The sequence below is a fragment of the Dipodomys spectabilis genome, unplaced genomic scaffold (assembly GCF_019054845.1).
Source record: "Dipodomys spectabilis isolate Male_0828 unplaced genomic scaffold, ASM1905484v1 ptg000432l, whole genome shotgun sequence".
NCBI classification, from domain to species: domain Eukaryota; kingdom Metazoa; phylum Chordata; class Mammalia; order Rodentia; family Heteromyidae; genus Dipodomys; species Dipodomys spectabilis.
Window position 1 is genome coordinate 1,017,297 of NW_024871109.1, and position 143,263 is coordinate 1,160,559.

The window sequence follows — 143,263 nt, forward strand, 5'->3', positions numbered from 1 at the left end:
AAAAAGGGAAAAGAATAGCTCCCTTCCTCTTACCTGCCCTTTTGCTCAAATAATTAACATGTTCTGAGAATTAAGTCAGCTATCTTAAAGAAGATATTACACTAGGAAGGAAAAAAAAGCAAAATAAAAAGCCTGAGACATCAACGGGCTGGCATAACACTGGAGGCCTGATTAAACCTAGAATTAAGAGAAGAAAATAGCCTTTTATTTGAACTGCAACAACAAACATTTTGTGTATGTGTGTGTGCCGGTATCGGGACTTGAAGTCAGAGAGTGGCTGTCTCTTAGCTCTTTCTTTTTTTTTTTTTAAATTTTATTTTATTTTATTTGAGAACATACTGTACAGAGGGGTTACAATTACATGGGCAGGACAATGCTTACATTTCTTACCAAGCATTGCAGCCTCCTCCTTTGTTTACCCTTCACCTCCCTTCCCAGCCTCCCCCCTCCCCCCCACCCAATCATACCCCTCCTCCCCCCCCCCCACACCGACATTGTAAAGCTGGTTTTGACATGACATTTTGTACTTCTCATTGTTGCAACAGGTCCACCTGAATCCTTAAACGACTTGTTTGTCCCCATCTCCTCCACATGTTATACTGACATCAAATATAGTGAAAGCAGGGGTTACACTGTGGGGGAGGGACATACAAAGCAACAAAGAGATAATCTTATAAATGCATTAGAAACACATGCATGAAAGAAACAAAAACATTAAAATACATATTTAAGGGTTCGTTTTCCTAACATCACATTATCTGACCTTTTCCACTTGACTCATACATATACTAGATATTGCAAATAAGGGAAACCATGGGACCTATGTTTCTTTGGGCCTGGCTTACTTCACTTAATATAATTTTTTCCAAGCCTTTCCATTTCCTAACAAATGGGGCAATGTCATTCTTTCTGATGGAGGCATAGAATTCCATTGTGTATATATACCACATTTTCTTGATCCATTCATCTACTGAGGGGCATCTGGGTTGGTTCCATATCTTAGCTATGGTAAATAATGCTGCAATAAACATAGTTGTGCTGGTAGCTTTAGTGTGGTCTTGTTTGTAAATATTTGGGTAAATGCCCAAAAGTGGGATTGCTGGGTCATAGGGGAGCTCTATGTGAAGTCTTTTGAGGAACCTCCATACTGCTTTCCAAAGTGGTTGAACAAGTTTACATTCCCACCAACAATGAAGTAAGGTTCCTTTCTGTCCACATGCCCTCCAGCATCTGTTGTTGTTAGAGTTCTTGATTTTTGCTGTTCTGACTGGAGTGAGGTGATATCTCAATGTTGTTTTGATTTGCATTTCTTTTATGGCTAGGGATGTTGAACATTTCTTCATGTGTCTATTGGCCATCCTTCTTTCTTCTTCAGAGAAGCTTCTCTTTAAGTCTTTCGCCCACTTATTTATTGGGCAGTTGTTTCTTTGAGGATTTGTTGTTGGGTGGTTTAATTTTTTGAGTTCCAAGTATATTTTAGATATGAGACCCTTGTCTGTTGTATGGCTAGTAAAGATCTTCTCCCAATCCGTGGGCTTTCTATTGATCTTGCTAGCTATGTCATTTGCCTTGCAGAAGCTCTGCAACCTTATGCAATCCCATTTGTCCAACCTTTCTTTGATTTGTTGTGTTTCCGGGTCTCTATTCAGAAAATTTCGGCCTGAGCCAAGGAGACCTAGGGTTTCTCGTATTCCATCCTGTAATGTTTTCAGAGTGTCTGCTTTGAGTTCAAGGTCTTTGATCCATTTGGAGTTGATTCTGGTGCAGGGTGATATATAAGGAGCTAGCTTTAGTTTTCTACATGTAGTTAACCAATTTTGCCAGCACCATTTACTGAAGAGGCTGTCTTTCTTCCATCCTATTGTTTTAGCTCCCTTATCGAAGATTAGATGGCTATAGGTCTGTAGGTTCATTTCTGGGTTTTCAATTCTATTCCATTGGTCCTGAGGTCTGTTCTTATGCCAATACCAAGCTGTTTTGATTACTATGGCTTTATAGTAGAGTTTGAAATTTGGTATTGATATTCCTCCAGCAGTGTTCTTTCCGTTGAGGAGTGTTTTTGCTATTCGGGGTCTTTTATTGTTCCATATGAATTTTTGGATTGCCTCTTCTATTTCCTTGAAGAATGAGGGTGGAATTTTGATAGGTATTGCGTTGAATTTGTAGATAGCCTTGGGAAGTATTGCCATTTTCACGATGTTAATCTTTCTTTCTAGGCAGGCACTCTACACTTGAACCATACCTCCACTTCCATTTTTTTACTGGGTAATCGAGATAAGAATCTAGACTCTGGGGCTGGGAAGGTGGCTCAGTGGTAGAGCACATGCCTTGCATGCCAGAGGCCCTGGGTTCGATTCCTCAGCACCACATAAGCAAAAAAGAAAAAGAAAAAAAAAAAAAGAATCTACAGACTCTGCCTGGGCTGCTTCAAACTGTCGTTCTCTGACTCCAGCCTCCTAAGCAGGTAAGATTATAGGCAAGAGTCTCTAGTCAGGCAGAACATTTTGAAAGGGCACTTGAACAAAATCAAGGCAGAACCTGCAGCCCTACAGTTCAAAGAGCTCTGTACTAATAGACTACTGGTAGACAAGTACCCTAAATGCTGGATCTTGAAGTTACACTAGAAAAGAGATTATTCCATTTTACAAAAGAGAACCAAGTTAATTCAGATTAAGTGGGCTCCCAGGGAGCACATTCAGACACATCCTTAAAGATTCAGAGCTGGGTAACTGAATTAGTACCATTCAAAGGAATGGTTAATGCCTTCAGCTCCTGATAGTCACCCCCTTCCTTTGCAAACACTGCCATCTTGCCCAACTTCTTCCCCTAGTAAACTTGCCACACAGGTGGTATTGCCGAACCACAGGTTTTCCCTGTCCCTTGGGCCCTTGGGTGGAAAATACTCCTCCCTGTGATACTGGTAGGGAGAAGCTTGTGGTACAATCGATCTACAGACCAAACACACATCAGAGGGTTCCTGCCTGAGCTGAGGAGATGGGGAAAGACAGCAACAGAGGAAATCAAGCCGGGTGCTGGTGGCTCACGCCTGTAATCCTAGCTACTCAGGAGGCTGAGATCTGAGGATCGCGGTTCAAAGCCAGCCCGGGCAGGAGAGACCGTGAGACTCCTATCTCCAATAAACCACCAGAAAACCGGAAGTGGCGCTGTAGCTCAAGGGGCAGAGCGCTCGCCTTGAGCTGAAGAGCTGAGGGACAGCGCCCAGGCCCAGAGTTCAAGCCCCACGACCGACAAAAACAAAAAAACAGAGGAAATCAATCGGACTAAATGATATGTATGTGTGAAATGCTGTGATAAAACCATAATACAATTTGTACCATGTACAATTAATGTACGTTACTGTATACTTAAGACTTGTACCTTTGTACAATTAATATACATTAATTTTTTTTTTTTTTGGGTCCAGTCGTGGGGCCTGAACTCTGGGCCTGGGCGCTGTCCCTCAGCTCTTCAGCTCAAGGCTAGCGCTCCACTTGAGCCACAGTGCCACTTCCGGCTTTTTTCTTTTTGCTTATGTGGTGCTGAGGAATCGAACCCAGGGCCTTGAGCATGCAAGGCAAGCACTCTACAACTGAGCCACCTTCCCAACCCATACATTAAATTTTTTAAATGAGCCAGGTGCCTATGGATCACACCTGTAATCCTAGCTACTCAGGAGGCTGAGATCTGAGGATCACGTTCAAAACCAGCCCAGGCAGGAAAGTCTGTGAGATTTTTTATCTCCAATTAACCACCAGAACACTGGAAGTGGTGCTGTGGCTCAAATGGTATAGTGCTTGCCTTGAGCTGAAGAGCTCAGAGACTGTGCCTAGGCTGAGTTCAAGCTCCATGACCAACCAAACAAAAAAAAAAAAATTAAAAATGAATGACAAAAAAGTAAAGCAGGCTGGATTGGGAGTGGGGAGAGTTAATGGAAAGGCAAATGAGAGCAAATATGATGCAAGTACTTTGTAGGTGTGTGTAAAAATAGAACAATGAAGCCTGTTGGAATTTTTTTCTTTTTTTAAAATTGTGATTAAATAATTACATAAATTTCACAGTATTGTGAGATAGTGCTACTTAGATAAAGTCACAAACACATTCTCACCTTCAAGGGGCAAATTGTCTTTGTCGTGGTCTATAAAGTTTGTGAATTCTATGAGCTTTGACAGTACAGCTATTTCTTCCACTTTGGGTGATGATTACATTTCTTTCCTTTTGCTTCGTGTCAGCTGTTCCCTCTTTCCCGCTCGTTCCTTCCCTCACTCAGCTGCTTAGTTTGTTCTGGTCAGTGACCAGTGCGGCTGATGGGTCCCGCTGTTGTATGTTTTCCCCAGTTTCCCTCTGTTTCTGTGTTGTTGGAATTTTTTTTAAGAATGAAGAGGGAGTAATTAAGGGGGTAAGTTTGACCAGGATACATTGTATACATGTATGGAATTATTACAAAGAAATCTGTCTTTTATAACTAATATATGGTCATAAAAAGCTTTTTTATTGTGTTGTCTTTGAGCCTATTTGTGCTAAAGGCTAGCACTCTACCACTGGAGCCACAGCACCACTCCCAGTTTTTGACTAGTTTATTGGAGATAAGAGTCTCACAGGGACTTTTTTGCCTGAGCTGGCTTTGAACCAAGATCCTCAGATCTCAGCCTTCTGAGTAGCTAGGATGACAGGCACCCAGCTGGAATTCAACTTCTTGAACAGAACTTCAACACATTGGCTTAGGAATGCTGCCCATAGATAGCGACAGCTCAGGTGCTGAGCATGTACTAGGCCAGGTCTTCTCCCTCTTTTCTCTTGAGGGTCAAATGGGTACTGCTGCTGAGTGTGAACACACTTCCCAGCAAGTGGACTCATCTTTCTGAGGATCAGTGGCTTTCTTCCTGCCTGCACTCTGCGCCCTCTACTCCTCCCTCAAAGACAGGAGCTTGCTGGCTGCCTCAGCTTGGGAGTGCTCTGTGTTCATGGCTCAGGAGACTTGTCACTAATGCTTCTGGGTGAGCTGGAAGCGACATGAGAGGAAATGCCCAAGGCCGCGAGATTCTGTGATAATACTGCAGGAGCCCCACTCTCTGCTCCAACCACTAAGACAATGGCCCTACTGGAGCACCCTCTCCATAGCCACGCCTAGGGAGCAGTAGGTACCTACCTTGTTAAAATGAGATCGCCAGGTGCTTTGGCTCATGCCTGTCATCCTAGCTCCTCAGGAGGCTGAGATCTGAGGATCATGGTTCAAAGCCAGCCCGGGCAGAAAAGTCTGTGAAACTCTTTTTTTTTTTTTTTTGTCAGTTGTGGGGCTTGAATTCTGGGCTTGGGCACTGTCCCTCAGCTCTTCAGCTCAAGGCTAGCACTCTACCATTTGAGACACAGCACCACTTCCGACTTTTTCTGCTTATGTGGTGTTGAGGAATGAAACCCAGGGCTTCAGGCATGCAAGGCAAGCGCTCTACCACTGACTGAGTCATCTTCCCAGCCCTGAAACTCTTATCTCCAATAAACCACCAGAAAACCAGAAGTGGCGCTGTGGCTCAAGCGGTACAGCGCTCGCCTTGAGCTGAAGAGCTGAGGGATAGTGCCCAAGCCCAGAGTTCAAGCCCCACAACTGACCCCCAAAAAATTGAGATATGGTTGGTCTTCCTTGCTTTGTTGTTGGGGCTTGAGCTGAGGTCCTAGGCACTAAGTGGTAGGCTCTACCACTTGAGCCACAGCTTCACTTCTGGCTTTGAAGCTCATGGACTTACCTGCCTGGGCTGGCTTTAAACTGTGATCCTCAGACCCAGCCTCCTGACCAGCTAGGATTACCAGTGTGAGCTACCAGGGCCCAGGATGGTCTTCCTTTTTTGCTAGCATGCCTAGAATCTTTGGTCTTTTCAAAGTGCGAGTACTTTTTGTTATGTTAATGAGGTGGCTGCTAAATTGGTAGCAGCCGCTAATTGGAGTGGCAGGACCAACGCAGAATTGGAGGTGAAGCTTCAGCCTCATTCCTAACTCCCTCTCCTTGGAGATGTGGAGAGACTGATGGTTGAGTCGATCACTGGTGGCAATGATTTACTCAGTCGTGTTTCTTCTTGGTGACTCAGCTTGGAAGTCCCTGGAGTGCGAAGCCTCCTGTGGGCCTGGAGCGCTAGCCCTGCCCACACCTCTGCCTAAGCATCTCTCACATCTGGTGTTCACCAGGAAATGTGTTTTCCCAGTTTGCAGAGCCACTCTTCTGAATCAAAGGACTATGAAGAGGGAAAGTGGGAGCCCTGAACTATGGTAGGTCAGTCAGAAGGGGGAGTGAAATGATTGGGCCTTGTTATTGGCACTGGAGGAGGGAAGTGATCTCAGGACCACACCCTCCACCTGTGTGGTGGGGTGTTCAGGTAAACTGTCAGAAATGAACAGGCCGAGAGGACACCCAGCTGGTGTTCCCACAGAATTGTTTGGTTGAGGGTGTGGAGACATTTCCACTTATTCTTGGTAACAGAGGCCAGATATGTCTTCTGTATAGATTATTGAGTCTGTGTAGAAATAGAATGAAAGATTAGAAAACACACTTTGTTTTTTCCTCCCTATATTGTCAAAACATGAGTGTGGGGAACTTTGGAAGCAAAGACTCTCTCCCAGGTGAACACATTGAGCCGCGTCCGTGACATCCCTGATTCCCGGAAGTGTCAGTAATATGGGACATGGCTTGTGGAAAGAGGATTGCAGAAGCTGAAGAAAATGTCCTAGAAGGGCATATGCCAACACATTTGACCAAGGCTGCAACCTAACCAAACTTCTGAAGAATAAATCCTTGGGAGGATCCAAAGGAGCCTCAGCAGCACATCTGCCATCAGCCTGGTTTTGAGGGGGAAGATACAGTCTGCTGTACCTTCCGGAAGGCAGGCTGGTGCTGCCAGATGACATCAAGGGGTCTCAACTAAAATATTTCAGCCCAAATCTCAAACTACCTCTGATAGTACAGAAGGGCTTGTCGTATTTCTTGTCAATATTGGTGTGATAACTTTAGCAGCACAGGTTAAGGCTGTCTTCAGTTCTATAAAGGTTGACCGTGTCAGAGTTCAAGCCTTCAGAGCCCTTTGAACTCCTCCTGGTGAATTTTATCCTTCTTTCTTCCCCCATGCGGATAAGTATGTTTTAGTTAGTCTGTGTCTATTTCCAGGGTAGGTTGAAGCATTTTCTTGACCTTACAGTTTCTAAAATGCCATTCTGTACCCTGAATGAACACACGCTCAACAAAGTGAAGCATGGTCCCTGAGGCCAAATGACTGCTGGATGGCCTTCTACTGGTAGTGCTACATCCATCCAGTCTGCAAGGGTAACTGTCCTGCCTTTGCCAAAGTTTAGCAGTGTGACTTCCCAGACTTTCAGGAAAGGACACAAGGGAAAGACTTCAGTTTCATGTCAGCCTATTGGATAATAAAATTCCAGGCTCCAAAAGAACTTGGATGCTGCCAGCCTTATCCAATGGCTCACCTTACATCCTGATGTGCACTCACTTTGTTAATAAGTCATACGTAGTTCTTTTCTTTCTTTTTAAATTTTACATGCTGTCCCCAAAGAACTTAGGAACATCTGGAATATTCCAACCACTGATAACAGGAGGAAAATTGTTAGAAAATCTAAAGTTACTCTTACAGTCCCTCTTGGGTGCAATATATGTATGTTTTTCTATAAAACAGCAAAAGACTATGTCATCTTAGAATTCATGTGAAAATCTTAACCTAACACCATGCTATTATCAATGTGAGGTCTGGCATTTACTAAGCAAGTAGAAAAGTGTTATGGCTATAGGACTTCCAGGTCTTATTTATCCACTATTTAGACACTCGAAAAGGACAAAAAAAAAAAAATTGAAAAGCAGAGTTCAGCTCCAATTTTGACCTAAAGATCCCTCAATAGCTGGGCGCTGATGGCTCACTCCTGTAATCCTAGCTACTTAGGAGGCAGAGATCTGGGGATAATGATTCAGAGCCAGCCCAGGCTGGAAAGTCTGTCTTATCTCCAATTAACCACCGGAAATCTGGAGGTGGAGCTATGGCTCAAAGTGGTAGAGCTCTTGCCTGGAGCAAAGAGCTCAGGAACAGCGCCCACGCTCTATGTTCAAACGCCAGGGCAAAACCAAAAAACAATCAAAGCTGTTTTATTTCTTCATGCAGAAAGATGGTTTTTTTTTGTGTTTTTTTTTTTTTTGTCAGTTGTGGGGCTTGAACTCTGGGCTTGGGCGCTGTCCTTCAGCTCTTCAGCTCAAGGTGAGTGCTCTACCACTTGAGCCACAGCACCACTTCCGGTTTTCTAGTGGTTTATTGGAGATAAGAGTCTCACGGACTTTCCTGCCCGGGCTAGCTTTGAACCATGATCCTCAGATCTCAGCCTCCTGAGTAGCTAGGATACAAGCATGAGCCACCAGTGCCCAGCTTGCAGAAAGGTTTTTAATCAATAGCACTTTTTCCTGGTAGTGACCAGAGGATGCTGACTGCAGGTTGAAGCAGAGTCTCAGGTTTGGGATGCCATTTCCCCTCCACCTCTTAATCTCAAGACAGTTCCACCTTTCTTTTGCTACTGGATAGCTTATTCTGCTTCTTTCCTTTCCATGAGTCTCTCGGGTCTGAACTAGTGAGGACACCAGGGACATGATTTTGTAGCTCAGCTGGTCTGGGGCAGTTAAATATCAGATATCATTTCCCCAACCCCGGGCCCTGTTCACACCTCCTCTAGCATTTGCACACGGCAAGATCCTAGGTAAGTCCCCCATGGAGGGTCTGGGGTGATGAGAGGAGACAAAATAAAAAGAGAGAGAGGCTTTTAGAGGTGATTAGGTCATGAAGGTGACATTCCCGTGGGTAGGATTAGTGCCCTGATTTTAAACCAGGTCGAAGGGAAACCTATCACACCTGTCATATAGGATTATAGGAATCAGATGGCTTTCTATGAGGAAGTGGCCTTTTACCAGACACTGCGTGCCAGTGCATTGATTTCAACCTTCCAGCTCCCCAGATTCGGTGTTTATAAACCCACTTAGAACATGTTATTTTGTTATAGCAGCCTGACTGTTCCTTTGTAACTTAGAATGAGATGACTTACATATTTAGGGATCTCACCTCTTCTAGACTCTGTTATACTAAAACAGACTGCCAAAAATATTGTCAGGACTCATATTTACTCAGGCTTGCCTCCAAAAGGCTAAATCTGTCTTGACACAGTTTCCTAAGCAGCTTCTTCATGAATTTCAACTCTGACATTGTGTCCATTGAAAGACATCTGAGAAATTGTTCTCAGGCATTGCAACTTGGTCTCATGACTCACTAAAAGGCAACTCGGAATTTCTACAACTGGAGGACTTCCCAGAAATGAACCTCAAGCTTCAGAGTTTATATGCAGCCATGCTTAGGAAGTAGGTGGCTGAAACTCATTTTGCAGAAAGTTCCCAACAAAGACAGTGAAACAAGGCCTTTGCAATTCCTGTTTTGTTCTCTCATCTGTTGGTATAATTACTCTAACTGTCTGGTGCTCCCTCATCATTGTCATCATGGTCCACTTACAATAGCCTCCAATTTGCTCTTTTCTTCCCCCTTTTTGATAATTGTTAGACTAGAAAATATTATCACACTGAGGAATGTTTGTATGTGTGTGTGGTGGATCAGAAAGACCTTCCTAGAAGAGGTTCAGCAGAGCTCAGACTTGAGGAGCAATGAAGTAGAAATTAGCTCAGGCAATGGAGCAGGAATCCCACAAACAGGTGTTGCATAGTGTTTTCTGGAGGAGATGGGACTAGGGTCTAGCCAAACCTGAGGAATTACCTATCATGCCTATCAACTGATCATAATCACGCAAGGGTAGCTTGCAATGGTTGAAGTCAAGAGAAGGACATGGCATAATTAGATTTTCTTTTGGATAGATGATGAAGTGGGAATGTACCTGGGGGGCAAATGTGGTTAGGCAGGAGTCTGTCAGGGACAGGCAGGTTCCCTTTTTCTGTCTATACAGTGGTTATACAGGTGTAAACAAGGGAGCCAACTTAGCATTTAGCATGTGAACTGCGGAACTGGAAATGGGAAAAGTGAAGGAAAGGAAAGCACACTGCCTACTGAAAGGCAGTTTGAGGTAGGCGGTGATTCAGGGCACTTCGAAGCTAAGATGTCTGTGGGACATAAGTGGAACTGTTCCATGTGGTAGCCAGAAAAATAAAATGGAAACTATGAGGATGGTAGATATTTCCTAAAAATGTTGTTGCTGTTTGGGGACAGGGTCTTGCTATGTGAGCTGAGTTGGTCTCAGACTTGAGATATTTCTGCCTGAGCTGACTGCATGCCATTACATTCAGTGAGATATTGGTTTGGAATTGAAATCATGAAGTTTGAATCTGTTGTTGAGATCAACAGCGGGAGAATATGCTGAATAAACATGAAAGGCATGAGATTTCCAATGTTTAGTGTCATGCCTGCACAGGAAGTGAGTAGTGAAATGTGAATGATGGAGGAATGGAAGCAGAATTTGGGACCACCACTATCAAGGAGGGCTGAGAAAGGTGTGGGGATGATGACAGGCTAGATTAAGTTTGTGCTAGAAACTGAAGAACAAGTTTGGAAGGTGATCAAGGGGAAGGGCTTTAGGGAAGACAGCGCTCAGTGTGATTATTGAAGAGATACTAAAGTTCATCCTTGGGTTCAACAACTGGCAAGTTCCTCATGACCAACAAGTTTCTGTAGAGCTGTGATGATGGGGAGACAGATGAGAAAGAAAAGTCCAGGAGGGGTACACAGATTGAGTGGGAAGAGATACCCTCAACTGCTTCATCTGCATGGAGGAGAGACTGGAAGGCTCGAGTTAACTTTTCATCTCATCAATAACTTCTCAATTATACATACATACATACATATGGAATCATACTTTACTGCTATAATTTAGACTCAAATTCAATTATAATTCATTAATTATTAGAGCAAATTCTCCTTCAATTATTACTTTTCTTCCTGTAGGAAATGAAAGAAAATTGTGGTTGAGTAACATTATGTAGATGTTTGTTGAGTGTTTATTATGGGCTAAACTGAACAAATGGCGGCAGAAGAGAGAGTGAATGGTGTTCAAAGAAGCTTCTGCCTGACCAAGGACATTGAAAGGGTCTCGGGGCAGAGAGGAGTTGACACTGCTGATTAGAGGCTGGGCTCGTCGTGGAGCCCAAGTCTTAGTTTCCTTTTCTTGAAGAACTGGTCTTCTGTGGAAATTGAACCTGCCAGACTAAGAAGGCTCTGGAATAGTCATGAAGGGGCAAGGACAGTTGGACCAGGGACAGTCAACGGAGGGGCTGCAAGGCATTTTTGAAGTTGTGTTTGCCTTTGCCCTCTCATCGACTCCACAGCTTCCCAAGGTTGGCCTTCCACCTGAACTTGTCGTTGAGTCCACAAGGTAGGGAGGAGACTGGCAACTCAATGGATGGAGACCATGGATGAAGTTCTCCATGTTCTCGTTCAATTTGACAACTGTTCTTGTTATTGCTACACAATTTTATTTAAAAAATCCAGGCGAAGGAGAAGTTTCTGGTCACTTAGAGTAGACATAATGAAAAATGAAAATCCTCTACCAAGAGGTGTGACATGCATCTTCTCAGGAAGAGAATGATGAGTCAGGTGACCCTATCCCAGTTGGCTCACCAAGATGTGTCAATCATGGGCCCACTGGTCTAAATTCTGAGGGCCAAAGTCCTGTCCTCCAATGGCAAAGCAGTATCCTTAGAGCTGGCTTCCTATTGGCTGTCAGGTGTGGGCGGGGCCACCGGCTCCTGGAGCTGCCATTAGCTCCACCCCCATTCCATGCAAACGAAGTCAGAGCTCTGATGAACCCACGTGACTGGTCATGTGGTTGATGATGCATTCTCCCCACCCCTCCAGTGACGTCATCACCAGCAGAAACTCCCAGAAGAGCTTGCCCAGAGGTGGTAAGAGGTTGGCAGGCCTTCTTACTGGACCAGGGGGACCAGGGGGAGGGGGCTCTGGCAGGCCCCACCCCCTTCCAGGGCCTCGAGGCTTTAGGGGCCCAGGGGCCCGTGGGAAGTACCCAGGGGTCCCCAAGCACACTCTGCTCCCATTGGCTGCTCGCGCCGGCATGCAAATGAGGCGACGTCACTTCCGGAGGCTGCTGAGCGCCATCTTCTCTTTCTGGCGCGCGGGAGGAGGGACAGGCGCGGGTGGGCGCGGGCGGGGGTCCGCCGCGTGGGCGGAGGACGCGGCGGCGCTGCGACGGCGGCGGGACGCGGCGCTCCTCGCGCCCGGCGGTAGGTACGGCCGGCCCGGCCTGCGCCGCGACGTTCCCTCCCCGACCCCCGCGGCCCGCCCGCCGTCCCCGCCGCGGTCCGCCGCGCCGTCCCCGCGGTGCCGCCTCGGGCGTCGGGGACGCTCGCAGTGCGCGGCTCCGGGTCCCGACGCGCCCGCCCGCCCCGCCCGCCGGTCACGTGGGAGCGGGGCCGCCCCGGGGGGAGGGCGGGGACGGGGACCCCGGCCGTGGGGAGGGCGTGCGGGGGGCCGGGCCGCGGCGGCGGGGCCGCGGGCCGCCGGGGCGACGCCGGAGGGGCGGGGCGGGCGGGCGGGCCGCGGGGCGGGCGGGCAACGGCCGGAGGGAGGGCGGGGCGGCGTCGCGGGCGCCGGGCCGGACGCCCCTCCGCGGCGCCCCGGCGCCGGGCCGGGCGCCCCGCGCGGTGGGATGCCGGGCGGCGGCGGGGTCCCGGGCGGCGGGGTCCGGGCCGCGCCCGCAGCCGCCCCGCCGCGCGGGCCGGTGGAAGGGCGGCCGGGAGCGGCTCCCGCGACGCCCGCGCCGGCCACCCGCGGCCCCGCTTCCCGGCGGACGCCGTTCGCACGGCGCCCGCAAACGTTTGGTGTGGGAACGCAAGTTTCAGCGTCGCATTGTTCCAGAACAATCGCCTCGGCCCTGGACGCGTCTGTGGAGCGGCGGGGACCGAGCGCCGCTGAATGAATGGGCCGTCGGCGGCCGGGCCTGAGGCGAGGCTGCGGCCGGGCGCAGCGCCCGGGGCCGGGGCCCGCGGGGGCGCGGACGGCCTCACGGCGGCTCCGGGCGCCGGGCCGCCCGCGGGCGCCTCAGGCCGACCCGCACCTCGGCCCGCGGTCTCCCGGTGCGGTCTCCCGGGTCTGTGTTGGAAGTGGGCGTAGGCGTCGTCGGAGATCGGGTAATTTCGGTCCTCTCGGGTGTGTGGAGAGGGGCGGAAAGAGAGGGTTGAAGAGCAATACCATGGGGCGAGTTTGATCCAAGTATCTTTTGTACCTGTGTGTAAGTATCAGTGACACAGTGGCGCGCGCGCGCGTGTGCGTGTGTGTGTACACACTAATATTTTGGTGCTGGTCCCGGCGCCTGAGCTCAGGATCTGGTCCCTGAGGTATTTATTTATCTATTTATTTTGCCGGTCGTGGGGCCTGAACTCTGGGCCTGGGCGCTGTCCCTCAGCTCTTCAGCTCAAGGCTAGCGCTCTACCACTTGAGCCACAGCGCCACTTCCGGCTTTTTTCTTTTTGCTTATGTGGTGCTGAGGAATCGAACCCAGGGCCTCAGGCATGCAAGGCAAGCGCTCTACCACTGAGCTGCCTTCCCAGCCCATCCCTGAGATTATTTTTTTTTTTTAAATTCAAGGCTATCCCTCCACCACTTGAGCCACACCTCCACTTGTCTTTTTTGGTTGTTTATTGGAAATAAGAGTTTTATGGACTTTCCTGGGCTGGATTTGAACCGCAATCCTAAGTTACAGCCTCCTGAGTAGCTAGGTTTACAGGTATGAGCAACCAGTGCCCTGTCTCCCTTTTCTCCCCCATTATATATATTGGAATAGAAGGAGGGAAAGGCCAAATTTGGACATGTCTGATAGGAATGGATCCTTGGTCATGGTGGGGAGTGATAATAGATAATATTTTCACATGAAGATGTTTTGGGGTTTGAGGTACACTTTTAATTTGAAACCCAAACATAGACTGTGTTGCTGGTACATTTGTGACTGCCCTTACCTTTTTTTTTTTTTTTTTTGTCAGTTGTGAGGCCTGAACTCTGGGCCTGGGTGCTGCCTGTCAGCTCTTCAGCTCAAGGCTAGCACTTTAGCTACTTGAGCCACAGCACCACTTCCGGCTTTTTTTGCTTTTGTGGTGCTGAGGAAGCAAACCCAGGGCCTCATGCATGCAAGGCAAACACTCTACCACTGAGCCACCTTCCCAGCCCCATCCACCCTTAACTTTAAGGAGGTAAATCCTAGCTTTCCATCCTGCCATCACCCTTTGGTTGTTACTGCCCTGTTCTATTGTTGTGGGAACATAGAAGACAGTCTGGTGAAGGTTGTGTGAATGAAAGGGCTCTTCAGTGATTTGAACACAGACCTACTCAATGTTAATGTGTCTTTTAAAGCACAGACTTTGCATTTTAAAAGTCATTTTGACAAATGCAGTAGTGATACTCAGTAGACACTATGTTGACTATGAGCTAACAACTTATGGCAAGGACAGGCACATGCAGGGAAAAACTGGGAGAGTGAAGAAAGGAGTTCATTTTCAAAAAGAAATGTATTAGTAACCTCACGAACCGGTAAACCCCTCTGTACATTATGTTAAATAATTATCACTTTGAACTCAGGGTCTAGGCACCAAAACAGCCAGTAGTGCTGTGGTTCAAGTGGTAGAACACTAGCCTTGAGCAAAAAAACATCAAGGATAATGCCCAACCCCCTGACTTTAAGCCCTAGGAATGGCACAAAAACAACAATCACCAAAAAAGGCTTACTAATTCTGGGGGTTAGGAATTTAGACAGGGACTGGGGAGATGGCTTACCTTGCTGCAGTGTGAGGACGTCTGGAGGGTAGCATTTGGGGCCAGAACCTTCCAGAGGTTCTGTGGGGGAGATGAGCCTCTGTGGAGTGTTTGCATGTATGAGCTTGGAACTAGAAAGTGTGGCATTTTTGTAAATGTCACAGTCTTGGAGTTGATTCTCAAGGCATTGCTTTTTCCATTCTTGATTGTTTGAGGCAGCCACAAAATTCTGCCCAGCTTGGAGGGCATCACTGTCTTGGAGGGCATCACTATCTTGTAAGAAGAGCATCACTGTCTTGGAGGGCATCACTGACTTGTAAGAAGGGCATCACTGTCTTGTAAGAAGGGCATCACTGCCTTGGAGGGCATCACTGCCTTGGAGGACATCACTGTCTTGGAGGGCATCACTGTCTTGTAAGAAGGGCATCACTGTCTTGTAGGGCATCACTGTCTTGTAAGAAGAGCATCACTGTCTTGGAGGGCATCATTGTCTTGTAAGAAGAGCATCACTGTCTTGTAAGAAGGGCATCACTGCCTTGGAGGACATCACTGTCTTGGAGGGCATCACTGTCTTGTAAGAAGGGCATCACTGTCTTGTAGGGCATCACTGTCTTGTAAGAAGAGCATCACTGTCTTGGAGGGCATCACTGCCTTGGAGGGCATCACTGCTTGGAGGACATCACTGTCTTAGAGGGCATCACTGTCTTGTAAGAAGAGCATCACTGCCTTGGAGGGCATCACTGCCTTAGAGGGCATCACTGCCTTGGAGGGCATCACTGTCTTGGAGGACATCAGTGTCTTGGAGGGCATCACTGTCTTATAAGAAGAGCATCACTGTCTTGTAGAGCATCACTGTCTTGGAAGACATCACTGTCTTGGAGGACATCAGTGTCTTGGAGGACATCAGTGTCTTGGAGGGCATCACTGTCTTGTAAGAAGAGCATCTGGGCTGGAAGGTAGAGTTGTATCTACCCTCAGGCAACGTTGTGCAGACTATAGTGGAATACTCTCATTTGCTTGGTGTAAATTTTGTCCTGGCTTTGGCCTCTGGGAACCTCCAAGCTGGTTTCTTCTGTGTTTTACAGACATGACTCATCATTTTCTGATCAACTATAACTTTCTGGCCTAGAATACTGGGCTGGTCTTGTCTTGTCTTTGCTTCAGCCTAGAATGGACCATTTTCCCAAGGAGTTCTAGTTTTTATTTTTGATAGAAGGTGCTATTTGAATATTAAGATTGAGGCTTTAGATATACCCACTAATTGGAGTCTGGCTTCCTCCAAGCTTCATTCTGGATAGAGCTGTGGAATAAAAGTATATATGTACACACATTTTGACATTTTATTATTATATCTATAATCTGTATGTTCAAATGTGAAGTTATATCAGTGCCTTGTAGTGTGTTCAAGTGCCCCAGGGTTTTTTTCAGATATTTAAGAAGTAGCTTTATTAGTTGGGCATCGGCTCATACCTATATTCCTAGCTACAGTCAGGAGGTTGAGGTCTGAAGATCACGGTTCAAAGCCAGCGCAGGCATGAAAGTCCATATGACTCTTAACCAAAGCTAGATGTAGAGGTGTGACCCAAGTGGTAGAGCGCACTAGCCTTGAGTAAACCTCAGGGACAGCTCCCAGTCCCTGAGTTCAAGCTCTATGACTAGCATACTCTCCCCTCCCCCTCCTCTCTCTTTCTTCTGTCTCATACATACACAGTTTTATTGATACATCTATTTCTATATATATTTTCTTTTTTTTTTGGGTCCAGTCCTGGGACCTGAAATCGGCCTGGGCACTGTCCCTCAGCTCTTCAGCTCAAGGCTAGCGCTCTACCACTTGAGCCACAGCGCCACTTCCAGCTTTTTTCTTTTTGCTTATGTGGTGCTGAGGAATCAAACCCAGGGCCTCATGCATGCAAGGCAAGCGCTCTATCACTGAGCCACCTTCCCAGCCCCTATATTACTTTTCTTTATATCCATATATATGTATGTGCATTACATACCATAGAGGACCTGTTTGTTTTGTGTATGATGTAGGTATTTGACTTTTCTTTTTTTGGGGGGGTTGTGGAGCTTGAACTCTGGGCCTGGGCCCTGATCCTGAGCTCTTCAGCTCAAGGTGACTGTTGTACAACTTAGAGCCACAGCATCACTTCAGGTTTTCTGGAATGTAAGAGTCTCACACTTTCCTGCCCAGGCTGGCTTTGAACCACAATACTCAGATCTCAGCCTACTAAGTGGCTAGATTACAGGTTGAGCCACTGGTGCCAAGCTGTATTTGATTTTTTTGAGACAGAACCTTATAGTCCAGGCTGTTTTGGAAGCTGCTATGGCTTCAAACTTGAGATTCTTTTGCTTCTACCTTCTGAGTTCAGGAGTTACACAGCTGTACCACTTTGCTTGACTGTTCATCTGTTTAAAATGTGCAGTTGGTTGATTTCTTTTTTCAAAGTTTGGTTTTGTAACCTACGCTGGCCTTTAACTCATTATCTACCTGCCTCCACCTCCCAAGTTCTGAGATTACAGGCATGTGCCACCACATGTGGTTTACTTACTTTTTTAAAAGAGAAAACAGATTAGAATACTAGTACAAGAGAGAGACAGTGGGCTGCTATACAAAGAAATGTAGCACTGCTGTTGTATATGGGGTTGGGAAGAGACTTATGAAACTACTAGGGATTTTGCTTCTCTCTTTGGGACTTGCTGATTGATAATTATTTTTTTTTCAAGTGTGGTTTCAATAGGTTGTGTGGGAAAATCACACCGGTTAGCTTTTACTTCCATATCCATGTTCCCCATTTCAGGCACTATGTTTGCCTCCACATTCCATCTGGCTCTGGGTATTTTCTTGTCCATTACCTCTCTTTGAGGCTTTAAAGGGAGTCTTTTCTTCTCATTCTCCTCTGACAGAGTGGCAGAACCAGACCCTGGTTTAGTGGGGCACAGTCTCTTCGAAACTGCTTCCTGCTGGATAGGAGTGTAGAAATGTCCCTGTTTGTGTGTTGCTCTGGCTGAGGATTAGGAGACTAAGGCTCCTTGAGTCTAATTGAATAGTAGAATAGAATTGTATGGAAGCGCTGGTCCAGGGGACTGAGTCACTGGATGGCAGTCTGGAAGAGTGGCTCAAGTTGTAGAGTATCAGCCAAGCGAGTGAGGCCCAGTACCCTCTCTCCCTCTCCATCCCCCCAAAAAAAGAAAATCACTGAAGGTCAGACAGTAGAAAATAGAAGCACACTGCATCATCTGTAACTTTTATAATCGCCATTTTGGAGACTCCTGCCAAGAATAGATGATGTCCTCCATAAGAGGAGTAGTAGAAAATAAAGTATGAGGAGAGAGGCAGAGTCCTCATGTGTACTGCAAATGAGGGTTTGGCATAGGATAGATAAGCTGTCCACCCTTGTGGATTCTTTCCATTTGACTTTTTTTCCTTTGGCTTCTGTAAAGAGCTCTCCTGGCCAAAGGGGAAATAGATAATTCCATCCCAGAGTCTGTGTCTCAGGTCCCTGAACCCCCCAGACACCTGAGAGGAGGAGGCCTGTGGGTCTCTGAAGTTGCTGATATGAATAGGAAGAATTTCTTCTAAGTCTCCCCCATGTGGGCTACTATTTTGTGATGAATTTTTGGTAAAAGAATTTATTTGGTAAAAGAGTTTATTGAGATAGGAAAATAAGAGAAAGCAAAGCTTAGGCCATGGTACAAGAGATATACAGTGGGCAGCTGTACAAGGAGCATAGCACAGCTATTGCTGGCTGCAGCATTGGAACATGGCCCAGCATCCGGAATATGGTCATTGTGTAAAAACGAAACCTGGTGCTGGTGGCTCATACCTGTAATCCTAGCTACTTAGGAGGCTGAGATCTGAGGATCACAGTTCAAAGCCAGTGTGGGCAGGAAAGTCCATGAGACTCTTTTTTTTGGGGGGGGGGGGGTCCAGTTGTGGGGCCTGCACTCTGGGCCTGGGTGCTATCCCTCAGCTCTTCAGCTCAAGGCTCTAGCACTTGAGCCACAGCGCCACTTCTGGCTTTTTTCTTTTTGCCTATGTGGTGCTGAGGAATCGAACCCGGGACCTCAGGTATGCAAGGCAAGCTCTCTACCACTGAGCCACCTTCCCAGCCCCATGAGACTCTTTATCTCCAATAAACGACTCAGAAAACTGCAAGTGGCGCAGTGATTCAAGTGGTAGAGTGCTTACCTTGAGCTGAAGAGCTGAGGGACAGTGCCCAGGCCAGAGTTCAAGTCTCATGACTGACCAAAAAAAAAAAAAAAAAGAAACCTTGCTCCCTTAGCCAACACCTGTAGCCCCAGGTAACCACTGTTGTACTTGGTGTATTGTATGTGTAGATCTATTCTGTGCACTTCCTGTGAACACCATCATACACATGTGGGTTTTGCTATCTGGCTTCTCTCCCTCAAAATGTCTTCAAGGTACATTCACACAGTAGCATGTATTTGTGCTGCTTTTCTTTGTATGGCCCAGAAAAGACATGTATAAATGGTATTTGTTAATATTTGAGTTGTCTGCACTTTTGATCATTCTGAATAATGCTGCTTGAACACTTGACAAGTTTTTGTATAGATGTTTCATTTCCCTCAAGTGGAAATTTAGATGATACCTTACATACTTTGTCCTTTTTGAAGTACTGCCAGACTTGCAAACAGGCTGCAGTATGTATTTTGGCATGTATGAGTTCCATTTTCTTCACATTCTTGCTAATAATACATGCTGTTGTCCTTATTAAAAAAAGAGATACCTACCTAATACAAGGCATCTACCTGGTTTTTTGGTTTGTATTTCCCCAGTGGTAGTGATTTTGAGCATCTTCTCATGTGTTTAATGGCCAGCTGTATATTTGCTTTGGAAAAAGCAAATCTATTTTTAGAATGTTTTTCCACTTAAAAATTGGATTATTTGTATTTCAATTGTTATAAGAATTCTTTACATATATTATGGATATATTCTATATCAGAAATACGATACGAAAATGTTTCCCATTTTATGAAATTTTTTGCTTTCTTGATGGACAGAGGCATTAGAAATTTAAATTCTGTTTTTGCTTTCCTTCCTTTCTTCCTTCCTTTCATTTATTCATTTGTTTATTAATGCGTATCCTGGGGCTTGAATTCAGGGCCTGGACACTCATTGTTCCTGAGCTTTTGTGCTTCTAGCATTCTTGGAACTCCACTTTAGGCTTTTTTGCTGTTTAATTGGAGATAGTCTCACAGACTTCAAACCATGATCCTCATACCTCAGCTTCCTGAGTAACTAGGATAATAGTAGGAGCCACTGTCACCCTGCTGTTTTTTGTTGTTGTTGTTGTTTAATTTTTATATTTTTGTTGCTGATGCTTTTTGGTATGACTGTTGCCAAGTCTTAAATCCATAAAGATTGTTTTCTTGTAATAATTTGTAGTTTTTGCTCATTTTTACGTGTAGGTATCTAGTATCCTTTTGTGTGTGTGCTATAATGAAGAAGTCCAGCTTCATTCTTTTGCATGTGACTATCCTAATTTTCCCGGTATCATTTGCTTAAACTAATTCCCTACTTCTAGTGCTTTAGCAGCCCTGTTAAAAACGGTATTTTTGTGTTTTTTATATGTATATATTTAAATAGAATACATGATATGATTTTGTTTTCTTTTAAGGAAAATTTCAAAAATGTTTCAAATTCCTGTGGAGAATCTTGATAACATCAGAAAAGTTCGGAAGAGAGTGAAAGGCATTCTTGTGGATATTGGCCTTGATAACTGCAGGGGCTTGCTGAAGGTAAGTGGCCTCAACTAACAATCAGGAACTACAGGCACTAGAGGTGGTCTCTGGAGGTAAGGAGATTTTTCTTTTTTTTCTTAGGAGTTTCTGAACAATGGTTAAGAGTCCTCCTGGCTTAACCTCTCAGATATCTGTGTGAAAGCATCCTTATGCTTATTTTCGTATTTACGATTTAGTGAACTATTTAAGCTATTTAAGTAAATCAGGTTTTAAAAGCTTTTAGGAGGGATTTTTTTTTTTTTTTTTTTGGTCATGGGGCTTGAAATCTGGGCCTGGGTGCTGTCCCTGAGCTCTTCAGCTCAAAAGCAGTGCTCCACCATACTTCCACTTCTGGTTTTCTGGTGGTTAGTTGGAGAGACAAGAATCTCACAGCCTTTCCTGCCAGGGCTGGCTTTGAACTGTGACCCTCAGATCTCAGCCTCCTGAGTAGCTAGGATTACAGGTGTGAGCCCCTGGCTTCCGGCTTGGGAGGGATTTTAAGATGGGATCTTACTGTGTAGCCCATACTGAACCTTGAGGTCTGGATCCAAGAGGATTCAGAGTTTTTAGCCTCATGAGTTCTGAGAATACAGTATGTGCCACTATGCCGTAGGGGGAATTTTCAGAGTCCTTGGTTATAATTTTTATTGATGTTAATATTTAATGTTTTAGCAAAAGAAGACAATTCACTTCTCAATTTTGATGATGTCAACAAATGCTGATCAATAAATGGGTAGGCTCACATGAGATAATAAGATTTTTTTTTTCTTTTTTTGTCCGTTGTGGGGCTTGAACTCGGCCTGAGCACTGTCCCTTGGCCTGAGCACTGTCCCTTAGCTCTTCAGCTCAAGGCGAGCACTCTACCACTTGAGCTACAGCGCCGCTTCTGATTTTCTGGTGGTTTATTGGCGTTTCATGGACTTTCCTGCCTGGGCTGGCTTTGAACCGAGATCCTCAGATCTCAGCCTCCTGAGTAGCTAGGGTGACAGGTGTGAGCCACCGGTGCCTGGCTAAGATTTCTTTTTCTTGTCTTTTTCCCTAGATGTGTGAACTTGTGAGCAGTCATGAAAGTTTCAAAGTTAAAATCATAGTCAAACTTTGTTTGTTTTGCTATATTTTTACCCTTTCTTACAACATTAACATATATGGTTGGCATTTGTAATTTTAAAAATTAGGAAAGGTTTGCTGTCTATTAAAGTTACTGAGAATTCTAGACATGTTTTGTGCATAGCTCTAGAAATTAGGGGTGTCTGCTTTGAATTTTTACAATTTTGGTTTAGAGTACTATGGCCTGGGAAGAGCTCAGTTTTCTTTCTTTTTGCTTGTTTCTGTGGTACTAGAGTTTGAATTCAGGGCCTCAAGCTTGCTAGGCTGTTGCTCTCCCACTTGAACCTTTAATCTTGCTTTTTGCTGGTTATTTTGGAGATGGAGTCTGGATAGACCTTTCAGATTGAGCGGGCCTCAAACAACAATCCTCTGTGTCTCAGCCTCTGGAGTAGCGAGTCTTACAGGTGTGAGCTACCAGTACACTACCCTATTTGGTTTCTTAATATTTGGATTTCAGAGTTGAAGCAGATTTTACTTATACATAACAGTCTGTTCCAGGGTTCCTATCCTTAGCCAGAATTAACTTTGCTTTCAAGTAGATAATTTGTATTAATTTCTGAAATGCCCCAAGTGAATCTGCTCACATGTTTTCAGAGAGATCTTCACCTTAAGATGCTACTCTATCCTCTCCCACCTTCCTGTTTTCTTCAGAGCACTTGTACAATACTTGGTATTCACTGTTTGTCTGCCCTCCCCTGCCGGAAGGAACGTAAGAAGGCAGAGGCCTCACTGTCCTGTTACTCAGTTGGATACTTCGTAGCTTTTTTGTTGTTGTTGTGGGGCTTGAACTCTGGGCCTGGGCACTGTCCCTCAGCTCTTCAGCTTAAGGCTAGCGCTCTACCACTTGAGCTACAGCGCCACTTCTGTTTTCTGGTGGCTTATTGGAGATAAGAGTTTCACAGGCTTTCCTGCCTGGGCTGGCTTAGAACCTCGATCCTCAGATCTCAGCCTCCTGAGTAGCTAGGATTATAGGCGTGAGCCACCAGCGCCTGGCTTTCATAGCTATTTTTGGAATGAATAAAAGTAAAACTCAAGTTAGAGAAACACTTTAAAAAGTGGCATATCCAAACATCATCTTGCAAGTGTAAGGATAGAAGAGAAGGCAAAAATGGAATTGCCTTGAGTAGATCATACTGTTCAGGAATAGTTCTAAATGAGATTTAAAGTTCTTTGAAGGTTTGCCTAGAAATCATGTTTTAGGCACATGGAGGGAAAGCCAAGGTAATTATTTGTAGAGAAGACTGATTACAGTGTATTTGCTGAGCAGATTGAGAATGGAAAGTCATATGACTGGGAGAACTTGCAGAGAGTGTAAGTGGAAAGTCACACAGGTAGTTTGCGCATGGAGGGTACTCTGCCAGAATGGTGGTGATGGTGGTGCACTTCCCAAATAGACTGAACATAGTTTAGTTGCTAGCCAGTAAACAGAAATCTTTGTATTTTTGGCTCTTGACTAATGGTGAAGCTTGGGCAAAGAGTTCATCTTTGGCCCCTCAGCGTCTTCATAGGTGGAGGTACACAGACAGGTTGAGCCAGGGTTTGTGCCCTTTTAGGGTGCCGACAGTCTGCAGGGGTTAGGACAGTTGAGGGGCATCTTGTAGCGCAGAGGAGGTGGGGAGGGTTAGTGGGCATACAGCCTTTGTGGAAATGCTTTGTTTAAAGTTTGTTTTTGCAAAGAATGGGTACCATGAATTTAGAATGATGACTGGTCAGGTGGGGTTGAGAGAAGAGAATTATGACAGGGGTAACATCGATCAAGATGCATTGATTGTAATAAACTGACAAGTTAAATTGAAACCCTTTTGCATGGCTACTTAAAGATAACTTAAAACAAAAACCACCATGACCAGGTTGATGGGTTCCCATCATACCAGGCTGAGGGAATTAGGATTTAAAAAATATTTGTGTGTGGGGATATTAGTTGAAATTTATAAAAAAAAGGTATAAGAATAAAATTTAGTATGAACAACATTCATTAATCTTTGTCTAGATTCACAATTTGGTGAACCTTTTATCCCATTTGTTTTAATGTTTCCTCTTGGAAGTATAGTACACACTTAACATATGATATACCTCATGGCTCTTTTTACTTAAAAAACTCCATTCTGACATTATTACAGGGTGTATCAGGCTGGAGAGTGGAACATTGCTAGGGTATTTGTCTTAATCGTGTTAGCTCTATTCCTTTGATGCTGGATCCAGTCTAGGGTCAGGTGCTGTATTTGTCTCTTTAGTCATATGATTTGAATTTTTAATGTGAATTAAGATTTTATTTACTTATTTATATATATATTTTTTTGTCGGTCGTAGGGCTTGAACTCTGGGCGCTGTCCCTGAGCTCTTCAGCTCAAGGCGAGTGCTCTATCACTAGAGCCACAGTGCCCCTTCTGGTTTTCTGGTGGTTTATTAGAGATAAGTCTCACAGCTTTTCCTGCCAGGTCTGGCTTTGAACCGCAATCCTCAGATCTCGACCTCCTGAGTAGCTAGGATTACAGGCATGAGCCACTGATGCCCAGCTTTGAATTAAGATCTTAAAAGTACAATTATGTTACATGATTCTCCCCCCTCTTTTTTTTTTTGGACAGCTGTGGGGCTTGAACCCCGGGCCTGGGTGCTATCCCTGAGCTCTTTTGCTCAAGGCTAGTGTTCTACCACTTTGAGCCACAGCTTTACTTCTGGTTTTCAGGTGGTTCATTGGAGATAGGAATCTGGCTTCAGACCATATTTCTCGGTTCTCAGCCTCCTTAGTAACTAGGATCATAGGCATAAGCCACCAGCACCTGGCTTTTCTTCCCTTTTGAGAAGAGGCTCTTACTGTGTAACCCATGCTGGCCACAACTTGGCCATCTTCCTTCTTTAGCCTCCCAAGCCAGGGAATTACAAGTTTCTGTCACTGCCTGGTTTGGTTTGGTTTTGTCTTTTAGATAAAAAAAAAAAATCAACGGCTGGAGTTTTTTTATTCTTGAGTTCTTAGGCTTTTTGTTCTATGGTGTGTGTGTGTGTTTTAACTGTTGTTTTTAACATAAAATCCTATGTAGCCCAGTCCTCTTTGCTAAGATAATAGGCATATGCTACCACACCTGACTCAGATCCTTAGTTTTTGAGTGGAGTTGAATGTGCTCTTAAATATTAATTTTTTTGTCATCTAGAAATGTTTTAAGACTGTTTACTGACAGATATGGGAGCATTTTAGAGGGGAAAATGAAAGATTTAATATTATTAAGCTCTAGTGAGTAATTATTGATTGGGTTAAACATTCTTTTGGGAGAAAGTTTTGAAAGTTTAAACAGTGGGAAAGTTCCTCTTAAAAAATATACACAGAGGGGCTGGGAAGGTGGCTCAGTGGTAGAGTGCTTGCCTTGAGCTGAAGAGCTGAGGGATATCGCCCAGGCCCAGAGTTCAGGCCCCACGACCGGACCCCCCCCCAAAAAAAAAAAAAAAAAATATACACAGAGATGAAAGTAAAGGTTTGTGTGCCATTATTTCAAAGTGTTCTATATCTGTGTGCATATATGTAATATATATTATATACAATACACACATGTATATGCATATATGTTTGTATATACACATGTATGTACACACATGTGTACACACACACACACACACACACACACACACACACACACACACACACAGTCAGGGTGGTGTACAACTGTAAAATGGATGTCTTGGGGGCAGAAGGATGGTAAGTTCAAGGCTAGCCAGGGCTACATAGTGGGCCCTTGCCTCAGTAAACACTAACAATACAAAACAAATGTAGGAGAAATGAGGGTATTGATTGCCTAATAACCAAAAACCACAAGTGTCATAACACAGAAGTGGAAGGGATGAGTGATACTTCTGTGTGTATGTGTGTGTATTACCTAGAGACCACCAGGTACATTTGTCTGATGATTAAATTGTACTCTCTTAAGTTACTGCCATATTTAACTGTTAATAGATAATTATGATAAATGATACCTGAATTTATTCAAAAGTATTATTATTACTGGAAGCTTTTGTCATTTTGTAAGTTCTTTTTTTTTTTTTTGGGTCCGATCGTGGGGCCTGAACTCTGGGCCTGGGCGCTGTTCCTCAGCTCTTCAGCTCAAGGCTAGCGCTCTACCACTTGAGCCACAGCACCACTTCCGGCTTTTTTCTTTTTGCTTATGTGGTGCTGAGGAATCGAACCCAGGGCCTCGAGCATGCAAGGCAAGCGCTCTACCACTGAGCCACCTTCCCAGCCCATCATTTTGTAAGTTCTTAATTAACAACTACTAGAAAGACAGGAATAGTCTTTGGAGAGTTAACATCCCAGGCTTATTGAGCTAAGGGAATTCATGTGACCATCTCATAGAAGTATAAGTCCCTCATTGCTTCTACCCTCACCTTCCAGGGATTACTAACTGTACTTTTTCTGACTACTTCCTAGGAAAGGTCTCCTTCCAGGGTATTACTTTCTCGATGTCATCCTCTTCTTCCTGGTTGTTTTATCTGAGGGGGCCTCTAACCCCAGTTCAGGTGCAGAGTGTCATAGGTTAGATTAAGACACGTAAGCTAATATTCCTAAGGCTGGGTTGCTGCCACTTTGATCTGCTTGGAGGGATTTAAAATTTGGATGCCCTGCTGGGCACCAGTGGCTCACGCTTATAATCCTAGCTACTCAGGAGGCTGAGATCTGAGGATCACGGTTCAAAGCCAGCCCGGGCAGGAACGTTTGTGAGACTTTTTTTTTAAATTTTAATTTTTTTTATTGTGAAAATACTGTACAGAGGGGTTACAATTACATGGACAAGGTTTATCTCCAATAAGCCACCAGAAAACTGGAAGTGGTGCTGTGGCTCAAGTGGTAGAGCATTAGTCTTGACCTGAAGAGCTAAGGGACAGCGCCCAGGCCCAGAGTTCAAGCCCCACAACTGGCGCCCCCTCCCCCCCCCCCCCAAAAAAAGATACCCTGAGCCCTTTTTCGTTAACTCTTTAAACACCTACATGTATAAGTAGATACTCAAATTTGTTCAACCATGTGTCAACATATGTATACTTTCCATTTATTTTTTGGTAAATCTTAGTTTCTTACTGCTGGCTCCCTGTGACCATGAGAAGCATTTCTTAAGCTTTTCTACCTATATCTTGCAATATGGTGTTTTGGTTTCCTTCTTTTTTTGTATTTTCAAATACAATAATTTGAAAGAATTATTTCAAATGTGAAATACATGGGTGAAAAATCTGTCACCAGCCACCTAAATCCTACAGAATTGTTGAAGTTTAATGGTTTTGTTCCCTGTTTCTCTATTTCTCCATTGTTTCACCATCGGTCTTGGGGCTTGAACTCTGTGCCTGGGTGCTGTCCGTCAGCTCTTCAGCTCAAGGCTTGAGCCACAGCACCACTTCCAGTTTTCTAGTGGTTTATTGGAGATAAGAGTCTCACAGACTTTCCTGCCTGGGCTGCCTTTGAACTGTGATCCTCAGATCTCAGCCTCCTGAGTAGCTAGGATTACAGGAGCCACTGATTCCCGGCATATTTTTCAATGCATTTCAAAGAAACTTGCAAGCATCCATACATTTTACTTTTGATTAGTTGTTAAGCAACTGATTTTTAATGTATGCACGTTGCACGTTGTATATATCCTAGAAAGGCTTTGTGAGCCTTTTTCCATTAATGTGTGTGTGTGTGTGTGTGTGTGTTTGTCGGTTGTGGAGTGTGAACTCTGGGCCTGGGCACTGTCCCTCAGCTTTTCAGCTCAAGGCTAGTGCTCTACCACCTGACGCACAGCGCCACTTCTGGTTTTCTGGTGGTTATTTGGAGATAAGAGTGAACTCATGAACTTTCCTGCCCGGGCTGGCTTTGAACCGTGATCCTCGGATCTCAGCCTCCTGAGAAGCTAGGGTTGCAGGCATGAGCCACCAGAGCCTGGCTTTCCTTTCTGGTTTGTTGTTGTTGTTTTGTGTTTTTTTGTTGTTTTTTTATTTTTTTTGGTCCAGTCGTGGGGCCTGAACTCTGGGCCTGGGAGCTGTCCCTTAGCTCTTCAGTTCAAGGCTAGCACAGCACCACTTTCAGCTTTTTTCTTTTTGCTTATGTGGTGCTGAGGAACTGAACCCAGGGCCTCATGCATGCAAAGCAAGCGCTCTACCACTGAGCCACCTTCCCAGCCCCTGTTATTGTTTTGTTTGTTTGTTTTTGAACTGACACTGGTGCTTGAAATCGGGGCCTTATGCTATTACTTGGCTTTTTCCACTCAAGGCTGGTGCTCTACCATTTGAACCATACCTTTACCTCCTGGTGTGGCCAATGTTTTTGTTTATTTTTAAATTTACTTGTCTTTCTTTTTTTTTATGCTGGGGTTAAAACCCAGTATCTGGAACACATTAAACAAATGCTTGATATCTTAGCTATATCTCCAGCCCTTAATTTTTTTGAGATAAGATCTTGCTATGTAGCTGAGGCTGACCTTGAACTCCTAATTCTTCTGCCTTTACCTCAGAGTAGAATACTGAGATTACAGGCATGCCTGGCTTTTATTGGTTTAATTCATAGTATGATTGTTTTCCCAGCTTAGTGGTAAGGTTTTACTTGCATCCTTTTTTGCACTGTGCACGTGCGTGTGTACACACACACACACACACACACACACACGTGTTTGAGTGTGGGTGTGCATCAGTCCTGGGGCTTGAACTCAGGGCCTGGGTACTGTTCTTGAGCTTTTGTGCACAAGGCTAGTGCTCTACCACTTTGAACCATACTGCCATTTCCAGCTTGTTAGTAGTTAATTGGAAATAAGAGTCTCACAGATTAACATGTCCTGGCTAACTTAGAACCTTGATCCTCAAATCTCAGTCTCCTAAGTAGTTAAAATTACAGCCACCTATGTCTGGCTTTTTTTGGACTCTCTTAAAGGAGCAAGCATCTGTTTTGAGTGAGAAATAACTTATTTTATCTGAAACATACCTCTGTATTCTACATCTCAGTTGAAATATCTACCCTGAAAGATATTCAAAAGATAACACACTTTGCTTTCATGCTCTTAGGACAAACACATTGAATAGAAGTGGCACGACGCTATTTAAATGACAAAGTAAATAGGACCCAAGAAACGAAGGACTTCTTAATTTTTTTTTTGTCATATAGTTTCTAGATGACTCTTATGTTCTTGATCCCATATATGGTGTATACATGGGCACATCTGAGGGAAGCTAGAAGGGTACAGAACTAGAGGAAAATGGGTGAGAAAGTACAGCAGAGGGGCCCATCAGCTGTACTGGACATTGATGAAAGTGAACTAAGCAACTCAAGAGCGGCGATGTGAGGGAGGGAATGAGGGAGAAAGAGGAAACAGCCAAAGCAAAAGGAATGTACAAGTCATCCAATTTGGAAGACATAGTTTCATTGTTAAAGTCTGTAGAGTTCATAAGCTTTGTTAATCAAGACAGTGACAATTAGCATTGTGAAGGCTAAAATGTGTTGGTGACTTTTAAGTATCACTATGCACAATACTGTAAAATTTATGTAATTAATCTCAAAAGAACTGTTGAAGGTTAAAAAGTCTTTTACTTTGAAGTGCTTTGTATACATTCACAAAGCCACATGAGTTTTATAATCCTTATATACACTTAAGACTTTGTATATAAAAACATACATGATTATTATAAAGTGTAATCTATTTCTTACAAAAATAATTTTAACTTGGACCAGTTCCGCATTTCCTCAGCTCTCAAATGCCGTGAATACTGTTGTCAATTTGCCCATGTAGATTTCTTAGATAGCAAGTATTATAATTTATTATGTGTTTAATTACTTGGGCTTGTATTCTGCTCATTCATGCCTCCAGTTCTGGCTAATTGGAGGTAAGAGTCTCATGGACTTTCCTGCCTGGATTGGCTTTCAACCATGATCCTCAGATCTCAGCCTCCTGAGTAGTAGTCAGGATTACAGGTGTGAGCCTCTGGCTCCCAGCAGACACTAAGTGTGTTGTTGTTTTTTAGGTATAAATAAATGTTTTGTCAGGCTGAGGATCAAATCCAGGACCTCATGGATGCTAGGCAAGCCCTCTTCAGCCACTAGCCTTGTGGTTTTTATTTTGAAAACAGTCTGGCCAAGTTGCCTTGGCTAGTTTTTAGACCTGGGGTCTAACTGCCACAGCTTAATGCTACACATTACCATGTCCTATAAATAAACACTATAAACACTTCTGTATCTCTTGAATATGTATAATCTTTTTGTCTCTTCATTTTTTTAAAAGGACCTTGAAGACTTTGATCCAGGAGAGAAGTACTTTTATAACACATCATGGGGAGATGTTTCTCTCTGGGAACCATCTGGAAAGAAAGTGGTATGCGATTTTGTAATTGTTTTCCATTAGGCGCAAGTGAATTTAGACTGGGGAATGGTCACAGATAATGGGGCAGCTGGTGAATTAGTGGGAGTTGCTGCTCAGGAAGTTGATAAGAAAGCATAGCTAGAATCGATAATCCAAGAGGAGTGTTGAAGTTTTATTTTTTCCTCGGTTGTGGGGCCTGAACTCTGGGCCTGGGCACTGCCTCTCAGCTCTTCAGCTCAAGGCTCTCAAGCACTATCACTTGAGCCACAGTGCCACTTCCAGCTTTTTCTGCTTATGTGGTGCTGAGGAATCAAACCCAGGGCCTCATGCATGTGAGGCAAGAGCTCTGCCACCGAGCCACCTTCCCAGCTCCGCTTTCAGAGTTTTCTGAATACAGAATTGGTGTAGTGATGAGGCAAAGCTATTGTTTGTCCTTCTCTGTAAGAGCCATGGTTGTAAGAAGAAGTAACTGTTCTGAATGCAGTAGAGTGCCATAGCATTAGGTTCACAGACACGCGGTGTTAATAACTTTCTAGACAGTGGGGCTGGCATGTGACTATGGCCCTGTGGGTTCATGGTGGGGTTGGAAAGTTGACGTCACCCAGTGGTACCTATACGGTCTCGGATGGTTCACCACTGATGCTTGCCACAGTGATGGTGTGAGTAAACCTGCACTGCAAGTGTACAGAAGTACGTAGATTACATAATAACTCGCTAAGTGTTGTTAATGACTATTGCTGGTTTTGTTTTTTGTTTTTTTTTGCTGGTTGTGGGGCCTGAACTCACTCTGAGGCGCTGTCCCTCAGCTCTTCAGCTCAAGGCTAGCACTCTAGCTACTTGAGCCACAGCACCACTTCCAACTTTTTCTGCTTATGTGGTGCTGAGGAATCGAACCCAGGGCTTCATGCATGTGAGGCAAGCGCTCTACCACTGAGCCACCTTCCCAGCCCCTGTTACTGGTTTATATACAGTCACACATTGCTTAATGATGGTGATAGGTTCTGAGAAATGGGTTGCTAGAAGATTTTATTGCTGTGACATGAGAATATCATAGAGTATTCCTTACCCAAACTTACATGGGAGAGCCGAGCCTATTGAACACCTCATTCCAGACCTATACAGCATGATACTGTAACTGAAAACCCAGCCAGCTGTAACATAGTGGTATCTGTCTATTGGACACATCTGCACCTAGAAAAGGCACAGTTAAAAATGATGCGGAAAAAAGGTAAAAGAATGTACCTACCTAGGGCTCTGACCATGCATAGAGCTTGCAGAACCTGTGCTGTTCTGGGAAGGGTAGTTGTAAGCAGATGCTAATGCCCAGGGCACAGCTCTGTGCTGCATTGCATGTAGGCTACACTGCTTATTTTATATGTTTATCCTTTTTTCAATAATAAGTCAGTTTTAGCTTACTGTTATATTTTCACTTTATAATGTTTTGTTGTTGTTGTTGTTGTTGTTGGTCGAGGGGCTTGAACTCATCAGCTCTTCAGCTCAAGGCGAGCGCTCTACCACTTGAGCCACAGTGCCACTTCTGGCTTTTTTCTGCTTATGTGGTGCTGAGGAATGGAACCCAGGGCCTCACACATATGAGGCGAGCACTCTGCCACTGAGCCACCTTCCCAGCCCTCACTTTATAAATTTTAACTTTTGTAATAATAGCTAGCTTAAAACAATTGTCTCGTGGAATTTTTTTTGTCGGTTATGAGGCTTGAATTCTGGGCCCGAGCACTGTCCCTGAATTCTGCTCAAGGCTAGTGCTCTACCACTTGAGCCACAGTTCTACTTCCAGTTTCCTGGTAGTTCATTGGAGATAAGAGTCTCACGGACTTTCCCACCTGGGCTGACTGAACTGCAATCCTTAGACCTCAGCCTCCTGAGTAGGATTACAGGTGTGAGCCACCAGCACCTGGCTGAAATATTTCTTCTTTATGTACATTTATTTACCTATTTAAATTTGTTGTTGTTGTGGGTCATGGGTGTTGAACTCTGAGGCTGGGCACTGTCCCTCAGCTCTTCAGCTCAAGGCTAGCTCTCTACACTTGAGCCACAGCTCCACTTCTGGTTTTCTGATGATTAATTGGAGATAAGGGTCTCATAGACTTTCCTGCTTGGCCTGGCTTTGAACTATGATCCTTAGATCTCAGCCTCCTGAATAGCTAGGATTATGGGCATGAGCCCCTGGTGCCTAGCTCTATTTAAAGTTTTGTTACCCCCGCTTCCCTCTCTCTCTTACAGTTTTTTCTTCTTGTCTCCACCATAAGTTGTATAGTTCATTTTCAACATCCTGTAAGCTAGGGCTTATCACTTGCTCCCTCCCCTCCCTCTTTCCCTTGTTCTCTTCTTGTTCTCACTCCTTCCCTCTCTATCTCTTCTTTCCTTTCCTCCCTCCCTCCCTCTCTTCTCTTACCCTCCTTCTCTCCCTCCTTTTCTTCCTCTTCCCTTCTCCTTCCCTCTCCTTCTAACTCTCTTTTCCTTTCCTCTTCTCCCTCTGTCCCTCTTCTCCCTCTTTCCTCTCTCTCTTCCTCCTCTCTCCCTCTTTTTCCTTCTTCCTTTCCTTCCTCTCTCACTCTCTTTACCTAGGCCTACATAGGGTCAGCTCAGAATTTCTGTTCTGCAGTTCATGTTGGTGTCCTACCAGATGAGCAAAAGAAACATGAAATATTGTGCAGAAGGTGGTCCCTAGAAGCTTTTTACCCTGCCTAAGACTTTGTTGTTGTTTTCTCAACAGAGGTACAGAACAAAACCATACTGTTGTAGTCTCTGCAAGTACTCAACGAAGGTGCTTACTTCGCTCAAAAATCATTTGCATCGTTACCATGAAGATGAGGCTGACCAGGAGTTGGTGATCCCCTGCCCCAACTGCACGTTTGCCTCTCAGCCCAAGGTGGTGGGGAAGCACTTTAGGATGTTCCATGCACCTGTTCGGAAGGTCCAGAACTACACCGTAAACATTTTGGGTGAGACAAAATCCTCTAGGAGTGATGTGATCAGCTTCACATGTCTAAAATGTAACTTTTCGAACACTTTGTACTATAGCATGAAAAAGCATGTGTTAGTAGCCCATTTTCATTACTTAATTAACTCCTACTTTGGCCTGAGAACCGAGGAATCGGGGGAGCAACCTAAATCTAATGATACTGTTTCTGTGGACAAGAGTCCCTCGTCTGACAGATACTACTGTAAGAAATGCAGCGCCAGTGCTGGCAGCCAGGACGCTCTGATGTATCATATTCTGACCTCAGATGTTCACAGGGACTTGGAGAATAAGCTGAGGTCAGTGATTTCAGAACATATCAAGAGGGCGGGGCTTCTGAAGCAAATGAATATTGCCCCCAAGCCAGTGGCCCGCTTGGCCATACCACCGAACAGCAGTGCGCCAGGCATTGCAGCTCCCCCACCTTGCTTCCACCTCACGTTGCCACAGAACAGTCAAAGCACAGCCACAGTGCAGCCAGTGACTGTGGCCCCCGGCACTTCAGGGAGCCTCACTCATTCTCCCCCTGCTGCTACCCCGTCCCATGTGACTCTAGTCTCCAACCCTCTGCCTGTGTGTCAGAACAGTATCACCCTACAGCCCTCAGGTCCCCCACCTGTCTTTCTCTCCCATGGGGTTCCACTTAACCAGCCTGTGAACCCTCCCGGGAGGTCCCCAGCTGGGTCTGGGAATAAGTCTGTTGGAGCAAGTGTCTGCCCCATGAGTCAGACTGTACGCCCTGGGGTTTTACCCCTGACCCAGCCTGTGGGCCCCGTAAGCAGACCTGGGGGCCCTGTGAGCAGACCTGGAGGCCCTGTAAGCAGACCTGGGGGCCCTGTAAGACCCGTGGGGCCTGTAAGCAGACCTATAGGGCCTGGTGTACTTCCTGCTGGTCCCCCTGTCCCCCCAGGGGTTCTGCAGGCCACTTCACCAGGAGTGATCTCGGTGGGTCGGGCAGTCCCAACAGGCATCCTTCCTGCGGGCCAGGTGGCCCCTTCAGGGGTCATCCCTGGACAGACAGCGACTTCCGGGGTCTTGCCCACTGGTCAAGTTGTCCAGTCGGGGGTTCTTCCAGTTGGCCAGACAGCCCCAACACGGGTCCTCCCTCCTGGCCAAACAGTTCCTTTGAGAGTTCTCCCTGCTAACCAGGTGGTCCCTTCCGGGCTGCTGTCGCCCAACCAGACGGTCCCCTCAGCTGTCGTTCCCATGAACCAGAGTGTCAGCTCTGGTGTTCTTCAACTCAGTCAGCCTGTTGCATCAGGGGTACTGCCTGTGGGCCCACCGGTCAGGCCTGGCATGCTGCAGCTCAGCCAGTCTGTTGGCACCAGCATCCTGCCTGTGAACCAGCCAGTGAGAGCTGGAACTTCACAGAACACCACCTTTCTCACATCAGGCTCTATTCTCCGGCAGCTCATTCCTACGGGGAAACAGGTGAATGGAATCCCCACCTATACACTGGCCCCTGTGTCTGTCACTCTGCCTGTACCTCCTGTAAGTGGCCTCACGACCGTCGCACCTCCCCAGGTGCCGGTCCAGTTTATGCCCTCAGGCACAGGCACACAGATGGCCAATTCTTTGCCCAGCTTGCCTTCCCCGCAGGTGCTGGTGAGTGCTGCCCCAAGCGTGTTTGTCCAGGCTACCTCACCTACTGCAGATACCAGTCAGGTGCTCAAACAAGCCAAGCAGTGGAAGACCTGCCCAGTTTGCAACGAGCTCTTCCCCTCCAACGTCTACCAGGTTCACATGGAGGTGGCTCACAAGCACACTGAGACCCAGCTCTGTCGGGTTTGCAATGAGCTCTTCCCCTCCAACGTCTACCAGGTTCACATGGAGGTGGCTCACAAGCAGAGTGAGTCCAAGTCCAATGAGAAGCTTGAGCCTGAAAAGCTGGCAGCATGCGCCCCGTTTCTGAAGTGGATGAAGGAGAAGACGGTGCGCTGCCTCTCCTGCAAGTGCCTGGTCTCAGAGGAGGAGCTGATGCACCACTTACTCACGCACGGCCTGGGGTGTCTCTTCTGCCCAGGTACTTTCCATGATGTCCGAGGCCTCCTGGAGCACAGCAGGACTAAGCACCTGGGGAGCCAGAGGCTGTCCGTCGACTACAGCAACAGAGGCTTCCAGCTGGACTTGGATGCCAACGGCAACCTGCTATTCCCTCACCTCGACTTCACCACCATTCTGCCGAGAGAGAAGCTTGGTGAGCGCGAGGTCTATCTGGCCATTCTAGCTGGGATACACTCCAAGTCCTTGGTGCCTGTGTATGTGAAGGTGAGGCCCCAGCCCGAGGTTCTGCCCAAGGTTCCCAGCAAACAGAAGCTGACCTGCCCCTTCTGTTTTGGTGCATTTGCAACGGCCGATGCCTATGAGCTGCACCTGAAGGAGCGGCACCACGTCATGCCGACGGTCCATACAACGCTCAGGTCTCCAGCCTTCAAGTGCATCCACTGCTGCGGGGTCTACACTGGAAATATGACTCTGGCAGCCATTGCTGTCCATCTGCTGCGTTGTAGAAGCGCTCCCAAAGACAGCAGCTCAGACCTGCAAGTCCAGCCGGGTTTGATTGAGAGCAGTGAACTGCTGTTAGTCAATGGGGAAGTGATTCCTGACTCCACCTTTCCTGTAAAGAGAAAACTGCCAGACAGCCATGTGGGGACAGAGGACCAGAGGGATGGGGAGGAGGCTCCACTCATCCTAAATGCAGAGTCAGCTCCAGGTCCTGAGAAAGGGGTGAGTGCTGTGCCTTTGAAGAGACAGAGGAATGAAAGCAGGACAGAGGGACAGGTAGACAACGATGACGCACTTCAGGTCTTAGCATTAGATCCGAAAAAGTATGAAGGCCGTTCGTATGAGGACAAGAAACAGTTTCTTAGAGATTATTTCCATAAGAGACCGTATCCTAGCAGAAAAGAAATGGAACTCTTGTCTTCATTGCTGTGGGTGTGGAAAATTGACGTGGCTTCTTTTTTTGGAAAAAGGAGATATATTTGCATGAAAGCAATAAAAACTCGAAAGCCCTCTGTACTTCTAGGCTTTGATATGTCTGAACTTAAAAATGTCAAACACAGGTTGAACTTTGATTGTGAGCCACAAAATCTATAAAAAAGTGAAGGCCTAGGCAGTGGTTCTGGCTGACTTTGACACACTCCTGTGCTCTGCTGATGTGCCAGTGTCTGCAGCTCTTCAGGGGTTCCAGGTGCTCAGAAAGACTTCTGTTAAGGAAGCAAATAGTTCCCAGATTTACTCTTTCCTGAAGTTCTATTTGTAACAGTTATTCTTTTTCTTTTTCCCCCTCTGTCATATAAACTAAATCTTTTGGTATTCCATGCACGCCTTGTTTTCCTAGTAGTGTCAGTATCAAATCTTAAAAAACCTGAAGTCTACAAATACTTATTTTTATTTTCGTTTTAGGAAATTTCTGCTGGTTTGAGAATACTTGATTAATTGAGAATTACAGCATTGCTCTCCCTCAGCTTTATGGGCAACACTAACAGCACAGTTCCTGTTTAGAGCATTGTGGTGTGTATGGCTAAGAACACACTTCTAAGCATTAACTTTTACTGATGAGTCTGAATGCTATTTGCTTACAAGGTTGTAATTTTCATTTGCACTTTTTCAAGTTTGTCTCAAAAAGCTGTGTGGAGGGTTTTTTTTTTTTAAATGGTAACTCATAGAAAACCAAATGTTCTGAGCCTGATATGTGGTATACAGCTTATAATCAAGTGTTATTTTATAAATAAAATCTTTGTAGGAGCAGAAATACTTTGCAGTGTAAATATTCTCTATTGATACAGTGACAAGTCACTTCTCCATTCAAAGACATGACAGTAAATCTTTAGTGCCTTTAGAATAAAAGTTAAGAAAACACATCCAGAACTCTTACTTGAATGCTCATAAACTAGCAGAAAGGAGGGGTCATGACATTCAAGCATTTCATGCCTGCCACTGCTTGTAGACATGACCTGAAATGGAGATGAGATTTAGGTACAGAGTGAAGGGGTGTAAACCAAGAGCTCATCTTTGTGGTTGGAGTAGCTTGGGATAGTACGGTAGATAGAGTTGGATAAAAGGCTTTTTCCTCTGGCCTAGGTGTCCAAAGGAATGAGACACAGGGTATTGCTGAAGAATCTCCATTATATCACTATTGTATGGAAGCCAAACCTTCTTTAACCATACACTGTAAAACGAAGCACCAGAAGTAGTAATGTGGACCGCTGTCTGGTACCAGTGTCATCCTGCTGAGAGGAGCCTGTCCTACTTGTGCAGAGTCTGACAGCTTCTATGAAGTGCTACAGTGTTGCTGTATTTTTACAAATACAACACTTGCATGTGATGGCTGTAATGTGCATTTCGAGGCAGTTGTAACTGTTGGTGTACTCTGTTGTAAATTCAGAGCTTGTTGGACTTTATTTTACCTATTGTTTTCAGAGTGTCTATTTTGAATTAAAAATTATTACACCACTGCAAATAGAACAGCTTAATTCTTTTCACTTTACATTTCTGTGAGCCAGGGGTGGCGGCACGGATCTGTGCCCCATCGGTTTGGGAGGCTGAGGCAAGAGGATCGGTCGAACCCTGGAGTTTGAAGAGTGCCCAGGTAACACAGCGAGACATGTCTCATTAAAAACAAAAAAAAATTAGCAGCTAGGCACAGGTAGCTCATCCCTGTGATCCTAGCTACTTAGGAGTTTCAGATCTGAGGATTAAGGATTGAAGCCAGTCCAAGCAGGAAAGTCTGTGAGACTCAACACCAATTAAATTGCCAAAAAGCCACAAGTGGAGCTATAGCTGAAGTGGTAGAGTGCCAGCCTTGATGGGGAAGTACTAAGGAATAGCACCTAGGCCTTGAGTTCAAGCCTCAGCACCAGCTAAGAAAAATAATGACTGACAGAATCTAGATATGGATATAGATAATCACATTTATGTTATGAAGGCTTGTCACCGTGTAAAATAAAGCAGCGTAATGCAGATTGCTAACAATAGATGTGACTTGTGTTAATCTCCTGGCTTGTTTTCTCCCCTGTGGTAACAAAATAGCTAAAATTGGAACAATTTTATGGAAGATAAGTCTTTTTGGCTTTCTAGTAGTCTAAGATGCAGGGGCTATCTTCGGTGATAGCTTCTTGCTAGAAGAGTCCCAAGGCATCTTGTTGTCATACAGCCAGAGCCAGTATTTGTGTGATATCTTGTGATATCTTTTGCAGGGTCACCAGGATTCAAAGCCACCTTATGACCTTGCCTAATAATAGTCACTTTATCTTTAAACACCAGTTTTCATTCCTTTTTTTCACCAGTTCTTTTTAAAAATTAATGACTTTTAAAATTAGCTTACATTAATGATACAGAGGGGAATTCCAAGGTTATATTTTCACACATACCTACAATGAAACAATCTTACCCCCTTCACTTTTTTTTTACATGAGACTTTTCAGTATAGTTCAGGCTGTCCTGAGATTTACTATGTAGCACAGGCTGTTTCAGATTCAACTCTCAAGTGCTGAGATGATATAGATGCGTATGACTGGCTGGCTCAGTTTTCCCCTCAATTTCAGTGTGTGGCCTTTATACCGTAGGGCTGTAGCATGGCCAGAGGTTCCTGATGCTTTAATAATTGTAGCCCCTAAGGTACCAAGAAGACGAATTGGATGCCAGTTTCATGCTCTACAGTGGTTGTGTGCTACTAGTTTTGACATGGCCAGACTCATTTTTTAGGTGCCAGCAAGGGCAGGCTGCCATCTGGCCTGTCCTTTGTTGTGCACCTTAGACCTCAACCTCCTACCCCCAAGGTCCTGGGACAGATAGGTTTAGGCTGCGCCTGTATTTGTGCACTAGGGTGTTCCAGTTGTGCCCATCAAAAACTCACCATTAAGTGCCCCTAGTTGGGGCAAAGCCCTGAGTACCACTCTGAGGAAGGCACTCGATGCCATATGTTGATGTTAAATAGTTGCTCATTACTACATTTTTAGGAGTATAGATCAAAATTGATGAAAACTGAAGTTCCGAAAGCCTGTAAGTGGAGTTGTCAATACAAATAAACTTGAAAGTAACTGACGAACACTTAAGTCTTAAGGTCTTACTAGAAACATTTACCAGCTGCTAACTCTCTGTTAGGAAGTAAGCTGAGTAATGTCACCATGGTTGCTTATTCTGAACGCCATTGTCTTCAGCATGCCTGCCTTTTATTTCACATAGGAAATTGAGATATGAGAGGTTGAATAACTTGTTAAGCTAGAACGATCCTGAGGTGGGATTTGAACGCCCCGTTGGTACCATGTGTTATTGCTGTATATTTTTTTGGGGGTGGTAGTGATGTGTGTGTATGATGGTACTGGAGTTTGAACTCAGGGCCTCTCCCTCTTGTTTGGCTTTTTTCTTTCACAACTAGCATTCTACTACTTGAGCCACACCCCCATGTCTGGCTTTTTGCTGGTTAACTGGAGGCAAAAGTATCACACGGGCTTGTCTGACGAGGCTGGCTCTAGAATGATTCTCAGAATCCTGATTGGCTAGGATTATGTCTTTGTTTTTCTGGGTTCATCTTACTCACTGAGGAGCATTGTGCTGTGGGAAGCGCATGTCCTTACGTGCTGTCCTTGCTGTAAGCTTTAGACCAGCTCCATTATGTCTATTATCTAAACAGTGCATTGCTGCAGTGCATTGTTTCTGCTTAGTTTTGGATGCTTTCAAATGGTAATGGTTTTAGGTAGCCAGCAGAAATCCATTTTTAATAAAACCCATAGAACCATTAGATGAACATGTACTTTAGCTAGCCACTGAATTTTAAAAAAAAAATCTGGAAGTGGAGCTGTGGCTCAAGTGGTAGAGAGCTAGCCTTGAGCAAAAAAGCTCAGGGACAGCGCCCAGGCCCTGAGCTCATGTCCCAGGACTGGCACACCACACATAAAACAGAATGTTAGTGGAAACTTTGCAAACCAGATTGTATTTACAGAGGACTCTACAATAGAAAAAGATTTTCCAGGAGGACCTATCAATCTGAGCTTGGATCCAGTTTTTCAACTGTAAAATGGTAACAATGAACACCTCAACCAATGTGTGAGTATACATGATAAATATGGTACATATCTTGAAAAATAGGATTCAGTGTTTTCTGAGTTTTTTTTTTCTGCCATTGATATAAACACTCTACCCTTATTCAAAACACAACTGAAATATATCAGCATTGCATTTTGTTAACTCAAAGGCAAAAAAGTCTTTATTCTCTGACATATAAAACCAAAGAAACTTTAATATATATTGACATTTTTTAAATGAGAAAATGGCAGATCATTATAAATCTTGGTAGAAAAATACACTCAAGCAGCCACTCCAAGCAGCTCACAATTCCTACAATTAAAGCAACAGCATATAAAGCCTCTTTTTCTCCTTAAAAAAAGATTCACAGTTGCTGAACAACTTAAAACATGGTAAGAAATGTAACTTTTTGTCTTGGTAGCAAACCCAGTTTAATAAAACATATTCAACCAGCAATAATTTATATTGGAACATTTCTAATAGTAGGTGAATGTCAAGAGTTCAAATTATGTAATGCTTGTTTACTTAGTAAAAAACTTGCTTATAACTGTCCCAAGAACAAATGCTGTGCTTTTGAAGTGCTTCAAAGACCATGCATTTGGAGGTCTGGACCCATACTGAGACTTCATAGGGAGCATCTTGTTCCCATGAACAAGCAGTCAAGAATCCTTAGTACGCTAATGGAACTCAGACCCAGGCCCAGGAAACACTTTTCAGCAAAAGCTACTTCTGATCAATAAAAGGAAAATCATGTTCTTTTTACTTAATGAAGACAAATGATGAGATGTGCAGTTTATGGCTGACATGAGAGCAGGGCATTTCTGCTGCTGGCCAGCAGGTGGTGCTGGACCATAAGAGCAACAGGTAGGTCTACCTGCCAGAAAAACCTGGAAAATACTCTTACCTGTATTTACACCAAGGATTCTTTCAGCTAGTTTGTTCTCAAAGAATTAATGTGACATTTTCTTCCTGACATTGTATTCAGGAGGAAAACACACTGACAGCTAGTTGAGTCAAGAATAAACTTCAAAGGTCAAATAAAAATGACAATGAATCTAACGTCTGTCAAATCTATCAAGTTCCATGTGACTTTATAGTTCAAAGAACTCATGCCCACTGAGCACTATGCTAGGAATGGAAGTGAGCGTAGCATAGCAGTGACTTTTAAAAAGAACTAGATGTTCTAAAAGTAAGATAACAAAGCATACATCCACATGAGTGAACACAGAGGCTTCACAGTGTCCTCTCTCATTTTGGCTTAAAAAGTGCCCCAGAGCCAGCTGACCCAAGGACAACTGGACAGCTTCAGAGTAGACACTGGTTTTTAATCACGCTTCCAGCGAGCAGTGGCCCTGGCTTCCTTCACTGGAGATGGCTGCGTGAGGGTATAGTGGTAGGATGGCGCTGCAGCCGCAGGCGGGTGCTGGGCCACCGGCGATTCTCGATGGATGCCCAGTGGCTTTTCTGAGCATCGAGTCCTCCTGCTGTGGCCTCGCCTGTCCCGGCAAGGCCGCGTCTGCCCTCAGAAAGTCTGTCTTGTCCAAGCCGTGCTGAGGTCAGCAGAGCTCCAGCAGCATGGTATTTTCACACAAGTTTAAAAGCATTAATTTTTATAGTTTAAAAATACTTTCTGCCTTTCTGGGGCATGCACTTAGGCTTGTGCATGTTTGTGCATTTTAGATTCTTTGGAGAAATCCTATAAAAATACGGTATTTTCAGTTCCTGTCTAAAAGCTGAAATAAGGCTGTGGGAATGAGGGGGCAACGTACACAATTATTTAAAAATTGGTAACATTTGAAAGACTTCCCTTTGAAAACTTACTGCTGAAATCCCTGTGTATCTGAGTGTCGCCAGCTCCCCTCAACCACAGGTCTGAGGCAACCCGGTCTGGGACGTCCGCCCGTCCAAGGCCGGGGGCCGGCTCCTACAGCGTGACGGCCGGCCCGTGCTCCTCTACCCCTCCTTGTGGGAGGACCAGTGTGTGGCGAGGGTCTGGCTTCAGGGAGCTGAGCAGTTTGTGAATGCTGCCATTGCTCTCCCTCCCGGAGTTGTGCAGGCCCAGGTCCCGCTGCAGACTGTGGGCCAGCCCCGCGCCATTGGCCCGCACGAGGCCCTGAGCCTTGGGGACGTGTTGAGACTCCAGAGCCCCTTCGATGACAATGTCGGCTTCCTCATCACTTTCCATCTCCTCCAGGTGGAAGTTCTGCAGGACGTGGGCGGCCTGCAGGCTGTGGTGGCTGGCGGTGCTGTCCGTGGACTGGCCAGAGCTGCCCGACGTGCGGCTGCTGCGGACCACGTTGTTCCTCTGGTTGGCAGGCTTGACGGTGACGATGAGGTTGTGGCTGTTGGCAATCATCATGTCTGTGACCTGATCCAGCGTCTTCCCGGCCACCTCGATCCCGTTGACCTCCAGCACCTCGTCATTCACAGCGAGGAGCCCGGTGCTCTCCGCCAGGCCCCCGGGCACCATGCGGGAAATGAAGATGCCCGGGACCTTCTCCAGCCCCTGGGGCGTTACCCGCACACTGGTCCCGTCTCGGATGTAGAAGCCCAGTGGCTTCTCGCAGCCGTGTCTGTAGAGGCGCACCCGGCGGTGAGTCTCGGGGAGGATGTCCACGTCGATGATGGAGGACACCGGGCGGAAGTCATGTGGCATGCCGATGTCCAGGTGGGCGCGCCGGCGGAGACCCTCGTCCCGCAGAGTCACCAGCACTCTCTTCTTCCGCGACAGCGTGCCTGCCCCGAAGCTGTAGTGGTCTGCCTCCTCTGAAACGGTCCAGAACGAGAGTAAGGAGAAGAGGACCTCACACACAGGCAGCCAGAGAGGAGCTGGGGCAACCGGGTGCTGCAAGGTGGGAGAGCCGGCACCGCCGGCCCCCAGGCCGCCTCCCTGACACACAGACCCATTGCTGCACCAGTTCCAGCCCTGTCCGAGCAAAGCATGTGCCACGTACACTCAAGGCCAAGGCAAAGCGTGAGCACCTCCCTAAAATGAACTCTGTTTAGAGATCTTCAAACTGGCACACAATCAAAACTAAAGGACTTAGAGGGTAAGAGGTGGAAGAAAGACCCTGCAACAAGGAGAATTAGCGATATGAGGAAGGTTTAGGTACCTAGAGGGATAGCTAGTACCAAAGATGTGGGCTAACCTTCACCAGGCCCAAGACCTGGGAAGATGTCATGGAAGTTTGGGTTGGAACAGACCCAACTGGGTCCCTTAAACGGACTCTCCTTTGTTCTTCCTTCCTACTGTGAGACGGAGAAGGAGCTCTGTTTTAGGTTGATTCCCAGGAAGCCAGCCTGTCTGATTTCTCTGCACATACTGATGTAACTAGCCTCAACAGCTGCACGTAAGGTATTTCTTAGAGAATCAGCGAGGTCTGTTTGGGGTCAGTGACTGGCAGAGTGAGACATGGCAATCTTACCAGGAGAGGTGTGAACACTGCCCGAGTGTGGGGCTACTGCAAGACAAAACATGTTAGACAAACTAATGCCAGGGAGGTACTGAGGGGCTGGGCCTCACGTGAAGTTGAGAGCCAGCTCACAGGCACCCTTAAAATCATCTGTCCAAAACCTTGGCTGCAGAAGACAAAAGCAGGGTGGAATAAAGACAAATAAGACCATAGGAAGTTGGTGGGGGCAAGTATGGGTAAGAGAAAAGGAGGAAAGGGAAGGCAAGTTGGCAGTAACCACAGGAAAACTCTCAAACCTTTCATAGCTGAACACCAGTGACTCACACCTGTAATCCTAGCTATTCAGAAGGCTGAGATTTGAGGATCAAAGTTCAAAGTCAGTTTGGACAGACAAATCTGAGAGACTCTATTCCCAACTAACCAGCAAAAAGCAGAAACTGGAGGCATGGCTTAAGTAGTTCAGCACCAGCCATGAGCAAAAAAGCCAAGCAAGCACAAAAGGCCCCCGAGCACAAGCCCTAGTGCTGGTGTGTGTGTGCACGCTTCTAGAAGCATCTGAGCAGCAGTTTGCTGCTAGTGACTGAATCCCTTCTCCCAGGTGGTACTGAGAGGTGGCCAGCACACAGCCCACCAGGAATCTGCCACTGGTACTCTGCAGAAACTGGTATGTGATGTGAAGATTCCTGAACACCTCACAGTTATTTCCACAGCAGCTGCTGTGGAAGCCCAGACACCAGGAAGGTGAGACTCTAGACAAACTCAGGGCACTGCAGGGGTGAGCAGGGAGCAGAAAGCTGTGGAACTGCAAGTTTTAACCAAAGATCAAAGTTAATTCTCAGCTCCAGGGCTAGGTGCAACCTGGTTTTGCTCTAACAAATCGAAGTATGCAAGAATAAGTTGGTGTTCTGAATTTCTTACTAAGAACCTAATAAAGCCAGGTACCAGTGGCTCACACCTTTTCTCCTGGCTACTCAGAAGGTGGAGATCTGGGGATCACTGTTTGAAGTCAGCCCAGGCAGGACCATCCACAAGACTCTGATCTCCAATGAACCACCAAAAGGCTGGAAGCAGAGCCGTGGCTCAAATGATAGTGTGCTTGTCTTGAGCAAAAACGCTCAAGCCCTAGGACTGGCACACTCAGACACAGGAGCCTAATAAATGGGTACTTCTGTCTTTTAAAAAAGGTCTTGACTGCCTGGAGGCAGACTTTTGCCTACGAAGTGGGGCTGTAGGTATGCTGGAGACGTGCTCCTGGCTTTGGTCTCACAGCTTAGTTTTTCACTAACCCTCATCAAGTATAAAACAGGTGTTTGTTTTTTCCGGTCATCCCCCAACAAGCTGATATTAAACTGCACAGGGATGAGCAACGCTAGAACTCCTCAGACCGCATTTTCTCCCCTTGAATTAATGAACATCCATTTTCTTCCCACACTGTGACAGGTACTACCATTGCGTTATCTGTGCGGTCTGAGTATTCACAGGACAGGAGGAGGGCAGGTCTTGCTTTACTGCAACCATACAACGCTGTAGCAGTCAGTACTCTTCTCTCCCACGGGGTGCACCCTCTCCTGTTTTATGTGGGTATGCAGGTTTATGTTCTTGTAATAAATAGTAAATAGCTTGGAATCTGAGTTCAGAGAAGAGGTTTCTGGAGGGTAAATTCCCAGGTTGTTGAAGAGATGGGCTGACTTTGGGCTTTACTTGGCCCTTCTTTCCCAGCCCCCAAAGGGTGTGGTTTGTGGCTTCAGCCATCCGGCCGGCCTTCCTGATGAGAAGCCTGCCTGTCTGCAGACAGGGCTGGGGCCACAGGACTTGGAAGTTTAGACAGCAATCTGTTTATCTCTTCTTAAATATAAACCACCACACATGGACTTTATTAGCGAAAAGTTCTAAACTATCTTTAAAAAATTGTTTTAAAGAATGCCCCATTCCTAAGATTCCAAGTTTGGTTTCTGGAATATATTTCTTTTCTTTTTTTTGGGCTTTTTTTTTTTTTTTTTTGGTCTGGTCGTGGGGCCTGAACTCTGGGCCTGGGCGCTGTCCCTCAGCTCTTCAGCTCAAAGCTAGTGCTCTACCACTTGAGCCACAGCGCCACTTCCAGCTTTTTTTTTTCTGCTTATGTGGTGCTGAGGAATCGAACCCAGGGCCTCATGCATGCAAGGCAAGCGCTCTACCACTGAGCCACCTTCCCAGCCCTGGAATATATTTCTTATGAGAGCAAACTTGTCATGACTTCTTCATCAAGCAATATGTTAACTCTTAGTGTGTATGCTGGTACTAGGGTGTGAATTCAAGGTCTAAGCGCTGCCCTTTACATTTTATGCTTAAGGCTGGTGCTCTACCACTTGGGCCATAGCTCTACTTTTGGACTTTGCAGGCTAATTAGAAGAGTCTCATGGACTTTTCTTCCTGAGTTGGCTCCAAACTGCAATCCTCACATCTCAGCCTCCTGAGCAGTCACGATTACAGTTGTGAGCCACCAGCACATGGCTCAGACTAGAAATTTTATTTTTGTCCAGCACAGGGCTTGAACTCTGGGTTTGGGCACTGTCCTTGAGCTCTTTAGCTCAAGGCTAGTGCTCTACCACTTGAGCCACAGCGTTACTTCCGATTTTTTCTGTGTATATGATACTGAGGAACAGAACCCAGGGCTTCACGCATGCTAGGCAAGCAGTCTACCACGAAACCACCTTCCCAGCCCCATCAGACTAGAAATTGTTTTTTCTTTTTTGGTTGTGGGGCTTGAACTACTGGGGCACTGTCCCTGAGCTCTTCAGCTCAAGGCTAGCGCTCTACTACTTGAGCCACAGTGCCACTTCGGGTTTTCTGGTGTTATATTGGAGATAAGAGTCTCATGGACTGGGCTGGGAAGGTGGCTCAGTGGTAGAGTGCTTGCCTTGCATGCATGAGGCCCTGGGTTCAATTCTTCAGCACCACATAAGCAGAAAAAGCCGGAAGTGGCACTGTGACTCAAGTGGTAGAGTGCTAACCTTGAGCTGAAAAGCTGAGGGACAGCGCCCAGGCCCAGAGTTCAGGCCCCATGGCAGAGTCTCACAGACTTTCCTGCCTGGACTGGCTCTGAATGTGCATCCACTCTGGTTACTGCTGCATACCCTGTGTGCAGATGGAGACCGCAGAGTGACTGGCTTGCAGGGGTTGTTTGTGTGATGACCCCGCCACGGGTCCAGTCAGCCTTCAGAGCTCTTCTAGCTCCAGGTAGCACCTTCCATGGATTCAGCTCTTGCTGAGCATCATTCTGCATCCTGGTACCTAATCAACTTGACACACACTTACCTGACTATCTTGGCCTCTGGTGCCCTGGGGTCCTGACCTGGACCTTGTCTGCACAGGCTATTTCTTCAGCTCAGCACACAGGCTACAGGACTGCAGCCATGACCTGCTGTAGTTTCTTTCATGCCTGGCGGAGCTCAGTGACCACAAGGTCATGCATTTCTGGGATGTTTTCTAATGCTGCCTTGTTGTAGATGACGGCATCGCTCATGTCTCCGTCCCATAGAAAACACACACACCAAGGAGGCACTGCTTCTCGATCAGGAGTGGTGGTACTGGGTGCTGGCGGCTCACACCAGCAATTCCAGCTACTCAAGCGAACTGTGACTCAATGTCAGCCCAGGGAAGAAAGTCCACCAGACTCCTATGGCCAATTAAGCGTCAAAAAGCTGGAAGTGGAGGCATGGCTCGAGTGACAGAGTGCTAGTGTTAATGCATAGATAACACAATGGTAGAGCCCCATCTTTCAGGGACAATGCCTAGGTCCTGAGTTCAAGCGCTTGTACTGGCATGTGTGCGTGCATGCACGCATGTACACGCACAGGCGCGCACATGTGTACGTGCACACACGCACACGCGTGCGCGCGCACACACACACCACACACACACTAGGAGTGGTGGTCTTACCAGACAGTGGCAGCCCGGGCTCTGTATGCCCTCCACTTTAAGTCCTGGAGGCCTTCCTTCAGAATAGTGACTGTTAGTCGAACCCTTATGTACTCTCCAGTAAGAGCTGGGTCTGCCTGGAGGCTGTGCAGCCACTCAGCCATGGCTGTTCTGCATGCCTCCTGGAATTGCGCATGCCAACAAAAATAAGGAAGGGATTCTGGCATCCAAGGATCTGAGCCCCAGAGGAGCAGGTGAAAGAAGATGCCCAGAAGAAGGTGTGGCAAGTCCAAGCCCTCCCAGCAAGAAGCGTCAGTCTTCTGAAGAGGGAATTCTGGGGGCTGTGCTTCCTACAGTGGGCTAAAATAAGGTAAACTTACTGCTGCCCGCCCCTTCCTTCCTTCCTTCCTTCCTTTTCTCTCTTCCTTCCTACCTTCCTTTCTGCCTTCCTGCCTTCCCTCCCTCCCTCCCTCCCTTCCTACCTTCCTTTCTTCCTTCCCTCCCTCCCTTCCTTCCTTCCCTCCCTTCCTTCCTTCCCTCCCTTTCTTCCTTCCTACCTTCCTTTCTGCCTTCCTTTCTTCCTTCCCTCCCTCCCTTCCTTCCTTCTCTCCCCCTCTCTTCCTTCCTACCTTCCTTCCTTCACTCCTTCCTTCCCTCCCTCTCTTCCTTCCTACCTTCCTTCCTGCCTTCCTTCACTCCCTCCCTTCCTTCCTCCCTTCCTTTCTGCCTTCCTGCCTTCCCTCCTTCCTTCCCTCCCTCTCTCCCTCCCTTCTTTCCCTCGTTTTGTCCCCCATAACCTCTCATGAGTTCTAGCAGCACCCAGCCATTCATCCTCACTAAGCATCTCCTGGGTTCTACATCCATTCCCAGTAGTTCCATTTATAGTTTATAAGCCTTATATTCTGCCAACTGCCACAACTGCCTTCATTCTTATTCAAGAATTCCTATTCAGCTGGGTGCCAGTGGCTCACACCTGTAATCCTAGCTACGCAGGAGGCTGACATCTGAGGATTGCAGGTTTTTTTGTTTTTTTGTCAGTTGTAGGGCTTAAACTCTGGGCCTGGGCGCTGTCCCTTGGCTCTTTAGTTCAAGGCGAGCACTCTATCACTTGAGCACAGCACCACTTCCGGTTTTCTGGTGGTTTATTGGAGAGAAGGTTCCACAGATTTTCCTGCCCAGGCTGGCTTTGAACTATGATCCTCAGATCTCAGCCTCCTGAGTAGCTAGGATTACAGGCGTGGGCCACGGGTGCCCAGCCGGAGGATTGCAGTTTAAAGCTAGCCTGGCAGGAAAGTCCATGAGACTCTTATCTCCAGTTAATCACAGAAAAAGCCGGAAGTGGCACTGTGGCTCAAGTGGTAGAGTGCTAGCCTTGAGCAAAAGGAGCTCAGGGACAGAGCCCAGGCCCACAGTTCAAGCCCCAGAACTGGGGGAACAACAACAACAAAAATTCCTGTTCAAGAACACAGAAAGAGGAGGGGGGTGGTGGGAGATGGGAAGGGATGGGAAGGGGAAACCAAGGAGGAGGCAACAGCTTGGTAAGAAATGTACTCATCATCTTGCCCATGTAATTGTAACCCCTCTATACAGTATTTTCACAATTAAAAAAAAAAAAGATGATACAGGTGGAGTCTTGATTTAACCTGTGAGCCCAGATATGTTTTCAGGTGAAATGACAGTCAAAACAGAGCCAAAGCCATGGCCTCTCCATAGCACATTTGTGAGAAAGACAGCAGATCCCCTCCCAGTTTTACAATGAGTTCAGAAGTTCTTACCGCATGCACTACGCAACCAGGTGTGTCCGACACTTCACCTGCAAGGCGTCTGGAAGCAAGTGTGGGTTTGTCCTGGGGCAGAGGAAAAGTGTGAGAACCACGGACGTGAGGCTCTTGCCTGGTGTGCCCAGTGCTCTTGGCCACATCCTGGGCACACGCAGCCTTTGCATAAGCGGTGTGGGGGAGACACGTGCTCTTCCAGACCAGGCCTTCCCAAGTCTGGTTGGTTCAGGTAGCGCAGTGATTCCTCTGATTACATAACTGATGCGTGCTTACTGCAGTACTTACACACACTTAGCCTGGCTTCATGGCCATCACCCAACAGTCCACAACGGACACTGACCTGTAGTAGCATTTCTGCATGAGGCTCACATAGTGTGCCTGATACTTTTTTTCAATAATACTGTAGATTAAGAGTATTTGTTCAACAAATATTCCACCTTGAGGTACTTTTAATGGTTACACAAAATCCTAAATTTCTTTACTCCTTGTTTCTGGTCATTCAGCTTGACTTTACTTTTGACGGCACGGTGATGAGGAGGACCACACCTCAGGCTGTGTCCATTTCCCAGTATGTCCTGAAGCTGACTGCCCAGGTCTGACGGTGAGCCCGCTGAAAGGACTCGGGGTGTACTGTAAAATGATCTGTAGCAGCTGTCCTCCCAATAGAACCCAAAACGAAGTTAAACTCCCTCTGGAGTGCTCGGCCACCTTAGGTGTACTGTTGCCATAGCAACCAGCTCCCGCAGCAGCAGCTTTCCTTACTGATCCGCAGAAGGTCCACTGGTTTAATATGTGAACATGGAAAGGAAAGATGGAGGACACAGAAAGTAGAATGCTTTTCACTCTCGTCCTTACAACAACTGCTGCATGGAAGACTTAAGTTGCCTGGCAGGCAGGCCTATGCAAGTATGTTCGCCTTGCCCCAGCTTGTCCATGAGCAGCCAAGACCAGCCTCCTTCTCCACAATAACCCACAGGCAAACATACGGGAAGCATTCCAGAGGGAGTACTCCACGCATCCCCAACAAGCTGGAACAAGATTTTATTCCTAAAGATAACAGAGACAGACTTTTAAAAGCCTGCTATGAAAACTGAAAAATAAAATGCTCCATGTATGAAGATGGAATCCCTAATTTCTCAGGAGTCTTATCCTTCCTTCCGACTTTGTCTTGAAAATTTTAAGATTTGTGTCCTTTTCTCCTGTCCCCTAAATTCCCAGCCCCTAGTGCCCCAAGTGATAGGAACCCAAAAAAGTGCAGTGTGAAAGCCCCTGGCCCAGGCCGCCAGGAGGGCCGGAGTTGCTCTTACTCCCAGCTAAGCAGAGATGTTGAGTATCAGGAGATGCCATCCCTGTGATTTTTAGTACTGCATTTGGAATCATGAGGGCTGTCTTCACAGATGCTCTGCCCTCTCACTGGAAGAGCAAACAGTCAGAGGTGTATCACTCTGGCATAAGGCTTCTATCACCTTTGGTATGAGGGACAGGGCACATAGGGCATGCCCTGCACAAGTATCCCAGAGCTGCTGTCGCGTTGCCAGGGGTGCTCTAGCGTCAGAAAGTTTAGTAAGATTTAAAGGAGCAGCACAGGCTGGGCACCGGTGGCTCATGCCTATAATCCTGGCTACTCAGGAGGCTGAGATCTAAGGATCATGGTTCAAAGCCAGCCCAGGCAGGAAAGTCTGTCAGACTCATCTCCAAAAACTACTCATTAACAGCTAGACGTAGCACTGTGGCTCAAGTGGTAGAGCACTCACCTTGAGCACAAAGAGGCTTAGGGACAGCTCTCAGGCCCTGAGTTCAAGCCCCAGGACTGGCAACCCCTCCTCCCCCCACAAAACAAAGCAACAACAACAAAACAACAACCACCCAGCACAAAGCCAGCAGAGTAGGCTATGTCTGTACTGCTGTGAAGACCCCCTGGTAGCGTGCTCATAGCCCATGGAAGGGAAAGGCTGGGCTGGAGGTCAGCCCAGCACCAGTGCCTGCTCCCCCAAACCCATCTCCACAAGCTTGGGGCCTTCTTGGGAGCAGCCTCACCACTGTGCTGCTCTGCTGCCCGGGTCTGAGGCTGGCATACACTGCCCAGGCCCTGCCTGCAGGTGCTTGCTTTAGTCTTATCTCTTTCCTGGGAAGGGAGCTATGCCATACGCTCAGGGTATGACCTCGGAGGCCAGACACTGTCTGGCCTGTCACACGCTGTCTCCTGGCAGCCCGTGCTGGCCTGTGGGGTGGTTTGGGGCTGCTGGTGACCACTGAAAAGAAGAGTCCCACCGCTGGTCTGCTGGTGTGTCTCCTTCCTGGGACCGGTGCCCTCCAGTCACCATGACTGCCTGTGCTGGTGGCGAAGGTGACTGACGCATTCTGACAAGGGAGGAGGGGGCAGGGCCTGCCGGAACGGTAGACAGTAGGCGCTGGGCTCCACACACAGCTGTGGGGCGGCTCTGAGCCTGGGCCAGTTTCCCACGAGGCTCTCAAGAAGGTGCTGCCCTCCAGGCTGAGGTGTCCCAGGTCCCAGGGGGCCTTTCCCGGCAGCGTCAGGCACTGCAGGCAGCTCCTGGGGGCTCCTGTCGCTCCGACGTGACTCAGGGGATTTCTGTGGTGCTTGGCCTTGGTCACCTCCCCTTTCCCAAATGGTGTCCCCAGCCCCCTCCTGCCTCTGCTCCACAAGTTCTAAGGCGACATCGCGGGCTTTTTCGGGACATGATCCTGCAGTTGAGGTGGTGGTTAGCGGGGCTCTGACCCTGAGGTATCCCGGCCTGGGAAGAGCTTCTGACCATCTGGCTTGCACCTCTATTCCTAGCAGGTCTCTAGTTCAGTGTTGCACCCGGTAGCCACCAGCAGCTGCCCGAGGTCAAATCTGTTGAAAGCTGGTGAGAGCAGGCATGCGCCTGTGACTGTAAAATGAGTAACAACCCGTAGGTCTTCCTCATCAGTAATCTAACATTTGTGGCCCAATGAGCGGCAGATAGGGAATGCGTGCCTGCGTCTGAGGCTAAACCCCTGACAGGCAGCAGGGTAACTTCTAGAAGCACAGAGGCCACACTTGGGGAGCAGGGCACTTGGGGGTCGAGTCATTTGCTCATTCCTAGCTAAAAGAATCACACAAAAGGGGCTGGGAAGGTGGCTCAGTGATAGAGCGCTTGCCTTGCATGCCTGAGGCCCTGGGTTTGATTCCTCAGCACCACATAAGCAGAAAAAATAAAAAAGCCGGAAGTGGCGCTGTGGCTCAAGTGGTAGAGCACTAGCCTTGAGCTGAAGAGCTGAGGGACAGCGCCCAGGCCCAGAGTTCAGGCCCTCGACCGGACCCCGCCCCCCCAAAAAAAGAATCGCACAAAATACATAAATGGCACACAGCAAGGACAGCAACTCTGTCATGGCCGTGGGGAGAGAGGGGCAGGCCAGGGCACGGCACAACGGTTCATTCTGGGAGAAAAACTAACAAGGACATCAAGAACCCTCAATTTTGAAACGCGACCCCTAAAATAAATTCCTTTTTTTGGGGGGGGTCCAGTTGTGGGCCTGGGCGCTGTCCCTCAGCTCTTCAGCTCAAGGCCAGTGCTCTACCACTTGAGCCACAGCGCCACTTCTGGCTTTTTCTTTTTGCTTATGTGGTGCTGAGGAATCGAATCCAGGCCTCATGCATGCAAGGCAAGCGCTCTACCACTGAGCCACCTTCCCAGCCCCTAAAATAAATTCTTTCACATGAGATTTTAGGAGAAATCTATGCCCTGAGAAAGCCACATGGGTAAAAAAACACGCTTTCTTCTGACATTGCTGACAAAACAAACCCCAAATCAGTTTTCACCTAATAAGTATTTACTGTAACTTTTTAATTTTTTTTTCAATTCAACAAATCAGTTTTAAGTACAATATACTTTGGCTCTATAACCCTTTTTTTTTTGTCGGTGTGGGACTTGAACTCTGGGCCTTGGCGCTGTCCCTTCAGCTCAAGGCTAGCTCTCCATCACTTAAGCCACAGCGCCACTTCCGGTTTTCTGAGTGGTTTACTGGAGATAAGAGTCTTGCAGAGCCGGGCGCTGGTGGCTCACGCCTGTAATCCTAGCTACTCAGGAGGCTGAGATCTGAGGATCTCGGTTCAAAGCCAGCCCGGGCAGGAAAGACCGTGAGACTCCTATCTCCAATAAACCACCAGAAAACCGGAAGTGGCGCTGTAGCTCAAATGGTAGAGCACTCGCCTTGAGCTGAAGAGCTGAGGGACAGTGCCCAGGCCCAGAGTTCAAGCCCCACGACCGACAAAAAAAAAAAAAAGAGTCTGGCAGACTTTCCTGCCCAGGGTTTGAACTGTGATCCTCAGATCTCAGCCTCCCGAGTAGCTAGGATTACAGGTGTGAGCCACCAGCGTCTGGCTGGCTCTATTATAACTTTTAAGCAACACTTTGTTCTCATGAACAAAGGAGAAACCCTGGGCAAATGGTTTCCTTTCTGGACCTAACAGTCCAGCCTGTCCACTTGCCCTGAAACACCAGGCCCTGTGTTCCCAGCACAGAGCTGTGAGCAGGAGGGACAAGTCCAGGCCCTGACTCAAGAGGAGAGCAGGAAAGGGACTGTATGACAGTACAAATCTTCCTGGAACAGCTAGCTCTGGCTCTTGGTTGTTTCCTTCCATTAAATATACCAACCCAAGTCACTCAAAGGCAGGGAAGCAGCTTGCCAGAACATGTGAGAGCTGGGCACGATTCCCAGAATGATAAACAAACAAACAAACACATAAATAAAGCCAAGTCATCCCCATTCTTGGTAGAAAAAAGTTGAAGCACTAAAGTGATCATTTAAAAGCCACACTGTCCTTGTTCCCCTAGGTTAGTCTGTGGGCATGTTGGTGCATCTCTCCTGACAAACTGGAGTCATTTCTGGAAAGAAGCCAGGCAGTGTCCTCTCCCCACCATAGGCTTGCCTCTGAAAAACAACTCTTTCGGACATTTACCCTGTCCATAAGAATCTCTATAACCGAAAACAAGAAGAGTCAGAAGGGCGTCCATGGACCGTAGGCCTCATTGCTCCATGTATAAATTTTGGAAGAAAGCTTACCATTTTAGTCACAGTTAAAGTGCACAATTCAGTGGCGTTAGTATGCAGCTGACCCAGCCACAAACCCACAAGGAACCCTAATCCTGCAGGGCCCTCTCTCTCTGTCCCTGCCAGCTTCTCCTGCCTTCTGTGCATTTTCTGTTGTGGATGTTTCCCATAGAATCAGGTAACTTGTGGCCTTCTGTGTCTAACTTCTTTTGTGCCAGGCATGTTCCAAAGCTTCACAGGTCCATGTGTGTTGTGTAAGTTCCTCATTTCCTCCTATGGCTGAACACTGTTGTCTTGTACAGACACTTGTATATTCATTTGCCCACCGATTTGCGTTTGGTTGTTTCTTTCTGCCTATTGAGAAGACTGCTGCTGTAACATGCACAGGTTGTATGGCCGTTAGTAGCCACCTTTCTATTTGTGTGTGCGGTGCTGGGGATCGAGCCCAAGAATGTGCTCTTCCACTGAGCTGCACCCCAGTTCTAGTTTCATATTTTATTTTGTTAACTTATTTTTTGCAAGTCCTGGAGCTTGAACCTGGGCACTGTCCCTGAGCTTCTTTTGCTGGAGGCTACTGCTCTTACCTCTTGAGCCACAGCGCCACTTCTGGCCTTTTCTGTGTGTGTGGGACTGAGGAATCGAATCCAGGGCTTCATGCATGCCAGGCGAGCAGTCTCCCACTGAGCCACCGTCCCAGCTGCCAGACTTTGCCAGTGACTGTCATTTTATATTCCACTAGTGGTTTATGAGGCTCCAATTGTTTCTCCACACTCTTGACAATACTACTTTTTCTCTCTTTGACTAAAGTCTTCCTAGTAGTTGTAAAGTGGTTTTCCTTGTTTCCCACAGGGCCAGTTATGTCAAGCATCCGTTTTTCGCTTATTGGCCATTTCTGTATCTTCTTGAAACAAATGTCTTCAGATTTTTGGCCCATTTTCCACTGCATTTTTGTGTGTGTTTTTTACACTGATGAGTTTTCTTTACATACCTTTTATTTAATTTGTAAATAAGTTCCATTCTGTGGATGTTTTTACATTTTCTCAATATGTTCTTTTACACATAGGAGTTACAAATTTTGATGAAATACAACTTGTCTGTTTTTTGTTTGTTTGCTGCCTGCACACCTGGTGTTATATTAAAAAATTCACTACCTAATTAGAAGTCACCTCTCTGTACATTTCTAAGTAGCAAATACCAATAACTGTTGCTTTGGAGGAGTGGTCCCACCCTGAATACTAGGTAGTAATAGAAGTTGTTTGGACCTAGCATGATATAAAAAAGAACAAAAAGCCCTGGTACTGGTGGCTCACAGCTACTAAGGAGGGTGAGATCTGAGGATCACAGTTCAAAGCCAGCCCAAGCAGCAAAGTCTGTGAGATTCTTATCTCCAATAAACCATCAGAAAACCAGAAGAAGCATTGTGGCTCAAGTGGCAGAGTGCTAGCCTTGAGCTGAAGAGCTCAGGGACAGCGCCCAGGCCTAGAGTTCAAGCCCCACAACTGACAAAAAAACAAAACAAAACAAAACAAAACAAAAGGAATAAAGCAACTTAAGAGGTTAATGCACTATCACATTCAACCACCTGTACTTCTAACTTCACACTGATAGGAGGCATGAGTGATGGATAGTAGGAATCTTATTGCTATGGGCAGTGGAAAGGTCTCTCGGGCAGGAGAAGATACAGCATTCCTCGGGTGGGGTGGGTTGTGACTGGTACCAAACCAATCTGCTAGAAGGCCACGGCCATCGGGAAAGGCTGCTTACCACAGGGACACTCACTTGGATAAGAAGGAGGAAGGCAGAAATAGATGGCTGATTTTGTTGTTGTTGCTAAAGTTCTTCAAACAACTGCTCTTTCCTGAAAGTGTCTAAGTAAAAAACACTGACAAAACTTCCTCTACCAAAAGAAAACCAAGACAGCCATACACATAGAAGCCACGGTGCTATCAGGATCCCAAGTTCTCCACGGAGCTGAAACTCCCAGGTCATGCCAGGCGGCATCCTGCCAGTCCAACGTCCTGTGTGCTGAGCAGAGTCCATCAATCTTGGGGAGCTGGTTGCCATTTCAGAGCCCAGCTCCACATCTGCAATGCACAGTCACACCACCCACAGGGCCTCCACCCCTCTGGGTGCCTGTATCTCTTGTGCTTCAGCAGGCTTACAGCCATATGTCCTGAAGGGAACCGCAGAGACCTAGTGAGAGCTGACTGTCCATTTCCTCCTTAGTCCTCACACTTCCGGCTTTTTCTGTGTATGTGGTACTGAGGAATGGAACCCGGGGCTTCATGCTTGCGAGGCAAGCATGCTACCACTGAGCCGCCTTCCCAGCCCCACACCTTTCCAAGCACGCTACCACTGAGCCGCCTTCCCAGCCCCAGACCTTTTACAGGGGGAAGCTGCGAGGTGATGGAGGAACACAGGGCCTCGGCTCGTCTGCATGGTGATACAAAACAGAAACCAGACAGGATTAGGTAAACGAGACTCAAAACCTCACCCTTTCCTGATAGTCTACAACGAGAGCACACCATACGGCACGGTAACACTCCACAAACCATGTGTTCCTCACAACAACACTCACCCTATAAACACCTCCCTCACCGGGGACGGTCAGTCCTGAGGCCATGGGAACTCACAGCCTGGCTGGCCAGAATGACACCAGGGCTCTGGCCTGCAAACTTGCTGCCTCTTGGCCCAACTCCTCCAGGGCCTGCTGTCTGCAGCCGTACCACATGACCGTATGAAGGGTGCCCATGGTCACTGCTGCAGCCGGCATGCCCCTTCCCCACGCTCCACTGCCCTCCGCAGTGCCTGCTGCTTCTGCTTGCAGTAGGGTCCAACGCCATCTCAGGAAAGGCAGAAACCCTCCAGAGTTCTCAGAAGGACGCAGGAGGTGTGAACCTGAAGAATCTGGGGCTGCTGCTGAGCCCTGGAGCACAGGGAGACACGCCTAGATGTCCAGCCTGACCTTTTAGCTGTCTTTGGATACCCCTGGCCACAGCACTTCCTAAGACACAGTCAGCCCCTGGCCAACCTAGCACCTCCTGGAAGCTGAAGATGCCCTGTTAGTACAGCACTTAAACACCAAAGAGCACTTCACCCGCAGCACACAGAACGGAGTCACAGAAGTAGGCTGGAGAGACAGGCAAGAGAGCCAATGAGAGGCAGGTACTGGATGGACATGAATTTAACACAGGGAAGTAAGTGCTTTGGGCGAAACTGGGGCCTCCTTGAATGTCCAACTCCTTTATCTGCCCACTTCAAATCAGCCCTGGGGGCTCAGGTCACTGCCATTCCTCCTAGGGGAGAGGACCAGGAGACAGAAGAGCTGCGTAGACACCCAGCAAAGCCTGGAGGACAAGTCACAGGAGGCACAGACAGACAGGGTCACAGGAGACACAGACAGGGTCACTGGAGACACAGACAGGGTCACCGGAGACACAGACAGGGTCACAGGAGACACAGACAGACAGGGTCACCGGAGACACAGACAGGGTCACAGGAGACACAGACAGGGTCCCAGGAGACACAGACAGGGTCACAGGAGACACAGACAGACAGGGTCCCAGGAGACACAGACAGGGTCCACGGGGGGGACAAGTCCCAGGAGACACAGACAGGGTCCCAGGAGACACAGACAGGGTCCACGGGGGGGACAAGTCCCAGGAGACACAGACAGGGTCCCAGGAGACACAGACAGGGTCCACGGGGGGACAAGTCCCAGGAGACAAGTTCTTCTGTGAGATATTCTTATGGAGGCCACAGAAAGGGGAGAAGCTGGTCACAAGCCCCACGGGGAACTGGCTGACCCTCTGGGGAAAGCCCGACGTGGTCACGGCGGCACAGCCTGGCCCCATGGCCTTCCGGCACCCTTAAAGGAGCAGCCTGAGGTGGCTGAGGCTGTGTGTGAGCGCACATGTGAACTAGAGCAGGACCTCTTCAGTCAGTCAACCGCAGGAGCTGATGTCACCAAACAAGCCTCAATGCGCAGCAGGGCTGCTCCAGGGCAGTGGCATGCTCTCCTGCCCACATGTGCTGGCTTGCCAGTTGCTCGGTCTCCAGAGGCCAAAGCCCCCAAACCAAGTCCCCAGGACATACCACTGGCCCTGCCACAGCCCACAGCTCCAGACTTCCCTGAGACTAGCCCTTCTCCAGACTGCAGGTCTGGAGGCAAGCAGGCCTGTCCAGGTCTTCTGGGTGTGTGTATCCTCAGGAGACAGAAGAGCACAGTGGCAAATGTCTCTTCTTAGGGATGTGGCAGGCTTGGCCATGTCACCCGAGTGTTCACATCTGCCAAGGAATAGTGAGGCTGATCATCAGGAACAAATGGCTGATCTATGGCAAAGTAGTCTTCACCTGGGTTATCTTTTTGACTGGGAATGCAGTGGTCCACAAACCTATCACTGGAGGCTAGGGCAGGGTGGGGTGGGGGCCGCCCGCGGGCATGGGGCCTGGCAACCTGCTGGTGGTGAGCCACTCCTGGGTGCTGAAAGAGGAGCCCAGGCCGCCCCAAGATCCCTGTCTATGTCACAGAGCAGCCAGGGCCTGCGTGTGACAATGGTGGGTAGGCAGGGCCCTGTACCTGGGCCATCCCTCTGCCATCCCTCCTCCTCCTCAAGAAGTCTCAGGGGACAAGCTGAGGGTGGCAGGTCACTAAGATCTTGGAAACACAATAAGAACATGTGGGCTCTCATTGGTGCAAAGAACACGTCTACTTATCTGCTTAGTAACAGCTAAGAAATGAATCTTCCTATGTTCTGGTATCTCAACTCTAAATTTTTTTCCTATGATATCTGAAATACATACCAAAAATCAATTTGCACTTTAAGGTTGTAATTTTGGCCTGTCTGGAAAATATAAAACTGCACAAACACAGCTTTCACAAGGGAAGCAGGCACTGACCCAGCTCCTTTGACTGCGCGGAGGTGACTGAAGCCTGAGCAGGAGCCTCCCAGCCTGTGCTGTGCCGCATGGCCCATTCGCAGGGCTCTGAGTCCACACTCTCTCTCTTCCTCTCTTTTGCTTTTGGTCATCTTGAGGCCTGAACCCAGGGTCTGGATGCCGTGTCTGAGCTCTTTTGCTCAAGGCTAGCATTTCACTTCCACTGCTCCACTTCCAGTTTTTGAGTGGTTAATTGGAGTTAAGAGTCTCATGGAGACTTTTCTGCCCAGACTGGCTTTAAACCACGGTCCTCAGAGCTCAGCCTCCTGAGTAGCGAGGGTTACAGGTGTGTTTAGTTTTTTGAGGAGTCGCTAAACCACCTTCCAGAGTGTTTGCACTAGTTCAGGTTACACCACCAACAGTGCAATAGGGTTCCTCTCCCCCTGCATCCTGATAGCATTTGTTGCTGTTTGGATACCCACCACCTCCTTCCTTCCTGCTCTGCTGATCTCCCTAGACCCCTTTTTATGTTCAAGCCTCCTTATTTTTGTAATTGTTATTATTATCATTTTAGGTCTAAACACATATAAGGGAAAATATTTGATATTTGACTATTTGAGTTTAGTCATCTCACCCAACATGATCTCCAGTTCCATTCATTTCCCTTCAAACAATAATTTCATTCTATATGGCTGGATTATCTCCTGTTATGCATTCATATCAGATTTTCTTTATCCATTCATAGATGTTGGGAAGGGTCTACAACTTGGTTTTTATGAATAGTGCTGTGATAAACATGGTGTGTAGGGATCTCTCTCGTATGCTGACTTACATTGCTTGGGGTAACATTCAAGAATGGTATAGCAGACAGAAGCATAAGAGAGGCCTACCTTTGTTTTTGATGATGTCTGCTATGGCGGCACCAGCCCCTTCCTGCCTGCACTCCGGTCAGCACTTGCACTTTGCTTTCCTTCTTGATGGCTGCCATTCTGACTGAAATAATTTTAATTTACATTCCCTTTATATCTAAGGATAATGAACATTTCTTTATGCATTTATCAACTATTTGTACTTCTGAGAACTGTCTGTTCAATTCACTTGTACATTTACTGAATTATTGCTTTTTTGATGTTTAATTTTTGGAGTTCTCTGTATATCTTGGATATTAATTCTTTTTTTTTTTTGCCAGTCCTGGGCTTGAACTCTGGGCCTGGGCACTGTCCCTCGGCTCTTCAGCTCAAGGCCAGCGCTCTACCACTTGAGCCACAGCACCACTTCTCTGGCTTTTTCTGCTTATGTGGTGCTGAGGAATTGAACCCAGGGCCTTGTCATGCATGCAAGACAAGCGCTCTACCACTGAGCCACCTTCCCAGCCCTGGATATTAATTCTTTATTCATTGGATAATAGACAAATTTCTTTCATTTCACAGGTTTCTCTTGGTCCTTTGATGTGAAGGAGCAAAACTTTTAATTCCCATCTTGTTCTTATTTTCTGGGCTACTGGAGTCCTATTCAGAATGTCACTGCCCATGACTACATTCAAGGCTTTCCTCATATGTTTTGCTGTAACAGTTGACAAGTTTCCAATCTTACACTAAGATCTTAGATTCATTTTCTGAATTGATTTTTGTGCAGGGTAAGAGACAGGGGTCTAGTCTGAGTCTTCTACATGAGGATAATCAGTTTTCCAGCATCATTTGCAGAAGAGGCTATCTTTTCTTCAATATATTTTGGGCTGCGTCATCAAAAATCAGATAGCGATGGCTGTGTAGGCTTATTTCTGGTCTTCCAGTTTGCTTCATTGATCTTTATGTCTGATTTTGTGTGCTTGTTTCATGCTGATTTTGTTACCATAGCTCTGCTCTGTAGTGTACGATGAAACCCATTGTTGTGATATTTCTAGAGTTCTTCTTTTTGTTAGGATTACTTTTGCTATTCAGGGTCTTTTATATTTCCATATGAATTTCAGAATTGGTTTTCTTTTTGTGTGAGGCATGACACTGGAGTTCTGATGAGAACTGTACTGAAATCTGTAGAATGCTTCTAGTAGTTTAGTCAATTTCACAATCTTAATTCCATGACCATGGCAAGTTCTTTTCATGTTCTGATGTCTTCTTTTCCTTCTCTCTTCCATGTTTTACAGTTTTAACTGTAAGGTTCTTTCACTTCCTTAGTTTATTTCTAGTTGTTTTTAAAAATTTTTTTGAGGCTATCGTAAATGGAATTTCTTCCTAATATATTTCTTAGCCTGTTCACTGCTGGTGTATAGAAAAACTACAGATTTTTTTTTTTGTTGTTGTTGGTTGTGGGGCTTGAACTCTAGGCCTGAGCACTGTCTCTTAGCTCTTCATCTCAAGGCAAGTGCTCTACCACTTGAGCCACAGCACCACTTCTGATTTTCTAGTGGTTTATTGGAGATGAATCTTACGGACTTTCCTGCTTGAGCTGGTTTTGACCTGTGATCCTCAGATCTCAGACTCCTGAGTAGCTAGGATTACAGGTGTGAGCCACTGGTGTCCAGCTTTGCAGGAATTGTTTTTATGTGAAATCTTTAGAGCCTTTTCAAGTAAGACCATCCCATTTTCAGGTAGGGATAAGTTGACTTCTTCCTCTCTTGTAATTCTTTTTTTTTTTTTTTTCTTTCTCTTGCCTGATTGCTCTGGCCAGGAATTCTAGTGTTATATTGAATAAGAGAGCGGGGACAGTAGACACCCTGTCTCATTCCTTGGCTGTAGGTTTGCTATAATATAGTCTTTATATGGTGAGGTATGTTCCTTCTTTTTTTTTTTTTCAGAGTTTTTATTAATTATAAAGGGATGTTGAATTTTGTTAAAAAGCTTTTTCTGCATCTATTGAGATGATAATGTGATTTTTGTCATTTATTCTGTTTATATGCTGAACCATCCTTGTACCTCTAGGATGAAACCAACTTGATGATGGTGGTTGATTTAAGTTTGTTGGTGAAATTGGTCAACAAATATTTTATTAAGAATCTTTGAAGCCGGATGCCGGTGGCTTACACCTGTAATCCTAGCTTCTCAGGAGGCTGAGATCTGGGGCTTGAACTCTGGGCCTGGGCGCTATCCTTCAGCTCTTCAGCTCAAGGCTAGTAATCTACCACTTGAGCCACAGCACCACTTCCGGTTTTCTGGTGGTTAACTGGAGATAAGAGTCTGAACTTTCCTGTCCAGGCTGGCTTTGTACCTTGGTCCTCAGATCTCAGCCTCCTGAGTAGCTAGGATTACAAGGGGTGAGCCACCAACACCCGGTACGGATCATGGTTTTACTGTCCAGAACAGGCTTTGAATTTGGTTCTCAGATCTCAGCTTCCTGAAGTTAGGATGACAGGAGTGAGTCACTGGCATGTGGTACTGATTTGTCTTAACCTTATATTTATTTATTTTAAGGTAGATGATCATAGCTACAAACTTTCTACTTAATAGCCTTTGCTATATCCCAGAGGTTTTAGTAAGTTGTTTTCATTTTCATTAGATTCTAGAAAATTTTTATTTCCTTTTATCTTTCTTTGATGACCCATTGGTTCTTCAACAAAATTACTGTTCATTTTTCATATGTTTGAATATTTTTGTAGTTTCTTTTGTTGATTTCTAGTTTTATTTCATTTTGGTCTGATAGAATACACAAAGTTACTACAGTTTTCTTATATTTGTTACGACTTGCTTTGTGTCCTGTTTACTTTGGAGGTAATTCTATGAGCTACTGAGAATGTATACTGTGTAGCTGCTGGATGAAATATTCTGTAGATATCACTATAGTCCCTTAGATCTGGGATGTTATTAACTTTCTTTGTTGATTTTTTTTTTTTTGTCGGTTGTGGCGCTTGAACTCTGGGCCTGGGCGCTGTCCCTCAGCTCTTCAGCTCAAGGCGAGCGCTCTACCACTTGAGCCACAGTGCCACTTGTGGTTTTTGGTGGTTTATTGGAGGTAAGAGTTTCATGGCTTTTCCTGCCCGGGCTGGCTTTGAACCGCGATCCTCAGATCTCAGCCTCCTGAGGAGCTAGGGTGACAGGCGTGAGCCTCCAGCGCCTGGCTCTTTGTTGGTGTTTTTGAATGGTGTCCTTATCAACCAGTGAGGCTAGAGAACTGGCGTCTGTCGCCATCACTGCACTAGGGTCTCTGTGCCCTAAGTCCAGTAGTATTTGCTGAATGGAACTAGGTGCACAAATATTTAGTGCTTAGTGTTAATAACTGTTGTCTCTTCAGTGGGTTGTTCTACTTATAATATACAATGATTTTTTTTGGCCAGTCCTGGGGCTTGAATTCAGGGCCTGGGCACTGTCCCTGAGCTTCTTTTGCTCAAGGCTAGCACTCTACCACTTGAGCTACAGTACCACTTCTTACTTTTTCTGTGTATGTGGTACTGAGGAATTGAACTCAGGGATTCATGCATGCGAGGCAAGTACTCTACCACTGAGCCACTTTCCTGGCCCTAAAATGGCATTTTTTTGTTTGAACCAGAGTATCAGGGTCTCCATGCTTGCTAAATTACTTTTTCAGCTGACACCACCATACAAGTCATGCCTCCAGTTCAGCTTTTTGCTGGTTATTTTGGAGATGGAGTCTTGTAGACTTTTCTGCAGGGCTAGGTTCAAACTCTGATTCTCCAGATCTCAGTCTCCTGAGTTGCTAGGATCACAGGCATGAGCTACCAGTGCTCAGCTTGAAATGACCATTATTGCTTCTGACTGATTTTGGTGAAGTCTCCTGATTTTATTGCATGGAAGTCTATCTGTAGTAGTGTTTATTTAATGAAACTAGGCGCACCCTGGAGGGATGTGTATACTAAACATCACCATCTCCATACCTATTTCACTTAGCTCTTCATTTGGATTTTCTATGAAATCATTCAAGTGCTTATAAATATCCTCTTTAATGTCACGGAATCTTACCAGCGTTCTTTTGAGTTCTTTGTTTGAAATTTCATCTGCTTCACTATCCATTGTTCCAGTTTCTTCTTATGGGTTTTTATTGACTTTTGGAGGAAACACATTGTCTTGTATTTTCATATTACTTGTGGGGATTTTTTTGTCTGTACTGGGGCTTGAACCCAGGGCCTAGGCGCTGTCCCCAGGCTTCTTTCACTCCACCACTTGAGTCACAATCCATATCTGGCTTTTTCTGAATAGTTTATTGGCGATAAGAGCCTCATGGACTTTCCTGCCTGGGATGGCTTTGAACCGTGATCCTCAGAGCTCAGCCTTCTGAGTAGCTGGATTATAGACATAAGCCACAGTGCCTGACTATATTATTTGTGTTTATACCTTGAGATGTACGCATCTGAGGCCAAGGCATTAATTGGAAGTTGTAATCATCTGAAGGCTTTCAGTTGAACTAGTCTCAAATGTTCAGGCATGGTAAGGGTTGCGGCTGAGTTGAAGTGCTATTTTCCACCACTAGACTGGGTGGTATGACTCACTAGCAGACATTCACCTGTGTGCTTAGGGCCTGAGCCTGGTCCCCAGCACTGCGCTGTTTGAGGTATACTACTAGGTCTCTTGTAGAAGTTGTGAGCTTTCGCTCCTGAAGCTTCCCTTCTTTGTGTACCAGGAACTGCTGTTGGCTGCAGGGAGCAGAGTCTTAACTTGCTCCACGCGCTCCCTGGTTTGTGTTTCCAGGGGCAGCAAGTGTTTTGGAATGACCCTTAGAGTGGAGAGACTGAATTCTGCATGGGTTGCAGGAGAACTGAGGACTTAGTAGCTCTTCAGTTGATCTGAGTAATTACAGACACTGCCCCCCCCCCCCCCCACACACAATCTCACAGTGCCTCTCTTTGTGAGGAGGAGGGAGTTTCTGTGATTCTGAGGGTCTGGATTCTGGGCCCTCAGTTTCAACTGTCAGCAAGCACAAGCAGGGATGCAGTTCCCAGGGACAGGTCCTAGTGCTTCAGGACTAGCCTGACAATTCACCTCCTTGCAGGGTAGGAGAGGTTATCAAGTATCTCACGGTTCAGAGGTTTGGGTCACGGAGCTCTGACCCACAGAGCAGTCAACACAGCCCAAGCCAGGAGCTCTGTTTCTCAAGCCTCAGGGCTCGGGAGGGTGGGGCCTCTGACAACAGAGGGCCATTATAGCTGCTAGAAGAGCTGCTGGAGTCTCCACTATTTCCTCCTCTCACACTTCAATTTCTGAGGGACCAGGTCAGCCACCCCCTCTCCTCAAACCCTCCTTCGGTCTCTGCGCAGGGTGTAGCAGACTCCCTGGGCTGTGGGTGCTCCTTGCTTGCAGGCCCAGAGTGTTTCAAGCAACAGGCCTCAAGATGGCGTCTGGCTATGACCCTCTAAGATACCAGCCTCCCACACTAGTACAGTCACTGAATCAACAAGTCCTGTTACTGGGCTGAAGACCTGCAGGAGGCGCGGGTTTACTCGCAGCAAGCCCTGCTTGTGTCGCCAGGGGTGACAGGAATCTTCAGCTCTCCTCTTTCTCTCCCTGTCAAGCCAGGGACAGGCTTAGAACCTGCATTCTTTGTTGTCTTTCCTGACATCTGCAGCCTCTTCCACGATTTTGGACGCCCTCTCCCTTCTTTTGGCTTGTCTCAATCACAGTCAAATGGTGGATGCTTCTATCCCACAAGGACCTTTCTTTGAACTCAGAACTAAAGAGCCCCAGTGCTGGCAGCTCTTGGGCTGGGGTCCTTCCTCATGCCATCTCATCTTTCCCTGGTGTCAGAAGAGCCATACTAGTTCCTCCCTTCTTCGATACATTCAGAAGTCATCCCAAGGCTTGGATACTTGAAACACAAACCAGGGAGTGCATGGAGCAAGTGAGACTCTGCTCCCTGCAGCCAAAGCAGTTCCCGGTACACGAAGAAGGGAAGCTGTGGAAGCCAAAGCTCACAACTTCTACAAGAGATGCTGGCTGGTGTACCTCCAACAGAGCCGTGTGCAGACCGTGAGCATACGGCAAATGCTTGGCTACTAGTAGAGTTCACCAGCCTGTGTCCAGCATACCCTGCTCAGGACATGTCCTGCTCTCATTTGTTTTTCCAGAGCAAGATGGCTTTTCCCCTGCCTCTCACCCTTGAATTTTTCCCATGCAGAAGAAAGAAAGGAATCACAGTTTCCCCATTTCTCACAGAGATAAAGTATAGAGGTGAATATGGCCTTGACTGTGTGTACTCCTGGCATGGTGGAGCAGAGCAAGTGACACGCTGTAGGAAACTCCGTGCCCATCCAGGGGGATGGATCTGCCATCTTCCTGAACACAACACGGAGAAGCTTCAGGTGTGAATGAGAGACACAAGAGAAGATCACCCTGGTCATAATATGGCTGTGGACAGCACTCAACCCCCCTAGACTTCCTGACCCTCCCAGGATGGACAGCAGAGCACCAAGGGCTGTCTGTGTGTTGTCCCCACCCTAGAGCTAGCTCTGCAAACCGGCTCTGATTCAGCCTGTATTTACAAGACACTGCACTGGTTACCAGAGAGTACCACTGTAATTGAAACAACCAAAAATAACTGTTGGCAGAAAAGCCCATATTTAGAGCGGACCTCCTCCAGTGTCCTCACTATCTTTCTTTCACAGGAGACTAGAGACGCTACAAAGGGCAGCAGAAGACCACTGGGATCCTCATGGGACAGGCCGGGGCCCTCGGCCAGAGGGACAGCTCCCAGATACGATGGCCAGAAAACACGCAGCAAGCTCTTCTCTGCTGGGGACTCTGGTAGAGGGTGCACATTCTCTAGAAGGCCAGGAGGAGAAGGCAATGGACAGGCACTCATTTTCCTCAGTGGCCTTTACTTATACTACCAACACCACACCAGAAACCCATGGGACATGCAAATAACCCCTAACCTCTGGGCCTTCTGTGGGAAGCTCCCTCTGGCTCACAGATCCTCTAGAAAGATGCCTGTGGTCTCCTCGGTCCCGGGCGAGCCCCTCATCTCCCACCAGACTAGACCTTACTAGGAGGAAGCAGGGAAGGCAGAACTGTGGGGATGAAGGCTCCGAAATACTGCTGACATCGGCATTTTACTCAGCACATGATTACCTACCATAAAGTTCACTTGCTTGAAGCACAGAATTCAATCCGTGGTTTTCTGCATATTCAGAAGTGTGCATCCACCACAGTCTAATTCCAGCATGTTTACATCACCCCCCAAAGAAACCCCAAACCTATGAACACTATTCTCCATCTTTAAGCTCACCACTCCGGGCTGGAACTTCCTCTAGTTTATGAATCATTCGAGTCTATTTACACACATAGGAGCCAGGGGATATAGATCTGCTTTATTCTTTTGTTACAAGGGCAGCACACTCTGTGTTTCTCAGTTAGTAACATGAAGACGCTAGACCTTAAGAACATAACAAGGCAGCCTCCCCAGGCACCATAGCCACCTCAGCCCATGGGCAAGGGGGGGCCGAATGGCAGCCTCCAGGGAAGGCAAGCTCTGGCAGGGCCGGGCATGGCGACAAGTTGATCATCAAGGGGCATTATGCAGACCAGGACACTGGGGCCAATGGAACTCTTAGCCCGCGGGCCACATTTGCACACACCTAGACTCTACCATCAACCACCCAGAGAGGCACGACAGTTGCATTTACAGCTCCAGTATGGAGAAGAACATGGAGGACCCAGGGTTTTGGAGGCAGGGCTGACTCCACGCAGCTACAGGAAATATACGGCTTTGTCTCGCATCAGGAGGCACTAATTCCTTCGCCAAGTAGTTCTACATGGAGAGACATGGATACAAGGAAAGGCCAGGTTGTAAACAAAAGGGCTGGATTGTATGAACTGCAACTCTGCAGCACTTGCACAATTCTGTGGTTCTGACTAACAAGAGACTGGGTATCTACTAACTAAATATGCTTAGGCATAGATGCTTGACGATCTAAGATAGGGTTCATTTCCCAGCACAGACATCTCAGTCTCCTGTTCCTAGTGTCTAGCTGTACCCTGATGACAATCCTCAACACAGTCATCTTCATTTTGGCTTCAATGTGAAAGGCAAGTATAATACAAATTGTTTTCATTTGGAGTTAAATGAGTCATTAAAAATCTTGGAAGGTGTTGAGTAACAAGGCTGTCGAGGAGGCTCACCATCTGAGGGGCACTTTGCCTATTCCCCAAAGTAAGCACTCAGTACACCCAGCTGCCCCTATCCTGCAAACTTCCTGGAAGGGAACTTCTTGAGCCTCCATCCTGTAGGTTAGGGTCTCTCTTTAACTACCTGGGAGTGGAGGGAAGTTGTGTGGAGAGAAAGTTCTACAGCTTTCTGGAGCCGGAAGGACTAGCACCATCAGTACCTCAGTTCTGGACCCTGCTTCCAAGAAATTCAGCACACAGCACTGGCATCTTGGGAACTCTCTTCCCGGCCAGGATTTTTCCTGGCTCAATAGGCCCTGGTGGCTGGCATTGACAAAAGCTAGGAAGCGTCCTCTGAGCATTGACAGCCTTAGTCCCATCACAAAGTCCCTGCTCCGCTGTGCCCTGAGGTCTGGTCCACTTGCACAGAGGAGCCAGAGGTGAGTAACCCAAGGTCAGACTCACCACCGTGGGGAAGGGCCTGGGGTCCTGCAGGAGCTCGGCGATTCTTCTGCAACGGCCAATTATCCTCTAGTGGCTCAGTCTTTGAAAAAAATGCTTGTCATATTTGATAGGAAATATTCAAGACCAAGACTGGAGACATATCGGTGAAATATCCCTGGGGATTTTCAGTACTGGGAGGTACTAAAGACTGAAAGTTCTGGAGGAGCGAGGTGGAGGTTGGACAGCAATGTGGATATGCGTAATGTCACTGAAATACACACCTGAAAATGGCAAGGGTGGTAAGGTTTATGCTATGTATATTTTACCATTAGAAAGCCAAATCTCTATCATTAGCTAATATGGATTAGTGTTCATGTTTACCATGTGATAAAGTTGCTCCTCCTTGCTTCCACCCACAGATTCCATGTGGGAATGCTGAGTGCACAGGCAGGGCCAGGAGGCCCACACCCAGTAAGACCGCTCCACAGAACAGGAGGAAATACGCCACGGGGGCTCTCACCCTAATGTGTGTGTTTGTGGAGTGCAGCAGAATGGCTGGAGGGAACGAGAGGGCACAGGTATCAACCCCTGACCCTGGGCCGAGCACTTTCCCACCCGGGAGGTGGACATGTGGCGACGGGACAAACAGGAAAAGAAACTGCTGTGAGAGAGGAAATCGAAGCCTCACATGTCTGGAAAAGAAGAGTTCACTGTGGAAATTTTTACCTCTTGCCATCAAACCTGCAGAGGCTTATCGTTTCTGCAACAAATCTCTTCACCCCAACACTGACACCAAAGGGTTCCTGGCCCGGAAGAGGCCGCGCTCTTCATGAGGCTCCAGCCCCTCGGCCGCGCTCTTCATGAGGCTCCAGCCCCTCGTGAGGCTCCAGCCCCTCGGCCGCGCTCTTCATGAGGCTCCAGCCCCTTGGCCGTGTTCTTCATGAGGCTCCAGCCCCTGGGCCGGCTGCCGGCCGCCTGGAGCCCGGCGCAGCCGCCCTCTCTGTGGCAGGCAGCATGCCACCACGCACGTGCCACGCAACACGAGACAAACTCAGTTACAGTTTGGTCTCCTGGTGCCAAAGGAGAAGCATGCGACTGGCGAGTCGTGAACATCACATCAATCCTTGGTCAACAGCATGCAGGCTCTCAGAGCCTGGGCATGTGGAGGCATCTCGAAGCCGGGCTACAGCCTTCATCCCAGGCCCCTGGTCCCCAGGGCTGAAGTGAGCCCAACCCTTGGGGTTGGAAATACCCAACCAGGCACAGGAAACAAAGTCTGAGGAATCCGGAAGCCAGGATGGTGACAGAGAACTCTGGGAGCTGATGCCTGCTGAAGAGTCAGAGTTGGGAGTGTCACGGATGGAGTGGAGGAATGGAGGAAGGGGTTCTGTGGGCAATGTGGTGGCTCAGTGGCCAGCCTTCACTTCGATGGAGAAGTGGTCCAAGGGCTCCCCTGAGCTGAAGAGGGCCAGGCAGGAGGTCAGCTCAGCCCAGCTGGGCGCCCTGGGCAGCCTTTGGCATTGTAAGTCCCTTAAACAGGGCTGGACGTGCTTCTCAGACACTGTCCACCGCTACAGCATGCTGCGGCAGGGCTGGCATCTGCCTAGCTCTCTCCCAGCAATGTCATGGTCCACAGTCAGAATATCCAGCAACTCACAACGTAATGGCCCTAGAGTCTGGTGGCCAGCCTCAGCTGGCAGGAGGGCGCGCTTTCATGATCATATCCAAGAGGCAAATTCAAAGACTATGAGTTGGTGTCTGTCTTCAAAGACACACTTTATTTCAATTTGAATGACACCCTGAGGCTCTGTTGAGAGGAACACTGGAAGTCATCTCCACTCAGATATGCAACCTGACCTGGCAAGACCATCTCTACTAGTTTACCCTACAGACAGACAACCTGAGAACTACGTAAACATGTTCAACATAACTTAATCAAATAAGGACTGGTGATACTCTGTTGGATTCACACAACTGACATGTCCATCATGACAGAGTGATGCTCATCTATACACATCTATGGAAAGACACACAAAAATATAAAACCAGCTCAAAGCACTCTCCATAGCATGAATACAACAGCCATCTGTGTGTGTGACACTACATCCAACTGCAAGCACTGTCAGGGGCTGGAACAGCTGTATCAATGCTGTGTCACCTCAGGGTAAGGGATTAGAATTTCTTTTCACAAACACACTACCAGCAACAACACTCCAAAACAAGTAGTTGTACGAAGTGTTTAGCGATAGGAAATGTTTATACCACAAGCTATAAACACATGATGCACCGGGTGACGGGTGCGGGTGGCTCACGCCTGTCACCCTAGCTCCTCAGGAGGCTGAGACCTGAGGATCGTGGTTCAAAGCCAGCACGGGCAGGAAAGTCCATGAGACTCTTATCTCCAATAAACCACCAGAAAACCAGAAGTGGTGTTGTGGCTCAAGTAGTAGAGAGCTTGCCTTGAGCTGAAGAGCTGAGGGACAGCGCCCAGGCCCAGAGATCAAGCCCCACGACCACCACCACCACCAACAAAAACACACAACACAACAAAACGGAAATGATGCATTGAACATGTGAGAGTGAACAACTAGGGAAAACAGTTCAGTGAGTGTGCACACTCACCGTTTCCCCACAGACACCCTGCTGGGGCTGCTGGGAACGTAGCCGCCAGGCGTGTTTCCCCCATGAACACCACTGGAAGGGAATAGGCAGCAGCCAGGCAGACGTCCGAGGAATGGCCTACGTGGGCTCCCCGGCGGCTGCGGTCCTCTGGGTGGTGGGTGCCTCTGGCTGCATGGCATCTCACAGCTGCATCAGCACATTCTCCCTGTGCCCACTCCACAAAAGCCCTCCAGGCATGTGGTTTCCTCCACACACACACAAATAATAAGGAAGAAGAAGAAGGAGAGGAAGAGGAAGAGGAGGAGGAGGAGGAGGAGAAATATAGAAAGCTTCTAAACATAAAGGCTTCCAGGAATCAGAGGCAGTGCAGAATGTCATGTTTTGGGAGGAGCCCCTGCGCCAGACGGTGAGAGCCTGACCTCACCCATCTCTGTAAGCACAGAGACACAAACACGGCGTTCAGCAACTATACCTTGAAATGACACTGCCTCTGAGGAAAGGGTAAAATGGGATTGTTGACAGTTTGAGAAATTCCTGCTAAGGAGTGAGTGAGCCCCCGACCTAAAACCAGCCACATAAGACTCCGTGAAAAACACAGTGGGCAAATCCGTCACCCTGCCAAGGCCTGTGACCAGTGTCAACACTCCTATACATTTTACTCTGAAGAACATCACTTACTACTTTTCATGGCAGCCTACTTAAGTGAGATCACAAATACCACTCCACAAGCTTCTGATAACCCTCATTAGCATTTACAGATGTTGGTCTCTTCAGTCTAGAGAAGCAAGAGCCTGAATGCCCAGAACAACACACAGCACGGGTGCATGGGTACAACAAGCCTGTTTACTTCAAGAGTCTGCCCCAGGTTTGTCATCCTGGGTGAGGTCTGGAGATAGGCAGGACCTACTTCCACTAGGGTTTGAAGGAATTTTATTTAATGCATTTGATGTTAGTGCTTTCATTTCCTGTTTATTCAGCTAAAATTAGGAAGAGACACTGAATATCCTTTTCTAGTTTTAGTCTTGTGCTCTCTAGCTGGGCCAACTTCACAAATGTTCTTGAACCTTTGGGATACTGGAGGAGAGGTAAAGAAATAAAACACAGGGAACAAATGATTTTAGGGATAATTATCAGAGAGGTGTTCCCTACCACTCACCAGTCCTGCAACTCAGACAGGCGAACGCCATTCCAGACTCCATCAGGACTGCTTCACCCTAGGGCTACTGCTCTTCTTTTCTACACAGGCAATGCATTAACATGAAAGGTAGAATGGCAGCTGCTATCTACTGGAGGGAAAGGCCCAGAGATTTTAACAACTGCCTGGAAAGATGACAGAAGAAGCCTCAAACACAGAGGAAAGAAGCCTGTGGGAGTGAAGCCAAAGGCCGGTCTCTTGGTCCCACCCTCTCTCCCAGAGGACACAAAGGCCACACAGTCCAAGAAAATGTCTCTTGACCAGGCAAGGACATTTTTGTCCCAGGAGAATAAAGCCAGGCCACTTCTAGCCGTTTGTCTGGGCCCCAAATACTGTCTCCTTTTGTCCTGTAGTGATGGAACTTGGGAACACACTCTCAGAACCCAGAATAAAATACAGGGCATTGTACTGGAACTAAATTATTTTGACCATAGCTACTAGAGTGCTAAGGTGTGATACAACACTACAGGTGCTGTCTTTCTTGTTTACACATCATGTCATTATTTAAAAATAATATTTCATAAGGGATAATTCATACAAAACACCCATAAAAGTCTCTTGTGATAGAAAAATATCTGTGATCTCTACTCATGATAAAATACAAAGTACAGAAAATCCATTCAATTCTGCTAGCTTCATTTCTGCTGAGGATGAGAGGCCATGTACCCTCTCGGGCACAGCACACATTCAGGCAGCACTCATACTTAGCTATGGCTCTCCCCTGCAGAAGCCTTGCACCTGGACACAGCACACACAGGATACGACTCACACCTGGATACAGCTCACACCTGGGCACAACTCACACGGTCACATCTCATACCTGGGACCTAGCAGAGGATACAGGAAATTCTTTACTACCAGGGGAAGAGATGATTTTTCTTTCTTTTTTTTGTTGGTTGTGGGCCCTGAACTCGGGGCCTGGGCGCTGTCCCTCAGCTCTTCAGCTCAAGGCTAGCGCTCTACCACTTGAGCTGCATCACCACTTCTGGTTTTTTCTGCTTATGTGGTGCTGAGGAATTGAACCCAGGGCCTCATTCATGCAAGGCAAGCACTCTACCACTGAGCCACCTTTCCAGCCCCAAGAGATGATTTGTTTAAGAAAACATTTTAAAGTCAAAGTATTCACACATGTTAAGTATGACTAAATTCTGGAAATAAAATCTGAAGACAGGCTTAGAACCTGCTCCAAGGGCCGTGGTTTTAGGAAAGTGCTCTAAGCCTGCTGTCAACAACTAGTCCTAGTGCCTTGCTCTTCTCTTGAACAACTTTACTGAGATATAGTTTTCCCATTCAAGTACACAAGTTCATACTTAGAAAGATCTCTGGGGGGCTGGGAAGGTGGCTCAGTGGTAGAGCGCTAGCCTTGAGCTGAAGAGCTGAGGGACAGCGCCCAGGCCCAGAGTTCAGGCCCCACGACCAGACTCCCACGCCCCCCCCCCCCACCCAAAAAAAAAGGAAAGATCTCTGGTTCTAGAACATTTCTACCATTCCCCAAAGAAATTCCAAACTTCTATCTCTCCCTTTCCTCATCCTGGCAGCTGTGAATTAATGTTTTGTCCTTAAGATTTGCCTATTCTACTTTTCACACACAGCAAACACTGCAAACACTGACCTAGTGAATATAGAGTCATGGCTCATGGGGAAAGATAGGGTCAGGTGATTGTGAGATTCTGGCCATAACATTTTCAACAACTAGTTGATACGTCATCTTGTTTTCTGAAGACACCTTAGTTGCTAAGCACTGTTGAGTCATAAATGTTGAACTCATGGTCTGCATGTCTTAACAACGCTTCTCTCGCACCACCTCTACATCATGAGGCATATCTCCTGTGCTGAGGGTACCAGACAGACTTCATCCCTTTGCTTGGGGCAACTTGAAACAGCAAAATCATCAACCAGACACACAAAAAAACTTGTGCAAACAGCAGCACTGAACAAACTGTAACAATGATGTTGGCTTATCACAGGAGCTAAGAAGAAAACAGAGCCTCATTGTGTTCTACCTCAGCTAAGAAGGCGCACATCGGGTGACTCTGATTTTCTAGTACTCCGTGGATGTCCTCAAATGACCCCAAAATCATGGTGAGTGCTGATTTGGGGTTACAAGTAAAATTCAGCAAATAGACAAGTTGCAAATATAGGACCTTTGAATAATGAGGGCCTTGGGTGTCTAGCATAGTGTTTCTAAGGTCAGCTTCACACCGTGGCATGTGTCAGTACTTCATTCCTTATGGCCGGGGGACATGCCCTTGAATGAAGATGTGTGTTCTGTGATCCACTCATCAGCTAGTGGATATCTGGGGTTGTGTTAGTGAGCAGTGCTGCTGTGCACACTCACGTCCAGTCTTCACATGGACATACATTATCTACACAGCGTGCATTCTGTTGGTGGGTTTATATCTATCCTTGCAAAGAATACTGGCCTGTCATTTTTAAATTTTTCACCCTCGGTCATGGGGCTTGAACTCTGGGCCTGGGCGCTGTCCCTGTGCTCTTCAGCTCAAGGTGAGTGTTCTACCGCTTAAGCCACAGCGCCATTTCTGGTTTTCTGGTGGTTAATTGGAGATAAGAGTTTCATGGACTTTCCTGCCTGGCCTGGCTTTGAACCATGATCCTCAGATCTCAGCCTCCTGAGTAGCTAGGTAAATTACTTAAATTTTAAAGTCACAAATACCTTTTAATTTTCACAATGATAGTCATCATTATCTTAATCTACATTGCTTATGAACTCTATGACCTTTAACAATAAAACTATTTTTTTTTTTTTGGTCGGTTGTGGGGCATGAACTCTGGGCCTGGGCGCTGTCCCTCAGCTCTTCAGCTCAAGGCTAGCGCTCTACCACTTGAGCCACAGCCCCACTTCCGGCTTTTTGCTTATGTGGTGCTGAGGAATCGAACCCAGGGCCTCAGGCATGCAAGGCAAGCGCTCTACCACTGAGCCACCTTCCCAGCCCCAATAAAACTATTTTTTAAAAAATCGGGTGATACATAAATTTCTTTCCTTTCGCTGAGGATCATCAGCTGTTCCCTCTTGCTGTCTCAACCCCTCCCTTCCATCACTGCCTTTGAGTTGCTTAGTTCACTTCACCCATGTCCAGGCAGCTGATGGGCCCCTCTGCTGTATTTTTTCGCCCGTGTTCTCCTGATTCAGTGCCCTCCTCCCAGCTTTCCTCAGATGTGCACGTGTATACACCATATATGAGGGTCAAGAATGAGTCATCTAAAAACAATAGGACAAATTAAGAAGTCCTTTGTGTCCTTATCTTTGGGGCTCTTTTCAGTATACTTGTCTGTCATTTCACTGTCTTGTTCTTGTGTCGTTTGGGAGAAGAGATGACTGTGAGTGGCAGATTAAGTTTTCTACATGTAGCATGGATTTATTTCAGAATGTATAAGGAATGCTGACTTTTTCCCCTGTGCTAGCAGTACAGTTTTCATTAAAGTCGACGTCACTGTGGAACGCTACTCTGGACACAGTGCGTGAAGCAGGTGACAACACCAGCATGGCCACTGGCCTTCGGAGACCAGACACTGTGGACAGGCTGTGGACTGGGGGTGGCCCTGGAAACCCGACTAACAGGAGACAGATAAGTGTGTCTCAGTGTCCATAGGTGTACGAGTGGCCTAACTCTCCTCATGGACACAGATTCTGGCCAGAACTCCATGAGGAGGGTGAGAAGACCTGGAGGTCCCCAGTGACCTCGGCAAGGGGCCGAGGAGGCGTCTGTGCGCCTAGCCAAGGACTCAAGAAGACGTAACATACAAACGTTTAGGAGGCAAGTGCTGCCCTTGCATCTTACAGAAGGGACCGTGGAGCCCTAGAAGGAAACATATGTATAATAGAGACAGGGCGCAGGTGTCAGCCTGCAAGCTAACAGAGGCCACGTCAGCTGAGCTGCAGGGGAGACTGATGCGTTCTGCCTTCCACACACAGGACCCTGTCTTCCTTTAGCTTCAGTAGCTTCACGGTGACAGACTGTGCCTCCCCGAGGCCACCATCTGCTGGGACGTCAAGCCCCAACTCTACAGCTTCCTAGGCCAGGGGTGCACAGGCTGTCTGCTTAGAGCATTCGCTTCTTCACTTTGCAGAGCTCTGCTCTGGAGCCGCTGCTGCACAGCCAGGAGCAAGGCCTACGGTCCTCAGAGTCCGGTGGAGACAGCCAGCAAGCTGCTTGAGAGGCACCGATAAATAACATGCAGAGCAGAACTGAGGATGCAGAATGGGGCAGAGGGAACTGTGAGCTAATTAGAGAAGACGGAGGCCAGACTCCCTGGGAAGGTGGTGAGTCCACAGTGATATGACAGGCAGTTCCATCAGGGCCGGAGCCAGCCGATGGCTACCGCAGTGGGCAGCGGTCAGAGAACAGAGGACAGGGACACTGCGGGATGTGCGGAGCTGCAGAGACCGCAGGAGTGCTGAGCCCTCAGCCACCCAGCCGCTGGGAAGGACCGGCTGTGCGGGCTTCTCAGCACCACCAGCACACACACAAGCTGGGCCAGCATGCAGCTGCAGAGCAGAGAACCTGCCTGACGGGAGGTCAGGAGTCTCCTGCTGCTTGCCATCGCCACAAGAAGAACAGACGCTCACCACAGGGCACAGACTGGAAGCTGGCACACTGCTCAGCACTTCTCCTCACAGTAACTTGGTGGGTAGTAAGTAGCCTGGCACGTGCATTTTGTAAACAAGGGCACTGAAGAGGGCACAGAGGGCAAGGGCTACATATGCAACCCCGGCAGCCAGCTCCCCCCTCGGTTCTCTGGTCCTCTCACTTACAACACTACTACAGTTTCTCTGGCCTCTGAGCAGATTCCCTACAAAGCCCCTCCAAGACCCACCCGAAGAAGAGGAAACACACTACAACGTGTTGTAGTGATTCTGCAAGAGTCCCCACTGGTTTCTCGGCCCTGAGAAACTGTGCGCACAGTAGGTTCTCCCCGGAAGCCGCGCCTTTCCAAGTCAGCTGCACTGTGCGTGCAGGTCTGCCACAAGAAGGAGGAATCATCATTACCAAATCAATGACAAAAACGTCATTTCTGAATTTCAAGCCTCACTATAGCTCAATCTTCATCTTATTTTATATTATTTTTGTTTAAAATAACAAGGTTCTCCTAACTTTTGAGACAAGCACTTCTGAGACGTGAGCAGCATGAGTCCTACCACAAGCCCCACACCAGCTCCAGCCACTCCAGCCTCCGGCCTAAGTTAGCCATTCACTTTCACATGAAATTATAGCGCGAAGCCTCTAGCAGAACTAGCCCTTCACAGCTAAACATTTACTAAAGACATAATCTAAAACTCACATCCCTGCCCCCATCTTAAGAGATGTGGAAAATATAGACTAGAGACCACAAGTTTTATTCTTAGGTTCCTGATGTGTGATGGTCTTCTTCATTACTGAATTCACTTGCTCCTGGTTAAAATACTAGAAGTATCAGTACTTTTTGTTGTTGTTGTTGGTCGTGGGGCTTGAACTCAGGGCCTGGGCGCTATTGCTGAACTCTTTCAATCAAGGCTAGCGCTCTATCGCTTTGAGCAACAGGGCCACTTCCTCAGTACTGTTTACTCCATATTTAAAAGGCAGAAGTCAACACGATTTAAGGTAGAAATGCAGTTTAACTAATCTTGAACTTAATAAAAAATGTAAGCCAGGTGCTGGTGGCTCACGCCTGTAACCTAGCTACTCAGAAGGCTGAGATCGGAGGGTCGCAGTTTAGAGCCAGCCCAGGCAGGAAAATCCATGAAACTCTTATCTCCAATAAATCACCAGAAAACCAGAAGTGGTGCTGTGGGCTCAAGTGATAGAGCGCTAGCTTTGAGCTGAAGAACTGAGGGACAGTGCTCAGGTCCAGAGTTCAAGCCCCACAACTGACAAAAATAAATAAATAAGTAAATAAATAAATAAAATATGTTTACCAAAATATTAATTTAAAAAATCTACCTAGGCCAGGCTCTGGTGGCTCATGCCTGTAATCCTAGCTACTCAGTTGGTTGAGACCTGAGGATCGTGATTCAGATACAGAACATTAGGAAAGTCCATGAGACTCTTATCTCCAATTAATCAGCAAAAAGCCAGAAGTAGAGCTATGGTTCAAGTGGTAGACTGCTATCATTGAACAAAAAAAGCATAAGGGTAGTGCCCAGGCCCGAGTTTAAGCCCAAGGACTAGCACCAAAAAACAAAAACAAAGACAAAAACAAATGTAGTCAGCCTCTGGTGCCTAATGCCTATGATCCTAGCCATTCAGGAAGCTGAGATCTAAGGATCCTGGTTTGAATCCAGCCTGGGCAGAAAAGTCCATGAAACTTTTTTTTTTTTGGTCGGTCGTGGGGCTTGAACTCTGGGCTTGGGCGCTGTCCCTCAGCTCTTCAGCTCAAGGCAAGCGCTCTACCACTTGAGCTACAGCGCCACTTCCGGTTTTCTGGTGGTTTATTGGAGATAAGAGTCTCACAGTCTCTCCTGCCCGGGCTGGCTTTGAACCGCAATCCTCAGATCTCAGCCTCCTGAGTAGCTAGGATTACAGGCGTGAGCCACCAGCGCCTGGCTGGTCCATGAAACTCTTATCTCCAGTTAACCATCAAAAACCTGGATATAGAGGTATGGCTCAAGTGGTAGAGCACCAGCCTTAAGAGAAAAATCTAAGGGACATTGTTCAAGCCCTAGCATCAGCATGCATACACGAATGTGTGTGTATACACACACAGATCTACTATAGGCCAAAAATCAAAAGCTTGTCCCATAATGCCACACAAAATTAGAAACTGTATTTTTTTTCTTAAATGACTGTTAAACATGCAGGGTAGCTCAGCTCAGTACCTCGTTTCTGGATGAAGACTCTGAGCAGGGGATTCGCACTCGAGACCGCTTTGCAGAAATTGTCATCGTTGTTGATAGGCAGCAGGTCCCCATGCACATCTGCGTAGCCGATCGTCACATCAGTGTTGGAGATGTGATGGGTGTGCACAACCAGCTGGTAGAAATCTTCAAACTTCCCAGGCTTATGACGGTCTAAGGAGAACCTTCGGAATTCAGCCCCAAACTACAAAGCAAGACACGAGGACACGTATAAAATCAGAAGGAGTCAGCCAGGTAAAAGTGCAGTTTGTTCACGGAATAAACCAATTGTTACCAAGTCTCTATGAGGCGCTGGAGACAGAGGTCTCAGTATGTTGTGCTCTTATAACTGATAGGGAGCAAACAATAAATTATTAGGCAGGAAGCGGGGCATCGAGAAATGGACAGGTCCTGATCAAGGAGCAGACTCCTTGACTCCACTGGCCAGGGATGGCTCTTTGTCCACAGGGACAAGGCCCTAAGTGAAGGCCGAGCAGCTCTGTGGGCTCAGCTTGTTGGAAAAGCAGTGCCACGGCCTATTATAAATCCAAATGTGCTACAATGGTATGACTGATGGGTCATACCAGTAAAACTAGAGGAGGCTGAGATCTGAGGCTCCTTATTTGAAGCCAGCCTAGGCTGGAAAGTCTATGAGACTCCTATTTCTAATTAACGAAAAAGACAGAAGTGGAGCTGTGGCTCAAGAGTTAGATTGCAACCCGAGTGAAAACGTTAAAAGATCCTGACCAAGCCCTTAGCTCAAGCCCCAGAAACAGCACGCACACATATTCTCTCTCTCTCTCTCTCTCTCTCTCTCCAGATGTGGAAGAAATGGGGTCCATGTGGACAACAGGAGTCTTTAATTCCTCAGTCCACTGAGGAAGGTCCGAATAGCCTTGTAGCAGGGCTCAGAAAACTCAAATAGGACAGAAAGTATCCTTCTGTATGTTTTAATAAGGGCAAATAAGAAACACCCTGAATTGATTTTTTTTTTTGTCAGTCTTGGGGCTTGAACTCAGAGCCCGGGCGCTGTCCCTGAGTTCTTTTGCTCAAGGCTAGAGCTCTACCACTTTGAGTCACAACACTACTTTATAATTTTTTTTTTAACAGGATCTAATGTTCATACTTCAAAAGGATCAGAAGTGGAAGGAAATCTGGAAACATGGAGGACCAAGATATAAAGCCTGCTTCCCACATCAAAGGAGAAAATATGGTGGATTTTGGTACTGGCAAAAAGAGCCAGTCGAGCTGGAAGGTGGCTCAGTGGTACAGTGCTTGCCTTGCATGCATGAGGCCCTGGGTTTGATTCCTCAGCACCACATAAGCAGAAAAAGCCAGAAGTGGTGCTGAGGCTCAAGTGGTAGAGCGCTAGCCTTGAGCTGAAGAGCAGAGGGACAGCGCCCAGGCCCACAGTTCAAGACCCACGACCGACAAAAAAAAAAGGAAAAAAAGAGCCAGTCTCTCAAACGCTCTTTTCTGGATTGTAACTCAATGGTCTCAACTGAGAAATGCCCAGGGGCAAATCTCTTTTCTTGCATACCCTGGTCCCAACTCAACTTTTCAGAGCTTAACAGCCACCGAGAGGACCTTAGAACAGCTCCCATGGGTCATCTCTTGAAATACGCAGGCCCTGAAAGTCTTGGCTCCAGACAGTCTTCAGTAACTGAAAACTAATTAAACGGGTTCCAAAGAATTAGGTGTCAAATATTACATAAAACTAGTCATTATATAACAGACAAAACCATCTCTAACTACTGGGAGCTGCATCAAATCACCCGCAGGGCTTGCAGAGTTTGGGGTGTGGCTCCAGACTTTCTGTTCTTAGTAAGTCGCCCAGAAGCTGATGTTAGTGGCCAGAGACCACACAGAAAGCCACTGGGTTAAAGCCACCAGCTGCTGAGGATCACATGTGAAGGCTGCGGCACGACTAAGCAGCTCCCGCCACCGCCACCTCCTTCTCCTCGGCTGCCTCTCGCCCGTCTGTACAGGATCCCGCAGGCACCCAGCGATGGGACAACTCACAACGCTAGTTTGGGGAGAACTACCTTCAATGGCTAATTAATAAGGGGTGGGGTGGGGTCGAGGGGAGAGGGATGGATGCGTGAGGAGGAAAGGGGGAAGAATGCAGCCAAGAATTCAATATATGGGCTGGGAAGGTGGCTCAGTGGTAGAGCGCTTGCCTTGCATGCATGAGGCCCTGGGTTCGATTCCTCAGCACCACATAAGCAAAAAGAAAAAAACCGGAAGTGGTGCTGTGGCTCAAGTGGTAGAGCGCTAGCCTTGAGCTGAAGAGCTGAGGGACAGCGCCCAGGCCCAGAGTTCAGGCCCCATGACCGGACCCCCCCCCCAGAAAAAAAGAATTCAATGTATGCCCTACAAAACTGAGAAAAGTGAGGGGAGGCGTGGGCTAGGAGGGAAGTGTGGAGAGCTGAAGGCGTGACATTGGTCAAGATGCTCGGTTACACAGCAACTCCTTCGTGCAACTACTTAAAGCCACTATAATAAAACAAAGGCAGTCTACCTACTCAGTAGGGGAAGAAGGAGTTGCAGAAGAAGAACTACTCATAGCTCTGAACGTGTTACACCTTGGAAGTATCAGAAGGAAGAGCCTACCTTTGGTCTGCTTACTAGAGGTGCAAAGCAAACCCTCAGAACTGCAGCACCCACCACCCACAGACCAGCGCGTCACCTCTCCATACTGGATACTCAAATACTGAATATGGACAGACCTGGTCTTCAGGCAAGGGTATAGACCGTGCAGGTCCTTCAGACAAAGGGACCGCTCAGCTTCCAGATACAAGGGAATAAAGCCTACAATGTAGTCTTAGGTCGTTTCTTTCAGCTATCCAATCAAATCACAAAACATTTCTTTCATGAATGGGCAACTGCCATCTTTCCCATTTCTTACTTCCAACTTCTGTTTTTGTTTTTTTTTGGTCGGTTGTGGGGCTTGAACTCTGGGCCTGGGTGCTGTCCCTCAGCTCTTCAGCTCAAGAATAGCGCTCTACCACTTGAGCTACAGAACCACTTCCATTACCACCAACTTCTGCATCAGCACACACCCTTGTTTTTGCAAAGAATAAAAATGAATGAAACCATGTGTAGTGAAATCTGAAGTGCAGCTCTGACTCCGATGTGTATAGCTCCTACTGGATGTCCCCGGAAGGAAGCATACTCACTAAAGGGCACACCTCACACACCCAGTTCTAGCACATTTCTACCTCAGCTGCACTTGGCAGCCACCCACAATGCACCACAACTTACTTCTCAGTATTTTAACTGTTTTCCCTCAAAAATGTATCTTTACAGGGTAAATCTTCCTCATTTGTCCTTTCCTGAGACAAAACAAGTTTGCTTTGTAGCTGTGCATGCAGTAGGTAGGCCTCACTGCCCAGCTTCATGATGAACTTTCTTCATATCTAATGAGCTCCACAGTTTTCACAAAAAGTATGAAATGTGATATGATAAATGCATTTTATTGGGCTGGAGGACTGGCTCAGCTGTAGAGCACCTATCTAGCCAACAGAAGCCTTAAGCTCAATCAATTTGCAGTTCCTCAAAGCAGCAACAAGTTTATTGTAAACAATTGTATTTTACTTCCCACATAGCATCATTTTAAACAAGGGGCTTCCAAATGAAGGAACCAGTAAGCACAACTCACTGATACACAATTCTGGGCAAAGCCCTTTTTGCTTACTTCAGTGAAATTTGAAAAGTACTTGGCTTTAATGATCAGGCAATCAATCTTGCAAGTCAAGTGATTTCCAATTATTTTTCTTCAACAAAATTAAGTTGTTTTACTTAAACTGCCATTGAATAGATTGTCTAACTGATTTTGGTGACAGACAACTCCATAAGCATTTACTTTTGCCCACCTGCTCACCAGGACCTGCACATACAGAAACCCTTCATCTGCCCTCACAGATTACTCTGTGAGCATGTGGTTTGTTTATTTAAGCAAAGTCTACACTGGCGTTGACATCCACACAATGAAAAGTAGCTGAAGAACCGATGCTGCTCTAGTCATTTAGCAATAAAGACTTTCTGTGGAATAAACGATTTTTAAAATGTAATTATAAATTTTGCACCTGTTCTTTTATCATGATTTGATTAAAAAACAATCCACTTAGACTTTTTAGTGTAATTTCTAATTTACCATCCTAGCCATTTTTAAGTAAATAGTTGAGGAGTGTTAATTACAGTGTATCCAGGCCGGCCCTCCCCATGGTCTCTGCGTTTTTTAAGAAAGTCTCTTGGTATTTCCCAGGCCCATCTTGAATTCTTGAACATAAGTGATTTTCTTGCCTCAGCCTCTCGAGTGCTAGGATCGTAGCTGCATATTAATGTACTTAGTCTTTAGAATTAATTTCACCCAGCAAACTAAAACTTTATGCCATTAGACAATTGTTTGGGAAATAATTTTAATAAGTACAACCATATGAAAATCTCTTCAACATCCAACTTCTATAAGCATTTTATTGCAGAGAAAATGATAGGTATCAAATATAAATTGTTAGAACAAAATAACAGAGCAAAAGTCTTACAAGAATAACGGCACAGAAAACTCAGTAAAAAGAAAACTCTAAATTTCAATGTCTGGTGGTGGTGTCAAATCACAAATTAGAATGCTAGTTGCCAGAGATTGGCAAAAGAATGGGGTCCATTGTTAGTGGGGGCAGTCTCAGTTTTGCTAGTCATAAAAAGCTCTGAAGATGGGTGGTGGTTGAACACTAATATGGATATAGTTAGCACTACTGACTTATACACTTAAAATGGTTAATATGTTAATTTTATGTGGTATGTAAAAACAAAAAATGAAAAAAGAAAATTACTGGGAAATGAGATGTTTAAGGAGACCCTGAAGAGTTGTTATACATCCCTGTAGACCTAGACAGTCACAGACTTGTGGGCTTTGGTGCACACATGGGTCCAGGAGGTCTTCATCTTTCCAGGTGGATTGTGGCAAGAGCTCACACCTGTAATCTTAGCTACTCAGGAGGCTGAGATCTGAGGACCATGGTTTGAAGCCAGTCCGAGCAGAAAAGTCTGAGACTCTTATCTCCAATAAACTACTCAGAAAAAGTTGGAAGTGGCACTATGGCTCAAGTGGTAGAGTGCTAGTCTTGTCTTGTCTTTTCTTCTTTCCTTTTCTTTTTTTAGTCAGTTGTGGGGCCTGAACTCTGGGCCTGGGCGCTGTCCCTCAGCTCTTCAGCTCAAGGCTAGCACTCTACCACTTGAGCCACGCCACTACTTCTGACTTTTGTTTATGTGGTGTTGAGGAATCATACCCAGGGCCTCATGCATGCAAGTCAAGCACTCTACCACTGAGCCACCTTCCCAGCCCCTAGAGTGCTAGTCTTGAGCACAAAGGGGATCAGGGACAACACCTGAGTTCAAGCCCCAGGACAAGAAAAAAAGAAAGAGAGAGAGAAAGGTGGGCGGGGAGGGAGGGAGAGAGGGAGAGAGGGGAAAAGAGGGAAGGAAAGAGAGAAGGAAGGAAGGAAGGAAGGAAGGAAGGAAGGAAGGAAGGAAGGAAGGAAGGAAGGAAGAAAGGAAGGAAGGAAGGAAGGAAGGAAGAAAGGAAGGAAGGAAGGAAGCCAGGCGCTTTTGGCTCACACCTGTAATCAATCCTAGCTACTCAGGAGGCTGAGATTTGAGGATTGAGGTTCAAAGCCAGCCCAGACTGGAAAGTCCATGAGACTCTCCAATTAACCACCAGAAAACTGAAGTGGTGCTGTGGCTCAAGTGGTAGAGTGCTTGCCTTGAGTGGAAGAGCACATGGACAGCACCCAGGCCCAGAGTTCAAGCCCCACAACTAACAAAAAAAGAAAAAAGAAAAAGAGAGAGAGGGAGGGAGGGAGGTAGAGAAAGAGGGAAAGAAGAGAGAAAGAGAGAAGGAAAGAAAGAAAGAAAGAAAGAAAAAAAAAGAAAGAAAAGAAAGAAAGAAAGAAGACAAGGAAAGGAGAAGGAGAGGAGAGGAGAGGAAACTAACAGTGATAATCGAGATATGCTCCAACATATACAGTACCTCAGCAAAGGCTAAGAGTCTCAGAGGTTCAGGACATTTAGGAAATCATTGTCCAGTCATAACCTAAACATTCAGCTCATTTAGCAGTGACCTGAGGTCACACGGGACAGAGACTACAGACTCTATAGAACTAGTTCAGTAAAGTCATTTAACAACATTTAATAATCCAACAGCAGTAGCAACAAAGAGAAGGAGGGCTTGATTTCCAGTTAACACAGCTTATTATTTAAAACACTCAGTTTTGAGCAAAATCATGAGATTATCAGAGGAAAAAGTGTCCCATGCCACAGTCAAGGAAAAGTATTAATAAGGTGGCCTAGCTGTTGCACTTGCTAGATAAAATGTAAGATTAGCTATTAAATTATCTTGAAAGAATGGAAGAAACCATTTTCAAAAACTAAAGGAATGTCTAAGAATGGTCTCGCCAAGAGAGAGTATCAATTGCTACGGCTTGACTATGAAGTGCCCTCCACAGGCTCGTATGTTGAGAGCTTAGTCTTCATCTGGCAGTGCAATCAGGGAGGCTCTGGAAACTAAAGGCGGGGCCTGGATGGAGGAAGAAGGTCCCTGGCGGTGTGCCTCTGAAGTCACACCCGGCCCCTGGTCAGTTCCCCCCCCCCCCCCCCCCACTTCCTGTAAGCATGAGATGAATATAACCTCTTCCTCCGCCATGGTACTCTGTCCAAGAACCACAAACTAATACCATAAACAATATAATTCTTTCTTCTCTTTTAAATTACTTCCATTAGGTATTTGGCCAAAGTAACCAATTTCTTTTTAAAAGGAGGTAGAGATCATAAGAACCAAACAAATTCTAGATTTGAAAGTTACAATAACTAACTTGAAAAATTCACTACAGTCATTCAACAACTAATTTTGGAGATGGGATAAGAAGATCAGCACTCTTGAGGTCTGGGAAGGTGGCTCAGTGGTAGAGTGCTTGCCTTGCTTGCATAAGGCCCTGGGTTCGATTCTTCAGCACCACATAAGCAGAAAAAGCCGGAAGTGGCGCTGTAGCTCAAGTGGTAGAGGGCTAACCTTGACCTGAAGAGCTGAGGGACAGTGCCCAGGCCCAGAGTTCAGGCCCACAACCGACAACCCCCCAAAAAAACAACAACAACAACAAAAAGAAAATCAGCACTCTTGAGAATATATAAATTGAGATTACCCAACTTTAGAAGCACACAGGAAAAATAAAGAAAAATCAACACAATCTTAGAGATCTGTGGTTGATCACCAAGCACTCATGAAATCCCAGGAGAGGAAGAAAATGGCAGAAAGGATATCTGAAGAAACTGTAGCCCAAACACCTCAAATCTGACTGAAAACTTTAGCCTATGTATCCAAAAAGTTCAACAAACTGCAAGGAGGATAATTTTAAGAAGGTTCACACCTATTCACATTATAATCAAAACACCAAAAAATAAAGGAATTTGTGTGTGTATGGGGAGGGGGGGGAAGGGAAAGAGAGAGAGAGACAGAGAGAGAGAGAGCACACATAAGTGCATTCTAGGAATTAAACCTGGGGACTCATCTATGTTAAGCATCTAGTCTATTCTTTCTTGTTCTATAATTTTTTGTTTTCTTTAAGTAGTTGTATGAAAGTGTTGACTCAACATCCATTTATGAGTACAATCCATCTTGATCAATATCGCCCTCTCCCAACTCTTCTCTCAAGTTAGCTAAGGTATGTACTGATCATTGAGTTCACTTTCCTGACGAAGGGACAATTGCAAAGATAAACAACTGCCTTGTGGGAAACCATGGAGACCCAACTGCTATGGGATGACCTACTTCAAGCTGGATGGTAAAAGTGCCTTTCAAAAATGAGTCAAGAAGCTGGCTTTGATGGCTCACACCAGTAATCCTAGCTACTCAGGAGGCTGAGCTCTGAGGATTGTAGTTTGAAGCCAGCCTAGAGCTGGCTTCAAGAAAATACTTTAGAAAAATAGAGTAAAAGAAATAACAAAAAAGAGTGGTACATAAAAATCTTTTTTTTTAATTGTTGGTCATGGGGCTTGAACTTTGGGCCTGGGCGCTGTCCCTGGGCTCTTCAGCTCAAGGTGAGCGCTCTACCACTTGAGCCACAGTGTCACTTCCAGTTTTCTGGTGATTAATTGGAGATAAGAGTCTCACAGACTTTCCTGCCTAGGCTGGCTTTGAGCATCAATCCTCAGATCTCAGTCTCCTGAGTAGCTAGGATGACAGGCGTGAGCCACTGGTGCCCAGCAAAAACATCTATTTTATATAAAAGAAGCTGCAATGGAGGAAGACAGGAACAAAAATGAAATAAATACATAAAAATTAAATGACAGGCATAAGCCTTACCTTATTAATAACTACTAATGTAATGGTTTAATATTTCAGTCCTAAGAAAGAAACAGGCAAAATGGACTAAACACAACATACATAAAGAAAACAATAGCCATGTTCCAGCAATAGAGAGTGTTTAGGAGATGTGCTCTAGACACAAACAGATTGAAAGAAAGAGGATGAAATATACCCTGCAAATAGTATGCAAAACAGACTTTAGTATAAAAATTGTTGCTAGAGATACTTTATAAAAATAAAAGGATTAATTTTTCAGAAGACATAATAACTATAAGTATATATGTACCTAACAACGAAGTCCCAAACAATGAAGCAAAAACTGACAAACTTGAAGAAGTAGACAAATTAATTGTAAATGGAGATTTTAATATCCTGCTTGGAATAATGAACAGACCCAAGCAGAAGACAAAAAAATACACAGTTTGAACAATACCACATGTGGACCCAAAAGATTGTAAAACACCTCACTCAAGCTGGGCACTGGTGGCTCACACTTGTGAGCTGATCTGATCTTAGGAAGCTGAGATCTGAAGATGGTGGTTCAAAGCCAGCCCAGGCAGGAAAGCTCATGAGACTTTTTTTTTTTTGGTCGGTCATGGGCCTTGAACTCTGGGCCTGGGTGCTGTCCCTCAGCTGTTCAGCTCAAGGCTAGTGCTCTACCACTTGAGCCACAGCGCCATTTCCATTTTTCTGAGTGGTTTATTGGAGATAAGAGTATCACAGATGTTCCTGCCTGGGCTGGCTTTGAACGGCAATCCTCAGACCTCAGCCTCCTGAGTAGCCAGGATTACAGGTGTGAGCTACCGGTGCCCGGCTTCATGAGACTCTTATCTCTAGTAAACTAACAAAAAGCCAGAAGTAGAGCTGTGGCTTAGGTGGTAGAATGCTGGCCTTAAGCAACAGACGCTCAGGGACAGAGCCCAGGCCCGGAGTTCAAGCCCGAGGCACACACATACACACACAAAAGTAATAAGAATAAAAAGTGAAGAAATTTTTTTTAAGTTGTATCTTTGAAAAGAAGTCAACAAAACTGACAAATATTTTAACAGATTGGTTGTGAAAAAAAGATAAACAATCCCAACTATTAAAATTCAGAATGAAAGAGGGACATTACCATTCATGTTTGGAACTAGTGATTTTAAGTGAGCCAGTAACAGTGTCCAGGACTTTGGAGACAATGTATGACTCTAGCATATAGCACAGAAAACACATAAACTGATTCTGGGCCAATTTATATGATCAGAAAGTGAAGTAGTAAAAGCAAAACCAAACCCAGAAACTTGGGAGAACATTGGATAGAAACAGGAACCAAATGTAAAATCACACAGGAGCAATTTGAGTAACAAAATAAAGTAGTATTGAATAATAATAGAAAGCATAAAATACATTTCCGTGAGTATACACTGATAAAAATAAATGGCTGAATAAATAAATGTAGTAGAGTAGACATATCCCATGAATAATATTAAGTAAATTATGTCAGTAAGCCACTCTCAGGAGGGAAAACATGATTCTCTTGAGTGTAGGCTACACATTGTGAGTTTGTGCCCAGAAGTTGAAAGGGTAAGAAAAAATAACTTTATAATGGAGACACCTGGAAAATATTCTCAGCCAAAAGATCAAGGTCAATATCAGCAGTGATAAATCATGTTGATAATTTTTATACTTGATACGATGTGATATAAATGGCTCATTACCATTGTGGCCTCATTCAAATCCACAATCCCAATCCAATCATAGAAAACACAACAGACAATACCAAATGAGGGACATTCTACAAAAACATCTGACCAGTACTACTTAAAACTAGTAAGGCAATCAAAAATAAGAATTTGAGAAATAATCAAAGCCAAAAAGATCATAAAGAGACGTAACAACTAAATGCAGTGTGATTTCCTGGATGAGAGCTTCAAACATTTAGGTTAAAAAGGACATTAAGTAAAAAAATAAATATCAATAAAGTATTGACCTCAGTTAAAAATGTGTCAGTGTTGGTAGATTAATTACAAGGTATCCCATATTAACATTAGATACCAGTAACAGAAAATGAGTGTAGTGTATATGGGAAGTCTCTGTATTATCTTTTCACTTTTTCTATAAACATTTTTTGTTTTGCTTTGTCTTTACCATTACTGGGGACTGAACTCAGAGTCTTGCACTCTTACTTGGCTTTTTTGCTTGTCTGGTTCTGTGCCACTTGGGACACATCTCCACCTCTGGCTTTGTTTCGCCCCTGGCTAACTGCAGGTAAGAGTCTTGTCACTTTTTCTGTCCAGGACAGAAAAGTCAGATTCAGCCTCCTGAGTGATTAGGATTTCAGGTATGAGCAACTAGCTCCCAAGTCTAAAACCATTATAAGATACATTTTTTAAAAAAGATTTGAGAATACTATTAATACCTGAAGATGACCTAAATGACATGGATGAATGCCCAGAAAGACACAAACGACCACAACTGATTAAAACAAATAAGGAGATAAAATTAGAAATTAAAAAAAAATCCCACAAAGAAGAGTCCAGGCCCTGATAGCCTCCCTGGTGTCTCTACCAAATGTTCACAAAATTAGTATCAATCCTTTACAAACTTCAAAAAATAATAACAAGGTCAGTTTTACCTTGATACTAATATCACAGAAAAACCTAAGTACTGATGAATATCCATTGTGGAGAGTCACAAAAATTCTCAAAGAAAAATACTAGCAAACCATATCTACAACCAAAGAGATATAGGAACACAATGTTGAACATCTGAAAATCTGTCAGTGTGGTATATAATATCAAAAAGACAAAAGCTATGTGATCATCACAATAGATGCAAAAAGATCCAAATAGGTACAACAACCTTTTATGACAAAACAAAGCCCAACCACGCAGCATACTAACTAGGAATAGAAGAAAATATCCTTACCCTAAAAGAGGGCTTCAACTAAAATGCATAGCAAATAACGTATTTAATGGGTAAAGACGACTAATTTTCCCTTGAGATCTGGGACAAAATATGAACATTTACTTTCACATCTTCTCCTTCACATTGTCCAAAGGCTCTACTGAGAACAATTAAGCAAGAAAATAAGAGAATCAGAGTAGGAAGGAAGAAGTTCAACATTTTTATTGGTGGACAATACATCCTAATACATGGAAAAGAGCTCAGAATGTAATGGTTGTAGGATACAATATCCATATACAAAACAAATTTTATTTTTATATAGTAGCAATGAACAATGTTCAAGTGAAACTAAGACAACAGTTCCAGAATATGGCAGCAGAGGCTCACATTGATAATTCCAGTTATTTGGGAGGTGGATATTGGGAGAATTGTGGCTCAAAGTCTGCCTTGAACTGGGAGAAAATGAGGGAGGGGGTGACACTGCTCAAAAAGAAATGTATCAATACCTGACTCATGTAACTGTAACCCTCTGTATATCACCCTTACAATAAAAATTAAAACAAAGCCAAACAAAACCAAGTGTCCTGACAAGCAGTGAGTGGGGAGCCTACTTCAACAATGAAAGAACTGGGTCATGGTGGTCCATCTCTAGAACCCCCGCTATGCGGGAGAGATAGAGAGAAGGGTCTTGGTTCAAGACCTACTGTGGGCAAAATGTGGAGAACTTATTAAAAATGGTGGGGATATGGCTCAAGCTCCAAGCCCTGAGTTTAAACTCCTGTACCACAAACAAACCACCAAACAAATGGAAAAACAAGACAAAGCCTCCTGCCCGGCCTGGTGGTTCATGTCTGCAATCTTACTTACTCTGGAGGCTGAGATCTGAGAATCATAATTTGAAGGCAGTCCAGGTAGGCAAGTCTGTGAGATTCCTTATCTACAGTTAACCTCCCCAAAGCCAGGAGTGGAGCTGTGGCTCAAGTCGTAGAGTGCTACTTTGAGCAAAAAAGCTCAGGGACAGTGTCTAAGCCCTGAGTTCTTGATTTGTACCCAGCACTGGCACAAAAAAAGACAACAAACAAAACCTCTTAATTTATTTATTTTTATTTTTATTTTTTTTCCAGGGCTGAGGACCGAACCCAGGGCCTTGTGCGCGCCGGGTGGGCGCCCTTCCGCTGGGCTAAACCCCCAGCCCCAACCTCTTAATTTATGATCAGGCGGTGTTTGATAAGAATGTCAAGACAATGAAGTAGGGGGAAGAAAAAGTATTTTCAATGAACTGTGTTGGGACAAGTAATATGCATGTACAATATAACTTACATGCACACTTAACTTCATACCACACGCAAAAGTTAATTTAGATCAGAGATTAAATGTGAGAGGTAAAGTTATAAAAATTCTTAGAAGAATACATAGAAGTCAATTTCCATTATTTAGGTTAGGTAATTATTATTTAGATATGATCTCTAAAACATAACAAAAAAAACCCCATGGGCTGGGAATGTGGCTCAATGGTAGAGTGCTTGCCTAGCATGCATGAAGCCCTGGGTTCGATTCTCAGTACCACATAAACAAACAAAGCTGGAAGTGGTGCTGTGGCTCAAGTGGTAGAGCACTAGCCTAGAGCACAGAGAAGCTCAGGGACAGGAACCATGCCCGAGTTCAAGCCCTAGGACTGGCAAACAAACAAACAAACAAAAAACCACCCATATATTAGACTTCATTAAAACTTAAAACTTCTACACTTCAAAGGATAGCATCAAGATAGTGAGAAGATTCTCCTTAAGGTGAGAGAAAGTAGTTGCAAATCAGGTATCTGATAAGGGACGCGCACCAAGAATACATAAAGAACTCTTAAAGGCAATAATATAAGAACAAGTTACCCATCAAAAATAGGCAAAAAACTTGAACAGGCATTTCTTCAAAGGAGACATACAGGTGGCCAATAAACACATGGACAGATGCTCAGCATCCTAATGAGGAAAATGCAGATCAAGTGCGTCGCAATCCTGCTATAGTTGGATGCCTATATGTTGAAGGCGTGGTCCCAGGGCAGGGCTAACGTGATGTACTGTGGGCCTTCAGGACGTAGGACCTAACGGGAGTTCGGAGGTCCCTCAAGTGGGACCTTTTTTGTCTTCTGGCTTATCAGGTGAGCGGTCTGCTTGGCTCCATGCTCCATGATGTGGTGCTGACCACAGGTCCAGAGTATGGTCCTCCATGGAACATCTGGGACCACAAGCCAAAATATACCTTTTTCTTTACAAGTTATATTTTGTTACAGTGATAGAAAACTGACTCACAAAATTGTCATTTCACATGGACTAGGATGGCTACTAAAAATGGTAAGAAAATGTTGGTAAGAATGTGGAGTAATCTTCACTTTCATACATGTTCTCAGGAATGTAAAATGGTACAATATCTTGATACTTTGGAAGTTTCTTTAAAATGCTAGTCAGAGTTATCAGACGACCCAACTATTTCCCTCCTAGGTATATAACCAAGGGAATGAGTTCAGGGGTCCACATAAAAAACTCATATGTGTGTCTATGTTTATATCCAGATATTATTCAGCCATGCAAGGGAATGAAGCACTGATCCATGTTATACAAAGAAGAAATTTTACTATATAAACTATTCTAACTGAAAGACACAAGATGTAAAAGACCTTATACCACATGGTTCTACTCACATGAAGTGCCCAGAGTAGGCAAATCAGTACAGAAAGTATAATTGTATTGTCATGGGCTTAAGAAAGGATGACATTAAGAGGAGCTGCTACTGGATATGGTCCCAGGTTTCTTTCTGAAGAAAATGTGCTAAAATTAGATAGTGTCAATGACTACACATCTCTGTGACTCTACTAGAAACCACTGGATTACAATGTAAAGGTGTGAATTTTATTCCATGTTAATTATACCTTGTAGACTGTCATTTTAAAAAGGAGTTTATCTCAAAATAAAAAGTCAACGGAAGGCTGATTGGAAGCCATGTTCACACTAAAGGAAGGTGTCTCAGGAGGCCCCCCACAGGACCGGGGGTCTGGCACCTGTTATTAGCACACTGTCCAGCAGAAGAGGAGACATAAGAGCCCCAGGCAGGCTGGGTTCCGTAACGCTAGGCCTTCCGGAGGAGGCACAGGAGGTGAGGTTTGAGCCAACCTGGCTGGTAGGGCAAGCTTTTCCAGTTTGAATGGGTACCACGGAGTAGGCAGCAAGGAGGGCAGAGGGCAGGGCCTCCAAACAAGGTAGAACTTGCCCTCCCTCACCTGGAGTTCCTCGGGCTTCCTTCTCCAATCCAGAAACTCAGTTTATCTGAATGGTATCTCTGGAATTGCAGGGCTCTGGCAATCTCTCTTTTTATCATAGCAATCTAGCACCAGGGGAAGTTTATTGCCATTATTATGGTTATGTCTTATTTTCAGAATTAAAAGATATTACATGTTAAATCTGCTTTTTCTTTAGGCCTCCAAAGGGACATCTAAATTTAACACACATTAAAAGTTAATTCTGTGTAGTAAAATACACTCGATATAGAGCACAAATGGCTCTAAAAAGAATAAAATCCTTTGTTTGTCTAAAAGAAACAGAAATGCAAAATCCTTCTGCTTGCTTGGGATGTCCTGAGTCCTGATTCAGTCCGGGCAAACTGTCAGCAGACCTGGGTCCACTGGTGGTGGGTGTGCACTTGGCCATGTTCATGCCCTCATTTCAATCATAAGCTTTCCAGCTGGAGATTTCTTCTAAGTCCCTATACTGAAAAGAATGAGATAATTTCCAGAGGCACAGAGTCACTCAATTCCAGGCTGAAATAAAGTCTATACGTCCTATTATATCACAGCTCTGTCTACAGAACAAACTGGAACTAGTGATGAACCATATTGTGTAGTTCACTTTTCTCTATAGTTTGAATACGGCTATAACCACATAGCCTCAAACTCAAAGGGTATCCATGAACCTTTCCCTGACACAGTTTTGACGTGTTTTCCTAAGATATTTTCTGCACAGAAAGGCAAGCACACGTGCACTGTCCATCTTCCCTTTTGTCTAAGCATGGTATCAAACTATCCACAAAGGCACACCCCGTACTTCCCTCACTGACTTGTATATTGTGAAACCATTCCTTTTTTGGTCATAATGGTGGTACTTCTCAAACTTGAGAAGGGTTGAATTACTTCTTCAGAAAGATGAAGTCACTCCTGCCCTCTAAGGGGCACACAAAAACAGAGACCATCTGGGCCCTCCGTATCATGCTGGTCAGGAAAGCCCTGCGGAAGAGCCAGAGATGAGTGAGTAGTCTTCACCAGCCTGAGTTGGCTTAGTGGCCAAGTAAACTCCAAGCAACCACAAATTCAAACTTTTTAATCCATGTCACAAATGGCAGGGTTGAGCTCACCACTGATTGCAAGTACACAGTAGGTGCTCAAATCTTCTCCGATCTAATAAAAAACCTGCCAACCAGCTTAAAATTAAAACTCTGCAACTTTCTAAGCAAATTGCCTGAGGATGTCAGGAAACACAAGGGCAGCGGGTCCCACCAGCCCTGTACTGGACACATGTATGTGTCACACCCTCAACCCTTCTGGAGCCCTAACTGGCCCATGTGCCTGCGAAAACAAAGCGGCAATGTTTCCAAGTCCAAAAACGGGTGAGCAAACAACAAGGCCATGTGACCACAACCATACCTAGCGGCTGACTGAAGGTATTGGGGGGCTTTCCAAATCACCCAAAAAGGAAATATTGTGAATCATTGTGGCCAACTCACTTCTGTTTTTGGCTAAACTTCAGTGGGGGCCTAGGGCTACAACAACAAGCTGAGTCCTATGCTACATGCCAGCTACAGGCAGGCACTGTCCTGAGAATACCAGGCTTCCTGCCACACCCTGACCTTCAACAGGTCAGACACTAGGAAGACAGCTGCTGAGAAATACCACTGGAAAGAGAGCCATCCAGGAACCCCCAGACCACCAGAGCTAAGAGGCCTAAGACGTGTTCACAGAGGTGTCCCTTAGAGTGACACGTCTCCATTTGAATTTTTTCAAACCACAGGTAGGCACTTAGTCTCTGAACTTTTTCCCATGAACTAACTTTCATACATGCAAAAGTGTAATTTAGAGTCCTAAGAGGAAAATGTGGGCTCCATTATCACTCATAGAGTATGGTGTACACCTGTGTACAAGAGCATAGTGTACATTTACTCCATGAGCAAGTGAGTGAACAGTGTGCTACGTGACTCCATTTTCATCCACCCAACAAACCTGTCTGAGACACCTCTGTGCCCAGAGCCACCCAGAGTGCTGGAGGGAGTATAGGGCACCCTAGAACCCTTAGGAAACCTATGCCCTCCAGCAGAGGCAGTGTAAGCAATCGAGACAAAATGCAGTATGAGAATATTTCAGAGCCAGGGGAAGGGGCTGTGGAGTCACAGACGGTGACAGCACCATAGCCACCTTGTCGTCCAGCCTCCTATAGTCGGCCCAGACTGGTGGGTCTTGGCTGCCAGCACTCCCAGCCTGCTTCTGGGAAGGACCCACGGCCTGCTGTCTAGGCCTGCTTGAGGACACCTCCTTGACAGGCTGCTTTCTGCATTCCACCTAGGATGAGGCCCACCCGAGTCCTAGAGAGGCTCCAGCCAGTGAATTCTTCCTCTCCTGTTATTCCTAGTCCCAACATGGAACAGGAGATAAACCAACACTGTTGGAATGGCATTTGCTGCCTTGTATGTCAAGGAAAGCACCCAAGAGGAAGAACAAGAACATAGAGGTGGCTCTGCGGGTGGACAGGTGGCAGAAACGTTCAGGATCGGGGCCTCAGTGTATCCTCTCCTGCATGTAAAGGGGTATGAGGCCCAGAAGGACCCACGGGAATCTTTTTCTTCTTTAACATGCAGGACATGAAAGCTGAACTCTATCAAGTCAACTACCTAGTTGTGAGGACTGCAACACCCTGGTGGGCCTCCAGCCTGCTAGGACCTCTACCATACACTGGGAAAGGCAGTCAGTGAGGGAACAGAGGAAGCCTGGGTGGCCTCCTTCCCCGCTCCTCCTCTGCTCTGAAGCAGCATTCTACCTACCTTCTCTATTCTACACTCTACCCTACTCTTAAAGCCCTCAAGGGGTTCTCATTCTTATCCTGGATGCCCCATCTAGCCCGCTCTGCAGAGTAGAGGGGCTACTATCGTGAAATGAATTTACCTTGAAGTAAATTCCCCCCACATCCATGATCCTACAGACTAAACAAAATCTGTGCTACCACAGGGCTTCCAGACTGCCACTCCACCCCTGCCAGGCCCCACCCTGCATAATCCCACCTTGCCAGGCACGCCCAGCTCCTGCCTCAGCCTGCAAGGCCCCGGCCCTCGCTCAGGTCCCACCCCACAAGGGGAGGACAAGCTCAGGTCATCAGAAGCACCAACAGATGCTCAGTGACTTATCATAATGAAAAAGGGGATCCGTAAGAGAATGTCAAATAGAAACAGCATGGTCATAGACAGAACATTACGAAGACAAAAGAAGTGATGTTTTAAACAGGGTAAGGTCTCAGGGAGATCTCTACCAAAGGTGAGAGACACAGCTGATGACGTTTAATTTTGTTTGTGATCCTGCGTAGTCAAAAATTGCTTTGGCGCGACACAGCAGAAAGATGTAAGGCCGAGGCTGGAGCTCTGAGGCAGAAGTGTAACAGACCCCGACAATCAGAGCCTGCTGGGCTGAAGTCGTGTTAGGGTCTGCTTGCTTCTACTCCTGGAGACGTCTAGAGCCAGCAGCATCTGTGGTCCAGGGAGCCACGGGAGAAGCAGGGCCTCAGCCTTCAGGCCTTAGGAGACTAATCTCCTCCTTGCAAGATCTATAAATCGCTGTCCTTTCAAGACTGACAACAAGACTGTAACAGCCTAGTAAGCACCCTGTTAGTGATAGACGTATGGGCTGGCTTTGGGTATTTATCTCAGAAAAATTATGGCCACACCTGGCTATCTATGAGCTGGAGGACTAGATGGTGCTGAATAAACAACCTCTCTTCAGAGGACTGAAGTCTTCTGGCCAGCAGGAAGTCTAGCAGCAGCAATCACACATGCAAAAGTGTAATTACAAACTGTGGAATGCTAACAGAGGACTGAAGAACACAGGTCCTAATTTAAAGTGGGTGTGTAAGAAAAAGAAGTAATCAGATGAGACGAGGAGGAAGGCCAAGGAATATTTTGTCCATGTACAACCCGAAGGAGTGGGGACAACCCTGGGCCGAAAGCAAATCAAGCTGGACACAGAAGACACTGCCACATAGAGGTGACGCAGGAAGACACAGCAAAGTAGATATCAACATGTGCCGAGACCCTAGGGTGGGGCTGGCACTCCCACTACCCATGGAAGTAGATCTCCTTCCGGAGGAGGGACATCCTTTCTCACTCTCCAGCTCTCACTCGGCACAAGCAGGACAGGACTGGCCTGCTACTGTCTCACTGCCCAGGACACAGTCTCTGTCGAGAAGATGGTAGAGTGTGGACCACAGATCTCCCGGCTTTTGAAGTGGGGTGGGTGGCAGAAAAGCTTCCTCAGACCTTTGAGGGACAAAGCCAAAGAGCGTACACTCACCTGGAAGGAACTCTACCTAGGAAAAGATGATGTAATGAGTCTAAAAAGAAACACAGGCTGCCATCCCAGCAAGGTATGGGCTGGAGCTTGGGAGGGCTGCAGGATGACTTCCTGGCTGGCATACTGGAATCCAATTTAAAATTGGGCCACCAGCCATGAGTCAGAGAGGGTGGAGCCTGACCCCTTCCTGTCCCCCACCCACCCACTGAAATCCCATGTGATGATGGCATAGTTGTCACACCTGTAGTCCTGCTTGGAGGGGCAGGACATGGGACACAACTTCCCGGAGTGATTGCTGGGCAGAGCACCTCCTGTGCTCAGGTTCCCTGTGAGAGGGTTCATGCACCCCTACAGTTAGACCTGACCCCAGCTCATACGTGATTCCACCCTGTGCTGTGGACTCAGACCTGACCCCAGGTGATACACGCGCTCCATGCTGAGGAATCAGACCTGACCCCAGCTCATACATGCGCTCCATGCTGAGGAATCAGACCTGACCCCAGCTCATACATGCGCCCCGTGCTGTGGACTCAGACCTGACCCCAGCTCATACACGCGCTCCATGCTGAGGAATCAGACCTGACCCCAGCTCATACGTGATTCCACCCCGTGCTAGGAATCAGACCTGACCCCAGCTCATACATGCGCCCCGTGCTGTGGACTCAGACCTGACCCCAGCTCATACACGCGCTCCATGCTGAGGAATCAGACCTGACCCCAGCTCATACGTGATTCAACCCCGTGCTAGGAATCAGACCTGACCCCAGCTCATACACCCGCTCCATGCTGAGGAATCAGACCTGACCCCAGCTCATACACGCGCTCCATGCTGAGGAATCAGACCTGAGCCCAGCTCATACACGCGCTCCATGCTGAGGAATCAGACCTGAGCCCAGCTCATACATGCGCCCCGTGCTAGGAATCAGACCTGACCCCAGCTCATACATGTACTCTATGCTGAGGAATCAGACCTGATTCCAGCTCATACACGCGCTCCATGCTGAGGAATCAGACCTGACCCCAGCTCATACATGTGCCCCGTGCTAGGAATCAGACCTGATCCCAGCTCACACATGCGCTCCATGCTGAGGAATCAGACCTGAGCCCAGCTCATACATGCGCTCCATGCTGAGGAATCAGACCTGAGCCCAGCTCATACATGCGCTCCATGCTGAGGAATCAGACCTGACCCCAGCTCATACACGTGCTCCATGCTGAGGAATCAGACCTGAGCCCAGCTCATACATGCGCCCCGTGCTAGGAATCAGACCTGACCCCAACTCATACATGCGCCCCATGCTGAGGACTCAGACCTGACCCCAGCTCATACGTGATTCCACCCCGTGCTAGGAATCAGACCTGACCCCAGCTCATACACGCGCTCCATGCTGAGGAATCAGACCTGAGCCCAGCTCATACATGCGCCCCGTGCTAGGAATCAGACCTGACCCCAACTCATACATGCGCCCCATGCTGAGGACTCAGACCTGACCCCAGCTCATACGTGATTCCACCCCGTGCTAGGAATCAGACCTGATCCCAGCTCACACATGCGCTCCATGCTGAGGAATCAGACCTGAGCCCAGCTCATACACGCGCTCCATGCTAGGAATCAGACCTGAGCCCAGCTCATACACGCGCTCCATGCTAGGAATCAGACCTGAGCCCAGCTCATACATGCGCTCCATGCTGAGGAATCAGACCTGATCCCAGCTCATACATGGGCTCCATGCTGAGGACTCAGACCTGACCCCAGCTCATACATGCGCTCCATGCTGAGGAATCAGACCTGACCCCAGCTCATACATGCACTCCATGCTGAGGAATCAGACCTGACCCCAGCTCATACATGCGCTCCATGCTAGGACTCAGACCTGAGCCTAGCTCATACATGCGCTCCATGCTGTGGACTCCGACCTGACCCCAGCTCACACATGCGCTCCATGCTGAGAAATCAGACCTGAGCCCAGCTCATACATGCGCTCCATGCTGAGGAATCAGACCTGAGCCCAGCTCATACATGCGCTCCATGCTGAGGAATCAGACCTGAGCCCAGCTCATACATGCGCCCCGTGCTAGGAATCAGACCTGACCCCAGCTCATACATGCGCTCCATGCTGAGGATCAGACCTGACCCCAGCTCATACGTGCGCTCCATGCTATGGAATCAGACCTAACCCTAGCAGGCCTGGATGGGACTGAGAATGGAGAACCAGCAGATATGACAAAGTGACTGTCAGGGAGCCTTTAAGACACAGGTATGAAGAGAGGTCTGAAGCAATGATAGGTATGGACAAGAGGGGTGGATGGTGAGGGAATGGCATGAACAAAGCAGAGTTGCTCAGGAAGTGGATACAGGGCACTGAAAGACTCCAGAGCTGGGGAATGGCCTGGACGTAGGCATGGGGTGTGAACACAGCTACTCATCTGTCCCTACCTCCCCGGGGTTTTTACACAGCTGGAACCCTGGTGTGCAAAGCAAAGGCAACATTCCAGCCTGTGTTCATGGTATGTGGAAGAGTCTAGTAGGCGGCTGCCAGGCTGGGAACTGCTGAAGGCTGGAGGCTGGGTCAGGGTGACTTACAGACACAGGTTCAAACGACCCCGCCATGTCAGGAACCATCAGCCTTGAGAGTCAGTACCAGGCCCCAGTCTTGTTCCCTTCATTGGCTGAGTACTGTACCTCTGAGGAGTGTACTAAACATCTCTGAGCCTCCTGGATACTCTGGGATGAAGATGCTCCTCATGGGCCATTCTGAAAATGCTGAGGAAGGTCATGAGGATGTGTCAATGCTCACACGGTGCTGGTGGGAAGGGGTGTGTGTCCCCACACGGGGCCAGCAGGAAGGGGACTCGCTCCAGTGCAGAGAAGGTGACAGCATCTCTGGGCCCAGAGGCGTGGCCTCAGGGGCTCCCACAGCAGCTGCTCAGCCCTCGGACAGCCAGACTTGAAAACTTCCACGGGCACTCATGACCTCACACACTTGTTCTTGCTCATGCCAGGGCCAGGCATGGTCCTCTGTCCCTAACTTCAGAGAAGCCTGATTCTGAGGCCTGCTTGTCTCTAGCATTGCTGGAAGGAGGCTATTCTTCAGGGCCACGTAAGAAGTAAAATAATCTTTTATAATCCATGAGAGACGAGAGCCTGTAGCTCCGTGTGCTGTCCTGTGCTGTCCCCCATAGTTGTTCAAATCGCCCCGGCCGCAGGGCCTGCTGATGCTGTGGGTCCACTTGGGAGCTGCTGTGGTGTTGCAGAAGGAAGTGGGTGAGGTGCCAAGGCTGCGTGCGTGGTCCGCACTCCCTGCATCTCGTAGATAGATACACCGTGCCCAGGGCCAAAGCACAAAGAGTTGACAACATGGTCATGGAAAGGATCACAGTTCCAGGCTGTGAGAGAGGGAATCTCACAGGATGCAGGAGGCCATTTAGGAAGTAGCCCAGCCCCAAAGCCCACATCCGGAGGTACAGTGGAGGGAGTCGATGGACACTGACCTCAGGACAGGCAGGTGTTGCCTGTTTCTCTGAGGTAAAAGCATAGGTCATATACTAGATGGTGCAGGATGATGTTGTAACTCAAAATTTGGACCCGCGCACACACACAGCTTGGTGGCTCTGTCATGAATTTATGGCCTGGTTGAACTCGGGGTCCTCGTCTCCACAACAGGGAAACTGTTTATGCTGTCAGGTGTCAAGAGCAGAAACAGAAACCAACATGTGGATTGTTAAGCATGAGGCCTGGTACAAATGCTGCCCAAGACTATAACCACCAGACTTCATCTGCACTTCCGAGAAGACGCCACACCCCAACATACTCCTCCACATGCTGTTGCTGGTGCCGGGTTCTCACACGGGCCTGGCCTGCCAGGGAGGGGTTCCAGGAAGAAGAATATATACCCACTAAGCACAAAGTGCTGATTCTAGGCTAGTCAGTGGTCACTGTACCTGAGGCCCCACCCAGCCTCATTCCAATGAGCTATGCGGCCAACAAGGCCATACATTTAGGAAACAGCAGTGGGTCAGACAACTGTGAGGTCATGGCAAGACCCCCCCATGCAAGGTTCCAGGGGAGTCCATCTCCTGAGAAGAGGGTGAGGTTTCTTCAGCAGACTGCTTCTTAGCACAGCAGCACCTTGACACACAAGTCACCTTCCGGCAAACAGAGCACGTTTGTGCAGTTTCTATATTAAACCCAGTGCCTGATGTGATCAGGATCCCAACTCTCAGTACCAACCACTCAGGTCCAGAGGAGACCCAGATAATCTCTTCCCACAGTGGATCGACTCCCTTCCCCTTCCTGCACAAGTACAGTGCTGATGGGGCCTGGCCTAATGTCACAGGGGTGGATGCACCTCCTCTGCCTCATGAGGGACTAGCTTGCAGGCGGAGCAGTCTGTTTTGACCCATGGCAATACCCTTCTACTTCAGACCACAAGGGAGTGGGACCAGGATGGCAGATGGAGGGGAAATTAGTGGCGCAGGCCCTTTAGCCACGGAGAACAGGATACAAACACTAGTTCCGTTGCCAAATTCCTCTACAACTGATCACCTAAAAACAATAGGACTGACAGCCCCCAGATTTCTGGCACAGCTCTTGTGAGGGTCTTTCCACCACTGCACACCTGAAAGCCACCTGAAGGCAGCATTCTATTCCCAGGTACTGTAGTTCTGTCTTGTCTCAGAAGTAGAGGCAGCGAGTACCTGTCTCTAAGGACTGCCTGATTCGTGATCTACCTCTGATAAGCATACTGATGTGATAAAATAGAAAATTGGTGGGATTCTGAGGAGGAGCTGAGAAATTCCCACAGTGTTCTTCTATACTCACAAGACGTGGAAACGCAACACCTTGCAGCCTGTGTGCAGGGAGCGGCCTGCTGCAGCCAGGCTTAGCTCTGTGGGGAAGGCTGAGTAGAAGCTCTTGGCTCTATAGGATTCCATGTTGCTTCATGTGTGAGGCAGCTGAGAAGCTCAGGTTCTCTGTGCAAGTGAAGGTTGTCCACTCTTCCTCATATACAGAGGCTCCGCACCAAGGAGCTGTTCATTGACCTGCGAGCCATGCTCAGCCTGGCCCTCATTCATCTCTGTCCCAGTTTGCCCTACAACACCCAGCCCAGCACAGGGTCCCTAGAAAGACCATGTTGCTGTGGACTAACGGACAGCCAATAAAATGTGAAAAACAACCACTCAATCATATGATCAAGCCCCTTCATACATTAGCAGTATGCTAATGCCCAGTAGGAAACTAATTTACTCTATTAATAATCTCAACACATACTTAATAATTTGTGGTTCACATCCTCCAGGACTCCCAAGCCCTCAGATCTGCTCCTGCCCTGCTTCATCCTAAATTCAGTCAAGTCACCGTCTGTGTACAATGGGGAAGGAACAGTCTTAGTGCCAAATGGCAGATGATTAAGATGACTACCGGCCGCCTTGTGCCATTTACAACCAGAAGACAGCACCATAGAACTGGTGAAGGCCATTCTGTGAGGTTCCTAACAACATGTGCCATCAAGGGTGTGGACGGTGATGTTCAAGACAACCACTCTCACCCAGGCCAAGTGCTGGAGCAACACACACCCCTTCCTCAGAGGAGGGAACTCAACAGAGATAAGATGCAGTGACCTACCACACAGTAAATCACACACATTCGGCCAAACAGAAGACCTCCCCCTCTGCCTCGGCCACCACAATCTGGCTTGCTGGAAGGTCACTGAATGGACTGGGGACAGAAACAAAGTAGTCATTGAATCTGGGCTGAGCCACACAGGAGGGCTTGGTGTGTAGGCTGCATCCACCCTACGCTAATGATCCTTCTAAACTCTTTAAGCATCCAAAGGCCTTTTGTAACACACAACACTAAAGGACATCAGATATGCTGAGGCTGAGGAGTCCACATTCAGACCTAGGTCTAAAGGATGTCTAAGGATGGCAGACAAGGGAAGGAGGCTGGACGGGGTGCAGGACAGCCACACTGCCCGGGAGCCTGTGAGTGCCAGGAAGGAAAGCCACCCTGTCCCGGGGAGTCATCGGGTCCCTCTTGTTTCCAGGGTGACCGGGTGGCTCACCGGGTGGTACCAGGTGGTGAGGCAGTAGGCCACATCAAATTTAGAGATGCAGAGCTGCCACAAGAGGAACAGTAAGGAAACCAGGGGACAGCGACATCAGCAGAAATAGTAACATGATTTTTACTATCTCATGTTTCTACTTTGTTTGGCTCTTCTTCTCCCAACCCCTGCCACTCCCCCATGGGTTAGCTGCTTTCCCAGACACAGAGTGGGCAAGCCTAGTGGCCTCTCTCAGTGATGCCTTAATCTACTGCAAATCAAGGGTTTGCTACCTTCTTCAGAAAGATATTTTCTCCACTGGGCAATGGTGGCTCACGCCTGTAATCCTAGCTACTCAGGAGGCTGAGATCTGAGGATTGTGGTTCGAAGACAGCCTGGGAAGGGAAGTCCATGAGATTCACCTCCAAGAAACTACTCAAAAGAAAAAAAGCAAAAGTGGCTCTGTGGCTCAAGTGGTAGAGCGCTCGCCTTGAGTAAAAAGCTCAGGGACAGTGCCCAGGCCCAGAGTTCAAGGCCCAGGAACAGAAGGGAAAAAAAGTATAGAAAGGGTAGGATAATGCAGTTATAATCTTCAATGTATTTATGCAAAAATGGAACTAGGAAAATTAATGCAATGGATAGGGTTGAGAGAGATGGGGTCGAATGACCCTGACCAGGAGGTTTTGCACTATGCTCATAACCTAACAAGGTGGATTGAGCCCCTCTGTACAACTACTTAAAGGTAATAAATATTAAAGATTCTTCAAAAAAGAAGGTATTTTTTATTTATTTATTTATTTTTTTGGTCCGGTCGTGGGGCCTGAACTCTGGGCCTGAGTGCTGTCCCTCAGCTCTTCAGCTCAAGGCCAGTGCTCTACCACTTGAACCACAGCGCCACTTCCAGCTTTTTTGTTTTTGCTTCTGTGGTGCTAAGTAATCGAACCCAGGGCCTCATGCATGCAAGGCAAGCGCTCTACCATTGAGCCACCTTCCCAGCCCAAAGAAAGTATTTTTAAAAGTGCCCTAACAGACCCTTTCTAAAGTAGTAACTACCAGGAAAACCTAGGCATATCTTACTCAAATTTAAGTCAGCGAACACTTATTGAGAACTTAGATGTTAGAGGTTTAGTTTTTTCTTGAAGCATATCACTGAAATGCACAAGAAATGATACACATATTGAGTATTCTCAACCTGACACACATGTGAGTGAAGGGTTAAAAAGCCCGAAATGAGGAAAAGCACAAACTTGATAAAACCACAGCCACGTGTAGAAGAACCAATCAGACCTTGTCCAGAAGACTTCATGACAGGTACCCCTGACTCTATAAATGCAGAGACAGACAAGGGGAACCCAAGAGGCCACACACATTGCTTAGCTCTGCTGGATGGTCTGGATTTGTGGACATGTGACTCTGAGGACTGGGTAACACAGGTATCAAGGCAAAGGACCCCAGCACTCCATCCAAATCTGCTCGCCTGATGAAGGTGAGGACAGTACCTGCCTTGTACCCCACATAGACTTCATGCCTAACACAGCACAGTCACTCAATAAGAGAGTGAACAAACACCTGGATGGGTGACAGGTACGATGTTTTATGAAGAGCTACCCAATAGAGGGCTTCCCTTGAGATTTTGTAGCAAGACTATTCTGTTGTGATAGAGAGAGAGAGGGGGGGGGGAAGGGAGAGGGAGAGCAAGAAAGTAAGACAGAGAGGGGAGAGGGAGGGAGGGAAAGAGGAAGAAAGAGGAAGAGAAAAAGAGAGGGAGAGAAAGGAAGAAAGGAAGGAAGGAAGGAAGGAAGAAAGTTTCTTGCCAGAAGTACAAGACTTGCCCTCATGTCCCCACGCTCTCGAGACCTGGGTGGCCAGGATCATCTGTGAGGCTGGGACACTTCTGTCTGCATCCTGGTCTGGATTTCGTGACTTGACTGCTCCTATGAAAAGCCATGAGCTCTCCCCAACCAGCAACCACCGACAGTTATGGTAGTTATTATGGACTTAAGCAGGACTTACCTTAGTTTCAGGCCCTCTGTATGACCTGGGGGAAGTCAAAGAAGCCCCATCCCTTGTACACAGTGGGGAAAATAAGCCAGCTCATCTCACAGGTCATGACAGGGATGGATGAACCATAGGTGTCTGGCACACCTATCAGATATGGTGGGGAATTAAACAGATGAATTCAACCTCTGTTCAATGGGCAGTGTCCAACCTGAACCCTGCACTACCTCCCCAACGTGTCCAGGGTTACCCTGAGAGCAGAGCTCCGATGGATGCCGGGAGACGCTGGAGGGCTACGAAGGAGCAGAGCTCCTCCCTGGGTCTCAGGTTCATCACAAAATTGAGATCTCTTGAGAGGAAGTGACAAACCAGTAAATGTGACTATGACATGGACACAGAAAACTGGACAAATCTAATGTCAGGTTCTGCTGCTGCCACTCCAAGCTCCCTCCTCATTGCCTCTAAAGATCTAGGTACCCCTTTAAGAAAAGTCAGGACATGCCTCTTCCCTTTGTGTTAATTATGTGATTTGCAGATTTGTTAGCATTTCCAAGACCTCAAATGGCTGCATAGCCATTCCCTTTCTGAAGATGGAGAGAATTTCAGCCCTACGTCTAAAATGCCCTGAGCCCTGGTGAGCTGCAATGTTTCAGGATGTTTTGTCAGTGCAGGCTTGACACCTAGAGAGATAAGTAGCCATCTGGGGACAGTGACACCATCTATGCCACCCTGACAAGTCTCCTCTAGATATGATGTTCCCAAACCAAGTCCCCAAACCTGTTTAAATAAATATGTTCACAAATACAACAAACCAGACTCTCAAAAGGGCGTGGCTGATGCGCAAGTGAGTCAAACCATGCCCAGGCAGATCTCAACTGGCCCACAGGAGGCAGGTCCCCAGGCACCCACAGGGAGGCCCTGGCCTGGTCTAGGCTCCATCCCACAGGTGCCTCATGCCAGGTAGAAAGGTGTGTCCCTGGAGCACTGTGGTGGCAAAAAGTAAGCTCAGTCAGAGATAAGATCTTGGAGACTAGAGGAGATAAGATCTTGGCGACCAGAGGAGACATGCTGACACAGAACCCTGTATGCTAAACGTGAACAGCCAGGACACCAAGGTGGTCCTGATGCGTGACTCACCCTGGAGGACCTGCTTTAATGCCTGGGACAAGCCTCTCCGGGGAAGGGGTCCCCCAGCTGCACCACTGCTCCACAAGGCCCACATTGGTGGGAACCTTCCTGAGCCTTCCATAGAGCAGGTAGCTAAAAGTAAATACACAAATGGCCAATGCACATAAACCGGCAATTCAGAAACAGCTCTAGAAATATAAATCAAAGCAGTAGAATACCACTTTACTTACATAATTGGGAAGAAATGAGAAAAAATGTGCAGTGTTAGGAGAGATGGGTAGAAAGAGAAACAGAAGGATAGATTCAAATAAAAGACATAAACTAGTAAAAGATTTTCTGGGAGGATCCTTAGCAACATGCATTCAAAGCCTTAAAAAATGTTTATACCTAAGCTGGGCACCGGTGGCTCACGCCTGTAATCCTAGCTACTCAGGAGGCTGAGATCTGAGGATCTCAGTTCAAAGCCAGCCCAGGCAGAAAAGTCTGTGAGACTCTGATCTCCAATAAACCACTAGAAAACCAGAAGTGGTGCTGTGGCTCAAGAGATAGAGCACTCGCCTTGAGCTGAAAAGTGCAGGGACAGCACTCAGGCCCAGAGTTCAAGCCCCATGACCGACCCCTCCCACCCCCCCAAAATATGTATATATCTTTCTCCCAACCAAGTTACTTCTAAGGATTTGTCCTAAATAATGAGTTTAAAACCAATAATCCTTAATTTTTTTCTCCTACCGCATGAACTCAGAGCCTGAATGTTGTTCCTGAACATTTTTCTTTTAGCTCAAGGCTAACACTCTATCACTTGAACCACAACTCCACTTCTTTTTTCATGGTTAACTGGCAATAAGAGTCTCATAGACTTACCTGCCCCAGCTGACTTTGAACCGTGATCTTCAGATCTCTACTTCCTGAGTACTTATGACTGCAGGCACGAGCTGTGGTACCTAGCTCTATTTTTTATTTTTTGTAACAGGTTCTCACTATGTAATCATGTCTAACCTGTCACTCAGTATGGAGACAAAGCTGCCTTTGAATCTGTGGTCCTCCTGCCTGTACCTCCTAAGTGCTGGGATTACGACAAGGTGACACAATGTCCGGCTAGAACAAGGAATCTGCGTACGCCACAAACATACATAGTCTACATACAAAATATTTTGTTTTAATGGAAATCAGTATAGAGGTTCCTCAAAAAGCATACCAGAAGGACATCTGCACACTTGTGTTTACTGCAGCACTATTCACTACAGCCAAACAATGGAATTAGCTGAGATGCCCAACAACATAAAGATAAAGAAGATGTGAAATTATGTACGTGTGTATGACTATTCCACAGCCATAAAGGAAAAAATGAAATAGTATCATTTGCAGGAAAGTGATTGGAATTGAAGGACAACATATTGAGAAAACAAACTAAGCTCAAAATATATGTTTGTGCTCATATCTGGAAGCTAGACCTGAAAGACTTACATGTACATACACAAATGCATACATACCTGTGTACATATTTATACATATGGATAAACACAGAACATAGTCTAAGGGCCTACTTACAAGAAGAGGAAAGGGAAATAGAAAGACAGGGGGGTGAATAATTTTGAAATACATAAAACTGCCAGGCACTGATGACTCATGCCTGTAATCCTAGCTAACTGGGAGGCTGAGATCTAAGGACTGAGGTTCGAAACCAGCCTGAGCAGGAAAGTCTGTGAGACTCTTATCTCTATAAACTACTCAGAAAAAGCCAGAAGTGGTGCCGTGGCTCAAGTGGTAGAGTGATAGCCTTGAGCACAAAGAGGCTCAGGGACAGCGCTCAGGCCCTACGGTTCAAGCCGCAGGACCAGCCAAAAAAAAAAAAGAAAGGAAGGAAGGAAGGAAGGAAGGAAGGAAGGAAGGAAGGAAAGAAGGAAGGAAGGAAGGAAGGAGAAACAGAAATACATAAAACAACATATGAAAACAGCATGAAGAACCTTAATGAAAAATGTTAATGCAGGGGTTGAATGGCAGGGAAATAAAAATAAGATCTAGTGGTTATGGTTACTAGTGGGTGGGATTTTGGGCTAACAAGAATGAAGTCTAACAAATATAGTTAGACATTTGCATTCATGAAAAGAGAATAATGAAATGTGTTGAGACTGTGTTGGGACAGAGATAGAGGGGGCCAGACTGGTTGAAATGCATTGCAAATGTACAAGGAAATGTCCCTGCGAAGGCACTCTCTGTTACTAATATACCCTGATAAAAGTAATGCTTTTGTTTGTTTGTTTTTGGTACCAAGGTTTGAGCCCAGGGCCTTGCACTTGCTCGGCTGGCACCAGACTACAAAGCCATGCCTTCCCCTCCACTCCTGCTTTTTTTGCACTGGTTATTTTTTTCATTTTTAATTGTTATTATAATGTTGATGTACAGGGGGTTACGTTGCATAAATCAGGTAACGAATACATTTCTTTCTGGACAGTGTCACCCTTCCCTTGCTCTCTCCCAGTTGGCACTGGTTTTTTTTGTGTGTGTGTGTCTGGTCCTGGGGCCTGAACCCTGGGCCTGGGCACTGTCCCTCAGCTCTTCAGCTCAAGACTAGCGCTCTATCACTTGAGCCACAGTGCCACTTCCGGCTTTTTTCTTTTTGCTTATGTGGTGCTGAGGAATCGAAGCCAGGGCTTCATGCATGCAAGGCAAGCGCTCTACCACTGAGCCACTTTCCCAGCCCTGGTACTGGTTATTTTTAAGATAGGTCTTGCTTCCTGACTAGGAATGTGCCTGGACCATAACCTGCTTATTTTATGCTTTCTACATAGCTGGGAAGACAGCCATGTGCCACCATGCTCAGCTTCTTTCAGTGAAATGTAGTCTCTCTGACTTTCCTGCCTGGGCTGGCTTGGAACATGAGATGGAATACTATGTAATCATTTTTAAAAATCTGAGAGCCAGTTGCTCAGGTTTTTTTTTTTTTTTTGGTTGGCTGTGGGGCTTGAACTCCGGGCCTGGGCGCTGTCCCTCAGCTCTTCAGCTCAAGGCGAGCGCTCTACCATTTGAGCTACAGCGCCACGTCCGGTTTTCTGGTGGTTTATTGGAGATAGGAGTCTCACGGTCTTTCCTGCCCGGGCTGGCTTTGAACCGCGATCCTCAGATCTCAGCCTCCTGAGTAGCTAGGATTACAGGCGTGAGCCACCAGCGCCCGGCAGTTACTCAGGTTTGAGGACTGCAGTTTGATAGGAAAGTCCATGAGACTCTTATTTCCAATTAACTACCAAAAAAGCTGGAAGTGGAGCTGTGACTCAAGTGGGAGAGTGCTGGCCTTGGTGCAAAAGCTCAAGAACAGCACCTAGGCCCTGAGTTCAAGCCCCAGGACTGACAAAACAAAGTGTCTTCTAAAATATTGACATGGAGAAACATTCACAACATAATGTCAAATTAGAGATGGGAAGCAGGCTGCATAATAATGTGGTATATAGTTCTACTTCTATAGACAATAATAGGATGCAAAACCATCAGAAGTCCACAAAGCAACATTTAATGGTGGCTCACCTGGGAATAGGAGAAATATCAGGGAATTGCCCTCTCTGTGCCCCAATACTTTCTAAGCAGTGAGACACAGCAGGATGAAAACCTTTAGTATGTTCTTCTCATAGATGCTATGGGCACACAGAGCCCTGTGTAGTGTCAGCAGTGCCCCTGACCTTGCCTGAAACAGGAATCCGGCACAAGCATCGAGACAGGTGCCAGAGGGAGCAGAGGCAAACTGGGCAGAGAGACCTTGGCTTGGAGGCTGAGTCTTAGAGATCAAACCCTGGTTTAGGGGATAGAAGCCAAGCCAGGTGTGGAATGGCACCAAGGGTATGGAAAACAACTTGAAGCAATAACACATTTGGCCTGGGTTGCAAGGCAATTGAGAGGGGAGGTTGGTGTTGCTTTAGGTCTCCTAAGCACAAACAGATCATTGTGGGGCTGGTGATATTGAGTGAAAGATCTTACTGAGCTCCTGATGGCAGATGCTTTCCATCTTGTCAAATGAAAACTCATCCCCATCACTCTGCCCCTACGTCCTCCCCCAGCACTGGCCTTCCTACTACCATTTCACGGTGGCCTAGGCATATTTTCTTTTTCCCCAACCTGTAACACCCTCCTTTACACACTTGCACAGTCCTGGCTGGAGGTCTCATGAGGAGAGGGGCAGAGCCAAAGGTGAATGGGAAGAGCAGCCAGAACCAGGTAATCAGGGAGAAATGAGTTGCTGAAATGAAGGGTACTGGAGCAGTGTGAGGGGTAAGCTCCCACACTCCTGTCCTCTCTGCACACACAGTGGCTCAGGAACTGACTGTCTATGGTAGATGGGTAATGACTGTTCTGAGAGGCCTAAGGCAGCTGTCAGATCCTCATCTCAAGCCCTGAACTCCCTTGGCTATGGTACTTTGCTTTTGCCTCACTTCATCTTTGGAGGTAAACTGATCAGCTATAATGCCCATTTTACAGATGAGCCAACTGAGGCCCCAAGAGTTACATGATTTTTCTTGAAAGCACTCAGCTCCCTGACTGCCGTTTCCCCACAAGCAAACCCACAGTGCTGTTGTGCTACGTTTATGTTGCATGAAGTCCTCACTGTCATGAAAGTTGCCTCCTGCATTATGACAACAACCCCTCTGCAGACATGGACTCCATGGTAACACAAAGAAACCACAAAGGGAGTGAGTGGGAGGGTGTGTGCAATGAAAAGTCATGTGGACCTTTGGACAAGCAGTAAGTCAGGCCCTATCGTGAGGGGTGTATGTGACAACCAATCCAGCAGTGTTTAGGTTCCTGTGACCTTACTAAGTCTAGGCAAAATTCTGCTCTGCCATTTACCTCCAGGACAGCATTCACTACACCTGAAGTTGAAGCTATGGACATGTGTGGTAGCACCTCTCTGTTGAATGAAGCTGGAGGAGGTAGATACAATAAAGTTCAGGAGGTAAAGTCAGACTCCTACTCTCAGCCCCAGTAGCTTGCAGAGTCTCAGCCCTGAACTTCAGCGTGAGGTCTGGTGAGGCCATTTCCTCCAGACCTGTCCTGGCTGTGTGTCTTATAAGGCACAGTGCTGCACCTGCTACACACAACAGAGGAGCATGTTTACTACTAACCAACCCACACTTGAAGTCACTTTTGCCACGAACCAGGAGGGACCCTTACAATGAAGGTTTCTGGACCTTGGCCGTGAAGTGTGAATGGCTCTGGACTTCGGCCGTGCCAGTGCTCACACAGTGAAGTGTGAATGGCTCTGGACCTTGGCCGTGCCAGTGCTCACACAGTGAAGTGTGAATGGCTCCGGACCTTGGCCGTGCCAGTGCTCACACAGTGACGTGTGAATGGCTCCGGACCTTGTCCGTGCCAGTGCTCACACAGCGCACAGACCCAGACCCGCACCTGCGCGCAGAGCGTGTGCAGCACACCGTCGCGTCCTTCTGCCCGGGACACAGGGATGGTCGCACAGGTGTCACCATCGGGCAGGTTTAGCCAAGGACCCCGGAACCCCACATTCCTCTCGCCACAGCGTGCGAGCCCAGTGACCTCAAAACAGAAGTTGGACGGAGTTAACTCCGGTGCCTAGCGGCTGCCGTGGACCCGCCGTGCAGCAGGTCTCCGTGCGGTCCACGGCTGGCCGCTGCGGGGAGGGTGCAGGTCGGCTTGCGGGCCGGCGGGCGCCCCGTGTTCGGACGGGCCAGTGGGCCGTGGGCCGCGTCGGGGCGGCTCCGCCCCGGCCCGTGGCGCCAGGCGGTCAGAAGGGGCTCGGGCCTCCCCAGGACCTCAGAGGCCGGAGGCCCCCGGGCGCCGGCCCGCACCTCCACCCGCCCAGACCCGGCGTCCGCGGAGGGGCCGCGCGCCGAGGGCCGGAGGCCAGATCCCGGCGGCAACCCAGCCGCACGAGACCCGCGAGTCCGGGCACGCTCCGCGGGCGCCGGCGCGGGAGGGGCCCGGCGCCCGGATCTGGGCCGCGCGCCCACGAGTGGGTCGTGGTCGGGTGAGGACGCGCCGCGCCTGGGCCGGGGGCGCGCGCCTGGGAGGCCGAGCCGGGACCCCGGAGATGTGCGGGGGGGGTGGTGCGCGGACCGAGGCCGGGGCGCAGGGACTGCGGGAGGGCAGCAGGGGCTGGGGGCGGACCGAGGCTGGGGACAGACCCCGGGGGTCCGGGCCGGGGGGCGCAGGGGCCTGGAGCCCAGCGCCAGGGTGAGGCTGGGGGCGGGACTGGGGCCCGGCTCGGGGAACGGCGGCCGCCCCGAGACAAGGAGCTGGCGCGGCCGGGGCCCTCCCTGGTCCGGGCCCCTCGAGACTCCGCCGCGGCCTCGAGTCGGAGCAGCCCCCGGCCCGATCGCCCCGGAAACGCCGCCCTCCCCTCCGGCGCGTGGCGCGCCCGGAGCGCCTCCCGCTCGTGGAACAAAAGAGCAGCTCCGGGAGCGAGTCCCGCGCGAGCGCCGCCCGTCGGGCGCCCGGCCTCCCCGGGAGCCCCCGGCCGGCCGGGCTTTGTGTGGGCGCGGGGCGCGGGAAGCACGGCGGGGACCCGAGCGGCGGCGCGGGGCGCCCGAGTTCGAAAGTTGTCCGGGCCCCGGCTCGGGCTCGGGCGGGCGGCGCGGGCTCACCTTGCTCTTGACTTCCACCGCGCTGCAGTCGTAGAAGCGCAGGGTCTGAGACTTGTGGAAACTGCGGTTCATGGTGTCGGCCCCTCGGCCTCACCGCCGCCCTCGCCGCGCAGCGGCCCCGGAACGGCCCCGGGCGCCAGCCCCCGGCCCGCGCTCTCCCGGTGCGCGGCGGCTCTGCGTGCGGCGGGCCGGAGCTGAGCTGGCCGCGCGCCTCCGGCTCTCCAGGGGCCGCGCCTAGGAGGAGCGCGCCCGCCCCGCCCGCGCCCCGCTCCGCCCCGCCTCCTGCCGCCCGCGCCGCCCCGCTCGCGCCCCGCCCCGCCTCCTGCTGCCCGCGCCCCGCCCCGCCCCGCCTCCTGCCGCCCGCGCCGCCCCGCTCGCGCCCCGCCCCGCCTCCTGCTGCCCGCGCTCCGCCCCGGCCCGCCTCCCACCGCTCGCGACCCGCCCCGCCTATGCCCGCTTCCCGACCCCGCCTCCACGCCCCGCCCCCGCGCCCCGCCCCCGGAGTCCTGCCCAGCCTCCCAGTCCCGCCCCGCCCCCGGCGCCCCGCCCCCGGCGCCCCGCCCCCGGCGCCCCGCCCCCCGGCGCCCCGCCCCGCCCCCGGCGCCCCGCCCCGCCCCCGGCGCCCCGCCCCGCCCCCGGCGCCCCGCCCCGCCCCCGGCGCCCCGCCCCGCCCCCGGAGTCCTGCCCAGCCTCCCAGTCCCGCCCCGCCCCCGGCGCCCCGCCCCCGGCGCCCCGCCCCCGGCGCCCCGCCCCCGGCGCCCCGCCCCCGGCGCCCCGCCCCCGGCGCCCCGCCCCGCCCCCGGCGCCCCGCCCCCCCCCCGGCACCCCACCTCGTCCCGCGCCTGCCCCCCGGCACCCCGCCCCGTCCCGCCCCGTCCCGCGCCTGCCCCCCCCGGCACCCCACCTCGTCCCGCGCCTGCCCCCCGGCACCCCGCCCCGTCCCGCCCCGTCCCGCGCCTGCCCCCCGGCGCCCCACCTCGTCCCACCTCGTCCCGCGCCTGCCCCCCGGCGCCCCGCCCCCCGGCACCCCACCTCGTCCCACCTCGTCCCGCGCCTGCCCCCCGGCGCCCCGCCCCCCGGCACCCCACCTCGTCCCACCTCGTCCCGCGCCCGCCCCCCGGCGCCCCGCCCCCCGGCACCCCACCTCGTCGCGCGCCTGCCCCCCGGCGCCCCGCCCCGTCCCGCCCCGTCCCGCGCCTGCCCCCCGGCGCCCCACCTCGTCCCACCTCGTCCCGCGCCTGCCCCCCGGCGCCCCGCCCCCCGGCACCCCACCTCGTCCCACCTCGTCCCGCGCCTGCCCCCCGGCGCCCCACCCCCCGGCACCCCACCTCGTCCCACCTCGTCGCGCGCCTGCCCCCCGGCGCCCCGCCCCGTCCCGCCCCGTCCCGCGCCTGGCCCCGGGCGCTCGCCGCGTGCGTTCCTGCCCCGCTGACCTACCTGCCCCACACCAGGGTCTGGCGCCCCGCGCCCCTGGACGGCCTCGGTCCCGTGGGAGCGCCGCGGAAGCCGGGGCCTGGCCCGGGACCCCGTGGGTCCGCCGTCTGGGCCTCGAGCCGGCCCCCGAGGGAGAGACCGGAGACCCGAGCCTCTGCCGGGCGAGTCGCCGGGAACCGGGCCGCCAGACACCCCGGGCGGCCGTGCGAAGTAGAGTCGGCCGCGGGGCTTTGTGTCGGCCTTTGCGGTTGATGGCTAAGTCATGTGTGTCCGTCGGTCGTGGGTCTTGAACTCGGGGCCTGGCGCTCAGGACGCGCGCGCTGCCGCCGGAGCCTGCGCCCCCTCCGGTTCTCGGGTGGTTCATGGAGCCCTTGCCGCTGGGGCTGGCTTCGAACCGCCGTCCTCGACCCTCAGCCTCCTGCGGAGCTGGGCGGCAGGCGTGAGCCTCGGCGCCGGGCCTAGTTTTCAGCATAAAGGAATTGGGAGTGAAATCACCTCCATCAAGGCCTCAGCACCAACCCCACCAACCCCACCAGCCTTCGGCTGAGCTTCGCCCCGGCATCCTGTCCTTTATAAAGTATGGCCACGCTTTTCCTGCGGCTGTCACCACGGGACGGACCGTGGACGTTTTCTTTACATGTTCGTAGGAAACATGTTTGGAAAGCCGAGTGTGTGAATACGAGCACAACGAAAGATTATCCTGTGCTACTGGAGAGTAAAAGCTATCTCCAAAGTTTACACATTGTTTTTAAACTGATTTCTGGCCATTTCTTTAAAAATCAACTCTTAATGGAGTTATTAGGCCATAAAGTACATGTATCTCTAAAGCCTTTGATAGTTTGCCAAATTATATCCCCCCAGTGTGATTTTCATGTAATTTTGGTACATATTCATACAGTTACGTGCCAAAGCCTATGGTCACAAAGTTTCTGCTCTTAAGAAACACTCAACTACCCAGAACCAGACATGTAGACTGAGTCCCAAACAGGCACACGTGAAGTAAGCCAGCAAGCAGAAATGCCAAGCGGTGCACATTTGGCAAGCAGCCTGGATAAAGTGCTGACTTTCTTTGAAGGAAAGCAGTCTAAACCAAACACAGCCTTTAGGCTTGTGAAAAGTCATAGGCCGCCGCCTAAGGGCAAGCTGCCTACTCCAAGGGAACTTTGTTTTGCAGATGGAAGATGTTTGGGGGCATCCCAAACCTTTAAAAAAAATCGAGTAATGGTAGCTTTCTGGGGAGAGCTAGAAATGAGAGACCAAGCAGGCTCAGGGTTCTGCAGTGGGGAGACTCTTTAAGTTTCAAGCAGCTCCCAACAGGCTTCTCAGGCAGCCTGATGGGAGGTCTGCGTGAGGTCTGGGGCCAACATGCTCACTAAGTGCGGTCAGCTGCCCTTTACTGAGGCCCCCGAGTCTCAGTGGCATTTGAACCAGCCTCCCAGGTGACTGGAGCACAGTGACATTCCAGAAGGTGTGTGCTTGGGTCCTCACCACGCGCCTCTCAGGTCCTGCTTGGGCTGGGGAGTAGTCGGCAGCAGGAGGAAGCCGATGTGCCTGAGCCAGTTCTCAGGTGAGCAGCCACAGTATGCCGGTGAAAACCTGTTTACAATCTAGCTGCAGGGCTGGAAGCCCCTCCCTCAGACTGAGGCAGACACCTCACTGGTGGGTCCTAATCTTCCTCAAGTCAGACTCAAAGAATCTATCCCAAAACTGGAAGCCATAGCTGGGCATAGTAGTATCTATCTGTACTTTCAACCCCTCAGGGGGTTGAAGCAGGATTTTGAGTGTGACTTTGTCACAGCAAGAAAGCAATCTGTGCTAAATGATTAACACCCTGTAGAATACATTTCTTAGGTCCTGAGTCTCCAAAAGATAAATAAGAGTAGACCTCAAAATCTCAAATTTCTAGATAGATGGTAACTGGGAAAATTCTAATAAAAAAGAAAGGAGATTGGCAATCTGAAAAGTTTCCAGATTTTCAAACTGCAAAACACACAAAGAAGTTTAAAAAAAATTTTTTTTAAGAAACTTCATCTGTTGCAGGAGAAGTCAGACTTAATAGTAGTTGCTGAAGCCAGTCCTCAGAGATTTGTGGAGCTGCTTGTGATAGAGAAGTTGCCAGCCAGGGAAGCCTGGCTAGCAAGCGAGCCAGTGTGCACGTGTGGTGACACCAGTGGCAGGCCAGAGGAAGCCACAAGAGTGCCCATACCTGGCATGCACAACGGTTCTTATGCACGCCACTCCAGCAGAAGATACTAGCAACGTCTGAAAGCACCCACTGTCAGGAAGGGAGGGTGTGCTACTGGCTAGATGCTGCTGGCCAGAGATGCTGCTGAAGCTGGGACAATGCACAGGACAGCTCCCATCATGAAGAGGGACCCAGACAAGAAGTTGTACCATGGTAGTGCTAGCCTCCTAAAGCTCTGGGGCCTGGCTCTTTCCTGTTTCCTAGGAGGATACTCCCTTCTGCTTGATTGGTCAGGCTTGAGGGCCTTCTGTTATCCACTCCTGGACGGCCTGGGCCTGGGCCTCGGCAGCCTGGAGAGTCCTCAACAGCTCTCTCGCTTGCCCTCCTCACACATGTGGCAGAAGTCAGAGGCCCAGGCAGATGGTCACTGGGCTTTGCTTCTGCCTCCTGCTCACATCTGGGAAGTCGGAGCCTCATCCTGTTTCATGGGTTTTATACTATCAGGCATCTGTGGGCAGAACCCACAAATGAACCAGAGGCTGTTCTCTCCTTGCACCCCTGGCTACACAAGTTCAGAAGGTGGGAAGGGTGAGGACACCTCGGTCTCTGGACACTATGTGCCGAGAGCTGCATAGAGCCACCCCCTTCCCGAGGAAGGGCAAGGGCAAGCCATGCTCTCTCAGCTACACTTCCTGTCAGCTAAGACCCAGAATCCAGACCCTGAGCACCCTGCCCGCATGCCAGGAATATGAGGTGGTCATTTGTAAGGTCCCACTCATGGGTGGAATTACAGGGGCCTTCTCCTGATTCCATATACCTTTAAAAGCCTGCCATGAATATGGATTCCTGTAATCAGGCTGTGTGAAAAGGAAGCACAGAAGCACAAAATGACCTCATCTGAGCAGCCTGTGGCATAGTGACCCAAATCCCTGTGCCTGAGGCGGCTGACTCCCAAATCCCGGCCTGGGAAGGGAGTGGAGGGTACCGCTGCTCATGTCCAGATGGCCCTTCAGGAGTCTCCCTGTGGTGTGAGCATATGGCAGACTGGGGTAATGCCCACAGCAAATCAGAGCAGGAAATCGTAGGTGAACTTGAGAGAGGTTCTCAACTACTCATACTAGCTGCGACTGGTCTGGAGTGTGGATATCCTGAATCTACTCAGAGTAGCTGTGACTGGTCTCCAGTGTGGATATCCTGAATCTACTCAGAGTATCTGGTCTGGTATGGATATCCTGTATCTAGTCATAGTATCTGTGATTGGTTTGGAGTGTGGATATACTGTATCTAGTCATAGTATCTGTGATTGGTCTGTAGTGTGGATATCCTGTATCTACTTATATCAGCTGTGACTGGTCTGGAGCAGGGATATCCTGTATCTAGTCATAGTATCTGTGACTGGTCTGGAGTGTGTATACCCAGTATCTACTTATAGCAGCTGTGACTGATGTGGAGTAGGCTGCCTTGTATCTGGTCAAACTCTGAGGGAAGCACCTGTGGCTCATGCCTATAATCCTAGCTACTCAGGAAGCTGAGGTTTGAGGATCATGGTTTAAGGCCAGCCCAGCAGAGCAGTCTGTGAGACTCTTATTTTCCAACTAACCACCAGAAAATGAGAAGTAGCACTGTGGCTCAAAGTAGTAGAGAGCTAACCTTGAACAAAAGAGCTCAGGTCTAGGCCCTGAGTTCAAGGCCTATAAGCAATAAAAACGAAACCCAAACAAAAACCCTTCAATTGAAGCTATGTAGAGAAAAAGAATCCCTCAAATTGTCAACTGTTAATGGAGCCAACTGTAGCAGTGTGTGTGTGCTCCAGTTATGACCCTTACTGTCAGAGCGAAGCAGAGAGAGTCAGGTCCACGGATGCCAAGACCACGCCCTGCCTGCGACTCTCCTAAAGTTCCAATGGGTATTCTGCAGGCCAGATAAGCTGATGACAAGGACACTTGCTCAGCAAAATAAGAGTCTCTAAATCACACATGGACAGCCTGTCCTTCGCTGTCCTTAGATGAACTGACAGGAGAAACCTCTAATTAAGACTTCACGCTTAGGCGCTGCATATTATATTATTAGTAACATTACCACAGGATGCACCTTGGGATGGACTGTGCCGTGGGAAGGTAGTTGTGTCACCACACCTGCCACTCACAACTGTGCGTTGGGAAGGACGCTCCCCTTAACTCCTGTTAGCCTCACATTGTGTCAGGTGCTACTTATTTGGCCTTGAGCTCCCTTGCCTATCCCCATGTTGTGAGTTGCTTTTAAAAACTGTTTTGGACTGGCATGGACTGGCATCCTCCTATGCATGTTCCCTGTCATTGCTAGGGGCCACTGTACTCTGGACTTTTACTGTTGATATGTCTTGTGCACTTTGTTTGTTTGTTTGTTTGTTTTTTTTGGTCTGAGTTATCCTAGATTCATGATGTTCTTGATATCTCCTTCCCAAGTAGCTAGAGTTACAAGAATGAGCCATGGGTACCCGGCTGTACTTCTTTGCTTTTGGGATAGGGGCTTGCTAGCTTTGCCTGGGCGGGCCTTGAACTCGTGACCCTGCCTCTGCCTTGAGTAGCTGGTAGTACAAATGTACTAGAGAACCAGACCAAATGTGAGACTTCCTTATTTCTCATCTCAAAGGTTTGCTGCTTTCCTTCCTAGTTCCTGGCAGAGCTGGCTTATGGAAGGTTCGAAGACCCAGACATTTTTCCTTCTAGCCCCTGCTCAACTTTCCCTTTCCCCAGTCCCTCTGTGTCCTGATTTTCCTGACTAAGTTACTACTTCTGCTTGCCTAGGTCTTCCCATTTTGCCTTCCGTTTTTCATGAATTCATAGCCCAAGAGAAACCTGAACGAGGTCCTTTGTCAGAGTAAGCTGAGGTAGCTTGCCAAAGAGGTGTGCACATGCAATACCTGGGTTGGAGCTCAGCTAAGGGCGGCCTCTGTCTTGGTTTTCTCACCAACCACATAGGTTTGTTATGAAGACTGAACACTTCCTGCTTTCTGACCTTAGAGTAGCCCCCCACCAGGAGGTACCTGTGTATCTGCTGTTACCATGCAGCAGTGTCAGATGTCATCTTTTCTCCCTCAGTACCTTCTTCAAGGGGAAAGAGAAGACTAGAAGCAAGGAGGCCACATGAACAGGCACATAGAGCAAGGGTCTCTGGGCCCTGAGTGTGCCTGTGAGTCTTTACACAGCAGAGTGTAAACGAACCATAGCCGTGGTTGGGCCAAGAGGCTTCAAGGGCCAGCAGTCCCAGCATGGAGATATGAATGAAACAGGTAGACACTGAGTCCTGTGTTTTTACTCTGAAAGAGAAGCAACATGGCTGCCAGAAGCATTGAGCTTGTTGGTAGACACAGAGTAAATAATCAAGTAAACACAGTGGTGATTTGTGCCTTGATCCAGGAGCTGGTGACACAGGGCTTGGCAGTCTATGGCTGCACTGCTTCTGCCAAGGGAGGATAACAGCACTTGGCTACACTTTTAGTATTTTCTTTTTTTACTGGGACTTGAACTTCGGGCCTGGGTGCTGTCTCTTAGCTTTTTCACCCAAGGATGACACGCAACCACCTGACACACATCTCCACTTGTAGTTTTTTGATGGTTCATTGGCAATAAGAGTCTCATGGACTTTTCTGCTCAGTCTGGCCGCCAACTGTGATCTTCAGATCTTAGCCTCCTAAATAGCTAGGGTTATAGGTATGAACTAATTTCACCTGTTTACAAAACTTCCTTGAATGAGACAAACACTGCCTCCTCCTCTTTGTCTGCACCTCTTAGACTCGGCACTTCCGAGAATCTGTGGACCTTCTAAAGAAATCAGTGTACATTTGTATATTTTCTTTTCCTTTTCCTTCTTCCTTCCTTATTTTCTTCTCTTTGTCTCCCTCCCTCCCTCTCTTCTTCCTTTTTCTTCCTTCCTTCCTTCCTTCCTTCCTTCTTTCCTTCCTCCCTTCCCCTCCCTCCCTCCCTCCCTCCCTCCCTTCCTCCCTTCCTTTCTTCCTTCCTTCCTTCCTTCCTTCCTTCCTCCCTTCCCCTCCCTCCCTTCCTTTTCCCTCCCTCCCTCCCTCTCTTTCTTCTTTCCTTCCTTCCTTCCTTCTTCTCTTCCTCTCTTCCTCTCTTTCTTTCTTTCTTCTTATGTTCTTGCTTTGTAGCTGGAGCTGTACTGAAACTTGTGGTCCTCCTGCTTTACTCTCCTGAATATTGGGGTTACAGATGTGTCCACTATGTCCACTATGCCTAGCTTAATGTGCACTTTCTTTTTTTTTTTTCTCTGCCTCAACTCCCTGCCACTTGCAGATTTGTAAGAACCCAGATTTGCAGATTTCTGTAGACATTCTGGTGTGCAGACTCATGTTGCTTTTGTTCCTGGTCCCTGAGTAGAGATAAAGGCCAGGAAAAGTCAGCCTGCTGTGAAACCAACAAAAACAAACAGCAGTCTCAACTCTGCCCTGGGGTTTCTTAACACTTCAAAGAAATGTAAATGATGTAAGACTCATCTGTGTGCATAAAATCAAATTGTGCTGAGAATATTGTTATTTTATTTTTTGAAAATAATACTTTGGTATAAAAATTCCTAAAATGTTTTCTTAAGAAACAAAATTGAAGTAAAAATTATAACTATAAAATATCCATTTCATTGGTAGAGTCCTTTTTCTTATTACTTAAACAAAGTGCCCAGAGTGTTCGATTCCGATTTCACTGCATCTCATCTGCTGCCAGAGTATCCTGGAAGGATGCTGAGGAGAGACAGCTGAGAACACCAGTCAGCCCTTGAGCACGGGGTCCTGGACAAGAGTTGAAGTCAGCCCAGACACCAAGGGCAGAGATGCCCTGCCCACCGTTTTGCTAGGAGCGAGTCCTACTTGTTACAGGGTGAGCATCAGGCCAGGAGTGGCCTGCGGAGCCCTGCGAGCCCTGCTGCGGGGCCTCCTGCTACGCCTCATCACCCGTGCACGCCCCTGTCTCTCACCATTCTTGCATCTCCTGCTGCCCACCAGTCTGCTAGCACATGCACAGCTTTTGGTACCTCCCCCAGTTCCAGTTCTCCCATTGGCCTGCCGGTGCCCTGGTGTCTCCCAGTGCCCTCAGTGTCTCATCGTGGTCCTTGTCTGGTGTTCATATCAATCGGACTTCTTTCAGAGCCGCCCCGCAGACTGGTGGGAGACAAACTGACTATTGCTGCTGCCCTCCCACAGGAGGTCAGGTCTGGGAGATGATGATGACACAGCTATGGATCGCTCCGTCTTGTGCCCCATGGCCTCAGCGAAGTGCAGAGGACACAATGGCTCTAGGGTTTTGGGGTCCTTCCCAAAGGAGGAGTGTTCTGTGGAAGAGGCTACATAACATGAGTATCAAATAGTGATTAATTCACATTAACTGTCCCATTAGCCATAAGCAGGTTCTAATGGTGATTACATAAAATCAGAGGGCCAGCAGCTGGCATTTTAGGGTTGTCCCTTAGCAAAGGGACTCCAGGTGGGTGATGACGGGCAGGGGGGAGACCCCCTTCCTCGTGACAAAGAGGGCGCACTAGCCAGCAGCCAGGCCTGGCATTTGGGGGAGACCCTGCCACCACCCCTACTGCTTGCTAGTGGCTGGGGAGGGGAAAGAGGGACCTGCCTCTCTAAGAACCCTTCTCAGGCCACTGCAGAAAACATGTAGGTTTGCATCTAACGCCCCTTTGATCTTCCCCCGAACATTTAGTGTTTTTCTAGGTTGATTGTGTTTTGTTTTTAAAAGTCAGGTCTGTCAACTACTTGTTGAATATGTTTTTACTAAGGCTTACTTTTTAGGGAGTCCCTCTTCTGTTGAACATCTGTAGTGGAAATACATTTTCTAAGAAAACTCTCTAAGGTACGAGTTTTGGGTGACAGGGAAGCATTGTGGTAACATTTGGATTGTATGAAATTGCATTTGCAGACTTTCGTCCTAGTCTCTGGATGAGGTGAGAAATGGTACCATTTCAGCTGAAATAAACAAAGGGCACTGTAAAATACAGCCTTTTCATTTCATCATCACATGAATCTTATCCCAAGGTGCCGTTCTTTCCTTTCCAGCTTTGTTCTCCACCTGATCCAGAAGGACTTTCTTGCCTTTTTGGTGAAGAAGCTTTGAAGCCCGTGGGAGGCTGGGTGAGCAAAGACTTAGAGTAGCTCCTCTCACAGAAACCGCTCTCAGCCAGAGCAGAGTACATTCCTCTCATTCCAAAGTCATGCGGAAGTTGTTGATCACATCTGTTCACATCATACAGTGGTCTGTGGGACGTCTGTCCATCCTGGGGCTTCCACCACAGGCTGATCAGTGTTTAAACCTCGCTTGCTGACCCATGCACGCTGCACGTGTGACCCGGGGGAAGCTGCAAGGCAGTGAGCATAACCAAACTGACCTGGCTTTGCGCTTAAATCACAAAGCATCTTTTCAATATACAATATACAACCTAGGGCATGAACAATAGATCTAGTTCTAAGGCTTACTGTAAGCATGGGTTCAAAATGCCAGATTTTTGTTGTTGTTGATTTGTCAAGCTTTCCTGTGCTGAGTTAGTGAACACATGATATATGACTTCCTGGCAGAAAAGCATGGCTAATTTAGCTGTGAGTTCTATTCTCTGACGTCATCATCTTGATATGCCCATCAAGGCGGTACAGTGATTCAAAGTCCTTGCAGGTCTTGTAGGAGAGGATGCTGGGAACCCTTTTCCTCTTGTCTACTTCAACATGTATTCTGGGTAAGAGGTTGTTTATGGCTGTCCCTAAGATAATGTCTGATGTATTAAGTGCATTGAATTTTATCCTTTTGTGTGCTGACAAATACAGGCTTTAAGGAGAATTTCATATTTTCTGGCTTTGAGTTCTTGGCCCAAACAATAATCCCAAATGAAGGCATGGAAAGTCTATTCATTCTGGACTAGATGTGTTTTGGACATTTTCTAGTAAAATGTTCAATGACACTTTTCATGGTAGCATTAAATGAGGAAATTGTGATTTGATTAACAAATTCCTGTTTATGAGATATTTATTTAGGTTTCCTGCTTTTTTTTTTTGGTCGGTCGTGGGGCTTGAACTCTGGGTCTGGGTGCTGTCCCTCAGCTCTTCAGCTCAAGGTGAGCGCTTTACCACTTGAGCTATAGCGCCACTTCTGGTTTTCTAGTGGTTTATTGGAGATAAGAGCGTCACAGACTTTCCTGCCCGGGATGGCTTTGAACCGAGATCCTCAGACCTCAGCCTCCTGAGTAGCTAGGGTGACAAGTGTGAGCCACCGGCGCCTGGCTCAGAATCCCTTTGGGCAACCCTTTCTGTGATCACCAAATAATTCCCTAGGAGTGGGTTTGCTGGATCACAGAGAGAGCAACTGACTTTTGGACATTGGATCCTGAAGTCCACCCTACTAAGCTGCCATGGGTGGAAAGGCACGGCCCTGCTTCTTGATGCCACTTGGATGGCGCACTGCCTGTGAGGCAGGTGGGCCTCACCCGTAGACGTGCGTCCGCATGCTGTCAGAAGAGTCACAGACCGAGTTGTGCTGAGGGCCTGCTCTTCAGAGACTGCATCCCTTGGCCATGTTCTCACATGGCCGTCTGTTCCATGACATTAAGTTTCCTGGAAGTACTGAGATTTGAGCTCAGGCTCTTGTGCACTGTACCACTGGAGCTGTACCTCCAGTGCCCTCCTTTTCTTTAGTTTGCTTTTCAAGTAGGGTCGGAATTGTCTGTCCAGGGTGACCTCAAACCAGAGTCCTCTTGTGTCAGCCTCCTGCATAGCTGGGATTGCAATTTGCAAACCACACATGGTTATCAAGACCTCAACAGATGAGGTCTTCCTGGCTAGCCTCGAACCATGATCTTCAATCTGGGGCTCCTGCATAGCTGGGATTATAGGTATTTGCCACTATGCCTGGTTTCAAAATCCCTTTTTTAAGGCTCTTCCATTTAACTCATTTTTAGGTGACTACATCCTGCACTTCTTTTTGTGACTGTGTCAGATCTTGCACTCAGGGTCTTGTACCCTGTCTTGGCTTTAACTTTTGAGCCACGCCTCCAGTTGGGTGTGTATATACATTTTCTGGTTAATTTGGGATAAGAGTGTCTGGAATTTATCTGCCTGGGCTGGCTTTGAACCATGGTCTTCAGATCTCAGCCTGCAAAGTAGCTAGGATTATAGATGTGAGCCCCTGGTAACTGACTTTGGTCTGTGTTTTTAGCCTATTGCCTGCAGTGAATTTTTCTATGTGTTTGTAATGGAGTTACATTCTTTCTCACATTGTGGATTCCATCTTTGGGCATTCTCACATTCTGAATAATTAAGTCTAACTTTATTAGATAATGATCTTCTCAAATGTTCATTACCAACTACCCACAAAGGGAGAGTCACCCAGAATCCTTCAAATCCCACTCATGGAACCATTGGTCTATGTATCACTGTGGCAGTTCTGTCTTTCCTAGCATGTCTTGTAAGGAACTGCACCGTGGGTGTGCAGGTGGGGCTTACCTATGCCTCTGTGAGGGTATACAGTTCAGTCCTTTCTACTCAGTATTGCTGAATTGTTTCATTGCATGGATGCACTCCAGCTTGGTATGCATCCAGCTATGGAAGGAGATTCTCAGGACTTCATGTATAGAGTAGCAAATGGAGCCATTGTATGTACTTACAGGGTGGGTTTTGTTTGGACATAAGTTTGCAATGCAGGGTTCTCAACATAGGGTGTGTAATTTTATTTATTTATTTTTGTTCATTGTGGGGCCTGAACTCTGGGCCTGGGTGCTCTCCCTCAGCTCTTCAGCTCAAGGTGAGCGCTCTACCACTTGAGCCACAGCGCCACTTCTGCTTTTCTGGAGATAAGAGTCTCACAGACTTTCCTGTCTGGGCTGACTTTGAACCATGATTCTCAGATCTCTGCCTCCTGAGTAGCTAGGATTACAGGCATGAGCCACAGGTGCCCAGCCTTTCTTTTCTTTTCTTTTCTTTTTGTCAGTTGCAGGGCTTACCCTCAGGGCCTTAGTGCTGTTTCTGAGCTCTTTTGTTCAAGGCTAGCACTCAACCAGTTTGAGCCTCAGCTCCACTTCCAGATTTTGAATAGTTAATTGGAGATAAGGGTGTCACAGGGACTTTTCTGCCTGGGCTGGCTTCAAGCCGTAATCCTCAGATCTCAGCCTCCTGAGTAGGTAGGATTACAGGCATGAGCTATTGACACCTGATGCACTCAACTTTCTTTACCCAGCACAACCTCTAGTGTACCCAAGCAGAGTTCAGAGGACAGAAGTTTATTCCTAGTCTTCCATTTCTTTATGAATAGGACAAGGTCATTCTTTCTGATGGAAGCATAGAATTCCATTGTGTATATATACCACATTTTCTTTTTTCCTTTTGTTTTCTTTTTGTTGATCGTGGGGCCTGAACTCTGGGCCTGGGTGCTGTTCCTCAGCAATTCAGTGCCAGGCTAGCCCCCTACCACAGCGCCACTTCTGGCTTTTTTCTGCTTATGTGGTGCCGAGGAATCGAACCCAGGGCCTCATGCATGCAAGGCAAGTACTCTACCACTGAGCCAACTTCTCAGCCCCCTATATAACACATTTTCTTGATCCATTAATCCACTTAAGGACATCAGGGTGATTTCATATCTTGGCTATGGTAAAGAATGCTGCAATGAACATGGTTGTGTTGGTGGCTTTAGTGTAGCCTGGTTTGTGGTCAATTGGATAGATGCCCAGAAGTGGGATTGTTTGGTCATAGGGAAGCTCTATGTTTATTCTTTTGAGGAACCTCCATACTGCTTTCTAGAGTGGTTGAACAAGTTTACCTTCCCACCAACAGTGTAGTAGCGTTGCCTTTTGGCCACATCCCCACCATCATCTGTTATTGTTAGTTTTCTTGATAATGGCCATTCTAGCTGGCGTGAAACTTATAATAAGCGAAGTAAGCCAGACCCAAAGAAACAGGCTACATGGTTTCCATCATTTGTAATAACTAAAATGTGCCTATAAATCTAGAGTTAAATCAAATGGACAGTAAAATTATAAAATTATGCCTGGACACGATTAAAATTATACCTGGACATGATTAATTTAACAGCAATCTAAACATTCACACAGTGAGAACACAAGAGAATATTCTTAGGAGAGGATCACAAGGGCTCAATAGCTATGTGCATATGATCATATAGAATGATGCTTCTCAAAATGAATTCCAAGAAATGGAAGTAAGAAGTATTTTATTATATTACTTGCAGTACTTTGTCTTTTCTTCTGTCCATTTTCTTTTGGGAGTAATCCCTTTTGTTGATGGTTTTGATCTCTGTACCCTTTGTCTTGTATATGAGTTTATCTGATTTGGGAGAAGAAGGAAGACACAGAAACAGTGAGACAAAGGGTGAAGCAGTTAATCAGTGAAACCCACTAGACACTATGTTGGAAATGAACCATACAACTTTGGGGGGGAGGGAAGTCAGGAGAATAAAAATTGGGAGAGACTGAGGACAGGGGTGACACTGTTCAAAAAGAAAATGTACTCATTATCGGAATCATGTAACTATAACTCCTCTGTACATCACCTTTACAATAAAAATTGCTTTACAAAAAGAAAAAAGATATTCATTCCTACATCACCTGCAGGGAAGCACCTGCAACTGTTGTGTTGTGGTGTATAGAAATCTTCCCCTCTACATCACAACTTCAGAGAACTCAGCAGAGGAAGGACATGATTTATAAAGTGAAATTCAAAATTATTTCTGTTTGGATTGGATACCCACGACCTAGCTCCTAATATCATGTCTATCCAGTAACCATTAACACTTATATAAATATTCTTATGGTTGCCTCTTATACTAATGGAGTATCCACACTGTGGCCTCTAATACTAACACAATATTCATACAATAGTCTCTGTACATTAGTATAATAATGTCCATATACTATTCTCTGCCTCCCCCCTTTTTATTTTATTTTTTATTTTTTTAATTTTTATTTTTTAGTGATTAACTTTTAAAAAAATTTTTATTGTGAAGATACTATACAGAGGGTTACAGTTACATGATTAAGGTAATGAGTACACTTCCTATTGAGCATTGTTACCCCCTCCATTGTTTTCCCCCTACCATCCCTTCCCTCCCTACCTTCCCCGAGGTTTTTTTTTAATTGTCATTAAGTGATTACATAATTTCCCAAATTTCACAATATTGTGGAATAATGATGCTCATTTAAAGTCACAAGTTCATTCTAACTTTCCTGGAGCAAATTGTCTATCACGGTCTATAACATATAACGGTGTACACATATACACCATACATGTGATCAGCAGCGTGGGGATATTTAGTAGTGGTTCGACCAGATGAGTGGAAGTTCTTTGTTTCTTAAGTCCTGTTAATTTTGTCATATCACCTAACATTGTGTATTTAACATCTGCTTATCAGGGAGACCATGTACCGTTTGTCTCTTTGCTCTTGGTTTACCTCGCTCAACATTTCTTCTAGCTCCATCCATTTCCCTGCAAATGCCATTATTTTGTCATTTCTAATGGCTGCATAATATTCCATTGTGTATAGATACCACAATTTTTGGATCTATTCATCGGTGGTGGGGCATCTGGGTTTTTTCCATATCCTAGCTATTGTGAACAGTGCTGCAATAAACATGGAGGTGCACATGTCCTTGTATATTGGTTCCTGTTGTTCAGGGTAGATGCCTAGAAGTTCCCCCCCCCCTTTTTAAACTGAGGATTGAGTCCTGGGTCTCCTGAGAATTGAACGTAGGGTCTCATGTTTGGTGAGTACATACTCTATACTGAGGCACACCTTCAACTCCATGCGACCTTTTAATACTATCTATATACTGATTTAATAATGTCTACACACTGATCTCTCAAAACTCAATATCCAAATAGCACCCTCTTTGACATTCAGACTCTTAAAAGGGAAATGCTTTTAGTTTGGGGTAAGACAGATTTGTGTAGTTCTAATATCTATGGTGAAAGTCAATGTACTTTTGTTGGCTTTGTAGTAACATGGTCATAGAAAAATGTAGTTTACTTTCCAGTAATTTCAAAATTTTTGGATACTTTCAGTAAGTGATAAAGTCTTGTTAATCTTTCTTTCCCATTCCCAGTGGTTATCTCCCATATTATTAATTCCACATGAAAAAATGCAATATCTTTTAGTCAAGACAGAGATACTCCCAGTTAACCATGACATATTCTTAAATTGGAAATCTTTGTGCTTTCTCCATGATAAACCGGTCTGCAGGCCCACTTCACTTGTACCATATGCTCCAACTGGAAAAAATAATCTTTTCTGTTAGATCTGATGCTCTATTTCCTGAAACATGAAGGCTGTCATTTTCATGATGTTGAGTGTTATGTAAAGAACACACAGGATGGTGTTTGAACATCTGTTTTCACTTTTTCCCATTATACTCCAAGGAGCAGAATTGTTAAGTAGCATCAAAATCCTATTTTATTTTTTGAGGATGAATAAAACTATTTTACCCATAGGCCACACCATTTTACAATGTTGCATCAATGTTCAAGAGTTCTAATTTATCCACACACTTATAAATTATTACTCTTGTTTTGTTTATAAAATTTCTACTAGGAGGGAAGAAACATCCCAGTAAGATTACAGCTATCACTCCATTATGAATGAAAATATATTTTAGTGTGTTTGTAGGAGAAGGGTCTATTCAGTTCATGCCCAGAATTTGTTGTGAGTTTACTTCCTCTGACTGTAGCAATGTTGAGGAGAAAATGAGCAGTCTCAGGAGAAAATATCAAGAGTCTGGACACTTGGAATCATGAGTATAGAATATTGGTGTATAGCCCAATGTCGGATGGCGTAAATGGCTCTTCCTGAGCCACCCCAACGTAGGCCTCTAGCCGCATCACCAAATCTTTACCATGCTTTCATCTGTGCTTGCAGCACCTGGAGAATGGAGTGAAGGCATTCGTGAGGAGTGGCATCCTGCCCCTTCATTCTTGATAATCGTTACCTGTCAGAACAACTTTTGCGACTTCAGGTGCCAACCCAGCCCTCTCTCCTCTGCTTCAGCTGTGCTTCCAGTCATATCCTTTATTGGGCATGGGGGTTGGGGTTTGCCTGGATGCGTGAAACATTCAGTCTCCATGATACAATGAAGTCTGTTACTCATTTTCTAGGCATCCAAAGGTTTATGAAAATGGTATTGTGTCTCAGGCCCTTCCATAAGCTATGCAAGCACCCTAATACTGAGTTGTACCCCCCAATTGCCTCATAAGCCACTTAGCACAGCAGGGCTTGTGCTATATCTACACAATCATGGTCTTTGGCTGGAAGCAGATTGCAGGATCTAGGGGGCTTTACCTTTCTTTTTTTGGGGGGGGCTTTACCTTTCACTGTCAGTCATGCTTGCATTTTGCTGTGCTGAGGATAGGCTTCTGGATGCACAGCCTTTGTTGTGAGATAACTTACTTGACTGCAGGCACTGGGAAGAAAAAAATGGGGTAATAGAAGCTTGAATGGGAAGTGTGCACTCTTAGTGTTCTGCCCAATGTGCTAGGTGCCCTCTCCATAACTTGCTTGGGTGAACTTCGGCCCAATGCAGGTCTCCAGCCTTAGCTGTGCTTTCATGTCCTTCCCAGAGTCAAGGGGGGAGAGGGACTATGAGAACTGCATCATCCCTGTCCCTGCTTGGTAATCTGATCTGCTGTAACAAGGACCAATGAACCTAGGCCCCAAGCAAGCCCTGAAGTCCCCATTCTGAGTCTGTATTGAGCCTCCAGTCATGCACAGTGGATGGGGATGAGGGGATGAGAGGACAGTCCAAGTTGGGGCCAACAGAAGTTGGCTTTTGCAAACCCATTTCCAACATAAGCACAGACTCTGCAAGGAGCTTCTAGCTGTGCGATCAGTCATGTCTCATGTTTTTTTTATTTGAGGGTGGTGAGTGGTTGTGTGGGAAACATTCACTTTTGAATACATAGGTGAATGCAAATGGCACTGTGTTCCAGTGCCTCCCACAACACATGCAGGCAGCCTGATACTGAGCCAGGACCCCTGCAGGTCTCACTAAAGGAATTGCTGCATGAGTCCCAGAGCTGTATCTGTTGTCCACAGGGTGGCTGGCCACCTTTGAGTTTGCCTATCATGTGTACTCAGGATTTTTCTCAGCTGTGGAGAGAGACTGTAGGATACTCAGCCCTGTTTGTGCAGTGAATTCCTCTGACTGCAGGTGCGGTGCAGGTAAGATATGGTGAATGTGGAAGACGGGAATAGTGTGTATGGGCTGTGAGTGTGCAGCCCAGTCTAGAATGGGGTTGGTGGATCCAACCTAACATCTGCCTGGAGCCTCACCTCTGAGTCTGCACAGACTTGGGCTGTGCTTTCAATCATGTCCCACCCAGGGCCTGTCTGGAGGGGACAGTGAGAGGATATGTAGAGAATGGCTTCCCAGTGCTCTCTGCTTATGAATTTGGACCCAACAGAATTAGCTTTAGAGAACCTAGGTGCCAACACAGACCTCTAGCCTCAGCTCAGAGTCTGAACAAAGCTTTCATCTGAGCTTTCAGTTAGGTCCTGATCAGGGCATGGAGTGGGTAGTGGGTGAGGAGATGTATGATATCTATGGCTTCACTCTCCCAGTTTGGAAACCAGTACCTTGTGCAAAGTACCCTTGGGAAACCTGGGGCCCAAACCAGGCTTTTAGCCTTACCTCTGAGTCTGAGTGAAAGCAATGAGCTTGCACTCATGGACAGGGAATGTTGATGGGTGTCTGGGGGGATGTGTTGATAATGGTGACCTAGCTCTCCCTGCTTGTGAATTTGGATACAACAGAATTAGCCTATATAAACCAAGGTGGTCAACAGGCTTCCAGCCTCAACTCCAAGTCCACAGGGAGCTTTTTATCAGTTATGTCTTGTTGAGAGCGTAGAGGATGGGGTGAGTGAGGGGATGTTTGGAGAATTTATTCCTACTTCTAAATGCTTGTTAGCTTGGGCCCTGTAAGAACTACCATTGGCAAACCTAGGCCACAAATCAGGCCTCTGGTATTCACTCACAGTATGCCCAGGAGATCAACAGGGGAAGAGTGGATGAGTGGAGAATAGCCTACTCCACTTTGAGATGCCAGAAGTGAGTCTTGTGACTCTAGGCCATGTTTGTAGCCTGGTCTATATCCTGTAAACGGTCCGAGTCTGCACAGACCTTTTAGCTGCACTGTTGGTCATGTCCTGCCTAGGACAAGGGGTGGGGGAGAACAGAGTATATCTCTCTGCTTGCAGGCCTGTACCCTGCCCAGAGCTCCTACACAAGCACCTACCTTCCAGTCATGTCCAGGGAATGGGGCAGAGGCATTGCAGGTTGTTTGGTCAATGGCCTGATTCCATGCTTGTTAATTTTTGCCAGGCCAGCAGTATGTGACACACGTAGGCCACAATCCAAATCCATAGCTCCAGGTCATCGTTTGTAAGGAACTTTCCATCAAGACCAGGGAATGGAGGACCTGGGGTTCAGTGAGTGTTGCTTCCCACCAGAGGGCGCTCTAGGTATACACACTGTCCTGTCCTCAGGACTGGAGGGGGGCGGTGAACACTGATTCCCACTAGGTGGCTCATTAGGTGTGCACAATGTTCTCCTCAGGACCCGGGTGCAGTAAGCCCTGCTTCCTGCTAGGAAGAGCTCTAAGTGTGTACATCGTCCTCCTCTCCTCAAGACCAGGGGTGCAGTGAGCACTGATTCCCACCAAAGGGTACTCTATGCATGTGCACCATACTGCTTTCCTCAGGATCCAGGAGTGCAGTAAGTGCTCTTTCCTGCCAGACGGCTCTCTAGGCATGCATGCCATCCTCCTGTCCTCAGAACCAGGGGTGCAGTGAGTGCTGATTTTTACCAGGTGGCTCTCTAGGTGTGTGCACTGTCCTCAGGACCCAGGGTGCAGTGAGTGCTGTTTCCTGCCAGAGGGCACTCTAGGTATGTTCACCCATCTTCCTCAAAACGAGGGTGTGCAGTAAGCACTTATTCCCATCAGAGAACGCTCTAGGTATGTGCACTGTCCTCAGGACCCAGAGTGCAGTGAGGGCTGCTTCCAGCCAGAGGGCAGGCTAGGCATGTGCATCAAACTCCTCTCCTCAGAACCTGGGTTGCAGTGAGTCTGATTACCACCAGAGGACATACTAGGTGCATGTGCACCGCCCTCCTTGCTTCAGGACCCATGGTACAGAAGACATGGGGAGACCATGTCTCATAGGCTACATGGAGTCACAGCATCCTGAAGCTGAGAAAGTGACCAGGTGAATTTGTTCTGTCTGACTCCATTGTCAGGAAATGATTGTCAAAGTCGGATTTAGGGCTGCTTCAAATAAAACACAAAATGAGATGAATACCGTGGATGTATTATAATAATAATGAGGACCTGAAATATAATTAATATTGAAATATATATATATTAATATTAGGGTTGTTTGGATAGGTGAGGTGAACTGATTATAATCATTAAGTGTGGGAAAATTCAGGCTGATAGGGTTAGAATGAGGTAAAGAGAAAATAAAACTACTGAAAAATAAGCAATTTTCATGATATTGAGTAAGGATAAACAGCCTTTCCATACTAATTAGTAGTTGAAGAATAATTTAATTGTAGATCATACAACTTTTGTAATATCGAGTTATTGAGATTTGTATGTTTGTGGGGAGAATAATTTTTAGCACTGTCAGAGATTAAGGCTTTGAAGGTAATGACTGCTTAAGTTATTTGACATTATAAGAACAATGCATGGGCTGGGAATGTGGCTTAGCAGTAGATTGTTTGCCTACTATGCATTAAGCCTTGCGTTTGATTCCTCAGTACTACATAAACAGAAAAAGCTGGAAGTGGCACTGTGGCTCAAGTGGTAGAGTGCTAGCTTTGAGCACAGAGAGGCTCAGGGATAGAGTTCAAACCCTGAGTTCAAGCCCCAGGACTGGCAACAACAATAAAAAATAATGCCAAACCCACAGAAGCTTCACAGGCTGTCACTGTAAGAATAATAATTGCAATGTGAGAGACAGTAAAATGTGTTCAGGATTATTAAAGTTGAGCGAGGGTAGCAGAGAGGAAGGATATGAGACTGGAAAATTAAGATACATATTAGAAATGCCACAATCACAATATGTACATTTAATACAGTTTAGGACACATTAGTGGTTATAAAATTAACAATTTATGAGTCCTTTATGTGCTGTCCTGGATTGTGCTGGCCAGGGCAGGGTGTTTACCTGCATTCTCAACTCTGACTACTAGGTGGCAGCAGTGCCTGACCAGGCCTGAAGAGCATCTATGACTACCTAAATTGCCAGTATCAATTGGGGAGCAAAGCACTCTGATTGAGAACCATTCATGACTCTGATGGCTTTGTACAACCTGTGAATACTGCCAAGGGCTTCTGATTGGGTGCAGTGAGCTCCACTTCCCACCAGAGGACACTCTAGGTTTGCACACCATCCTCTCCTCAGGACCCGGGGTACAGTGATTGCTGCTTCCCACCAGAGGGTGCTCTATTCATGTGCATTGTCCTCAGGACCCAGGGTGCAGTGAGCACTGATTCTCACTGGAGGGCACGCAAAGCACATGCACCATCCTCCTCTCCTCAGTACCCGAGGTGCGTTTAGCACCGCTTTCCCCCAGAGGGCACTCTAGGTGTGCTCACCCATCTTCCTCTCCTCAATACCAGAGGGGGGGGGGTGTAGTGAGCAGTGATTGCCACCAGAGGGCACTCTAGGTGTGCACTGTCCTCAGGACCCAGAGTGCAGTGAGGGCTGCTTCCAGCCAGAGGGCAGGCTAGGCATGTGCATCATCCTCCATTGCCCTTCCTTTAGGAAGTAGCACTGCCTGGCAGGACCCTATCCTGTTCTCATCAGGTAACAGTCCCTGTAAGAACCAAGCTACCTTGGGGTCACATACAGCCTACTCTCTTCCAAAGCTCAGAGGACTCATCTGTGAGAAGGTCGAGCTCCTGAGGGTGGCTGCCCCTTGTGTGGCCTTACAGTGTAGCTCATTGCTATCTGGGGTCTGTTGCTGAGGAGGGCCCTCTGCACATACTCCTCCTGGCCTGAAATGATAAACCAATCAAGGAATGGATTCCAGGGCTGCCTGTACCCAGGATTGCTGGGTAATATGGCTGTTTGAGCTCCAGAGGGAAGCAAGCAAGCAAGACCCTAGATACCTCCAGGGCATCTCCAGGGGAGAGGAAGAGAAAAGAGAGTGTGGAAAGAGCAGAACATTTGTGTGTTATTTCCCTAGGGTTGTTGTGACACACCACTGCAGACTGGGTGGTTTAGAGATTTGTGTTCACAGCTCTGAAGTCCAGTGGCATGGAATCAGTGTCTTCTGGGCCAATTCCCTCAGGAGGTACAAGGCACTGTGTGTTCTAGGTCTTAGTTTCTAAACCTGTGAGAGCAGAGTGAAGTCTCTACAGACTATCAGCCCTGTGTGCATTTCTGGGATCCAATTTCTCCCTTTTAGGGGCACAATAATAGTGGGTTAGGGATGACCCTAACAACAGTTACTGAAGTTGTTCACCTGCCAAGAGCCCATTTCCATATAAGGTGACATTCATAGGTGCCGGGTGATGAGAGCATCCATATATGAACTTTGGGAACACAATCCATTACAATATTCCTGTCTCTGCTGGCAGCCTCTACCTCCCTATTGGCCTCGTGGCTCCTCTGGGGACCTATCTCCCAGTCTGCTGGGCCTGAGCTGACACTGTGATAATTCAGTAAGAGCTGGGAAAAGACTGCTCTGGGACTCGGGGCACTAAAGTTTGGAGCAGGACCTAACAGAGGCCAGTCTGTCTCTGGCACTGAGACATTGGGACACTTCCTCAGAGCTTCAAGTTTTCCTGTGTCCTGGGCAGAAGTAGTTGCAGCTACAGGGTAGTAGGAGGAGTGGAGCACCTCAGGGGTGGGGCAGAAGGGAGGGGCAAGAGCACGGAAGTGAGCAGTCCAGGGACAGGGCTTGTGGGGAGCAGAACGTGAGAGGGGCAGGGCAAGAATGAGGAAGTGAGTGGCCCAGGCGTGGGGCTTGTGGGGGGCAAAGCTTGAGAGGGGGGCTGGGAAGGTGGCTCAGTGGTAGAGTGCTTGCCTCACATGCATGAGGCCCTGGGTTCGATTCCTCAGCACCACATAAGCAGAAAAAGCCAGAAGTGGCATTGTGGCTCAAGTGGTAAGGGTGCTAGCCTTCAGCTGAAGAGCTAAGGGACAGTGCCCAGGCCCAATGTTCAGGCCCCATGACTGACCAAAAAAAAAAAAAAAGCTTGAGAGGGACGGGGCAAGAATGCAAAAGACAGCAATTCAGTGGCATGGCTTGTGGGGGGTCAGAGCAAGAGAAGAGAGGAACAAGAGCGTGGAAGTGAGTGGTCCAGGGGCGGTGCTTGTTGGAGGCCTGGGGGTTCTGTGCCCACACACCTAGAGCACCATCTGGTGGTAATCCGTGGTCACTGCATCTCTGGTCCTGAGAAGTTGAGCATGTTGTGCACACCTATAGCACCATCTGGTGGGAATCAGCAGTCACTGCACCCTCCGGTCCTGAGAAGAGGAGCATGATATGCACACCTATATCACCATCTGGTGGGAATCAGTGGTCACTACACCCTCTGGTCCTGAGAAGAGGAGCATGGTGTGCACACCTATATCACCATCTGGTGGGAATCAGTGGTCACTACACCCTCTGGTCCTGAGAAGAGGAGCATGATATGCACACCTATATCACCATCTGGTGGGAATCCTACACCTCAAGTCCTGAGAAGAGCATGGTGCACACACGTAGAGCACCATCTTGTGGGAATCAGTGGTCACTGCATCCCAGGTCCTGAGAAGAGGAGCATGGTGCACACACCTAGAGCGTCATCTGGTGGGAATCAGTGGTCACTGCACCCTCTGGTCCTGAGGAGAGGAGCATGGTGTGCACACCTATAGCACCATCTGGTGGGAATCAGTGGTCACTGAGGAGAGCATAGTGCTCATGTGCCTAGTGTGCCCTCTGGTGGGAAGCAGCCTTCACTGCACCCCAGGTCCTGAGGGTAATGGCACACATGCCTAGAGCACCCTCTGGTGGGAATCAGTGGTCACTGCACCCCAGGTCCTGAGCAGAGGAGTATGGTATGCATGCTTAGAGTACCCTCTGGCAGGAAGCAGTGCTCACTTCACCCTGGGTCCTGAGCATGACGGTGCACACGCCTAGAGATGCCTCTGGTGGGAATCAGCGCTCACTGCACCCTCTGGTTTTGTGGGAGCTTGTGGAAGACCCGAACAAGGAGGGGTAGGGCAGGAGCACGAAATGACCAGTCCAGGGGCTGGACTCGTCGGGGAGCTCAACACCAGAGGGGTGGGGCAAGGCGAGGAAGTGAGTGGCCCAGGGGTGGGGCAAGGTGAGGAAGTGAGCGGCGCAGGGGCGCGGCTTGGGGAAGAACAGAGCACAGGAGGGGCAAGACAAGAGCAAGGAAGTGAGCGGTGCAGGGGCGGGGTTTGTGGAGCCAAGCATGTGATGGGCGGGGTTAGGGAGAGGAAGTGAGTGGTGCAGGGGCGGGGCTTGTGGGGCAGAGCATGGGATGGGTGGGGTGAGAGAGAGGAAGCTAGCGGCGCAGGGCGGGGTTTGTGGAGCAGAGCTGGAGAGGGGCGGGTTTAGGGAGAGGAAGTGGGCGGCGCAGGGCGGGGTCTGTGGAGCTGAGCTGGAGAGGGGCGGGTTTAGGGAGAGGAAGTGAGCGGCGCAGGGCGGGGCTTGTGGAGCCGAGCAGGGGAGGGGCGGGGTTAGGGAGAGGAAGTGAGCGGCGCAGGGCGGGGTCTGTGGAGCAGAGCTGGAGAGGGGCGGGGTTAGGGAGAGGAAGTGAGCGGCTCAGGGGCGGGGCTGTGGGGCAGAGCACGGGAGGGGTGGGGTAAGAGCCAGGAAGTGAGCGGCGCAGGGCGGGGTCTGTGGAGCAGAGCAGGAGAGGGGCGGGTTTAGGGAGAGGAAGTGAGCGGCGCAGGGCGGGGTCTGTGGAGCAGAGCAGGAGAGGGGCGGGTTTAGGGAGAGGAAGTGAGCGGCGCAGGGCGGGGTCTGTGGAGCAGAGCAGGAGAGAAGTGTGGTATGGGGTCCGGGTATGCGAGGGGCCTGGCGGAGGGGTTCCTGAGGCTGGAGAGGCTGGGCTGAGGGACCAGCTGAGGGGCCAGCGGAGGGTCTCCTCAGGCCAGCGGGGCTGGGCGGAGCGGCCGGTGGAGGGGTCTCCTCAGGCCGGCGAGGGTTCTCCTTAGGCGGGGAGGGGGGACTGCGCTGAGGGGCCTGCGGAGGGTCTCCTCAGGCCGGCGGGGCAGAGCGGCCGGCGGAGGGTCTCCTCAGGCCGGCGAGGGTTCTCGTTAGGCAGGGGGGGGGCACTCCGCTGAGGGGCCGGCGCAGGGTCTCCTCAGGCGGGCGGGGCAGAGCGGCCGGCGGAGGGTCTCCTCAGGCCGGCGAGGGTTCTCCTGAGGCGGGAGGGGGACTCCGCTGAGGGGCCGGCGCAGGGTCTCCTCAGGCGGGCGGGGCAGAGCGGCCGGCGGAGGGTCTCCTCAGGCCGGCGAGGGTTCTCCTGAGGCGGGAGGGGGACTCAGCTGAGGGGCCGGCGCAGGGTCTCCTCAGGCCGGCGAGGGTTCTCCTGAGGCCAGCGGGGCTCCGCTGAGGGGCCGGCCGAGAGGCAGAGAGCCTGGGGAGCCGAGGGGCCTGCAGAGAGCTGACACCTGTGGGAAGGAGAAAACAAAAGCCCTTCCCTTGTAGGTTGGAGCTGCTCCTAGTTCTGACCGAGCTCAGGACGTGGCAGTTGCAGACCCATTAGTAAAACTCCTTTGTTATCTTTCTCTGTGCCTGGAGGACTCTCACTCGCAGGGTTATTAGGAGTAAACCATCACTGCCTCAGGCCTGGCCTGAGATCCATCTCCTTAGGACATGGGTCGGGTAGCAGAAGGTGGGAGCAGACAGTGTGGTTGAGGTGGCTTTTTCTTTTTCTCCTCAGCCATACTCCAGATCCCGCTCAGCAGCGGAGGGCCTGCAGGACGCTGATTCTTTGTTCTTCTGAGACTTCCCTTGACCTCAGGTGCTGCAGTGAGAGAATGGGACGAGTTCAGGAGTTTGGAATGGTGAGTGCTGTCTGCGTGTACGGCCTAATGTAGCATGGGCTGGGTGGTCCTCAACAAATCTTGCTTTGGAGAACATAGAGGATGAAGGTGTGAGGGGTCTGTGGAAAATGTGTTTGCCAGGTCTCAGTGGTTCCTGCCTGTTTTCCTAGCTGCTCAGGAGGTGAAGAGCTGAGGATTGCAGTTTGAACCCAGCCCAGGTAGAAACATCCTTGAGGCTCTTTATCTCTAATAATAGGCCCTGAGTTCAAGCCCCAGGACCATCACAAAAATAGTTTTTTCATCATACAGGTTTGATACACATTTTATTAGGCATACAAAGGGATTCTATTTCTTTTTGGTCACTTGTGTCCTATGGCTTCCCACAAGCTAGGCAAGTACTTCAGCTCTTAGCCCTGGCCCTTTTTATCCAGACTTTGATGCATGTTGCTTTCCTCTCATGGTGGGTACTTTGAGAAGAAAACACACAGTATCAGGATAAAATGTGTGGAGCCTAGAATTCTGAGTATAGGTTCATGGTGTGTGGAACCATGTGGGATGGACCTCAGCAGAGCTTGCTCTCATGAACTCATACCTTGTCCAGGCAGCTGGTCTTTCTCTAAGTCTGCATCAAGTTTTCGTCTATACTGTCATGTTAGTCCTGGGGCCTGGAGAAGGGGTGAAGGCATGTGAGGAAGGGCAGCCTATCACTTCCTGCTTGGTAAGTTTGTGCCTATCAGAACAACTTCAGTGACCCTAGGCCCCTACCCCAGCCTTGGAGTCTTCACTGCACTTTCAGCTCTGCTTTTGGTCATGTGCTTTTCAGTGCCTGTGGGGTTGGGGGCTGAGGGATGTTTGGAAAAAGTTGGTAATTAATTTGTCAGTCCTGGAGCTTGAACTGAGGGCTTGGGTGCTGTCTCTGAGCTCTTTCACTCAGTACTAACACTCTACAGTGCCACTTCTAGTATCTGGTGGTTCATTGGAGATAAGATAAGAATGTCACACGCTTTCCTGCCTGGACTGGCTTTGAACCATGATCCTCTGATCTTGGCCTCCTGGGTAGCTAAGATTATAGGTAAGAGCCACTTGTGCCCAGCAGTTATGTTTGTATTTAAATTTTTTTTGGTCATGTTAAAGTCTGTTGTGTTTCAGGGTTTCCCACAATCTAGGCAAGTACCTCAACACTGAGCCTCACCCCTTTATGTGTGTTAACCCAATCAGTTCCTTTACACTAGTATTATGTCAGTTTTCTAGAAAGGAGCTTCAGTGTGACTATTTTGTCCTTTGCCTGTCAGCTATACAGTATTCCTCACCTGCAGAGCAGTTCCAACATGCCTGCCCTTTGTTGTGTGCTGATTTTCTCTGACAGAGTACTTTGGGAGCAAAATGTGCAGAGTACCAGAAGAAAATGTGTATAGTCCATACACTTGGAATTGTGAGTGTAGAATCTGTGTGTATGGTCCAGTGTAGAAGTGGCTTGACTGACACCCCCTCCCTGAACTTGCTTTCACAGACTCACACCCTACTTAGATCTTCACCTTCATCTGTACATCTACAGCAAGTTTTCGTTCGTGCTTTCAGTCACGTTCATCCCAGAGCCTGGAGAAGGAAATGAACATATGTGTGAGGAAGGGCAGCCTATGCATTCCTGCTTGGTACCTTGGTACCTGTCAGAACAGCTTTAGCCACACTAGGCCCATCCCAGGCCTGCATTCTTAGCTCTGAGTTTCCACTGAGTTTTTGGCTATGTCCTGTATAGGGTATGGAGGTTACAGGGTGAGGGGATGTGTGACACATGTTCATGTTTTTATTATGTACATCTTACAGACATCAGGCATTCCCAACGTGTTTCAGTTTGCTTTGGTGAATTCCAGTGTATTATGTTCAGGACTCACCACAGGAAGGGCAACACTTCAACACTAAGCCCTCCATTTTATGCCTCAGAAGCCAGTCAGTTCTTATAGACTGGAATTATGGCAGCATTCTAATAAGGATCTCTGGAGGGAAGCAGAAGGCATAACCTAGCCTATCAGATATACCAGGTCCCACTTGTCTGTGACAAGGCTCCTGGATGCCTGGCCTTTGTTGCCAGTTGCCTGCCTCTGCCTGTAGACACTTTGAGGACTGAGTGTCAGGAGAAAATGTTGAGAGTCCGGACACTTTGAATTATTCATGTAGAATTTTGGTCTACAACTCTGTATGCTTTGGCAGACTGAGGCCCTATTTAGGCCTCCATCCTCATCTCTACCATGCTTTCATCTGTGCTTTTGGTATCTGGAGAAGGGGGGTTAAGGCATTTGTGATGAAGGGAGGCCTACTTCTTCCTGCTTTGTAAGTTGTTACTTGTCACAACAACTTTGATGACTCTTTGCCCCAACCCTGCCCTCTATCCTCAGCTCTGAGCAAACTCAAATCCATACATTTAGTGTGTATCTAACACATCCAGTAACTCTGACCACCTCCCTACAACTATGGGAAGAATAAGCTTAAGGAAGAGTTGTTGAGGAATTGGGTATAGGTGTAGGGTCATTGATGTTAAGGGCAGGGTTAAGTTTGGGTGCTTTTAGGGCTACTCAGGGTGTGAGTTTTAATTAAGTTTGTAGTTCTGGTTCAGAAATAGGTTAGATCAGGTGCTGGGTTTTTCATTAGCCGTACAGAGCAGGTTTGTATGAAGAGCTAAGTTAGAGTTTGGGTTAAGTGTTACGGAAAGATAATGGATTATGGTTTGTGAATGGGTTAAGGATCTGGTGAAGTTAGGATTTATGGAAAGGATTAGCATTTGGATTATGGAATGGGTCAGGCTAAGGTTAGGTTTTATAGAGTACATGCTTGAGTACTTGTTATACATTTGGGGTACATGTAAGGTTACCTGTTTTGTGCACACTTTAGGGAACATGTAATACTTGAAGTATATGTTAGAGTACTTGTTAGGATATATTTAAATGTTTGTATTAGAGTACACATTTGGGTATGTGTTAGGGTTACAGTTTTGTAGAGTACATGTCAGAATACTTATTAGAGTACATGTTAGGGTATATGTTAAGGTCAGGGTTAGAGTATGTTAGGGTACATACCTGTATGTAGAGTATGTTTTAGGGTATTTGTTACCATATGTGTTAGTGTCCAGAGTTTGTTTAATGTGATAAAGTACTATTAGGAAAATGGTTACTGTTAAAATACATGTAAAAGTTAGGTTCAGAGTTTGGGAAGATCTTTGTGATATGTGTTAGGATTGTGGTTATGTTATAGATTGTTCTTCAAAGTGGGTAAGGAACAATTGAGGCTTAGGTAACTTGTTAGTAAAGGGCTAATATAGGTTTGGGGAGTACGTTAGGATTGTAGGAAGTATTAGTTATGCAGTTACGTATGGATTTGGGTCAGCAGATGGTTTAGGGTGAGGCATAAGATTGCTGAGTGGCTTAGGGTATATGTTAGGGTATGAGTTTGGGTTCGGGCACATGTTGGGTTGTGAGTATGGGTCAGGGGTACATGTTAGGTAACATGTTAAGATAGTGTTTGGATTTAATGCAGAGTAGGGTACATGAATTTGAGGTAGGTTTGGGGTACATGTTAGGGTGCACATAAACCTCTATGGTTTAGAGTACTCTTAGACTACTTGATTTTGTATGTATTAGTGGTTAGGGTATACATTAGGATACATGGTACAATTATGGTATGTGTTTAGGATTGTTAGGGTTAAGGTACATGTTAGGGTTAGGGCACATATTAGAGTATGTGTAAGGGTATACTTTGGGTACATGTAAGGATCACTGGGAGTATGTGTTAGGGTACTTGTTAGAATACAAGATAATGTTTACCATAAATCTTAGGGTTAGTTGGTGTATGGATTTTGGTCAGGGTACATGTTAGGATGCAAGTATGGGCCAGAGTTAGGGTGTATAATGGGGTATATATT

General features: G+C 47.6%; 2 protein-coding genes across 3 annotated transcripts; one reads left to right on the top strand and one right to left on the bottom strand.

Moving 5' to 3' along the window:
* The first annotated feature begins 12,214 nt into the window (after nt 1-12,214).
* Nucleotides 12,215-36,578, top strand: Adnp2 (ADNP homeobox 2). Of its 2 annotated transcripts, none has more exons than XM_042668332.1 (4): nt 12,215-12,257; nt 20,419-20,537; nt 29,846-29,935; nt 32,658-36,578. In XM_042668332.1, exons 2-4 carry the CDS (start codon nt 20,430-20,432, stop codon nt 36,000-36,002), a joined length of 3,543 nt encoding a protein of 1,180 aa, XP_042524266.1. In that variant the 5' UTR covers nt 12,215-12,257; nt 20,419-20,429; the 3' UTR covers nt 36,003-36,578. The 2 variants fall into 2 exon arrangements, with proteins under 2 accessions (XP_042524266.1, XP_042524267.1); XM_042668333.1 differs by lacking the exon at nt 12,215-12,257 and adding an exon at nt 13,132-13,162 and having other exon boundaries at nt 20,417-20,537.
* Nucleotides 36,579-40,128: 3,550 nt separating this feature from the next.
* Pard6g (par-6 family cell polarity regulator gamma) lies at nt 40,129-113,802 on the bottom strand. The gene is made up of 3 exons (XM_042668330.1): nt 113,681-113,802; nt 79,058-79,280; nt 40,129-42,698 (listed from the first exon to the last, which is right to left on the bottom strand). Exons 1-3 carry the CDS (start codon nt 113,750-113,752, stop codon nt 41,857-41,859), a joined length of 1,137 nt encoding a protein of 378 aa, XP_042524264.1. The 5' UTR covers nt 113,753-113,802; the 3' UTR covers nt 40,129-41,856.
* Between the last annotated feature and the right edge of the window lie 29,461 nt (nt 113,803-143,263).

What these genes read in the sequence shown, in the direction of transcription:
- Adnp2 (XM_042668332.1), top strand. Translation starts at nt 20,430, where the DNA reads ATGTTTCAAATTCCTGTGGAGAATCTTGATAACATCAGAAAAGTTCGG. An exon ending in ACTGCAGGGGCTTGCTGAAG is followed by an intron (nt 20,538 to 29,845) that starts GTAAGTGGCCTC and finishes TTTTTTTAAAAG; the next exon opens with GACCTTGAAGACTTTGATCC. An exon ending in AACCATCTGGAAAGAAAGTG is followed by an intron (nt 29,936 to 32,657) that starts GTATGCGATTTT and finishes TTTTCTCAACAG; the next exon opens with AGGTACAGAACAAAACCATA.
- Pard6g (XM_042668330.1), bottom strand. Translation starts at nt 113,752, where the DNA reads ATGAACCGCAGTTTCCACAAGTCTCAGACCCTGCGCTTCTACGACTGC. An exon ending in CGGTGGAAGTCAAGAGCAAG is followed by an intron (nt 79,281 to 113,680) that starts GTGAGCCCGCGC and finishes CTTGCTTTGTAG; the next exon opens with TTTGGGGCTGAATTCCGAAG. An exon ending in AGTCTTCATCCAGAAACGAG is followed by an intron (nt 42,699 to 79,057) that starts GTACTGAGCTGA and finishes GGACCGTTTCAG; the next exon opens with AGGAGGCAGACCACTACAGC.